At 38.7% G+C, this 131,300-nt stretch overlaps 1 protein-coding gene across 8 annotated transcripts; it reads right to left on the minus strand.

Annotated features, from left to right (window-relative positions):
- Positions 1-27,493: 27,493 nt before the first annotated feature.
- NBDY (negative regulator of P-body association) lies at positions 27,494-94,255 on the minus strand. Of its 8 annotated transcripts, none has more exons than XR_016036863.1 (4): positions 93,916-94,255; positions 92,036-92,172; positions 53,658-53,764; positions 27,494-27,741 (listed from the first exon to the last, which is right to left on the minus strand). XR_016036863.1 is itself a non-coding variant. In XM_088833665.1 (2 exons), exon 1 carries the CDS (start codon positions 94,149-94,151, stop codon positions 93,945-93,947), a length of 207 nt encoding a protein of 68 aa, XP_088689791.1. In that variant the 5' UTR covers positions 94,152-94,255; the 3' UTR covers positions 27,494-27,741; positions 93,916-93,944. The 8 variants fall into 8 exon arrangements, 1 of the variants encoding a protein (XP_088689791.1); XR_008687456.2 differs by having other exon boundaries at positions 53,658-53,812; XR_016036864.1 differs by lacking the exon at positions 53,658-53,764 and adding an exon at positions 89,646-89,789.
- Between the last annotated feature and the right edge of the window lie 37,045 nt (positions 94,256-131,300).

Consider the following 131,300-nt stretch of genomic DNA (forward strand, 5'->3'; position numbering starts at 1 on the left):
ACAAGGACAACAACAACAAAAAAAAGAAAACTACATTCCAATATCACTGATGAACATAGATGGAAAAGTTCTCAACAACATTTTAGCAAAAAGAATTCAGCAACACATGAAAAATCTCATACACCATGACCGATTTGGGTTTATTCCAGGGATGAAAGGCTTATTCAGTATACACAAATCAAGCAATGTGATACATCACATTAACAAAATGAATGATAAATACCATGTGATTATCTCAACAGATGCAGAAAAAGGCTTTGACAAAATTCAGCACCCATTTATGATTCAGTTCAGTCAGGAGATGAAAGAACTGTACACAGAAAATTATAAGATACTCATGAAAGAAATCAAAGATGGCATAAACAGTTGGAGAGATATCCCATGTTCCTGGGTAAGAAAAATCAATATTGTGAAAACGACTATACTACCAAATGCAATCTACAGATTTAATGTGATCCTTGTCAAATTACCAATGGCATTTTTCACAGAACTAAAACAAAAAATTCCACAATTTATATGGAAACACACAAGATCCCGAATAGACAAAGCAGTCTTGAGAAAGAAGAATGGAGCTGCAGGAATCAAGTTTCTTGATTTCAGGTTATACTACAAAGCTACAGTCAACAAGACAGTATGGTACTGACACAAAAACAAAGATATAGACCAATGGAACAAGTCAGAAATACTAGAAATAAATCCATGCACCTATGGGTACCTTATTTTTTACAAAGAAGGCAAGGATATTCAATGGGGCAAAGACAGCCTCTTCAATAAATGGTGTTGGGAAAACTGGACAGCTATATAAAAGAACGAAATTAGAACACTTCCTAATAACATGCACAAAGATAAACTCAAAATGGATTAAAAACCTAAAGGTAAGACGAGAAACTCTTAGAGGAAAACATAGTCAGAACACTCTCTGCCAAAAATCAAAGCAAGATCCTCTATGACCCACCTTCTAGAGTAATGGAAATAAAAACAAAAATAAGCAAATGAGACCTGATTAAGCTTAAAAGTTTTTGCACAGCAAAGGAAATTATAAGTAAGGTTAAAAGACAACCCTCAGAATGGGAGAAAATAATAGCAAATGAAACAACTAGCAAAGGATTAATTTCCAAAATATACAAGCAGCTCATACAACTCAATACCAGAAAAACAAACAACCCAATCAAAAAGTGGGAAAAAGACCTAAACAGATATTTCTCCAAAGAAGACATACAGATGGCTAACAAACACATGAAAAGATGCTCAATATCACTCATTATTAGAGAAATGCAAATCAAAACCACAATGAGACATCACCTCACACCAGTCAGAATGGCCCTCATCAAAAAGTTTCCGTCCGTCCGTCCGTTCAGTCGCTCAGTCGTGTCCGACTCTTTGCGACCCCGTGGACTGTAGCCTACCAGGCTTCTCCGTCCATGGGATTCTCCAGGCAAGAATACTGGAGTGGGTTACCATTTCCTTCTCCAAAAAGTTATGAGACAGTAAATGCTGAAAAAGGTGTGGAGGAAAGGGAACACTCTTGCACTTTTGGTGGGAATGTAAACTGATACAGACACTATGGAAAATGGTAAGGAGATTCCTTAAAAACCTAGGAATAAAACCACCATATGACCCAGGAATCCCACTCCTAGTCATATACCCTGAGGAAACCAAAATTGAAAGAGACACATATATTCCATTGTTCATTGCAGCACTACTTACAATTGCTAGAACATGGAAACAACCTAGATGTTCATTGACAGATGAATGGATAAAGAAGGTGTGGCATATATACACAATGGACTATTACTCAGCCATAAAAAGGAATGCATTTGAGTCAGTTCTCATGAGATGGATGAACCTGGAACCTATTATACACAGTGAAGTGAGTCAGAAAGAGAAAGATAAATACTGTATTCTAACTCTATTCTAAAACATATATACAGAATCTAGAAAAAATGGTACTGAAGCATTTATTTATAGGGAAACAGTGGAGAAACAGACATAGAGAATAGACTTATGGACATGGGGAGAGGGGAGGAGAGGGTGAGATGTATGGAAAGAGTAGCATAGAAACTTACATTACCATATGTTAAAAGAGATAGGAAACGGGAATTTGCTGTATGGCTCAGGAAACTAAAACAGGGGCTCTGTATCAACCTAGAAGGGGTGTGATGGGGAGGGAGATGCGAGGGAGTTTCAAAGGTGGGGGATGTATGTATACCTATGGCTGATTAATGTTGAGGTTTGACAGAAAACAGCAAAATTCTGTAAAGTAATTATCCTTCAATAAAAAATAAATTAATTAAAAAAAGAAAATACATGAAATGTCTAACAAGAATGTGGAAGTAAAGAATAGAAAATAGCAATGAACAACACAATAACTGAGATTGAAAACACCCATAAAGGAACTAATAACAGGATAACTGCGGCAGGAAAATGAATAAGTGAGCTGGAAGTTGGAAATAACTGAAGCAGATCAGAGGAAAGAAAAGAGAATAAAAAGAAATGACGACAGTCTCAGAGGCCTCTTGGACAATATTAAGTGCACCAACATTCCAATTATTGGGGTAACAGAAGAAGAGAAAAATAAAGGGTATGAGAAAGTATTTGTGGAGACTGTAGTTAATACTCTCCCTAACATAGAAAAGGAAATAGCCACCCAAATATGAGAAGCCCAGAGTGTCCCATTCAGGATAAATCCAGGAGAAACAAGACACGTATTAATCAAACTAACAAAAATTAAACACAAAGAACAAATACTAAAAGCAGCAAGGGAAAAGCAACAAATAACATACAAGGAGATCCCCATAAGGCTAAAACTGATCTTTGAACAGAAAATCTGCAGACCAGAAAGGAGGGGCAAAATATACTTAAAGAGAGACAAAAGAGTTAGGGACAGAGACCCATCCTGGGTAGGGAGTCTTAAAGGAGAAGTTTCCAAACACCAGGAGACCCTCTCACCAGCGGGTCTGTGGGGAGTCTTGGAATCTCAGAGGGCAACATAACTTGGAGGATAAATAAATAAATAAATAAAACCCGCTGATTACATGCCTAAGGGCACGCCCAGTGCTCAAGCCCCGAACAGCAAGCAAGGGCTGAACAGGGAGGTGCAGGCTGCATTGCTTAGGGAAGAGAATTATTTTACAATAATATATTGGTTGGTTTTGCCATACATTGACATGAATCCGCCCCGGGTGTACATGAGTTCCCCTTCCTAAACCGCCCTCCCACCTCGCTCCTCCCCTTATCCTCCCTCTGGGTCATCCCTGCACACCAGCCGCGAGCATCCTGTAACATGCATCGACCCTGAACTGGCGATTCGTTTCACATATGATAATGTACATGCTTCAATGCCATACTCCCAAATCATCCCACCCTCACCCTCTCCCACAGAGTCACAAAGACTGCTCTATACATCTGTGTCTCTTTTGCTGTCTCGTATACAGGGTTATCATTTCCATCTTTCTAAATTCCATATATATGCGTTAGTATACTGTATTGGTGTTTTTCTTTCTGGCTTACTTCACTCTGTATAATAAGCTCTAGTTTCATCCACCTCATTAGAACTGATTCAAATGTATTCTTTTTAATGGCTGAGTAGTACTCCATTGTGTATATGTACCAAAGCTTTCTTATCCATTCATCTGCGGATGGACATCTAGGTTGCTTCCATGTCTTGGCTATTATAAACAGTGCTGCAATGAACATTGGAGTACGTGTGTCTCTTTCAATTCTGGTTTCCTTGGTGTGAATGCCCAGGAATGCGATTGCTGGATCATATGGCAGTTCTGTTTCCATTTTTTTAAGGAATCTCCACAATGTTCTCCATAGTGGCTGTACTAGTGTGCATTCCCACCAACAGTGTAAGAGGGTTCCCTTCTCTCCACACCCTCTCCAGCACTTATTGCATGTAGACTTTTGGATAGCAGCCATTCTGACTGGTGTGAAATGGTATCTCATTGTGGCTTTGATTTGCATTTCTCTGATTATGAGGGTTGTTGAGCATTTTTTCATGTGTTTGTTAGCCATCTTTATGTCTTCTTTGGAGAAATGTCTGTTTAGTTCTTTGGCCCATTTTTTGATTGGGTCGTTTATTTTTCTGGAATTGAGCTGCAGGAGCTGCTTGTATATTTTTGAGATTAATTCTTTGTCAGTTGTTTCATTTGCTATTATTTTCTCCCATTCTGAAGGTTGTCTTTTCACCTTGCTTATAGTTTCCTTTGCTGTGCAGAAGCTTTTGATTTTAATTAGGTCCCATTTGTTTATTTTTGCTTTTATTTCCAATATTCTGGGAGGTGGGTCATGGAGGACCCTGCTGTGATTTATGTCGGAGAGTGTTTTGCCTATGTTCTCCTCTAGGAGTTTTATACTTTCTGGCCTAACATTTAGATCTTTAAACCATTTTGAATTTATTTTTGTGTATGCTGTTAGGAAGTGTTCTAGTTTCATTCTTTTACAAGTGGCTGACCAGTTTTCCCAGTACCACTTGTTAAAGATACTTTCTTTTCTCCATTTTATATTCTTGCCTCCTTTGTCAAAGAAAAGGTGTCCATAGATGCGAGGATTTATCTCTTGGCTTTCTATTTTGTTCCATTGATGTATATTTCTGTCTTTATGCCAGTACCACACTGTCTTGATGACTGTGGCTTTGTAATAGAGCCTGAAGTACGGCAGGTTGATTACCCCAGTTCCATTCTTCCTCAAGATAGTTTTGGCTATTTGAAGTTTTTTGTATATCCATACAAATTGAGAGATTATTTGTTCTAGCTCTGTGAAAAATATCGTTGGTAGCTTGATAGGCATTGCATTGAATGTATAAATTACTTTGGGTAGTATACTCATTTTCACAATATTTATTCTTCCAATCCACGAACACGGTATATTTTTCCATCCATTAGTGTCCTCTCTGATTTCTTTCACCAGTGTTTTATAGTTTTCTATGTACAGGTCTTCTGTTTCTTTACGTAGATATATTCCTAAGTATTTTATTCGTTTCATTGCAAAAGTGAATGGAATAGTTTTCTTAATTTCTCTTTCTATTTTCTCATTATTAGTGTATAGGAATGCAAGGGATTTCGGTGTGTTGATTTTATATCCTGCAACTTTACTATATTCACTGATTAGCTCTAGTAGTTTTCTGGTAGAGTCTTTAGGGTTTTCTGTGTAGAGGATCATGTCATCAGCAAACAGTGAAAGTTTTACTTCTTCTTTTCCAATTTGGATTCCTTTTATGTCTTTTTCTGCTCTGATTGCTGTGGCCAAAACTTCCAGAACTGTGTTGAATAGTAGTGGTGAGAGTGGGCAACCTTGTCTTGTTCCTGACTTTAGGGGAAATGCTTTCAATTTTTCACCATTGAGGATAATGTTTGCTGTGGGTTTGTCATATATAGCTTTTATTATGTTGAAGAATGTCCCTTCTATTCCCGCCTCTAGAGAGTTTTTATCAAAAATGGATGTTGAATTTTGTCACAGGCTTTCTCTGCATCTATTGAGATAATCATATAATTTTTTTTCAGTTTGTTAATGTGGTGTATTATGTTGATTGATTTGCAGATATTGAAGAATCCTTGCATTCCTGGGATAAAGCCCACTTGGTCATGATGTATGATTTTCTTAATGTGTTGTTGGATTCTGATTGCTAGAATTTTGTTAAGGATTTTTGCATCTATCTTCATCAGTGATATTGACCTGTAGTTTTTTTTGTGTGTGTGTGTTTGGGATCTTTACCACGTTTTGGGATTAGGGTGAGGTGACCTCATAGAATGAGTTTGGAAGTTTCCCTTCCTCAGCAATTTTCTGGAAGAATTTGAGTAGTATAGGTGTTAGCTCTTCTCTAAATTTTTGGTAGAATTCAGCTGTGAAACCATCGGGACCTGGGCTTTTGTTTTTGGAAGATTTTTTATTACAGCTTCTTTTTCCATGCTTGTGATGGGTCTGTTAAGATTTTCTATTTCTTCCTGGTTCAGTTTTGGAAAGCTGTGCTTTTCTAACAGTTTGTCCATTTCTTCCAAGTTGTCCATTTTATTGCCATATAATTGCTGATCATATTCTCTAATGATTCTTTGTGTTTTTGTGTTGTCAGTTGTGATCTCTCCATTTTCATTTCTAATTTTATTGATTTGGTTCTTCTCCCTTTGTTTCTTGATGAGTCTCGCTAGTATTTTGTCAATTTTATTTACTCTCTCAAAGAACCAGATTTTGGCTCTGTTGATTTTTGCTATTGTTTCTTTTGCATTTATTTCTGCCCTAATTTTTAAGATTTCTTTCCTTCTACTAATCCTGGGGTTCTTCATTTCTTCCTATTCTAGTTTTTTTAGGTGTAGAGTTTGGTTATTTAGTTGACTTTTTTTCTTGTTTCTTGAGGTGTGCCTGTATTGCTATGAACCTTCCCCTTAGCACTGCTTTTACAATGTCCCAGAGGTTTTGGGTTGTCGTGTTTTCATTTTCATTCATTTCTATGCATATTTTGATTTCTATTTTGATTTCTTCTATGATTTGTTCGTTATTCATCAGCGTGTTGTTCAGCCTCCATATGTTGGCATTTTTAATAGTTTTTCTCCCATAATTGAGATCTAATATTACTGCATTGTGGTCAGAAAAGATGCTTGGAATGATTTTAATTTTTTTTAAATTTACCAAGGCTAGATTTATGGCCCAGGATGTGATCTATCCTGGAAAAGGTTCCGTGTGCGCTTGAGAGAAAGGTGAAATTCATTGTTTTGGGGTGAAATGTCCTAGAGATATCTATTAGGTCTAACTGGTCTATTGTATCATTTAAAGTTGTGTGTCCTTGTTAATTTTCTGTTTAGTTGATCTATCCATAGGTGTAAGTGGGGTATTAAAATCTCCCACTATTATTGCTTTGTTGTTAATTTCCCCTTTCATACTTGTTAGCAATTGTCTTACATATTGCGGTGCTTTTATGTTGGGTGCATAAATATTTATAATTGTTATATCTTCTTCTCGGATTGATCCTTTGATCATTATGTTGTTTCCTTCTTTGTCTCTTTTCACAGCCTTTGTTTTAAAGTCTATTTTATCTGATATGAGTATTGCTACTCCTGCTTTCTTTTGGTCTCTATTTGCATGGAATATCTTTTTCCAGTCCTTCACTTTCAGTCAGTATGTGTCCCTCATTTTGAGGTGGGTCTCTTGTAGACAACATATATGGGGGTCTTGTTTTTGTATCCATTCAGCCATCCTTTGTCTTTTGGTTGGGGCATTCAACCCATTTACGTTTAAGGTAATTATTGATAAGTATGATCCCACTGCCATTTTCTTTATTGCTTTGGGTTCGAGTTTATACACCCTTTCTGTGTTTCTTGTCTAGAGAAGATCCTTTGGAATTTGTTGGAGAGTTGGTTTGGTGATGCTGAATTCTCTCAGCTTTTGCTTGTCTGTAAAGCTTTTGATTTCTCCTTCATATTTGAATGAGATCCTTGCTAGGTATAGTAATCTGGGCTGTAGGTTATTTTCTTTCATCACTTTAAGTATGTCTTGCCATTCCCTCCTGGCCTGAAGAGTTTCTGCTGAAAGATCAGCTGTTATCCTTATGGGAATCCCCTTATGTGTTATTTGCTGCTTTTCCCTTGCTACTTTTAATATTTGTTCTTTGTGTTTGATCCTTGTTAATTTGATTAATACGTGTCTTGGAGTATTTCGCCTTGGGTTTATCCTGTTGGGGACTCTCTGGGTTTCTTGGACTTGGGTGATCATTTCTTTCCCCATTTTAGGGAAGTTTTCAACTATTATTTCCTCAACTATTCTCTCATGGTCTTTCTTTTTGTCTTCTTCTTCTGGGATTCCTATGATTCGAATGTTGGAGCGTTTAACATTGTCCCAGAGGTCTCTGAGATTGTCCTCATTTAATTCGTTTCTCTTTTTTCCTCTTGGTTTCATTTATTTCTACAATTCTATCTTCTAGCTCACTTATCCTGTCTTCTGCCTCCGTTATTCTACTGTTTGTTCCCTCCAGAGTGTTTCTGATCTCATCTATTGCAGTATTCATTGTATATTGACTCTTTTTTATTTCCTCTAAGTCCTTATTAAACCTTTCTTCCATCTTCTCAATCCTTTTCTCCAGGTTATTTATCTGTAACTCCATTTTGCTTTCAAGATTTTGAATCATTTTCACCATCAAAATTCGAAATTCTTTATCAGGTAGATTCCCTATATCTTCCTCTTTTGTTTGTGTTGGTGGGCATTTATCTTGTTCCTTTACTTTCTGGGTATTTCTCTGCCTCTTCATCTTGCTTATATTGCTGTGCTTGGGGTGGCCTTTCTGTCTTCTGGCAGTTTGTGGAATTCTGTTTATTATGTAGTTTCCTCGCTGTGTTTGGGGTTGGATGGGTGACTTGTCAAGGTTCCCTGGTTAAGGAAGCTTGTGTCGGTGTTCTGGTGGGTGAAGCTGGATTTCTTCTCTCTGGAGTGCAATGAAGTGTCCAGTAATTAGTTGCGAGATGTCAGTGGGTTTGGAGTCACTTTGGGCAGCCTGTATATTGAAGCTCAGGGCTATTTTCCTGTGTTGCTGGAGAATTTGTGTGTTATTTCTTGCTCTGGAACTTGTTGACCCTTGGGTGGTGCTTGGTTTTAGTGTAAGTATGGAGGCGTTTGATGAGCTTCTATCGATTAATGTTCCCTGGAGTCAGGAGTTCTCTGGTGTTCTCAGGATTCGGGCTTAAGCCTCTTGCCTCTGGTTTTTGGTCTTATTCTTGGAGTAGCCTCTAGACTTCTCCATCTGTCATTTCCAAGGTGGTTCCCTCTGTTTAAGCTTCTGTTTGCTGGTCTCTTCAGTGTCTAATTTCCACCCTGACACTAGGCGGCGGTGGTGGACACTTTTTAAGGCTCAGTTGTTCAGTTCTGTTCTGGGAAGGGAGGAACCCTGCAAACAAATGTCTCTGGCATCTGTGGGGAGTGCTCACAGCGTCTCTGCCACACTGGGTTTGCCCCCACTTAGAATGGCACAAAGTGTGTCATCCCCAGCCATAAAATAATTGACAGGTATACTTTTGTAAGGAGCAGCCTCCTCCCCAGGTTGCCTGGCTTTTGGAAGAGGGTGTCCTCTTGCCAGGAGCTAGGGAAGCAGCAGGGAAGAAATAGGTGTCTGTCACTAGTTGTGACAGCGGTGTGTCATCAGGTCCCTCAGAAACTGGGCTCCAGGGTCCTCCAACAAACCAGCCAGTAGCCGCTGGTCCCCAGCCTAGGATGCTGGGACTCTGAATCAGTTCTAATGAGGTGGATGAAACTATTATACAGAGTGAACTAGGTCAGGAAGAAAAACATCAATACAGTATATTAACGCATATATATGGAATTTAAGAAGATGGTAACAATAACCTTATATGCAAGACAGCAAAAGAGACACAGATGAATAGAACAGATTGTTGGAGTCTGTGGGAGAAGGCGAGGGTGGGATGATTTGAGAGAATAGCGTTGAAACATGTGTATTACCATATGTGAAATAGATCACCAGTCCAGGTTCAATGCATGAGACAGGGTGCTCAGGGCTGGTGTAATGGGATGACCCTGAGGGATGGGATGGGGAGGGGGGTTCAGGATGGGGAACACATGTACACCCATGGCTGGTTCATGTCAATGTATTACAAAAATCAGTACAATATTGTAAACTAATTACACTCTAATTAAAATCAATAAATTAAAAAAAAATAAAAGTAAGGAAAAAACGAAACAGAAGATGGTACAAAGAGATGCATAGATAAACCATGTTCTTTGATTGGAAGAATCAACATAGTGAAAATGACTATAGTACCCATAACAATCTACTGATTCAGTGCTATCCTTATCAAACTACCAATGGTATTTTCATAGAACTAGAGCAAATATTTTCACAGTTTGCATTGAAACAAAAAAGACTCTAAATACCAACAGCAATCTTGAGAACAAAAAATGGAGCTGGATGAATCAATATTTGTAACTTCAGATTATACTACAAAGCTATAGTCATCAAGACAGTATGTTACTGATATAAAAACAGAAACATAGACCAATAGAACAAAGTAGAAAAACCAGAAATAAGCCCACACGCCTATGGGCACCTTATCTTTGACAAAGGAGGCAAGATTATACAATGGAGAAAAGGCAGTCTCTTCAATAAGTGATGCTGGGAAAACTGCACAGCTATATGTAAAAGAATTAAATTAGAACACTTCCTAACACCATAAAAATAAACTCAAAATGATTTAAAGACTTCAATGTGAGGCCAGAAACTATAAAGCTCTTAGAGAAAGACATAGGCCATACACTCCTTGACATAAATGAGAGCAAGATTCTCTATGACTCAGATTCTAGAGTAATGAAAATAAGAAAAACAAGCAGATCGCACCTAATTTAACTTCAAAGCTTTTGCTTTGAAGCAAAAGGAATCTATTAAAAAGGTTAAAAAACAACCCTTTGAATGTGAGAAAATTATTGCAATTGAAATATTTGGCAAAGGATTAATCTACAAGCAGCACATACAGCTCAACACCAGAAAAACAAACAACCCAATGAAAAAATGGGCAGAAGACCTAAACAGATATTTCTTCAAAGAAGACATGTTGATGCCCAATAAACACATGAAAAAATGTTCACATCACTCATTACTGGAAAAAAGCAAATCAAAACTACAATGTGGTATCACCTCACACAGGTCAGAAAGGCCATCATCAAAAAATCTACAAACAAATGCTGGAGAGGGTATAGAGAAGAGGAAACCCTGCTGCACTGTTACTGGGACAATAAATTGATACAGCCACTATGGAGAACAGTATGGAGATTCTTTAAATAACTAGGAATAAAATAGTTTTGGAAGTCTTATAAACAGTGATAAGAGAAGGAAAATAAATAAAAGGAATCTAGATTGGAAAAGAAGTAAAACTCTCACTGTTTGCAGATGTTATGATTCTCTACATGCTGCTGCTACTGCTGCTGCTAATTTGCTTCAGTCGTGTCTGACTCTATGCGACCCCACAGACGGAAGCCCACCAGACTCCCCCGTCCCTGGGATTCTCCAGGCAAGAACAGTGGAGTGGGTTGCCATTTCCTTCTCTACATAGAAAACACTAAAGATGCCACCAGAAAATTACTAGAGCTAATCAATGAATACAGTAAATTTGCAGGGTATAAAATGAATACACAGAACTCTCTTGCATTCCTATACACTAACAATGAAATATGAGAAAGAAATTAAAGAAACAATCCTATTCACCATTGGAACAAAAAGAATAAAATACTTCACAGTAAATTTACCTAAAGAGACAAAAGACCTGTATGCAGAAAACTGTAAGACACTGGTGAAAGAAGTCAAAGTTTACACAAACAGATGGAGAGATATACCATGTTCTTAGACTGGAAGAATCAATATAGTGAAAATGACTATACTACCCAAAGCAATGTAGATTCAATGGAATCCCTATCCAACTACAAACAGTATTTTTCATAGAACGAGGAAAAATAATTTGACAACTTGAATTGAAACACAAAAGATCTCAAATAGCCAAAACAATCTTGACAAAAAATAGAACTAGAGGAATCAACCTTCCTGACTTCAGATTATACTACAAAACTATAGTTATCAAGACAGTATGGTACGGGCACAAAGACAGAAATATAGATCAATGGAACAAAATAGAAAGTGCAGAGATGAATACACACACCCATGGACACTTTAACAAATGAGCTAAAAATATACAATGGGTAAAAGATAGTCTCTTCAACAAGTGGTGATGGAAAAGTTGGTCAACTTTGTGTGAAAGAATGAAATTATACCACTTCCTAACACCATACACAGAGGTTAACTCAAAATGCACTAAAGACCTAAATGTAAGACCAGAAACTGTAAATCTCTTAGAGGAAAACATAGGTAGAACACTCTGTGACATAAACCACAGCACGATCCTCTATGATTCACCTCCTAGAAAAATGGAAATAAAAACAAAAATAAACAAATGGGACGTAATTAAACTTAAAAGCTTTTGCACAGTGAAGGAAACTATAAGCAAGGTGAAAAGACCCCCCGAGAATGGGAGAAAATAATGGCAAATAAAACAACTAACAAAGGATTAATCACTAACATATATGAGAAGCACATGAAGCTCAATACCAGAAAAAAAAAAAAAAAACAAACAACCAATCAAAGAGTGGGCAGAAGATCTAAAGAAATGTTTCTCCAAAGAAGACATGCAGATGGCTAGTAAACATATGAAAACATGCTCAACATCACTCATTGTTCAGTTCAGTTCAGTCGCACAGTCGTGTCCGACTCTTTGCGACCCCATGAATCACAGCATGCCAGGCCTCCCTGTCCATCACCAACTCCCGAAGTTCACTCAAACTCATGTCCATCGAGTCAGTGATGCCATCCAGCCATCTCATTCACTGTCGTCCTTTTCTCCTCCTGCCCCCAATCCCTCCCAGCATCAGAGTCTTTTCCAGTGAGTCAACTCATCGCATGAGGTGGCCAAAGTATTGGAGTTTCAGCTTTAGCATCGATCCTTTCAGTGAACACCCAGGATCGATCTCCTTTAGAAAGGACTGGTTGGATCTCCTTGCAGTCCAAGGGACTCTCAAGAGTCTTCTCCAACACCACAGTTCAAAAGCATCCAATTCTTCGGCGATCAGCTTTCTTCACAGTCCAACTCTCACATCCATACATGACCACTGGAAAAACCATAACCTTTACTAGACGGACCTTTGTTGGCAAAGTAATGTCTCTGCTTTATAATATACTATCTAGGTTGGTCATAACTTTCCTTTTTATTAGGGAAATGCAAATAAAAATTACAGTGAAGTACCCTCTCACACCAGTCAGAATTGCCATCATCAAAAAGTGTGCAAACAATAAATGCTGGAGAGAGTTGAGAAAAAGGAATCCTCTCAACTGTTAGTGGGAATGCAAACTGATAGAGCCATTATGGAGAATACTATATTCGTTCCGTAAAAGAACTAGGATTAAAGATACCATACACCCCAGCAATCCCAGTACTGGCCATACATTCTGAGGAGACCAAAATTGAAAAAGAAACATGTACCCGAACGTTCAGTGCAGCACTATTTACAATATCTAGGACATGGAAGCAACCTAGATGTCCATTGACAGGTGAATGGATAAGGAAGTTGTTGTACATACACACAATGCAATATTACTCCGTTATAAAAAGGGATGCATTTGAGTCAATTCCAATGAGGGGGGGTGAACTAGAGTCTTTTATTGAGAGGGAAGTAATCAGAAAGAGAAAGACAAATATTGCTTATTGATGCATATATATGAAATCTAGAAAGATAATACTGACGGTGCTACTTGAAGAGCAGTAAAGGAAACACAGTCATTTTGGACACAGTGTGGGAAGGAGAAGGTGAGATGATATGAGAGGATAGCATTGAAAAAAATAATATATCAATATTTTATCTTATATGGAAATAGTTGATAGTACATTAGCTTCAGGTGTATGAAATATCTTTATAGATTATACAACAGTTAAAGTTATTATAAAATACTGGCTAAATATCCTGTGCTGAATAATGTGTCATTTTATCAATAGCTTCTTTATTTTATGTAGAGTAGTTTGTACCTCTTATTCCACTAACCTTAACTGACCCCTCTATACTTCCACCTCCTGACTGGTAACCACTAGTTTCTTCTGTATATCTGTGAGTTTGTTTCTGTTTTGTTATATTCATTCATTTGTTAAATATTTTAGATTCCACATGTGAGAAATATCATATACTATTTGCCTTTCTCTATCTGTCTTATTTCACTAAATATAATACCTTCCAAGTTCATTCATGTTGTTACAAATGTCAAAATTTCATTCTCTTTATAGCTGAGCATATTTCTATTGTATATGTGTACCACATCTTCTTTATCCATTAATCAGTTGATTGATACTTAAGTTGCTTCCATGTCTTGGCTATTGTAAATAATGCTACACATATATAATTTCAAATTGATTTTTGCTGGATCTTATTGTAGTTCTTTTTAGATTTTTGTGACATTGTACAGGAGACAGGGACCAAGATCATCCCCATGGAAAAGAAATGCAAAAAAGGAAAATGGCTGTCTGAGGAGGCCTTACAAATAGCTGTGAAAAGAAGAGAAGTGAAAAGCAAAGGAGAAAAGGAAAGATATAAGCATCTGAATGCAGAGTTCCAAAGAAGAGCAAGGAGAGATAAGAAAGCCTTCCTCAGTGATCAATGCAAAGAAATAGAGGAAAACAACAGAATAGGAAAAACAAGAGATTTCCTCAAGAAAATTAGAGATTCCAAGGGAATATTTCATGCAAAGATGGGCTCAATAAAGCACAGAAATAGTATGGACCTAACAGAAGCAGAAGATATTAAGAAGAGGTGGCAAGAATACACAGAAGAACTGTACAAAAAAGATCTTCACGACCAAGATAGTCACGATAATGTGATCACTGACCTAGAGCCAGACATCTTGGAATGTGAAGTCAAGTGGGCCTTAGAAAGCATCACTATGAACAAAGCTAGTGGAGGTGATGGAATTCCAGTTGAGCTATTTCAAATCTTGAAAGATGATGCTGTGAAAGTGCTGCACTCAATATGCCAGCAAACTTGGAAAACTCAGCAGTGGCACAGGACTAGAAAAGGTCAGTCTTCATTCCAATCCAAAGAAAGGCAATGCCAAAGAATGGTCAAACTACCGCACAATTGCACTCATCTCACACGCTAGTAAGGTCATGCTCAAAATCCTCCAAGCCAGGCTTCAGCAATATGTAAACCGTGAACTCCCAGATGTTCAAGCAGGTTTTAGAAAAGGCAGAGGCATCAGAGATCAAATTGCCAACATCCGCTGGATCATGGAGAAAGCAAGAGAGTTCCAGAAAAATATCTATTTCTGCTTCATTGACTATGCCAAAGCCTTTGACTGTGTCGATCACAATAAACTGTGGAAAATTCTGAAAGAGATGGGAATATCAGACCACCTGACCTGCCTCTTGAGAAACCTGTATGCAGGTCAGGAAGCAACAGTTAGAACTGCACATGGAACAGCAGACTGGTTCCAAATAGGAAAAGGAGTACGTCAAGGCTGTATACTGTCACTCTGCTTATTTAACTTATCTGCAGAGTACATCATGAGGAACGTTGGGCTGGAAGAAGCACAAGCTGGAATCAAGATTTCCGGGAGACATATCAATAACCTCAGATATGCAGATGACACTACCCTTATGGTAGAAAGTGAAGAGGAACTCAAAAGCCTCTTGAGTAAAGTGAAAGAGGAGAGTGAAAAGGTTGGCTTGAAGCTCAACATTCAGAAAACAAAGATCATGGCATCTGGTCCCATCACTTCATGGGAAATAGATGGAAAAACAGTGGAAACAGTGTCAGACTTTATTTTTGGGGGCTCCAAAATCACTGCAGATGCTGATTGCAGCCATGAAATTAAAAGACGCTTATTCTTTGGAAGGAAAGTTATGAGTAACCTAGACAACATATTAAAAAGCAGAGACATTACTTTGCCAACCAAGGTCCTTCTAGTCAAGGCTATGGTTTTTCCTGTGGTCATATATGAATGTGAGAGTTGGACTGTGAAGAAAGCTTATCACCGAAGAATTGATGCTTTTGAACTGTGGTGTTGGAGAAGACTCTTGAGAGTCCCTTGTACTGCAAGGAAATCCAACCAGTCCATTCTAGAGGAGATCAATCCTGGGTGTTCATTGGAAGGACTGATGCTAAAGCTGAAACTGCAATACTTTGGCCACCTCATGTGACGAGTTGACTCACTGTAAAAGACTCTGATGCTGGGAAAGTTTGGGGGCGGGAGGAGAAGGGGACGACTGAGAATGAGATGGCTGGATGGCATCACTGACTCTGTGGACATGAGTTTGAGTGAATTCCAGGAGTTGGTGATGGACAGGGAGGCCTGGCGTGCTGTGATTCATGGGGTCACGGAAAGTCAGACACGACTGAGCGACTGAACTGAACTGAACTTTAGGTTTTTGAGGAAATCATACTATTTTCCATAGTGGCTACACCAATTTGCAATCCCATAATTTAGCATATTCTTAAAGTTTCAAGTTACAAAAATAAAATTTGAACTATTTTACAGTACACATGTTATAAAACATAATTATTGCTAAAAATTTCATTTATAAAGTTTTATATCACTTACATATCTTTACTTTATTTTTAAGAATTATGCCTGAACTGATCATGAAAATTTCATGAGATATTAAAGATTGTCATCATCTTTAGTTACTTTTCTTGATAGTAAATCAGGTGAGTAATAAAAGAGTTTTACACAACCAAATAATTTGAAAACTTAACCATATGAATTGTCCACCTTATTATTTTCTTCTGTGCTTCATAGGCATCGAGTAATTAATTTTTATTGTACATTTGGTTCTTAGGTTATATTTATAATTTGTTAATCTTTTGCACATAGAGTAGGTTATACTTGGTGATATAATATTACCCCAGATATGAAATACTTTTTAAAATACTGGGATTGTTTTTATCTTTCTGAGAGTTTTAGGAAAACATAATTTATATAAGTTCTTATTTATTTATAAACAAATTGAAACGGATATTCCTTAAGAGAATTTATACATTATTTTCACACTACAAGTGGGTTCATCACTTCATAGGAAATAGATGGGGAAACAGTGGAAACAGTGTTAGACTATTTTTTTGGACTCCAAAATCACTGCAGATGCTGATTGCAGCCATGAAATTAAAAGACACTTACTCCTTGGAAGGAAAGTTATGACCAACCTAGATATCATATTAAAAAGCAGAGACATTATTTGCCAACAAAGGTCCGTCTGGTCAAGGCTATGGTTTTTCCTGTGGTCATGTATGGATGTGACGGTTGGACTGTGAAGAAAGCTAATCACCAATGAATTGATGCTTTTGAACTGTGGTGTTGGAGAAGACTCTTGAGAGTCCCTTGGACTGCAAGAAGATCCAACCAGTCCATTCTAAAGGAGATCAGTCCTGGGTGTTCACTGGAAGGACTGATGTTGAAGCTGAAACTCCAATACTTTGACCAACTCATGCGAAAAGTTGTCTCACTGGAAAAGACTCCGATGCTGGGAGGGACTGGGGGCAGGAGGAGGAGATGACAGAGGATGAGATGGCTGGATAGCATCACCGACTCGATGGACATGAGTTTGGGTGAACTCCGGGAGTTGGTGATGGACAGGGAGGCCTGGCGTGCTGCGATTCATGGGGTCGCAGAGTCGGACACGACTGAGCAACTGAACTGAAAAATCCAGAGACAGAAAAATGTAACAAATACATAACATATATATGGACATATGTAAAAACATACACATTGATCCATGCTGACACCTCGTAGCTTTCATTATGAAATTTTAGTGATCAGTCAGCAAAATACAGTAACAAAAATTCCATAGTTTTTATCTACCTTTTATTATTATTTGAATTGCTTTATGAAAATAACAAAAAGTTACATGTTTATCAAAAACTTTGGAGTAGATTTCACCATTTTCTTTTGCCATGGAGGGTAACAATATAGAGGATGTGGACTAAATTTTAAGAGACTGAAAGGAGAAACACATACCAGTTGCCTAGATATCTCCAAAGCTCATGAGTGAAGAAAACATCAAATTCTATTTTCAGTTAATCCTTTTTGCTCTTTTCAGAAGCCTCAGATGGTTGCCAGCAGGGATACATGAATGCTTAGACAGTACCCAATGAAGAGTACAGGGTAAAAGTGATTGTAAGGAGCTGAAGTTAGAAGGGAAAAGTCTATCAAGGATGGATGGATAAGAGAGATGAAGAGGGGAGGACTTTGAAGGCAAGCATATCAAAGGATTCAAAAGAATTGGAGGGGAGATTGAAGGTGGTAAGAGAAAGAAGGAGGAGCAGAAGTAACAGGAAGAGAGGGATCTTAGAAATCTGGGGGAGATTGCAAAATTCCCAAGGAGGTAAAAAACTTCCAAATTATCATCAGCAAAATCATGCCAACAAGAAAGAGTTGGACAGAGTTGGCAGAACATATAGTGAGCAGAGACTCAAGAAAGGGGTTTCAATTAACTGGGGAATTCCCATTTACAAAGCAGTATCAACAAGAGAACAATTTTTTTTTTTTTACAAAGGGTCAGGAAAAAAATCCAACCCAGGAAGGAGAGAGAGAACTGAAATTGAATTAAGCAGCTTAGGGGAAAGCCTTCCAGTCCAGGAGTCAGGGAAAGAACCCTAATCAAAACAAGGAGCCACACACAAGGGGGGCAAAGGTAAAAGAATGAAACTAACATTTTCTAACACTATACACAAAAATAAACTCAAAATGGATTAAAAATCTAAATGTAAGACAAGAAAATATAATAAACAAATGGGATGTGATTAAACTTAAAAGCTTTTGCATAACGAAGGAAACTATAAGCAAGGTGAAAAGGCAGTCATAAGAATGGGAGAAAATAATAGCAAATGAAACAACTTACAAAGAATTAATCTCCAAAATACACAAGCAACTCATGCAGCTCAGAAAAATAAATGACCCAATCAAAAAATGACCAAAGAACTAGTCATTTCTCCAAAGAAGACATACAGATGGCTAACAAACATATGGACAGATGCTCAACATCACTCATTATCAGAGAAATGCAAATCAAAACCACAATGAAGTACCATCTCTTGCTGGTCAGAATGGCTGGCATCAAAAAGTCTACAAAAAATACATGCTGGAGAGGGTTTGGAGAAAAATGAACCCTCTTACACTGTTGGTGGGAATGCAAACTAGTACAGCCACTATCGAGAACAGTGTGGAGATACATTAAAAAACTGGAAATAGAACTGCCATATGACCCAGAAATCCCAATGCTTGTCACACACACCGAGGAAACCAGAATTGAAAGAGACACACGTGCCCCAATGTTTATTGCAGCAGTGTTTACAATAGCTAGGACATGGAAGCAACTTAAATGTCCATCGGCATACAAATGGATAAGGAAATTGTGGTACATATACACAATGGAATATTACTCAGCTACAAAAACGAAAGCATTTGAATCAGTTCTAATGAGGTGGATGAAACTGGAACCTATTATACAGAGTGAAGTAAGTCAGAAAAAGAAACAACAATGCAGTATATTAAGGCATATATATGGAATTTAGAAAGACGGTAATGATGACCCTATATGCAAGACAGCAAAAGAGACAACAATGTAAAGAAGAAACTTTCAAACTATGTGGGAGAGGGAGAGGGTGGGATGATGTGAAAGAATAGCATCGAAACATATATACTACCATATGTAAAACAGATGACCAGTGCAAATTTGATACAGAAAGCAGGGCACTCAAAGCCGGTGCTCTGGGACAACCCAGAGGGATGGGGTGGGGAGGGAGGTAAGAAGGGTGTTTTGGATGGGGGGACACATGTACATCCACCGCTGATTCATGTTGACATATGGCAAAAAACACAATATTGTAAAGTAATTAGCTTCTAATTAAAATAAATTAATTTTTTAAAAAGGAGCCAAAAGAACTTCCAGTCCAGTGAGTGAAGGAATAATACCCCAATTAAGAAGAGAGCCAGGAAGAAAGACTTTTAGCCCAGCAGGTATCTTTTAAACAAAGAAGCCTGTGATTCTAACCTGTTTATTACAGAGATCCCAGTGGCAAGCCACTCCAGTACTATTGCCTGGAAAATCCCATGGATGGAGGAGCCTGGTAGGCTGTAGTCTGTGGGGTCGCTAAGGGTCGGACACGACTGAGTGACTTCACTTTCACTTTTCACTTTCACACATTGGAGAAGGAAATGGCAACCCACTCCAGTGTTCTTGCCTGGAGAATCCCAGGGATGGCTGAGCCTGGTGGGCTTCCGTCTACGGGGTCACACAGAGTCTGACATGACTGAAGTGACTTAGCAGCAGCAGTACTTAAATGCAACCTCTGTCTGGGACTTCTACCTAGACTTCTAGAGTATTAATCAGAATGTTAAGAATCAAAATCTGTCCTTACCAACTTCAATAGATATTTGTCCAGAGCAATGATTTAGGAGTCAGATTGACCAATGGACACCTGACCAGTCAGTCAGAAGTGAAGCCAAAGGCTGCAAATATAATCACCTAGAGTCCTGAGTGAGAGATCTGGGGATCCAATGATAAATCTGATCCCATCTGGGTTTGGACACCATAACTGTTAAAGAAAAAATTATTCATGGCTCTTGTTATAGAAGGTAAGAAAAACTTCATTCAATGGAGGACTATTGTGGTAAGTATAGGGATCACTGTAATGGTGTCTTGCAGTGGAGGAGGGAGATCAGACTTAACTCTGAATGCAGCAAGGAAAAATGTGAATTTTAAGCCAAGGAACACGGTGGCAGCAATGATGGGAGGGGAGTGGTCAGTGAATGTAAAATCACTAAGAGGAAACATCAGAGATAAGGAGAGGATTCTGACTAAACTGACCGAACAGGATTTTTGTTGAAGGTAGGCCAGGGTGATCAGACATCATGTGGGAGATATGTGGGAAGAGGAACCCACTTAGACGTTGAGGCTGGGTATTCTGGCTAAACTTCCTTAGCAAGATTCTTACTAAAACTGATAATACAGAGATAAATATGGAAGCCCAAAAGTCAAGGTCTAGTTGAGAAGAAAGATCAAAAGAGCCTGAGTAGAGTTTGGTCAAGGAGAGAATCTTTGTCAGCAGGTCAAAAGAGTGTCATGTTAAAGATGAAGTTACAGGTAGAAAATTTCCTTGTCAAAACAAAAACCTTATTAATCAGAGATAAACACCACCGAATTGACACACATTTATCCCATGTGAAGTTTAGTGTAATGGTTTCTAAACTGCAGTACCAATGGTAGACTGTTAGATGATTGTAGATGATCTAAGGCATAAGGTATCTCAAAGATATCAAAGCAGCTGCCCACATGTCACTAGATGGTGCATTATTCTGGGAAATAATTTAACAGTTAAATGCATCTTCTAAAGAAAAATATGCAGTATAAGTAGTATAAGAGTATGGGAAAATCATGAAGGGGGTACCCTGAATGAATTAATGATGGGTATCATTATTGTATCAGAAAAAGTACTATTATATACATTTTTGGGATACATATGTAGTGAAATTAGAAACATTAGTAGAAAGGGCATACCCTGAATTCAGTTCAGGGTCAAAGGGAAAAAATGGGTAAAGGATATAATAAGGGCTACAATACATCTCAAACATTTTATTTCCTTTTGAAAAAATAATGAGGGAGAAGAAAATTAGCAGTAATAGCACCTAGGCCCAAGAATCAATAAATATTCATTTAAGGCATGGCTCAGTTGATAAAGAATCTGCCTACAGTGCAGGAGACCTGGGTTCAATCCCTGGGTTGAGAAGATTCTCTGGAGAAGGAAATGGCAGTGCACTGGATCACTACTGCCTGGAGAATTCCATGGACAGAGGAGCTGGGCAGGATACAGTCCATGGGATTGCAGAGTCAGACATGACTGTGAGACAGACTTTCAGTTTTGTTTTGTTTTTTCTTAAAGGACAGTACTATGTGCTCTAAATCCTTTTGTCTTTCTAGACTGGTTTAGTACTCAGTACAATAAGGATTTGAACAAAATAATTGCAAAGGCCCAAACAGCTCTAGAATTCTATTGTTCTGTTCTCACCAATGGAGCAGGAAATGGCAACCCGCTCCAGTATTCTTGCCTGGAGAATCCCAGGGACGGGGGAGCCTGGTGGGCTGCCATCTATGGGGTCGCACAGAGTCTGACACGACTGAAGGGACTCAGCAGCAGCAGTTCTTACCAAGGGTCCTTGTTTGTGTATGCTTAATGCCTTAATTTCCATGTACCCAGTTAGTAATAATACTTTTGTATGTATCTAACTAACAAGCTGACATTTTATCTACCAGTTCAGAATGAGACAAGAAATTGAAGAGAAAGCAAAAAGGAAATACACTGTCAAAATATAAACAATGAGATAACTTGGAATTCTGAGGTAAATGGCCTGTAGCATAAGAAGCAGGAAATGATAGTAAATGGTTCAGGAGTAGTAAATAGTGAAGCTGGAAAGCAAGTCATCAAGAGCATTAGATGTCAGGCTGAGAAAGTAGTCTTCATTCAAGAGTGCGGGTGCAATTTTATGAGTGTCCTGCAGGTCAGAGTCCTCCTAAGCCACACTCTCACCTAGAAACTGAATTCAAACCCAGAACTTTCTCTTTTCTCTGTTTTGCCACACCATCTATTATTAGAGTCCATATAAATAGAGTTAAAGCTTTTTCACAATTGGACAAATGTGAAAGAATGTGCTTTAACCACTTCATTACATTTCAATCACAAGAGCAGGTAAGACAATGGACCTAAGACCAAAAAATGCAAATTACTGAAAACTAGCCCTATATGTCTTATGACAATAGAGGAAGTTAAAAGCAGGAGGCCTAGGTTAAAAGTACCCTGTAAACCAGGTACTTCAAAAATAATCACAGGCTTTTTCCCAATAAGGCCCCCTAGGGAGCTCTATTTTACAAAAACAAAATGAAAGCCAAAATCATTCTGAAAAGCACAACAGGTTTGTGCCCAAAGATATTCCACACAGTCATTTACAATGGTACTACCTCGGGATAGCTCAACACAACAGAAGTCTCTGGGTAAACCAAGACATATCTTGTCTGCATTCAGATGGGCTTCCCTTGTGGCTCACCTGGTAAAGAATCCACCTGCAATGCAGGAGACCTGGATTTGATCCCTGGGATAGGAAGAGCCCCTGGAGAAAGGAAAGGCTACCCATTACAGTATTCTGGCCTGGAGAATTCCACGGACAATCCATGGGTTTGCAAAGAGTCAGACATGACTGAGTGACTTTCACATTTCACTTCCTTTTCTCCTTTGCCTTCACTTCTCTTCTTTTCTCACCTATTTGTAAGGCTTCCTCAGACAATCATTTTGCCTTTTTGCATTTCTTTTTATTGGGGATGGTTTTGAGCCTGGACTGTAAAAGAGTGGATTCAGCAGAGCCAAAGCCTTGAAAAGGGAGAGCTCGACTATTTGTCACATTAAAGAATGAGATATCCTGAAGCGCTAGTCTCTTAAATGTGCCTTTCCTCACAAAGACTGTTCAGAACCCAGTTGCCTTCCATGATTGCTCTGCTCTTTCCCCAGGATTTTGGCTGGCCCTGAGGTCCTCTTTTCCTACAAATTCTTTCATCATGTCTGCACAGTGAATAAAACTGAAAATGCAATGGTGCTTGGATGGGGGCCCACCTGCAACCTTTCACTAGGGAATCAGAACCTGGGTGAAGTTTGGACCTCCAAGGGGTAGAAGGGTCAGGAAACATCCTTGTGAAGGCAAAGCAGAATGGGTGCTTTTCAAGGGGTAAGGTCCATGCTTTCCTTGGACGTTTTAAAGGAATTCCTATTCCCAAAGAGTTAACAAAATAAGAAAAGAATATATTTGCCCTTGAATCAATAGGTGGAGGTTGGGATAATGGAGGTGGATGAGGACTAATAAACTTGTTTTGATTCTGACATTCCCAGGCGTTTTTCCAGTTGAGAATCACTGGAACTGCCAGACATGGGACATGACCCCTAGACTCGACCCCTTCCCCAGGCTGAGAGATTGTCCATCTAAAACAGGCCTTCAATTGTGAACTGGACTTTATTGTGTTGTAAATCTCCTACCTTAGGGAAAATGGCCACACCAACACCTTCAGACACATGATCTGATTGGCTGAGCTGCAGCTTGAGCACATGATGATTGGTCTGCTCCTGAATGAACAAACAAAATTAGACATATAGATACAGAGAACATATTAATAGTTACCAGTGGGGGAGGCGGGTGGGGGAAGATGAAATTGGTAAAGTGGTCAACTATATGATGATAAATGAAAACTAAACTTTTTGTGGTGAGCAGGCTATAGTATAAAGAAGTTGAAATATAATATTGTATACATGAAACTTAACAATGTTATAAACCAATGTTACTTTAAATAGAAGAAATTTAGAGCTCTCCATAAGAAAAAAACACATGTGCTCAAGGAATGTTACTCAACAATATAAATAATTAAAACTCACCAATAAGGCAGCAAAAAACATGACTAAAAAATGAGCCAAAAACTTTATCAGACATAGCATCAATGATGATATACACATGACAAAGAAGCACATGAAAGAGTGCTCCACATCATATGTCATCAGGGAAATATAAGTTTAAGCAACAGTAAGATACCACTATACACCTATTAGCATGACCAAAACACAGAACACTGAAATTAGCTAATGCTGGCTAGGATATGAAGAGCAATAGGAACTCTAATTCATTCCTTGTTGGAATGCAAAACTGTACTGCCACTTTGGTTAGCAGTTTGTGATTTCTTACAGAACTAATCCAATTCTTTTCCTACAGTTCAGCAAATGCACTCTTGATATTTACCCAAAGAATTGAAAACTTATGTCCAAATAAAAATCTGCACAAGGATTTTATGGGAGCTTTATTCATAATTGCCAGAACTTGGAAGCATCCAAGAAGTCTTTCAATAAGTTAATGGATTTATAAACTGTGGTACATCAAAACAATTGAATATTATTCAGCAATAAAAATAAATGAACTATCATGCCACGAAGACATGAAAGAAACTTAAATCCATATTACTAAGTGAAAAAGGCCAATCTGAATGGAGTATATATTGTATGATTCCAGGGACATAACACTCAGGAAAAAGCAAATCTATGGAGTCAGTAAAAAGATAAGTAGTTGTCAGGATTTGGTGGTAGGGAGAGGAGGGATGAATCACTGGAGCACAGGTGATTTTTAGAGTGATGTAAATATTCTGTGCACTACTTTAACTATGTACGCATATCATTATACATTTGTCCAAACCCACAGAATGAAAAACTTAATGTAAAACACCAGGAGAGAATCCTAGTGTAAACCAGGGATTACAATGGGTCAATTTAGGTTCATCAGTTGTGACAAATACACCGCTGTAGGGTGTGATGCTGATAAAGGGGGAGTTTATGCACCTATTGGAGTGGGAATACATGGGAACTCTATACTTTACACTTAATTTTTCTGTGAGCCTAAAACTGTTCTAAAAAAAGTGTTTACAGAAAATTAACCTTTTAAAGAAGGAAGTCCCGTCACATGGTGCAACATGAATTGAGGACATTATGCTAAGTGAAATAAGCCAATCACATCACAAAAATACATATACTGTATTATTATACTTATATGAGGTATCTAGTCAGTCTCATAGAAACAGAAAGTGAAATGTTGTCTGCTAGTGGCTTGGTATAGCGGTAAATGAATTATTATGTAACGTGCATAGAATTTTCATTTTGTAAGATGAAAAGGTATTTGAGATGGACTATATGATATAAATATATTTGCTTCTAAGCTGTACAGTTAGAAATTATAATTTTATGTTGTGCATATTTTACCACAATTTAAAAAAGGGAAGGCATTCTGATACGTTGCTACAACATGGATGAAACTTGAAGAGGTTATACCAAGTGAAATAAGCTATATACAAATATTTTATAATTCCACTGATATGAGGTACATAGAGTAGTTCAATTCATAGATACAAAAAATAAAATGCTGGTTTTCAGGAACTGGGGGGAGGGAGGAATGGAGAGTTACTGCTTTATGAATACAGAATTTCAGTTTGGGAAAGTGAAAAATTCTTGAGAATGGGTGGTGGTGACAGTTGCACTTTAACTATGTATAAATGTACAATGGTTGATTCGTGTTTATGTATGGCAGAGACCACATTATTGTAAAGCAATTATCCTCCAATTAAAAAAAAAAAATGGTTAGGGACTTCCTTGGTGGTCCAGTGGTTGAGATTCCATGCTTCCACTGTGGGTAGCACAGATTCAATCCCTGGTTGGAAAACTAAGATCCCACATGCCACGTGGCATGGTCAAAAATATTTTTTAATTAAAAAAGAGTTAATTTAAATGATTAAATGATAAATTTTATATTATGTATATTTTATTGCAATTAAAAAACCCACAAAGTCTAATTTCTGTAAAACAATTTATATAAATCCTCGTGATTGCCTCTACCTATCACTCCTGTCTGATCTCTCACCACTCCATCTACTTTATAGTTTAGCTAAATTGTTTTTTAATTATCAAGTAGGGAATATTTTCTTGCTTAATGGATATATATATACTACTTTTTAATCTGTCTTGTGTCTCTTCGTTTTGGGAATTGCCACTTCCTGATTCAGTATGACTCTGGTGAGACTGTCAGTCAGGAGCCCTACCTTCTTCTCCATAGAGGTAAGAACATAATCTTTAAGCTGGCCAATCAGAGCACCCATTCTAGTAGATAGTGATTCATCCATAAATTCATATGTGATCCAAGCAAGGTCAAACTAAGTACTTTTGGAGCTATTGATATGGGGACTGAGATTGCCTCTCCTTTTGAGTGTGTGAGCTTAATGTAATATAATTCTGAAGGTACTGAGGTACCATCTTTCTCAATATGAAGAAAAAGGCTGAAAATGAAGTAAGCAAAGGAATTCTGAACTGAAAGATGAGGAGGGATCACTGAAGGCAGCTTCAGTATGTAGATCAAGACTTGCTTTATAAAATTTGTTTAATTAACTGCCTTTCCTGTTAGACTGCAAGCTACACTGACTACTATTTTACTCACCCTCATATTTCCAAAGTTTGTAGCATTTATTACATCATAAATAGTTAAACACAACCTTTTGAATAACTAAATTATTATGTATGGGGTATGCTCATCCCACAATAATATAAATATCCACCCAAATTTTTCTAATATTTTTGTGATTTGATATATTTAATTTAAATTCATGGTATGAAGGGGGAGATCTAATCTGTTTTTCCCCATATGATCAGCCAGATATTCTTTACACAATTTAATGAATGATTCAACCATTCCTCATTCATTTGAAATACTACCTTTAAAGCCTCATATGTGTCCATTTCTGGGGTTTATATCCTATTATATTGACTTGGGTACACATTTCTACATAAATAATAGATTGTTTTAATTATTGTATCATTTCTATATTATTTAATGTACATAAAGATCTCCCAAACTGTAACTTTAAATTTTTCTATGATTTATGAAAAATACATGAACAATGTGAAAATACTAAAAATTGCTGACTGAAATTTTCCCGTTTTTCTTTTATTTTTATCATAATTTTTTATTAATGTTTTTAATTAAGATAACCTATTTGTTTAATACTGAGTGTTTTAGAAGTAACTTGGAAAATAGCAAATAAAAAGAACAGCAGCCATCTTGACCAAAAAAGCAGTTAAGATGTAGAAGAATAAAGAATACCATAGAATAGATAAGATACCATAGAAAAGTTGACAGTAAAGAGAATGTGCTGGGAATTTAATTATTTTTCATATTTCCCCTCAATCCCCTCCCCCCCCCATTCTTCTGGTATTTTCACACTATAAAGAATGAGTGAATGGTAACTCTGAGGAAGAAGGTCATACTTTGATACAAATTTTACTGATGCTTGGAATTACTATGAAACCTTTACTGAAAATTCACACTTTACTAGATTGTAGTCATATAGAACTAACAGCAAATGGGAGAAAAACTTTATTGGAAACTTAATGGATTTATAAGAATTTAAAGTTATACAGCAAAGACTGAGTGTCACCAAAAGAGAGCATTGACTGGCTGCTGCAGGACCACCTCACAGGCATTATTTGCTTTGGTGAGGTCACCACAATGCAGGCTGGGGTCTTCAATTTTAGAGATCTACAGCTTGATACTGGTCATGTCCCAGAATCCATCCAAATTCAGGAGGTGAAACTTCGCTGATTATAAGACTGAAAGATATAAAAAAGGACAATTTATTCATTTATATTGAGAAATGCAATAATCATACAGATTAGATATGTCTCTTGAGAAGCTAACACCCCACTTTTCCTTCTAGGCAGATTATAAGGGAAGCAAAATTATTAGTGTATTTTTTCATAAACATTAAATCAAAGTCATAAGATGTTGAAAACGGGCATCTTATTTATACCTGGTGTAAACTTGCCTGCACAACGAAGATTTATCTGACACATAGACCAGATGTTTCCATTACCCAAGGCATTTTTCCCTGAGAAAAGTTCTAGGATGTCTAGCTCTGTATTTCTTATTTTTCTAGATTGCCATAATTGATCAACTGGCCCCATTCTGACCCCATTACCCATCAACACGTTCTTTTATTCTTCAGAAAATCTGTATTTATTTACAGAAATAATACATGTTTATAATTGAACAGCATATAATTCAAACAACATAGACAAAATTATCCTTGTTGCCAAACTTCTACTTTTCTTCAACTCTATTTCTAAAAAAAAATCACAGGTATCAGTTCTTTCTAAATCCTTTCCTATGCATTTAAATGTTCATACAGATAGTACTTACATTCTAAATCCTTTCCTATGCATTTAAATGTTCATACAGATAGTACTTACAGTAATATAAAATTTTAGACAGAGTTTGAATATAAATTAGTTCATTCTGCAATTTGTTTTAATTCACTTTCAGTTCAGTTCAGTTCAGCTCAGTCGTGTCCGACTCTTTGCGACCCCATGAATCACAGCACGCCAGGCCTCCCTGTCCATCACCAACTCCCGGAGCTCACTCAAACACATGTCCAACGAGTCGGTGATGCCATCCAGCCATCTCATTCTCTGTCGTCCCCGTCTCCTCCCACCCCCAATCCCTCCCAGCATCAGACTCTTCTCCAGTGAGTCAACTCATCTTCTCAATCCACTTAATAAAATATCAAAGAATTTTTTTTATCAAAATAGATCTATCTACATATTTCAACAGCTCACAATATTATACTGCATGACAGAATAGTCATTCCTCTCTCAAAAGGTATTTATATCTTTGAAATTTTTCTTTATAATAAAAAAGCATATTTGTCCATATGTAAGAATTTTCCCATAGATTCCATAAGTAAATTATGTGTCAAAGAGTATACACTTTAAGGTTTTAATGCTGCTAATATAAAAATACACACTCTTATAACCAGTGTATCTATCACTACATCCTCCCTTAAACAGATTACATAGATTTTTTATTGTTGTAAATGTGATGCGCTAAAAATGGTATCTTAAATTGTACTTCCATGATTAATAAGGAAGTTAAAGAACTGTCTGTTCCTTGAATATTTTACTATCAAGTTATTTGTATTTTTGTGTTATATATAAAAGTGTTTTAAGGACTCAAATCAAGATGGCAGAGTAGGAGGATGTGGCCCTCTCCCCATGAACATATCAAAAATACATCTACCAGTGGAAAAAATTCTCACTGAAAACTAACTGAAGACTAGCAAAGACTCCTGTACAATCAAGGTTGTAAGAAAGACACATGAAGAATTGGGTAGGAAGGGAAAAGAAATGATCATATTAGGACTTGTGCCTCTGGGAGAAGATTCAGAGGAAAAGGGAGACTATACAGGCATAGACATTCACTGGAGAGTGCGTAGTTTGAGCAACATATTGGATGACCCACCCCTGGAGTCTGACAAATAGAAGCGCCCCATTGGCTGATTGGAGGTTCAGTGGGACTAACAAGAGGGCTGTGGGAAGCCTTGACTGTCTTTGTGATGAGCACTTGAATGCTTGCTTACTCCAAAACACGGGCAGGAAAGGTTGAATTGAAACCACACAGGTCGTTGACTCATTTCCTGTGACCAATCTGGTGTGTGCCCCAGCCTGAATCAAGCAAACACTCTAGTCCCATTTGCCTCAGACTGAAGCTCCCCCACTAAAGCAAAAGTAGTCAGAAATGAAGAATGAGCTCAGCTCTAAGATGCCACAGTGACTCAGACTCTAAGCGTGTCTGAGCAGGGACTGGTCAGCCATTGTGGTTGATAGCACAAGCAGCACATCACAGGAAGATCAGATCTCTGAAACCTGCCAGACTGTCATACCATACTCTGTGCCCTGACCCTTGTTCAGGACTCACACCATTACCTCTTGCCCCAGCACTGCTCTTCTCTGGGGTTAAGGGAGCCTGTGATGGAAAGCAGAAGAATACACACTTCAAGGGAACTGAGGTACTTCAGACTCAACCCTCAGGGCTTCTGTTCCAGCAACTTGAGATCTGATCCAACCCCCAATAGGGTGGCAACAGTCACTGAACAGAGGTAAAGTCCCTCCTCACATTTGCCTTCTGCCCTAGCCTCTGACTCTCCAGACCCATCTTCTACCATGATGAGAGATGCTAGCACACCCTGAGGAAAGATGTGACTTGTGTTCACATTAAATCTAGGTCTATCACCAAAGTCACTGGGTACACATAGACTCATAAGGACATGCATTCAAGATAATTGTTTACTTAATTTCATAGAGACAGAGAATATGCAAATTGAGAAGGCAGAGGAATTTTTCTCAATTGAAAAAGAAAAAAAAGGAAAAAAAGGAACCAATGAACACAGAAATGAACCAAGGAACCACAGAAATGAACAATTTACTAGATAAAGAATTCAAAGCATTCATAATAACAATGCTAACTAAATTATGTAAGAGAATAGATGAGCACAATGAAAATTTTAACAACGAAGCAGAAAAAAAAAAAAATATATATATATAAAATCAGTCAGAAGTAAAGAATAAGGTTTCCCTGGTGACTCAGTGGTAAAGTATCCACCTGCCAATGAAGAAGACATGGGTTTGATCCCTGGTCTGGGAGGATCCCACATGCTGCAGGACGACTGAGCCTGCATGCCACAACCACTGAGCTTGTGCTCTAGAAACCAGAGCTACAACTGTTGAGCCCACATGCTGCAACTACTGAAGCCCAGGCACCCTAGAACCCATGCTCTGCAACAAGAGAGGCCATGAAAATGAGAAGCCTGTGCACCAAAACTAGAGTAGCCCCCACTCACCACAACTAGAGAAGAGCCTATAAAGCAATGAAGACTTAGCACAAACAAAAATAAATAAATAAAATTATTTTTTTAAAGAAGTAAAAATGAAATAAGTAAAAAGCACACTAGAAGGAATGAATAGCAAACTAGGTGATACAGAAGAATGCATTCTATCGAAAGATAGAATAGAAATCAGCAGCACAACAGGAAAAAGAAAAACAAATGTTAAAAAATGGAAACTGATTAAGAGATTTGGGGGATAACATCAAGCATATAAACTCCTGCACTTTAGGGGTCCCAGAAAGAGAAGAGATAGATAAGGAGGTAAAAATGCATTTAATAAAATTATAGCAGAAAATTTCCCAAACCTGGAAAAGGAAAAATATTCAGGTATAGGAAAACAAAAGTTGAACCCAAACAGACCCACAGCAAGACACAGTCATGATTAAAATGGCTAGTTAAAGATAAATAATTCTAGGCCATGGAGTGGATTAAACTGTTGGAAGATCTTGCTGGAGCCCCTTTCTTTCTCCCTATCCCTGGAATATGCATCCACTTGTCATCCCTCCACTAGAAGCTCCTCCAAGGATATGGTCTTGTGAGCATAATATGTTTCTGGGACTATCTGGATGACCTATATACAGGACTTAACCCAATTAAAACCTTTATGTACATTATGAAATTCTGGCAGCCAGTGTGGTCTGTTCATCATATAGTGCCTAAGACAAGCCTCATATGTACTGCTGAAGTGCCTTGATAAAGGCTATACAGATGGCTGACAAAATGACAGAGTAGAAGGACATAAGCAACGCTTTCTTATTAAAACATGAAGATCACAGCTAATTGCTAAAGAAGAATCAACAAAAAAACACAGGAATCTAACAAAAATTGGTACCCGGTATCCAAAGACAAAACAGAAGTGGCAATGAGACAGAGTGAAAGTCCTGAGCCTCACATCAGGATTCCCAACCTGGGGTTCTGTCAACAAGAGAAGGAGATCCCAGAGAATCTGGCTTTGATGGACAGTGAGAGTGATCACAGGAATTCCACGGGACAGGTAGAAAGAAAAACTGAACTATTGGAGGGGGAAAACAAGACCCTGTGAGCATCAGAACACATGGGAAAAAATCAGTGACCTCATAAGAGACTAGATCACACCTACCTGTTAGTATCGGAGGGTCTGCTGTGGAGCTGGGGGTGGCTGTGGCTTACTGAAGGGACAAAGACACTGGTAGACAACAGTTCTGGAAAGTACTCATTGGTACAAGCCTTTCTGCAGAACACCATTTTCTACTCAAGACCTAGCCTCACCTAACAGCCTGTAGGCTTCAGTGCTGGGATGTCTCAGGCCAAACAACCAACAGGGAGGGAACAGAGTCCCACATATCAGCTCACAGGCTGGGTAAAGCTTTCCTGAGCAGAGTCCTTCCCACCAGAGAGACAGGAATCAGCTCCAACCACCAGCAGGAAGGAACCAGATCCTCTCATCAAGAAGCCTGCAAAAGTCCCTTAGACAGCCTCATCCAACAGAATACAGACAACAGAACCAAGAACTACAATCCAACAGTTTGCAGAAAAGAAACTGAAATCACAGAAAGTTAGAAAAAAAGAGATGAAAAAATATATCCCAAATGAAGGAACAAGATAAAACCCCAGAAGAACAACTAAATGAAGTGGAAATAGGCAATATGCTGAAAAACAATTTAAAGTAATGATAGTGAAGATAATCCAAAATCTCAGGAAAAGAATGGAGGTACAGATTGTGAAGATGAAAAAAATGTTTAACAAAGATGCAGAAGGACTACAAACAAACAAAGGAAACTATAAGCAAAGTGAAAAGACAACCTTCAGAATGGGAGAAAATAATAGCAAATGAAACAACTAACAAAGGATTAATTTCCAAAATATACAAGCAGCTCATACAACTCAATACCAGTAAAACAAACAACCCAATCAAAAAGTGGGAAAAAGACCTAAACAGACATCTCTCCAAAGAAGACATACAGATGGCTAACAAACACATGAAAAGATGTTCAACATTGCTCATTATTAGAGAAATGCAAATCAAAACTACAATGAGATATCACCTCACACTGGTCAGAATGGCCCTCATCAAAAAGTCTACACACTGGTCATAATGGCCCTCATCAAAAAGTCTACAAACAGTAAATGCTGAAAAGGGTGTGGAGAAAAGTGACACTCTTGTACTGTTGGTGGGAATGTAAATTGATACAGACACTATGGAAGATGGCATGGAGATTCCGTAAAAAACTAGGAATAAAACCACCATATGACCCAGCAATCCCACTACTAGGCATATACCCTGAGGAAACCAAAATTGAAAGAGACACATGTATCCCATTGTTCACTGCAGCACTATTTAACCATCTAGTCAAACTTCTGAGCTTCCTTCAGAGACTTCAGGTAAGTCAGGAAACAAAGTGACCTCGTTGAAACCACTTAAACTGGGAAAGATGGGAAGGTGTTAGAAGACATTGTTCCTGGTTATAAGGTGGTAGTCATTAGGACCACTTATGAAGCCAGCTCTCTTTCTTAACCAGATTTTGTGTTGATTAGGCAGAGAGTCATCTTGTTAGATATTTTAAAGTTATCACTGCATCAACCTAAGACACCTCATCCAAGACAGCCATTTACTATTATATCCTGTGTCGCCTTAGGTTGATTAGTTTCCTTATATTCAGTTAACTCAGTTCTAAGGTGAATGAATTGGTCACATGTTCTGTCACTCCTTGCTAGTTACAGTTCGCTCCATGACCCAACAGCTTCAGCTATTACCTAGGAGCTTATTAGAAATACAGGATCATCGGCTCCTCCTCAGGCCTTTAGTCATAATATGCATTTTAACAAGTTTCCGGAATTTAACAAATTCTTAAATACATTAAAGGAGCCTAAAGTACTTGCTAACTTGAAAATTGAATTATTCAGTGAGCTTCATATGGATTTGATGCTAAGCCAGAAGCATGTACACGTGATTATAACTTTATCAACTTAGTGATTCTTTGTCTACTGTTCTGCGACTGTGATTAGAACGTGCACTTGGGGCAGGGACCAAGACTTAGTTCACCTGGAATCTCTACTGTTTTGAACACTGTCTAGCACCACGTAATAAATACATGACTTGTAAAATGTTGTTTTAGTGATTTAGCATACCATTAAAGATTCTCAAGTCCTTGTGTACCCATCATGCTAAGACGTAAGTTCCCAGGCATGAACTCTGAAATCAAAGATTTATATAACAATTGAATTAAATAGTATAAGAGATAGCACCAAATAACTGCTGATTAATAGCCAAAATAAATGTTATAAATGCTGTGAGTTGCTAAAGCCTAGCAATTTTCAAGAAAAACAATAATTGGCCTGAGGTATATTAAGTAAATGGTAGGATTTGGAGGACATTGGTGGGATAAAGATAACAACAAAAGTCACTATTTAAGTATTTTCATATTCTTTGAAGTCATTCATTGCATCAAACTTGGCAAGAACTGTCCTAGTCTACTCTCACTGAGTCTCTTTCCAGGATCTTGGATCCATATGGCATTCATTGACTAAGAGGTCAGAGGTAGTACAAGCTGACTTCCTGAAACTTTTCTAAGGATACTCACCCTAATTGTTCTAATTCATCACCCTATTTTCATTATGTATATATCTCTGTCTTTTGGGAAGTACCTTTAGCAACAGAACATTGAAATTTAACATGTTTGTCTTTCAAAGTAGGAGGCTCTGGTTCTGAAATAGTGTGCCTGTTACTCTGGCCAAAATACTAATTCAGTATCTTTTCTTTTTCTTCTTTTTTTCCTTTCTTTTTTTTCTTAAAGTATTGTAGTTCTGTTGTTCTGGTCTGTGTTTCCCCAGTAATTGGTATGATATTGATAAGTAGTGTAATTCTGGTGACAGACTGTTAGAATTGTAAAATCCTATGTATTTCATTCAGTTAATCAATGGGACCAAAAGAGGAGCTTACCATTGTTATTATCTTGGGAATTATGTACCCGTTAAAAATAATTACAGATAAGCGTCAGTTGAGATTTATGGGTATTTAGGTGCATATTAGGAGAAGGCAATGGCAAGCCACTCCAGTACTCTTGCCTAGAAAATCCCATGGATGGAGGAGCCTGGTAGTCTTCAGTCCATGGGGTCGCTGAGGGTCGGACACGACTGAACGACTTCACTTTCATTTTTCACTTTCACACATTGGAGAAGGAAATGGCAACCCACTCCAGTGTTCTTGCCTGGAGAATCCCAGGGACAGGGGAGCCTGGTGGGCTTCCGTCTATGGGGTCACACAGAGTCGGACACGACTGAAGTGACTTAGCAGCAGCAGCAGCAGAACATGGAAACAACCTAGATGTCCATCAACAGATGATGGATAAAGAAGCTGTGGTATATATGCACACTGGAATATTACTCAGCCATAAAAAAGAATACATTTGAGTCAGTTCTAATGAGATGGGTGAACCTGGAACATAGTGAAGTGAGTCAGAAAGAGAAAGAAAAATACCGTATTCTAACACATATACAGGGAATCTAGAAAAATGGTACTGAAGCATTTATTTACAGGGCAACAGTGGAGAAACAGACATAGAGAATAGACTTATGGACATGGGGAGAGGGGAGGAGAGGCTGAGATGTATGGAAAGAGTAACATGGAAACTTACATTACCATATGTAAAAGAGATATCCAACAGGAATTTGCTGTATGGCTCAGGAAACTCAAACATGGGCTCGGTATCAACCTAGAGGGGTGAGATGGGGAGGGAGGTGGGAGGAAGTTTCAAAAGGGAGGGAATAAATGTATACCTATGGCTGATTCATGCTGAGGTTTGACAGAAAGCAACAAAATTCTGTAAAGCAATTATCCTTCAATAAAAAATAAATGAAAAAGAAAGAGATGAACAATACAATAGTTAAATTAAAAATACACTAGTAAAAATACACTAGAAAGAATCAATATCAAAAGAACTGAGGGAGAAGAACAGAAAAGCAGCGAGCTGGAAAATAGAATGGTGGAAATGACTGCTGTGGAACAGAATAAAGAATGAGAAAAAAATGTTGTCTAGGACAACATTAAATGTATGAACACTTGCATTATAGGGATCCCAGAAGGAGAACAGAGAGAGAAATAACTTGAAAAAAATACTTGGAGAGATAATAGCTGAAAACTTTCCCCACATGGGAAAGGAAATAGTTACCCAAGTACAAGAAGCACAGAGAATCTCAGGCATGATAAACTCAAGGAGGAACAGAGAGTTACATTTTAATCAAACTGACAAAAATTAAAAAAACAAAGAAATTAAAAGCAACAAATATCATACCAGGGAACTCCATAAGGTAATCAGCTGATTTCCCAGTAGAAACTTTGCAGGTCGGAAGGGAATGGCATGGTATATTTAAAGTGATGAAAGGGAAGAACCTACCAACCAAGAATACTCTACCTAGCAAGGCTCATATTAAGATGCAACAGAGAACTCAAAAGTTTATAGACAAGAAAAAGTTAAGAGAATTCAGCAACACCAGACTAAGTTTGCAACAAATGCTAAAGGAAATTCTGTAAGTAGAAAAGAAAAGTCCACTACAAAAAACAAGACCATCACAAATAAAAAAGTTGATGGATAAAGACAAGAATAAAGGTAGGAAATTAACTACACAAAAATATGATATAAAAACAAGCAATTGTGAGGAGAGTAAAAATGTAGGATACTGGAAATGCATTTAAAATTAAAACACAAACAAAATGACCATGATTAAAAAAAATCTACAAATAATAAATGCGAATATGTGGAGAAAAGGGAACACTCTTGTAATGTTTGTAAGAATATAAACTGATACAGCCACAATGGAAAACAGTATGTGAGTTCCTTAGAAAACTATCATATGACTCAGAAAACCCTGAGAAAACCACAATTCAAACAGACAAATGCACCCTAGTGTTTATTGCAGCACTATTTACAATAGTCAAGACTATTGTAAAGTAATGCAGATGTAATTTGATAGATGAATTGATAAAGAAGTTGTGGTACATATATACAGTGGAATATCACTCAACCATTAAAAGGAATAAATGTGAATCAATTGAACTAAGATGGGGGAACATATAGCCTGTTACACAGAATGAAGTAAGTCAGAAAGAAAAAACAAAAAACAAATATCATAGAGTAAAGCATACATGTAGAATATAGAAAACAGTACTGATGAACCTATCTGCATGGAAGGAATCGAGACACAGATGTAGCAAACAGACTTGTGGACACAGTGGGGGAGGGAGACAATAGGACAAATTGAGAAAGTAGCATTGACACATATGCAATACCATGTGTAAAACAGATAGCTAATGGGAAGTTACTATATAACACAGGGAGCCCAGTCTGGCACTGTGATGACTTGCAGCAGTGGGATGGGGTTGGAGGGAAGCTAAGAGATTATACACACACACACACACACACATATTGCTTCAGTCATGTCTGACTCTTTGCAATCCTATGGACTGTAGCTTGCCAGGCTCCTCTGTCCATGGGATTCTCCAGGAGTGGGTTACCATGACTTTCTACAGGGGATCTCCCACATCCAGGGATCAAATCAGGGTCTCCTGCATCTTCTGCACTGCAGAAGTTTTATATATATATATATATATATATATATATATATATATATATATAGTTAAGTCTCATTTGCATTGTTGTATGTTCGAAACCAACACAATACTGTAAAGCAATTATCCTTCAATTAAAAAATAAATTAAAGATCAATAATTTAAAACAATCCCGTTTATATACAGACTGCTATATTAATACTTCACGGTAACCACAAACTGAAAATCCACACTAGATATATATACAAAAAAGAAAACAAACACTCTAAACACAAAACTAAGTTTAATCATCAAATCAAAACAGAAGAGAACAAAAGAGGAAGGGAAGAAAAAGACCTACAAAAAAAATGAAAAAAAATTAACAAAACTAACAAAATGGCAATGCAAACATATATATTAACAAAAGGGTGATAGAAACATACATATCAATACTTTAATGTAAATAAATAGATTAAATGTTCCATGAAAATACACAGATTGACTGAATAGATACAAAAACAAGACCCATATATATGCTGTCATAAGACAAAATAGACCTTAAAATAAACTGTTATAAGAAACAAAGAAGGAAACTACATAAAAATCAAGGGGTCAATTCAAGAAGATTGTAAATTGAAAACATATATGCAACCAACATGGGCTTACCCAGTGGCTCAACATAAAGATCCACCTGCAATGCAGAAGACGCAGGAGACCTGAATTTGATCCCTGGGTGGGAGAGATCCCCAGGAGAAAGGCATGGCAACCCACTCCAGTATTCCTACCTGGAGAATCCCATGGACAGAGGAACCTGGCAGCCTACAGTCCATAGAATCACGATGAGTCAGACATGACTGAAGCAACTGAGCATGCACACATGTACCCAACATAGAATCCCAATGTATGAGGCAAAAACAGCCATTAAACAAGAAGTCAACAGTAACACACTGATAGTGGCATTTTTGTCTTTAATATCCCACTTTTATCAATGGAAGATCAGCCACACAGAAGATCAATAAGGAAACAAAGGCTTTAAATAACATATTAGATCAGATGTACTTAATTGATATTTATAGGACATTACATCTAAAAGCAGAGGGATACACTTTCTTCTCAATTGTACACAGAACATGCTCCTGGATAGATCACATCTTGGGACCCAAATCAAGCATTGGTAAATTTAAGAAAATTGAAATCATTTAAAAACATTTATTTAATTATTTTATATATAGGGTAATAAAAATAGTGTGATGGTTTTTCCATATATCAGTAGTAATTAGCCATAGGTATACATGTGTCTCCAACATTTTGAACCGGCCTCCATCTCCCTTCCAACCCTATCCTTCCAGGTTGTCACAGAGCACCAGCTTAGGGTGCCCTGCTTCACACATCAAACTCTCACTGGTCATATATTTTACATATTGTAATGTCTATGTTTCAATGCTGTTCTCTCAAATCATCCCACACTCCTTCTACCACTGAGCTTTTGCACAAAGAGGGAAACTATAAGCAAGGTGAAAAGACAGCCCTCAGAATAGGAGACAATAATAGCAAATGAAACAACTGACAAAGAATTAATCTCCAAAATATACAAGCAACTCCTGCAGCTCAATTCCAGAAAAATGAACAACCCAATCAAAAGGTGAGCAGAAGACCTAAACAGACATGTCTCCAAAGAGTACACACAGATGGCTAATAAACACATGAAAAGATGCTCAACAACACTCATTATTAGAGAAATGCAAATCAAAACCACAATGAGGAATCATCTCACACTGGCCTGAATGGCCATAATCAAAAAGTCTATAAACAATAAATGATGGAGAGGGTGTGGAGAAAAGGGAACACTTTTACACTGTTGGTGGCAATGCAAACTGATAAAATCACTATGGAGAACAGTATGGAGATTCCTTTAAAAAAAATAGGAATAAAACTACCATATGACCTAGCAATTCCACTACTGGGAGTATACCCTGAGGAAACCAGAATTGAAAAAGACATATGTGCCCCAATGTTCATTCCAGCACTATTTACAAAAGCTAGGACATGCAAGTAACCTAGATGTCCACTGGCAGATGAATAGATAAGGAAGCTGTGGTACATATACACAATGGAATATTTCTTAGCTATAAAATTGAATTCATTTGAGTTAATTCTAATGAGGTGGATGAACCTAGAGCCTATTATACAGAGTGAAAAGAGTCAGAAAGAGAAAGACAAATACCATATATTAACACATATATATGAAATCTAAAAGGGTGGTACCGATGATCCTACTTACAAGGCAGCAAAGGAGACACAGATGTAAAGAAAAGGGTTTTAGACTCTGGGAAAATTGAAATCTTATCAAGAATCTTTTTATGATCACAGAATTATTGAGATTATAAATTAACTGCAAGGAAAAAGAAACAGTAAAAGCTACAAATACATGGAGGGGAAGCAATATACTACTAAACAACCAATGGATCACTAAAGAAATCAAAGGAATTTTTTTTTTAAATACACAGAGACAAAAGAAAATGAAAGCACAATGATCCAAAACAGATGGGATATGGCAAAGCATTTCTAACAGGGAAGTTTATAGAAATACAACCTTACTTCAGGAAACAAGAAAAATCTCAAATAAACAACCTAACCTTATGCCTAAAGATACCAGGGGAAGAGAAAAAACAAAACAAAACCCCAAAATAGTAAAAGGAAAGAAATCATAAAGATTAGAGAAGAGATCAAAGAAATAGGGATGGAGAAAACAATAGAAAAGATCAATGAAACTACAATCTGACTCTGAAAAGATAAACAAAACTGATAAACCTATAGCCAGATTCATCAAGAAAAGAGGAAGAGGGCTCAAATCAGTAACATTAGAAATGAAAAAGGAGAAGCTACAATGGATATCACAGAAATACAAAGGATCATAAGAGATACTACAAGTAACTATGAGTCAATAAAATGGACAACCAGGAAAAAATGGACAGATTCTTAGAAAGGTACACTCTCCCAAGACAGAACCAAGAAGAACTAGAAAATATGAACAGACCAATCACAAGTACTGATATTGAAATTGTGACTTCAAAACTTCCAATGAACAAAAGTGGCTTCAGAGGTTAATTCTATCAAACATTTATGGAAGAGTTAACGCCTACCCATCTGAAACTATTCCAAAAATTTGAAAACAAGTAAAACTTCCAAATTCATTCTATGAGGCCACCATCACCCTGATATCAACACGAGACAAAGAGAACACAAAAGAGATAATCACAGGCCAATATCAGTGATGAATATGGATGCAAAGATTCTCAACAAAATACTGGCACTCCAAATCCAACAATACATTATAATACTCAAACACCATGATGAAGTAGAATTTTCTTCAGGGATACAAAGATTTTTCAGTATTTGTAAATCAACCAGTGTGATATACGGTATCAATAAATTGAAAAGCAAAAACCATATGATCATGCAATTAGATAGAGAAAAACCTTTTGACAAAATTCAACACCCAATTATGGTAAATTCTCTAGAAAGTGGACATAGAGGAAACCTACCTCAACATAATAAAGGCCATGTATGACAAACCTACAGCTAACATCATATTCAATGGTGAAAAGCTGAAAGCATTTCCTCTAAGATGAGGGACAAGACAAGGATGACCACCCTCACCAGTTTTATTCAACAGAGTTTTGGAAGTCCTTGCCAAGGAAATCAGAGAAAAAGAAGAAATAAAAGCATTGCAAATTGGAAAATCAGAAGTAAAACTGTCACTGTTTGTTGAAGGCTTAAACTATACATAGAAAATCCCAAAAGATGACACCAGAAAACTAGTGGAGTTCACCAGTGAACTAAGTAAAGCTGCAGGATTTAAAATTAATACAGACAAATCTGTTGCTTTTCTATACACTAACAATGAAAGATCAGACAGAGAAATAAAAGAAACAACCCCATTTACCATCACATCAAAAACAGTAAAATGTCTAGGATTAAACCAATCTAATGAGGCAAAGGCCAGTACTATGAAAACTATAAGATCCCAATGAAAGAAACTAAAGATGACACAAACAAATGAAAAGATATACCATGCTCCTGAATCAGAAAAATCAATATTGTCAAAATATACTACCCCAAACAATCTACAGAATCATTGCAATCCCTATCAAATTATCAATGGCATTTTTCACAGAACTGGAATAAAATCATTAAAATTTGTATGGAGATATGAAAGACTCTGAAAAGCCAAAGTAATCTTAAGAATGAAAATCAGAGCTGGAGGAAATCAAGCTCCCTGACTTCAGACTCTACTACAAAGCTACAGCTATCAAAAGAGTATGGTATTGACATAGAAACAGAAAAATAGATTAATGGAACAGACAGAAAGCTGAAAATAAACTCGCACATCTATGGCCAATTAATCTATGACAAAGGAGATTAAGAATATCCAATGCAGAAAAGACAATCTCTTCAATAAGTGCTGGAAAAACTGAACAGCTACATGTAAAATAATGAAATTAGAACACTCACTAACACCTTATACGAAAATAAAATGAATGAAAGACCTAAAGGTTGGGTGGAATATTATAAAACTCTTACAAGCAAACCCAAGCAAAACACTCTTTGACATAAACTGCAGTAATATCTTGGTGAACCCACCTCCTAGAAAAAGAAAAATGAAACAATTTGGACCTCATTAAACTCATGAACTTTTGCACAGATAAGGAAATCATTAAAAAACTGCAAAGGAAAACCAAAGAATGGGAGAAATATTTGCAAATGAAGCAACTAACAGGGATTATTCTCTAAAATTTACAAAGAGGTCATGCGGCTCAATAAATCTCATACACACACAACTCAGTAAAAAAAAAAAAAAAAGAGCAGATGACCTAAATAGATATTTCTGCAAAGAACACATACAGATGGCCAAGAAGCACAGAAAAGATACTTAACATCACTAACAGAGAAATGCAAACCAAAACTACAATGAGAAAAACACCATTTATAATTTGATAGGGTTTTCATTGTATCTGTAGATTGCTTTGAGTAGTATAGTCATTTTTACAATATTGATTCTTTCAATCCAAGAACATGATGTATCTTTCCATCTGTTAGTGTTGTCTTCTATATCTTTCATCAGTATCTTATAGTTTTCTGCATACAGGTCTTTAGGTAGGTTTATTCCTAGGTATTTTATTCTCTTGTAGAAATGGTGAATTAGATTGTTTCCTTAATTTCTCTTTCTGATTTTTCATTGTTAGTGTATAGGAATACAAGGGATTTCTGTGCATTAATTTTGTATCTAGTGACTTTACTACATTCACTGGTTAGATCTAGTAATTTTTTGGTTTCCTTCATATTTAGGATTTTCTATGTATAGTAGTATGCCATCTGCACACAGTGAGAATTTTACTTCTTTTCCAATCTGTCTTCCTCTTACTTCTTTTTCTTCTCTGATTGCTACGGCTAAGAATTCCAAAATAGAACTACAACAAATTTTTTCACAATTTGTATGGAAAAACACAAGACCCCAAACAAAGCAAGGCATGCTTCAGTTCATGGGGTTAACAACAGTCAGACAAGACTGAGCAAATGAACAACAACAAGAATAACAACAAGAAAGCCAAAGAAATCTTGACAAAGAAAAACAGAGCTGAAGGAATCAACTCTCTTGACTTCAGACTATACTACAAAGCTACAGTCATCAAGACAGTATGGTACTTGCACAAAAACAGAAATATACACCAATGGAAGAAGATAGAAAGCACAGAGATAAACACACACTTATGGGCACCTTATCTTTGACAAAGGAGGCAAGATCATACAATGGAGAAAAGACAGCCTCTTCAATAAGTGGTTCTGGGAAAACTGGACAGCTACATGTAAAAAAATGAAACTAGAACTCCCTAATTTCACACCATACACAAAAATAAACTCAAATTGGATTAAAGACTTAAATATAAAGCCAGAAATTATGAAGCTCTTAGAGGAAAACATAGGCCATACATTCCTTGACATAAATCATGGCAAGATCCTTTATGACCCACCTCCTAGAGTAATGGAAATAAAAATAAAGATAAACAAATCGGACCTAATTATACTTAAAAGCTTTTGCACAGCAGAAGAAACTATGAACAAGGTGAAAACACAACCCTCAGAATAGGAGAATAGCAAATGAAAGAACTGACAAAGGATTAATCTCCAAAATATACAAGCAGCTCAAGCAGGATAACAATACCAGGATAACAACTCAATCAAAAAGTAGGCAAAATCCCTAAGTGGATAAGCAGACATTTATCCAAAGACATACAGATGGCTAATAAATGCATGAAAAGATGCTAAACAGTGCTCATTATTAGAGAAATGCAAATCAAAACTACAATGAGGTATCACTTCACACCAACAAAACTGAGCATAAAGCTACCATATGAACCAACAGTCCCAGTAATGGGAATATACACTGAGGAAACCATAATTCAAAATGACACATGTACCCCAGTGCTCATCACAGCACTATTTACAATAGCTAGGACATGGAAGCAACCTAGATGTCTACTGACAAATGAATGGACAAAGAAGCTGTGGTACATACATATACAATGGAGTATTACTCAGTCTTAAAGGAATGTATTTGAGTCAGTTTTAATTAAGTGGATGACACAGAGCTTATTATACAGAGTGAAGTAAGTCAGAAAGTGAAAAAGAAATACTGTACATTAACACATATATGTGGAGTCTAGAAATATGGTACTCACGAACATATTTTCATGGCAGCAATGAAGACACAGACATAGAGAACAGACTGTTGGACAGAAAGGAGGAAGGAGAGGGTAGGACAAATAAAGAGTAGCGTTGAAACATATACTTTACTATATGTAAAATAGATAGCCAGTGGGAATTTGCCGTATGACCCAGGAAACTCAAACCTGGTGCTCTGTGACAACCTAGAGGGGTGGTATAGGGTGGGAGGTGGGTGGGAGGTGAGTGGGAGGTTCAAGAGGAAGGGCACATATGTAGGCCTATGGCAGAAATATGTTGATGTATGGCAATAACCAACACCATATTGTACAGCAATTATGCCCCAATTAAAAATCAATAAATTAAAAAAAAAAAACCTACAGTGACATATCATCTCACAACAGTCAGAATGACCATCATCAAAAAGTCTACATCATTAAATGCTGGAGAGGGTGTGTTCAAAATGGAACCTTCTTTCGCTCCTGGAGGGGATATAAATTGGTTCAGCCACAGTAGAGAATAATATGGAAGTTTCTCAAAAAACTAAAAACAGAGCCAACACATGTTACTGCAATTCCACTCCTAGGCATATATCCAGAGAAAAACATGGTTCGAAAGTATACATCAACACAATGTTCTTTGCAGCCCTGATATGGAAGTAACCTAAATGTCCACCAGCAGAGGTATGGATAAAGAAGATGTGGTACACATATACAAGGGGATACTACTTAGCCATTAAAAAGTACAAAATAATGCCATTTTAAGCAACAAGACCTGGAGATTATCATACTAAGTTAAGTCAGCTTGAAAAAGACAAATATATATTAGCATTATTGCTTACATGCAGAATCTTAAAAAAAATGATACAAATTAACTTATTTATGAAAGAGAAACACACTCACAGACTTAGAGAACAACATTATAGTTACCAGGTGGGAAGGGTGCAGGGCAACGATATATTGGGCATTTGGGACTGACATGTACACACTGCTGCTGCTGCTGATGCTGCTAAGTCGCATCAGTCGTGTCCGACTCTGTGCGACCCCATAGATGGCAGCCCACCAGGCTCCCCCGTCCCTGGGATTCTCCAGGCAAAAACACTGGAGTGGGTTGCCATTCCCTTCTCCAATGCATGAAAGTGAAAAGTGAAAGTGAAGTTGCTCAGTTGTGTCTGACTGTTAGCAACCCCATGGACTGTAGTCCACCAGGCTCCCCCGCCCATGGGATTTTCCAGGCAAGAGTACTGGAGTGGGGTGCCATTGCCTTCTCCATGTACACACTACTATATATAAAATAGGTAATCCAAAAGGACCTACTGTATAGCACAGGGAATGCTGCTGAATATTCTGTAATATCCTAAATGTGGGAAAATGGAAAATAATAACTGCATGTTTATATATAAATGAATCACTTTGCTATCCAACTGAAACACAACATTGTTAATCAACTATACTTCAATATAAAATAAAAGTTTTTAAAAAGGAAAAAAAGAAAAAAAATTATAAAGGTAGCAAGAGAAAAAAATAGATTTATATACAAGGGAACCCCTCATAAGGCTATCAGCTGCATAAACTTTACAAGGTGGAAAGGAGTGGCATGAAATATTTAAAGTGCTAAAATAAAAAAAAAAAAAACCTGCAACCTAGGATTATCTACCCAGCAAGATTATGATTTAGAACTGAAGAAGAGATAAAGAACTTCTCTGAGAAGAAATAAATAAGATTTCTTCTATATTAAACCCACCTTACAAGAATGTTAACATGTATTATTTAAGTAGAAAACAAAAGGCTTTAACAAGAAGTACCTAGACAAAATGAAAAATCCCACTACTAAAGGCAAATATATGGCAAAGACTGAGATTCCACCTCTTAAATCAGCCAGTATTAAAATTAAAAGTAAAAATAAAATGCAAAATCAAATATAACTGTAATAATAAGTAAAGGGACAAACATAAAGATGTAAAATGTAACATCAAAAACATAACATATAGTCGAAGATAGTAATATTAATAAATTTAAGTCCTTTAGTACTTGCTTGTCGTTCAAGCACTACCTGTTTAAAACAAGTAGATATAGTAATAGATCAACACATATGAATCCCATGGTAGGCACATATCAAAAAACTATGATACATACACAAAAACAAATGAGAAAGGAATGCAAGCATGCCACTAAAGAAAATTATTGAACTACAAAATAAAGAAAAAGGAAGAACTACAAAAAGCAACTGGAAAAACATGTAATTAAATGGAAGACATACATGCATGCTAAGTCTGCTTGAGTCATGTCTGACTCTGTGCGACCCTATGGACTGTAGCCAGCCAGGATCCTCTGTTCATGGGATTCTCCAGGCAAGATACTGGAGTGGGTTGCTGTGCCCTTCTCCAGGGGATCTTCCTGATCCAGGGATCAAACAGTTGTGAAGGAATACATTGGTGATGCAGGGGAGAAGAATAATTGGGTTAATGTTCTTACAATGTAAAACGGTTAGGTGAAGGACAGGTAACAAAAGGACTTCAAGGGAGGTGAAGCAGATACTTGAGAAAAGGTTGAGTCTGATTAGATTTCAGGAGTGCTTCAGCTGCAAGAGGTACAAAAAAGGTTAAAGAAGAATTCACAATTTTCTCATTGGTGTTCACCAAAAAAGCAGTGACTGTAATTACTCTAACACAAATGGGGTATCCCTTTGCCACAGGATCCTGATGCTGGCTATAATACCCTGTGGATCTATGGTGAATCCTCTGTTTATAGGTGAGTACCCCACGGACATCCCCAATCTTTTCATATAGAGAAAGGAAAAAAAGAATATGATAATTGGGATGCCCAAGTTTAGGTGGGTTCATCAAATTCTACCTTAAGGCCTTGAAAGCTTCATGATCCAGTTCTCCTGTAAAACTGGGTCCAAATTGTTACAGCTGAGTAAAAATATGGACATTTGGCCATAGGAGAGAAACTGCAATCCAATATCAGCAACAACTAACCAAAGAAAACCTTGGTGTTGGTGCATTGTACAAGGTTTTAGAAAAATAAGGGCAACATAAAGTCTATCTAAATCTAGCTTAAACCCTTTTTCTGACATCAGAAACCCTTTCTGAGGAATTCAAGCCTCAGAGGCAGCATTCAAGATAGCTTTCTCAAACAGATTTGGGAAAACCACAGTTTTTCTTTCGCAGCATTATGACATTTTAAGGTTAAAAGCTTTAGCAAGTGGATGCTGTCTTTCTGTGACGAGGCATGAGAAAGAGAGCAAAGCATATCATCTATATACTAAAACAAAGTAAAACCTGTATGGAACTGTATGTCTTCCAGAACAGCCAACATGATGTGTGAGGAATAAGGACACTCAGTATAACCCTGAGGCATTACTGTCCGGAAAATTGATTCCGCTCCCAAGTAAAGGCAAAAAGCTATTGAGCACATACTTTCATTAGCTGAAAAAGTAAAGAATACACTGGATAAATCCATTATGGTAAAGAATTTACTTCCAGTAGGAATGGACTTTAGTAATGTATGAGGATTATAGATCATAGGAATAACAATGTTATCTCCATTAAGGTTGCAAACAAAGTTCAAGACTCAGCTCTTAGGTTTTATCAGCTGTAAAATACCTTAGCAAGTGCAACTGATAATGAGGATTTCAACACTGTAAACTTCTTTCAATGGCTTAATGGAGAAGGGATTACTTATAGGATATTAAATTAATGCTTGGAATGGATGATAGAGTGTTCCAAATGAATTTCAAGGTGAAGTGCTCTGTAATTTTTATGAAAATCAGTTGGATATTTTGCCAAAAAGGAAAGTAATAGCTGATACAACAATGAAAAATAATCAGTGTTTATGAAAAAATATCCACAATAAATAACCTAACTTTATACCTAATGCAACTAGAAAAAGAACAACCAAAAAACAAAGTTAGTGGAAAGAAACCATAAATATCGGAGCATATATGAAGAAAACAATAAAGTGAAAGAAACTAAAAGCTGGTTCTCTGGAGATAAAAATAATAATAATAATAATAAACCTCTGGTCAGACTCCTCAAGAAAAAAATGGGTTCAAATAAATAAAAGTAGAAAGTTAAAAAAAAAGAAGTTACAATGGAAACCACACAAATAAAAAAATCATAAAAGATTACTACAAGCAAACATATGGGAACGAAGTACACAATCCAGAAGAAATGAACAAATACTTAGAAATGTACAACCTACCAAGACTGAAACAGGAAAACAGAAAAATTGAATAGGTCAATGACAAGTAAAAAATTGAAAATGATTTTAAAAACCAGACTAGCCAGGCTCCTGGAATATGGAGGCAACAGCCTGTAAATATACAGTGAAATGTGTATTGTTCCCTTCACACCCTTGGTCTTGGGAACCTAAAGGGAGCAGGGCGAGACTTCAGGAGTCTCCTACTGGTTCACCCCATAAGCATGACAGCTGTAAGGAATGCAAAGTCAAGAGATGTTTTTGCAAGCCTTGAGCTCCTCTTGCTGTTTCATTGCCAAGTAACTTGTGGAACACCTTCGGTTTTATTTATGTTTAGTTATTGGGGTTTTTCTGGAGGATGGCAGGGATCTCCACCACCAGAGAAGGGAGGAGATGTCGATGATGCAGGGGAGGAGTGGAAACTGAATCACACTACTTACTGCTTTCTCCTACACCTGTACCTCCCCCTTAACTAAAGAGTAGAAGGGCAAGGACACTGAGGACACTAGGCCAGCTAAGAAGAGGAACTGAAAGGCAGAGTGGGAAGCAGTAATTCACCACCACAGTGGCCATGCCACCTCCAAGCTCCAACCTCCAATGCTGCCTGCCTCTGGGCCCTGTGCAAGGGCACCTCACTGTGTCTCTCACACAACATACACAAGGAGTGACAGGGAAACACAAGCTGCCTGGAGACCAAAGGACAGGCTGCCAGGGAGCCCCTTGTCAGGAGTACTCCCTCCTGAGTGCCTTCCAGGGCTCTGGACCGACCGACCGACCGACCGACCGACCGACCGACAAACCAACCAACCAACCACGCAGTAGGCCTGGTGGGCCTCCAGAAGGCAAAAGGAGAGGCGTGGCCAAGTTCAGATGCCTGGGGCTCAGAAAGGCTAGGGAGGACTCCGGGAACTGTAGGTTTAAAGCGGGAGGTGAAGGGCACACACGAGAGGCATGAGGTAATAATTTCCAATGGCAGTTAAAGGATGGTTGTGAGGGAATGCCCCTCACTCCCACAGGAAAATTCAAAGTGTTGGCAGGGTTGATGCTCCCAGGCACCCGCCCAACCCTGCCTTCAGGACACAGGGAAGAACCGAAAGGAAGGAGTTGAAAGTGGAGAGCAAACTGAAAGCCTAAGAAAGAACCACAGTGGAGGGGAAGTGTGAAGGGGGTCTCCAGTGCACTGTGTCCCAAGTAGGCAGATGGAACCAGCCGTGGCCTCCTAAAAGCCATCAGCCAGAGAAGAGCCATCAGCCAGGGCAGAGCTTCCGCCACGTAGGCAAGTGGCTGAACCCCGTCCAGAGAGAGGCCTATTCTGTGATGCCCTAGTGCCCAACTTGGAAGTGGAAAGACAAACAGAAAAGGGGCAAGGAGGAAGGACAGGGAACAAGGAAGGAAGGGCAACCATCGGGTCTGGTGAGACCTGGTGGAATGGTGCACAGGGTTGGGGGTGTGGTGGGGCCAGCACAGTCATGTTTTCAAGAATGCAATCCTGTGTGTGGGTGTGTGCCCCAGTTCAGGATAGTAAGCCCGGGCAAAGGCAGGGAAAGGTGTGAAGTGATGCTAAGAGTAGGGATTCCACCACTTGCTGGTCCCAATCCCTGCCCTCCTTCCTTCTTCCCTACATCTTCCCCAAGTAAGTGTCCCATGAGTCCTGATGTTTAATGCCTGCGAAAGATCCACCTCAGGTCCTACCTGATAGGAAGGTGGTGACTTTGGTGTTCATGGGTTGTTTGCTGTGTGTTTGGTTTCTCTCACCAATTTCGAATGTTGGCCTACTTCCTGGGACAGCTTGGCGTAAGTAGAATGTCTGAAACTGCCACTCCTCAGTTCTAAGAGTCCTTAAGATACTTCCAAGTGTGGGAAATCCCTGGGATGTGGATTTGCTTTCCTTTGGAGTTCCCTCCTGTTCAGGTTACACACCTAGGAAGACTTTAAAGGAGCAAAGAAAGGACCCATTGATGAACTTACAAAAGAGACTCGGAATCACCTTCCACACTGATCTCTCGCGAGGCACTGGATGGCATGGGCGTGACATCCTTAAACACTCACGCCACGGTGACCACTTGCTTTCCCTTGCACCTGCGGATGAAAACAATGCCCCTGGCCTTTTCCGTGAACAAAGACTGTGGCCCTGTCCTCAGCCACTACAGCTGTCCCCAAAGGTGTCCCCCGAGAGGGATTCAGGATGAGGACGAGCAGGATATGGGGCCTGGATAGTTCAGATGTGGATCTAGGAATGATTTCAATGGGCCCAGACTCTGGAATGAGATGTCTCGCTGTTTTCTGTATATATGTATGTACGTATGTTTGCTGGCTTTTGCTGGCCTGGGGTGGGGGGAGGGGTGGGGGAGGGTTGGAATAGGGGGTGGGCGGTGGACTAGCAGTAACCTTTCAGTGTTCCCCACATTTTAATTTTTTCCTCACTTTTTTTCAACAAAAACTCCTAAAATAGGCTGGCTGGCTCATTCCTCCCTTACCTCTGGGGAAACCTTAGATCAGAGGTATCAGAGCGGCTGTGGCCCTGTGGCTATACCTCTCAGGAAGGTCCCCAAATGAAAGGAAACTGTCAGCTTTCAGGTTGTGTGTTTTCCTTCTTTGCACACATCCCAAAACTCTCTGGATAAAGGCCCTGATTCCCTCGTCGTGCTTGCCATGCCTGCTTGTGTGTGTGTGTGTGTGTGTGTTTAAGGGGGATCCATAATTCCCCTGGGGTGGGAGTGAGCTTCCAGGGTGAATACTAGGCTACTCTCAGGGGTTAGGTTGAGAAGATAGAGATCTACATGGCAAACCAATCCAACAAGCTCCCTTCTTGCCACCTGACCCCTCCAATCCCCAGGCCTGCCTCCTCTCTCTCTTCCCCCTAAACTCCACCTACTCCCCAGACGATAAAAATTAATAGGATTGATAGCGGGGGAGGGCACCTGGAAAGATTGAAGGTGACATGCAGGTGGGCTCCTGGTGAAGACTGAAGCCTGCGAGAGCCTGGCTAACAAGGCCTGTGGGCAGAAAAGACCCCAATGGCAAACCTGTGGACAAATGTAGGCGAGGTCAAGTGGGGCATTCCCAAAGATCCCACCTGTGTGATCCATGCCATTCCCCCAAAGTCCCACTCATGGGCACAGAATGAGTGATCAGAGGTACCAGTCAGGGAGGCAGCCTGGTGGCCTCTTCTGGACCCTCGGGATTCCTGGAAAGATTCCCCCTTATTACAGAAGAGGTGAAAAACTTCTGGGCCTCCATGAGACCTGCTTGCCTCTGTCCCACCAGATCCTCGGGAGAACAGGGGTTACTACCTAGGAAGAGGCCCGGTGCAGGCAAGCAAGAGAGGCTGGGAGGAGCCCAAAAATACAAAGAAGAAACTGCAAGCCTACTAGTGGGATCTCTGCAAGGCACGTGAAGGCAGTCAAGAACAGCCTAGCTACACCTGCAGGTTATCCCAAAGCGGCCAAAGTTATGAGGAGCCCAGCTGAAACGGAGTTGGGTGCTGTGTGAGCTGGACTATCGATGGTAATGAGGATATTGGGATATTTCTCCTGCTGCTGCTCGTGATGATGGTAATGATAGAGGGGTGAGGAGGAGCGGTGGTGACGGGAAAATCAAGAAGAGGAGGAGGAGGAGGAAGGTGACCTAAGCGTTTCTCCATCTCCACCCCCATCCCATACTCTGGCGGCTAAAGGAAGGAGAGAAAGGCTTGCTGGGGGCTGGGAAAGGGGCGACTGCCATTTCTGGAGTCACAGTGCCATCCAGCGGAACATGTATCTCAAAAGTCCATGCAGCAGACACCTGTCTTCTGCCAGGGCTCCAGGGATCAGCAAGGTTGTGCTGGGCCTTCTGAGCTCTGCCCAAGCTGGAGGTTCTCCTCCCCCGCCCCACCGCCACCCCCGCAAGTTCAGAAGCCTAAAGGAACACCTGCCTCACCATGGGAAAGACAGCTCTAGGAGTCTTGGACCCTGCCTACAGCCCCGGGAACTACCAGCTCAGGGGGCGGAGCTTACCCCGTCCGCCATTTTGGGCTGGACCCAGAGGGATTCTGCAATTTTTCCTGTGGTGTCCCTGCTGGGGAGTGCCGGGGTGCCCTGCCTGGGACCAAACTGGGGGTCAAGCGGCCCCTTCCCTCGCTGGGAGCTGAGGGGCTTAGAGGTTCTGGGACCAGGGCGAGTTACACTTGGCACTCCCAGTGGCAGCCATCTCGGGCTGCCCCTGGGGTATCTGAGGGCCTTCAGCAGCAGCGGAACCACGGTCCAGTCTCCCATGGAGCACACAGATGAAGGGACAGCTGGGAGCCCGTTCCCCAGGCGCACCCTCAGGACGACACAACACCCATCCCCACCCACCGCAACCCTCACAGGGTCAGTTTCTTCCCACTCCATGGCTGTCTCCATGACTTGAGCCCAGGTAACTGGCTTTGAAAGAAACAATCTCCGCTTGATGGCAGCATGGTTCTGCAAATGCCAACCGAGGGCCGGACCCTGCCCGCATCTTCCCATCAGGCCTTGGTCCCCCTCCCCTTCCAAGGCAAAACCACTATCAGACCAACACAGACAACTCAACTCCTTAAAGGAGGGGAGAAAAGGACAGAATGACCACTGGTCAGGAGGCTGGACGTCCTGCAGGTCTTTCCCCCTTCTTTGCCTCCAACCCGTTATTTTTCTTCACGCCTGCTCTTGGGAAAAGTAACTTTCAAAAGCTTAAAGGGACCTCCTCCCCACCATGGGAAAGAGAGGAGGTCTGGGAGCCCTGGACCCTACTGGCTTTGACATGACTTTATCTCTTTCCTACTTGCTTGTCTTGTCTTAGGTGTTTCATAGAGTAAGTCTTCTCATGATTTAGTTTGTTAAATGTTACTTTTTTTCTTTTTTGACTGCTGACTTATATATCTGTCTTACTGAAGAGTATTCTTTTCCGAATAAAGAATTACTATTTTATTTCTTCTTTATTCAATTGTGGTGAAATTAATGTATCATAAAAGCAACTACTTCTGAAGTGAACAGTGGCATCTATCACATTCACAATGTTGTGGGGCCTCCACCTGTATCTAATTTCTTTTTTTAAAAAATTAATTTATTTAAATTGGAGGCTAATTACTTTACAATATTGTAGTAGTTTTGCCACACATTGACATGAATCAGCCATGGGTGTACATGTGTTCCCCATCCTGAACTCCCCTCCCACCACCCTCCCCATCCCTACATTTTAGCAGGCAAAGGAAATTCCCTATCCATTAAGCAGTTTGCCACTTTCCTACTCACCACCCACCCCCTAGTTGCATTCCACCTCTACAAATTTACCCATTCTGGACATCTCATATCAGTGAATCATACAGTAAGTGACCTTTTCTGTCTACATCCTTTCACTTACGTTTTTGAGGTTCATCCATGTTGTAGCATGTATAAGAACATCATTCCTTTTTACGGCTGAATATTATATTTGGGTCTTCCCCAGTGGCTCAGTGGTAAAGAATCCACCTGCAGATGCAGGAGACGTGGGTTCAATTCCTGGGTCATGAAGATACCCTGGAGAAAGACATGGCAACCCACTCCAGTTGTGCAAGAAAATCCCATGGACAGAGGAGCCTGGTGGGCTACAGTCCATAGGGTCCCAAAGAGTCGGACATGACTGAAGCAACTTACCACAAACTATATTTGATTTTATGGTATACACCACAATATCTTTATCAATTAATTTCTTCATTTGAGTTGTTTCCACCTTTTAGCTATTATTAATAGTGCTGCTCTGAACATTAATGTGAAAGAATTTGTTTCAGTATCTATTTCAACCCTTTTGGGTTTACATCTAGGAATGGAATTTCTGGGTTGAATAGCAATTCTATGTTAACTTTTAGAGAAACTGGAAAACTTTTTCCATAGCACCTGCATCATTTCACTTTTCTATTAGCAATTTTATCAGTATTCCATTTTCTCTATGTCCTCCCCAACACTTATTTCCTTTATTTCCCCCCAATTATAGCCACTGGAGATGAGTTTGGGTGAACTCCAGGAGTTGGTGATGGACAGGGAGGCCTGGCATGCTGTGATTCACGGGATCGCAAAGAGTCGGACACGACAGAGTGACTGAACTGACTGACTGGGTTTGTAAAGTTTTGGTCTAGATTTGTATTTCCTTTATGACTAATGATGTTCAGCATGTTTTAAAGTCTTATTGACCATTTGTATATCTTCTTTAGAGAGATGTCTAATTCAAGTTTCTCTATCCTTCTTAAAATTGTACTGCTCACTGCTCTGTTGTTGAGTTGTAAGATTTTTTTTTTTTCATATTCTGGCTATAGGCCCTTACCAGATATATGATTTGCAAATATTATCTGCCATTCTGTAGGTTGTCTTCTCTTTTTTATAGACCTTTGCTGAACAAAAGTTCTCAATTTTGATAAATCCATCTATATTTGTTCTTTCATTGCTACTGCTTTCGGTGTCTTATTCAAGCATTATCAAATCCAAGGTAAAGATTTATATTTGCTTCTAAAAATTTTATGTTTTAGCACTTGTAATTAGGTCATTAATTTATTTTGAGTTGAATTTCTTATATTCATCTGTACACGGATATCCAGTTTTCCCAACATAATTTGTTCAACAGACTGTGCTTACTCCACTAAGTGGTCTTGGCACCCTTGTTAAAGTTCATCTGACCCATATAGGTTTATTTCTGGACTCTCTAGTCTATACTATTAGTCTATTTGTCTATCTTTATGCCAGTACTACACTGTTTTGATTACTGATGTTTTGTAATAAATTTTAAAATCAAGAAATGTGAGTCCTACATCTTTGTTCTTTTCCAAAACTGTTCAAGCTGTTTGGGATTCCTTTAAGTGTCCATACAAATTTTAGGATACATTTTTTTCTATTTCTGCAAAAAAAAAATGCCATTCAAATTTGGATAGAGACTGGATTGAATCTATATGTCACTTTCAGTAGTACGGATATCTTAATAATATCAAGTCTTCCAATCCGTGAACATGGAATGTCTATTTGTCTTCTTTAATTTCTTTCATTAATATTTTGTAGCTTTGAGTGTACAGGTCTTTCACCTACTTGGTTAAATTTATTCTATGTATTTATTTTGGGGAGATACTATTGTAAAGAGGGCTGTTTTCTCTATTTTCCTTTTGGATTGTTCATTGCTGGTGTATAGAAACTTAGCTGAACATTGTGTGCCGATTTTGTATCCTGCAACTTTACTGAATTATTAGCTCTAGCAGGGTTTTTTTTGGTGTGAGAATCCTGTGGGATTTTATATAGGATTATGTGATCTGCAAATAGAGACAGTCTTACTTCTTTCTTTCCAATTTGGATTCCTTTGATTTCTTTTTTCTTCACAATTGCTTTTGTTAAAACTTCCAGTGCAATGTTGAACAGCAGTGGTGAAAGGCAACATCCTTGTCTTGTTGATCTAAAGAGGAATGTTTTTACTCACTTATCATTAAGAATGATGTTAGCTGTTTGTTGTTCATATGTGTGTGCATGCTCAGTCTCTCAGTCACTTACGACTCTGCAACCCTACATACTGAAGCCCCTGGACTCCTCTGTCCATGAGATTCTCCAGGCAAGAATACTGAAACGGATTGCCATATTCTTCCAGGAATCTTCTTGACCCAGGAATCAAACACATGTCACCTGCATTGTCAGGCAGATTCTTTACCACTGAGCCACCTGGGGTTCATAGATGCCTTTTATTACATTGATGCTGCTGCTAAGTCACTTCAGTCGTGTCCGACTCTGTGTGACCCCATAGACGGAAGCCCACCAGGCTCCCCCGTCCCTGGGATTCTCCAGGCAAGAACACTGGAGTGGGTTGCCATTTCCTTCTCCAATGTGTGAAAGTGAAAGTGAAGTCGCTCAGTCGTGTCCGACCCTTAGCCACCCCACGGACTACAGCCAACCAGGCTCCTCCATCCATGGGATTTTCTAGGCAAGAGTACTGGAGTGGCTTGCATTGCCTTCTCCGTGAAAGAAGCAAGACTATGTACTAAAATAAGTTACAAGGATATTTTGTACAACAGAGGATATTTATCCAGTATTTTATAACTGTAAGAGGAGTATAGACTTTAAAAATTGTGAATCACTATATTATATACCTGTATTTATAGAAGATGTTCTACATCAACTACATTTCAAGAAAAAATAAAAGCTAGACACCAAAGGCCATGTTATAAGATTCCACTTAAATGGAATATCCAGAATATGCAAATTCCCTGATAGAAAGTGGATTAGTGACTGCCAGGGGCTGGGTGGGATGAGGTAATGAGTGACTATTGTCATTGAATGAGAAATGTGTATGTGGTCTTCATCCCTGGGCCCTGGCACACAGCTCCTAAAACCCTGTCAATTTCCTTAGTGAGAGGGGTTCGGACTGTCTTTTGTTAATTGTAATAAAGTCCCCTCAGCCATGAGTTTATGCTCAGGCGACTCTTGATGGGCCCTCAACACCTTCAGGATGGGATGCTTCAGCCCCTCCCCCTGACACCTGCCTGTTCATCTATATCCTTTATACTATCATGTATAAAACACAGTAAATGTAAGCAGTGATTTCCTGAGTTCCATGAGCTGTTACAGCACACTACTGAACCTAAGTGGGGGTGCCGTAGGAACCCCTGGTTTACAGCCAGTCGGTCCGAAGGATGGGAGGCCGACTTGTGACCCATGTCTGAAGAGGGGCCAGTCTAATAGGACTGAGTTCCTAAGCTGTGAGGTCTGCACCAACTCCAGGGAGGGCTAGTTAGAATTGGACTGAACTGTTGCAACACTCATCTAGTGCCTGAAGAGTTGGACAATCAGTTGCTGACGTGGAAAAAACCTACACATTTGGCATCAAGAATTTTCTATGGGTAGAAACAAACCAGAGTACCGCTAGTAGATGATTTCCGGAGAGCTGCAATCTTCTGGAACTACACAGTGGTGATGTACAATCCGTGAACATGCTCAAAACCAGGGCACCGTACACTTTACAGGGGTCAATTTTATGGCAAGCTTGGGACCATGCTTCTTGCTATTCCTAGTTTTCTGATTTTTTTTCCAATTGCAAAATAGTATTGGACTTTGTCAAATGCTTTTTCTGCATCAACTGTGATTATTGCTTCCTTTCTTCATTTTGTTAGTGTGATGTGTTACAATGATTAATTTTTCTTATAATGAACCACTCTTCTTTTTTTCTGAGATAAATCCCAGTTCGTCATGGTGTATTGTTGTTCAGTCACTCAACCATGTCTGACTCTTTGTGATCCTGTGGACTATAGCAAACCAGGCTTCCCTGTCCTTCACCATCTCTCAGAGCTTGCTCAAACTCATGTCCATTGAGTAGGTGATGCCATCCAAACAGCTCATCCTCTGTCATCCCCTTCTCCTCCTGCCTTCAATCTTTCCCAGCATCAGGGTCTTTTCTAATGAGTCAGCTCTTCACATCAGGTGTCCAAAGTACTGGAGCTTCAGCATCAGTCCTTCCAATGAATATTCAAGATTGCTTTATGATTGACTGGTTTGATCGCCTTCCTGTCCAAGGGACTCTCAAGAGTCTTCAATACCACAGTTCAAAAACAGCAATTCTTCGGCGCTTAGCCTTCTTTATGGTCCAACTCTCACATCCACACATGACTAGATGAACCTTTGTTGGAAAAGTAATATCTCTGCCCTTTAATATGCTGTCAAGTTTGGTCCTAGCTTTTCTTCCAAGGAGCAAGTGTCTTTTAATTTCATGGCTGCAGTCACAGTTTGCAGTGATTTTGGAAGAAAATAAAGTTTGTCACTGTTTCCATTTTGTCCCCTTCTATTTGCCATGAAGTAATGGAACTGGATGCCATGATATTAGTTTTCTGAATGTTGAATCTTAAGCCAGCTTTTTCACTCACCTCTTTCATTTTCATCAAGAGGCTCTTAAGTTCCTCTTTGCTTTCTGCCATAAGGGTGGGGTCATCTGCATATCTGAGGTTATTGATATTTCTCCCAGCAATCTTGATTCCAGCTTGTGCTTCATCCAGCCTGGCATTTCTCATGATGTACTCTGCATATAAGTTAAATAAGCAAGGTGACAATATGTAGCCTTGAAGTACTTCTTTCCCAATTTGGAAGCAGTCCGGTGTTCCACTTCCAGTTCTAACTGTTGCTTCTTGACCTGCATACAAGTTTCTCAGGAGGCAGGTAAGGTGGTCTGGTATTCCCATCTCTTGAAAAATTTTCCAGTTTATTGTGTTCCACACAGTCAAAGGCTTTAGCATAGTCAATGAAGAAGTAGTAGATGTTTTTTCTGGAATTCTCTTGCTTTTTCTATGATTCAACAGATATTGGCAATTTGATCTCTGGTTCCTCTGTCCTTTCTAAATCCAGCTTGAATATCTGGAAGTTCTTGGTTCATGTACTATTGAAGCCTAGCTTGGAGAATTTTGAGCATTACTTTGCTAGCATGTGAAATGAGTACAATTGTGTTGTAGTTTGAACATGTTTTGGCACTGCCTTTCTTTGGGAATCCCTTTTCTTTGGGATTGCCTTTCTTTGCGTCACGGTGTATAATCAATCTATTTCTCTCTCTCTCTCTCTACATAAGTTTCCCTATTATTGATTTCTAGTTTTATTACATTGTCATGGGAGAAGATACAGGGTATGATTTAAATCCTAGAGAATGTTCCTGGCACTTGAGAGAAATATGTACACTGCTATTGTTGCAAAGAGTGTGATATACTTGTCTGTTAAGTCTACTTGTTTATAGTGGTGTGTAAGTCTGCTATTTCCTTATTGGTCTTCTGTCTACATGTGTTATTAATTATTGAGAGTAGAGTATTTATCTCCAACTATTATTGTCTATTCCTCCCTTCAATTCTCTCCTCTCTTACAGCATACTTTCCCATCTCCACTCTTGATCTCATATGATCTCAATTCTGTCAGACTATTAATTATAGCCACTTTCTCCTAGCTCCCTTTCTATTCGATCTTTCCCATAAACATTTAAATATGCTTGTCTTTTCCTTAAAAAAAAAAAAAAAAAACTTCCCTTTACCTTATATTCCCCTTTAGTTATAACTTTTTCTCTTTCTTCCTATGTATCATAGCTTAGATTCTTGAAAGCACTGTCAGCCCTCTCTTTGACCACTTCCTCACATTCCCTCCACAAATTACTCAACCTACTACAATCTTTTCTCTGTCTCCTCCGTGAATCTGCTCTTAACAAAGTCACCAACCTCTTTTGACAAATTCAGTGATTGTTGTCTCCTTTCTTCCCCAACATCAATGGACACTTAAGTGGGCTTCCCTGATAGCTCAGATGGTAAAGAATCCACCTGCAATGCAGGAGATCCCCGTTCAGTTCCTGTCAGGAAAATTCCCTGGAGAAGGGATAGGCTACCCATTCCGGTATTCTTGGGCTTCCCTGGTGGCTCAGATGGTAAAGAAGCCGCCTGCAATGTGGGATACCTGGGTTTGATCCCTGTGTTTGGAAGATCCCCTGGAGGACGGCATGGCAACCCACTCCAGTATTCTTGCCTGGAGAATCCCCATGGACAGAGGAGCTTGGTGGGCTATAGTCCTTGGGGTCCATGGGGTTGCAAAGAGTCAAACACGACTGAGTGACTAAGCAAAATGTCAAAAAATATTTGACATTGTTGATTATTTCTTTTTTCTTGGGGCAATCTCTTCCCTCAGGTTTCAAGACACTTCATTTCCTGCTTCCCTTCCTTACTTCTTTGCCTATTCAGTTTCCTTTGCAGGATCTTCTTCTGTCAGTCATTTCATCATTGGTTTTTCAGAATTTAATTCTTGCTTCCTTCTCACAATATACATTCCTCTTGACTGCAGCTCCCATATATATGCTGACAACTTCCATCATATACTGATAACATCCAAATATACATTCCTTGCCTATAATTCTGACATTCTAATGAACATGCACACCTGAATATCCCACAGGTATCTCAAATTCATCATGGATGAAAATGAAATAACTTGTCAACTTTCTTCACCTGGGTGTCCCCCAATTATAAAGTTTAATTCAAACATTTTCTCTTCCAAGAACCCTTCTCTTAGAGCTTATGATCCCTCCTTTGTGCTTCCTATCTTTATTTTCTCCCTTACAAGATGATTTTTTCTCTAGCACTAGACTGTATGATCTTCAAGGCAGATGCATGGTTTAGTGAGCTGTGTGCCCAACACACAGTAAGTCCTAAGTATTGATTAAATAGAATCAGTTATACCTCAGTGTTGTAGCAGCACCGTGGTGTCTGAAGAAAATGATGCTTTGGCCTAATCGTTCCCATTGTACTGACCTGAAGGAGACCTAAGCCTTTCCCTTTCTGAGTTTGAATCACAGCTTTGATGTGGTCTTTCTTGTTTTTTGTCCTTGCTCCTTATGTAAAAGTGTTTAACTGCTTCTTGGTTGTATTGGGTGGCATTGGAATAAGATTTTAACTGGGTATTCTTGAATTGCTTTTACAATAAACCAATTTATAATCTTTAAGTTAATCAGCTTTTTACATTTGTGTAAAAGAAAAATAGAAATTAAAAAATAGAACTGAATTAGCTTAAAATTAATATCTTCTCCACCCCAGAAAAATGCGAAGATCTCTTCTACAGTTTCTTCAAAATTTTTTATATTTAACTTTGCATTATCATAGATAATATGTGTGCTGTGCTGTGATAAGTCACTTCAGTCATGTCTGGTTCTTTGAAACCATATGGACTATAGCCCACCAGCCTTCTCTGTCTATGGGATTCTCCAGGCAAGAATACTGGAGTGGGTTGCCATGCCCTCCTCCAGGGCATCTTCCCAACCCAGGGATGGAACCTGCATCTCTTATGTTTCCTGCATTGGCAGGTGGGTTCTTCACCACTAGTACCCCCTGGGGAGCCATGTGCCAGATCATTTTATTTCAGTGTGAGGATATCCATCCAAATGTTCTTAGACTTTTGATTCTTCTGATTTAAGAGTTGTTAAAAGTCTTTGTTTCCCTCTTTGAGCATTACCCTCATGGGCTATTTCAGTATATTGTGCCATCATAGGCACCATTATGGTTTTGATAAGGCTTCACATAAAAACCTGTCAGACAAAAGAGCACATATTCTGTGATTCCATTTGTGCAAATTTCAAGAACAGGCAAAACTAACCAATGGTGATAGAAGTCACAATAATTGTTACTTCTCAAGGGTATTGACTTGGAACAGGCAGAAATAGGCCTTTAGAGTTATTGGAAATGTTCTATATTTTGTTTTAAGTGGTGATATTTATACAAGTGTGTATATATATACATATATAAATTCACTGAACTACATACTTAAGATATATTACTTCACTATGAGTTATATATCAATTAATAAGTAAAACAAACACAACAAACCTATGAATTCCTGTTGTGTATTTTATTTTTCTTTTACATTCCTAATCAACAGATGACAAGATACTACACTGAGAATTCAATTGAAATCAATGTGCACCTACCAAGTATATATATGTTATGTAGAGTAATGGACAAATACCAGGCAGAGAAGTAGCAAAGAGGAATTAGTCACCTCTAGATGCAGAGGACAGGAAATGAAGAAATATTTCCCTGAGACTAGCACAACTGAGCTGAGCTTGAAGAACAAAGTCCATGAGGTAGACACAGGTCTAAAGGTATTGCTGCTGCTGCTGCTGCTAAGTCACTTCAGTCGTGTCCGACTCTGTGTGACCCCATAGACGGAAGCCCACCAGGCTCCCCCTTCCCTGGGATTCTCCAGGCAAGAACACTGGAGTGGGTTGCCATTTCCTTCTCCAATGTGTGAAAATGAAAAGTGAAAGTGAAGTCGCTCAGTCGTGTCCGACCCTTAGCGACCCCACGGACTGCAGCCTACCAGGCTCCTCCATCCATGGGATTTTCCAGGCAAGGGTACTGGAGTGGCTTGCCATTGCCTTCTCCGCTAAAGGTATTGGAGAGAGCCAAATGTACAAAAGATTGGAATGAAATAACAAAATACGTTCAAGGAAAGCCTAGTGAAATATAATATACAAGAAAAGGGTTGGAGAAGTTTGGGATGGAATGTAAGGGTTGGAGAAGTTTGGGATGGAATGTAAGGGTTGGAGAAGTTTGGGATGGAATGGAGAAGTTTGGGATGGAATGTAAAAGCAACAATCAAGGCTAGAGTAAAAGGCTTATCATAGAGAATCTTAGATCATGCTAACATTCTATTATATAAAACAGGAAGTCATTAAAGGATTTTGAGTAGGGAAAAATATGGTTAGGTATTTATTCTAGAGGCTGTGCCATGTGTCAACAGGCAGTAATGGAACAGGCTGGAGATCAGTTAGAAAACTATTATTGTCATTTAGGAGAAAAATGGTAATTGTCCAAACCAGGGTATGGGAACAGAGATCTGAGAATGGAAAAGAAGACCAAATGGGTAGCTCTAAAAATAATCCAATGCCCATCAATTATTTTACCACTCCCAAAATCTTCTTTATTTGTCTTCAGAAGCTTGTAAGCATTGAACAAAAGAGGGACAAAATCATCAAGGAAGAACTTGCTTTTCTCCTCTCATGCTTTTGAAATGAAAATATTCTACCTGTTTTTCTAGAGTAACGCTTATCTCTGTCATCTTTTTAAAATACAAATTTTGAAAAAGGGTAGGTAATTTGGAACTTGTCAAGGTCAAATAAAATCTTCAGTGTATTCTTCATAAATGTCAGTAAAGATTTAACCTAGACAGGTGACCTTGATTTGTATATAAATACTCATAAATATGAAGGAAACTAGCAAAGTAACTTTCATGTTCATGTGATCTAAAAAATATTCAGAATTATATTAATATCTAGTATGAACTTTTTAGTTTAATATAAATGTCTTTATATACTATCACGTGTAAAATAGATGGTGAGAAGTTGCTACAAAACAGAGAGCACAACCTGGCACTCTGTGATGACCTAGACGGGTAGGAAGGGCAGGGGAAGGGGGTGCTCAAAAGGGCAGAGATATATGTGTAACTATGGCTGATTTTCGTTGTTGTATGGCAGAAATCAACACAACATTGTAAAATCAATTTTCCTCTAATTAAAAAAATAAAATGTTGTACCTAGGTTTACTAGGGCTCAAATAACAGCTTTCTATATCTGTTGGAAATATGACAGCAAGACAAATAACTTGGAATGATGAAATTTTTATAAGTGAATTAAATGCAAGTGAAGTAAGAGCTTTTAGGTGAACTTTTTAGAAGTGATTATATTTTAGGAATATCTACTTAAAAATAATCTCTCCTGGGTGATAGGGATAGAATGTTGCAAAGAAGCCAATACTGACTCCATGTTGGAACTGTTTCTTTGACTTGCTTTTGTTATTACAAGCATACATAATGGCCTGCGTCAAAGGACCCTGTTCCTCTGCCTGACTATAAACTAAGACAATCAGACCCTGCCCACCTGTGACTAGAAGAGATCCCTTCCAAAGGCTGACCCTTCCTGCAGATGTTTTACAAGAGAGAAAATCCTTTTTACTTTATTTCCTCACTGCCCCTCCCTCTCTGTTCTGCCTTTTAACTTTAGTTCCTCATTGCTTCTCTCTGACTCTGTAAAAGAACCTGGCATCCAGATGCCAACAAAATGGTTACTTTGAGACATTAGTCTGCCATCAGCTGGCTTTCCGAATAAAGTCGTATTCCTTGCTTCAGCACCTCTCTTGGATTCATTGGCCTGTTATGCAGCAAATACAGTAAGCTTGGACATGGAAACAAATTTGGTGAGCCACCACAGGAGCCTTATTGTTCATGGCTAGCTGGCCCCGATCAGGGAATATTGAGACAAGGTCCTAAGCAGCTTCTGGGACCTTTTGTCCTTAGGATCTTTTCTTCAAGATTCCCTGAAGTGGTACCAGCTGCCCCAGTACTTGGCAGTTGAGACAAGGAACCAACAAACTTCTACAAGTCAACAGACTTGATTTTGTTCGAGGGTAAATCTACCCAATTTGATAGCCAGTTCAGCCAGTTTGCTTGTTTGTCTGATGTTTTGTGTTACAAGTCAGTGGGCTCAGTTTTGGAGGTTAAGTTGCTCTGTGTACACACCAGGAACATCCCCTTTCAATTTGGGCTTTTTCTTTATGGGAAAAGCCAATCTGGTTGGGGTACCCTGTTGGAAAGGGGAAGTGTTGTCGGACTCTACATTGAACCAGTTCATTGGGGAATTACTTCTTGTAAGACAAGCCTACCCTCATTGGAATTAGTTCATTTGTTTCATAGGGTAAATTTATCTACCTGATTTGGGAACCGGTTCATCTGTACATCGATGCTGGAATTTGTTTGTGCCATCTTTCTTGGAATTTACACGTTTTTTTGTGTGTTTTGGTGTTATCAAGCTTATAAAAATGGGAAATATTTAATCTACCCCTAAGGAAAGCTCTTTAGGGCATATATTAGATATATTAAGATCAGAAGAGCAATGGCCCCAGAATGGCTCACAATTATACAGTCTCTCCAACAGAAGCGAAAAGGAGAGGAACACCCTGAAAATGAAGAGGCCCTAGGGCTCCCTTGGACTTGAGGCATCTGATTCTAGTTTCCCTACAGGAGCCCCAGGTAACTTTGACAGTGGGGAGCATCAACTCCAGTTTAGGGAGCTCCCCCTGTGAGGGAAAACTGGGACCATTTGGACAAAGGTCACAGGTCTAATGGAACTGGGAAGTCACATTAATGTGACTTTCTGGTTGGCTAGGTTTTGGTTTATTCTGGTACTTTGGTAATGCATAGACATCTGGTACTTTTCCTCTAAGGCTTCCTCTACATCTGTTTGCTTCTTTCTCCTCGAACCCTCTGCAAACAGGTGAGTGGCTATGGAAGCAATTGAGGAACTCTGGTCAGGGTTATTCTCTGATGTGTTCTGAAGGCCCACAGGTCACTGTGCCCCAGTAGCTGACACCTAAGCGGGTGAGGGCTCTCCTTTCCTCACCCTCCCTTAAGCTGAAGACAAGGCAAATTAATATCATGTGGGCACAAGTCAGGCACAGAAAAGCCATTAGGGTGCCTGCCACTTGCAGACTCCAGTGACAGGATAAAGGAATCATGGAATGGACCACAGTATTAGAGTATCTGTCCCCAACAAGACAACTTCCGTGAAACTCAGATACATATTGGTTCAAGCAAAACACCAAGCCCATTCCGCTGACGGACAAATTCCCAGTAGGATTACAAGGCAGATTCCTCAGTCTTTATTCCCTGTTGCCTTCACCTCTTTCCCCCTCAGTCCAGATTAATTTTGCAGAAGCCTGAGTGTTGTCTCTCAGCCATCCCAGGAGGCCTTCTCCCCTGTGAGAGAGAAGGAGGGGTGAAACTTTCCTAAGGTAGCCACTCAATTCTTTCCAAAAAATAAATAAATAAAAAGGAAAAAGCAAAATTTGTTTTACAATGTAGTCTTTATACCACCAGAAAGAAGTCTCCAAAATGTCCTTTCACCACTTCCAAAATCTTGCCTGTTCATCTTGAGAGTCATGTAAATATTTTTAAAAGGGGGAAACAAAGTCATCCCAGGAAGAAATTGCCTGTATCACTGAGAAGCAAATGTCTTCTCTGGTCTTCTCAAAAACCATTATCTCTGCTTTTTTTTATGTAAATTTTAGAGTTATTGTTGTTCAGTCCCTAAGTCCTGTCCGACTCTGCAACCCCATGAACTGCAGCATGCCAGTCTTCGCTGTCCTTCATTATCTCCCTGAGTTTGCTCAAACTTATGTCCACTGAGTCAGTGATGCCATTCAAACATCTTGTCCTCTATGGCACCCTTCTCCTCCTGCCTTCAATGTTTCCCAGCATCAGAGTCTTTCCCAACGAGTTGGCTCTTCCCAGCAGGTGGCCAAAGTACCGGAGCTTCAGCTTTACTATCAGTCTTTCCAATGAATAGCAAGGAGAGATAAGAAAGACTTCCTTAGTGATCAATGCAAAGAAATAGAGGAAAACAACAGAATAGGAAAAACAAGAGACCTCTTCAAGAAAATTAGAGATTCCAAGGGAACATTTCATGCAAAGATGGGCTCGATAAAGGACAGAAATGGTATGGACCCAACAGAAGCAGAAAATATTAAGAAGAGGTGGCAGGAATACACAGAAGAACTGTACAAAAAAGATCTTCACAACCAAGATAGTCACGATAACGTGATCACTGACCTAGAGCCAGACATCTTGGAATGTGAAGTCAAGTGGGCCTTAGAAAGCATCACTACTAGCAAAGCTAGTGGAGGTGATGGAATTCCAGTTGAGCTACTTCAAGTCTTGAAAGATGATGCTGTGAAAGTGCTGCACTCAATATGCCAGCAGATTTGGAAAACTCAGCAGTGGCCACAGGACTGGAAGAGGTCAGTCTTCATTCCAATCCCAAAGAAAGGGAATGCCAAAGAATGCTCAAACTACCGCACAATTGCACTCATCTCACACGCTAGTAAAGTCATGCTCAAAATTCTCCAAGCCAGGCTCCAGCAGTATGTAAACCGTGAACTCCCAGATGTTCAAGCAGGTTTTAGAAAAGGCAGAGGCACCAGCGATCAAATTGCCAACATCCGTTGGATCATGGAGAAAGCAAGAGAGTTTCAGAAAAACATCTATTTCTGCTTCATTGACTATGCCAAAGCCTTTGACTGTATGGATCACAATAAACTGTGGAACATTCTGAAAGAGATGGGAATCCCAGACCACCTGACCTGCCTCTTGAGAAACCTGTATGCAGGTCAGGAAGCAACAGTTAGAACTGGACATGGAACAACAGACTGGTTCCAAATAGGAAAAGGGGTACGTCAAGGTTGTATATTGTCACCTTGCTTATTTAACTTATATGCAGAGTACATCATGAGGAACGCTGGGCTGGAAGAAGCACAAGCTGGAATCAAGATTGCTGGGAGAAATATCAATAACCTCAGATATGCAGATGACACTACCCTTATGGCAGAAAGTGAAGAGGAACTCAAAAGCCTCTTGATGAAAGTGAAAGAGGAGAGTGAAAAGGTTGGCTTGAAGCTCAACATTCAGAAAACAAAGATCATGGAATCTGGTCCCATCACTTCATGGGAAATAGATGGAAAAACAGTGGAAACAGTGTCAGACTTTATTTTTTTGGGCTCCAAAATCACTGCAGATGTTGATTGCAGCCGTGAAATTAAAAGACGCTTGCTCCTTGGAAGGAAAGTTATGACCAACCTTGATGGTATATTAAAAAGCAGAGACATTACTTTGCCAACCAAGGTCCATCTAGTCAAGGCAATGTTTTTTCCCGTGGTCATGTATGGATGTGAGAGTTGGACTGTGAAGAAAGCTGATCGCCGAAGAATTGATGCTTTTGAACTGTGGTGTTGGTGAAGACTCTTGAGAGTCCCTTATACTGCAAGGAGATCCAACCAGTCCATTCTAAAGGAGATCAATCCTGGGTGTTCATTGGAGGGACTGATGCTAAACTTGAAACTGCAATACTTTGGCCACCTCATGCGACGAGTTGACTCACTGGAAAAGACTCTGATGCTGGGAAAGGTTGGGGGCGGGAGGAGAAGGGGACGACAGAGAATGAGATGGCTGGATGGCATCACCGACTCTGTGGACATGAGTTTGAGTGAACTCCGGGAGTTGGTGATGGACAGGGAGGCCTGGCGTGCTGTGATTCATGGGGTCACGGAGAGTCGGACACAACTGAGCGACTGAACTGAACTGAACTTCCAATGAATATTCAGGGTTGATTTCCTTTAGGATTAACTGGTTTGATCTCCTTACTGTTCAAGAGACTCTCTCAAGAGTCTTCTTCAGCACTCAGCCTTCAAGGTCTAACTCTCACAACCATACATGACTATTGGGAAAACGATAGCTTCGACTATATAGACCTTTGCTGGCAAACTGATGTCTCTGCTTTCTAATACACTGTTCAGGTTTGTCATAGCTTTTCTTCCAAGGAGCAAGCGTCTTTTAATTTCATGGCTGCAGTCGCCATCCACACTGATTTGGGAGCCCAAGAAAAGGAAATCTGACACTTATTCCCCATCTATTTATCGTGAAGTGATGGGACCAGATGCGATGATCTTTTTTTGAATGTTGAGTTTTAAGCCAGCTTTTTCACTCTCCTCTTTCACCTCCTTCATCAAGAGGCTCTTTAGTTCCTCTTCACTTTCTGTCAGTAAAGTCGTATCATCTGCATATCTGAGGGTGTTGTTAGTTCTCCTGGCAATCTTGATTCTAGCTTGTGAGTCATCCAGCCCAGCATTTCGTATGATGTGCTCTGCATATAAGTTAAATAAATAGGGTGACAATGTATAGCCTTGATGTACTCCTTTCCCAATTTGGAGCCAGTCCTTTGTTCCATGTTGAGTTCCAACTGTTGATTCTTGTCCTGCATACAGGTTTCTCAGGATGCAGGAAAGGTGGTCAGGTTTTTCCATCTCTAAGAATATTCCACAATTTGTGTGATCCACACAAAGGTTTTAGCATAGTCAATGAAGCAGAAGTAGATGTTTTTTTGGAATTCCCTTGCTTTTTTTATGATCCAGTTAATGCTGGCAATTTGATCTCTGGTTCCTCTGACTTTTCTAAATCCAGCTTGTACATCTGGCAGTTCTCAGTTCACATACTGCTGAAGCTGAGCTTGAAGGACTTTGAGCATAATCTTGCTAGCATATGAAATAACTGCAATTGTATGGTAATTTGAACATTCTCTTGCAATGCCTTTCTTTAGAGAGGGTAAAGTAATTCAGAAGTTGTCTCATTCAAGGTAATTAGAAATTGCTTTTTATGCAAATTAATATTTAGCCATCTAGCCAAGTGAGCTTGATTTGTTCCATCTGTGAGAAACCCAATTTTAATCCAACCTCTTCTGTAAACTGGGTTTTACATTGCTGTACCTGATTCAGGACAGAAACCTTGACGAACTGAGGCCTCAGTGTGCATTTACATTATCTCTTAGTTTTTGGATAACATCACTGCAGTTGATTTGTAAACAGTGCTCTATTTAATTGGCTTAAATAAAAGTAATAAATACTAAAAAACCAATCAACTCTAAATACAAGAGAAATTAAATGACTTTCAGGCTCACTTGAACTGGGAAATATTTAATATTAAATTGGTAGCTGGTATTAATGTTTAAGTTTGTTGATCTAATTTTAATAATATAGACATGTCCTGAGTCATCATCAAATTAACTATAATATTAAGTGTAAGACTTTCATTGTGCCTAGGCTTAATATAAGCTAAATAAGGTATTATATCTGTCAAAAATTTGTCAGCAAGAAAAGTAACTCAATGTGGGAAAAAAAAAAAAAAAAAAACTTTGAGGAAATCAAGATATGTGTTTTCAGTAGAAGAAGGTGTGAGGAAATTAAAAAAAAATACTGAAAAGAGTTATGTATGATCAGGATTTCCTAAGACTAGATTGAATTTAGTTGAGTAAATGAATCATGTTGGGAGTAAGCCAAGACTTGAATTTGGCTTTTTCCTTCTGTTCAGAGAAAAAAGTTTTCTTGGAATGCCATTTTTGATAACACATTACATGAGTTTCTTTGCCTTTAAGTACTTTGTATTTGCCTTTGAGATCCCTGGTTACTTTGCTTAAGGCATAAATGTTATCCAACTTTTTTTTTATCAATTAACCAGATGTTTAACTATGACTTTTAAGTCTTTTGTCATTTATAGATACATTTGTACTCTGATGCTGTTAAAAAATGGGCTTTATTATCAAGGAGATTCACAGGAAGGCTATGGAAGCACTTAAAATAGCTCCGCATCAAACTGATGGCTATTCAAGAATTCCAACCCATATGGATTAAAACAAGGAGCTGTCCTGCCCCTGGGGCCACTGTATCAGGTATCCATAGACTTTTATTCCCTGACCAGCAGAGTCCATGCCACTACTCAGACTTGAAGCAGTTACAGAGGATAAGACCATCCCCCATCTGCTTCCCATAAGAATATGGGAGTAATCTCTGAAAGGGGAAATGAAACAGGAGGAAAGAGGGCAGAGAGCAACCTTTGAAAGAGTGACATAACCCTAGGACATTACAAGGCTGATTATAAGCAAACAGGTCCAACATGGTAGACTAGTCCGTTTCCATTAGACCTTGAGCCGCAGTACATGCTATTTGTAACACATCAGGAAGCTAAGTAAGGCACCCACAACTGTGTGGTGACCGAATTCAATATAAAGGAACATTTAGATAAAGAAATATAAGTGAAACAACAGCTTTTTCGATAAACTTTAAGAAAATACAAATGAGATAAGAGCTTTAAGTGAACTTTTAGAAATACATGTTTTCTCTCCAGATATTCTACAACTTAAAAGGTAAAATTTGTTAAAACAAGTAAAGTAATGAGAGGCTTATGGAAAATGGACCCCAAAAAGGGTTATGTACATGATCAATCAGGACTGACTAAGTTTAAAACAAGTTTAACTGAGTAAATAAAACTTTAAACTAAGCAGCTGCAAAATGTAAATTTTGCTATTTTCTCTGTTAAAACAGTAAGGTTTTCTTAGCATGCTAAACTGCATTTGATATTTAAGTTTACCTTTTAAAGAATGTACTTACCTTTGAAATTTTGTATAGTCACTTTGGCTAAGTTTCACAGTGACCTATGGTCCTGTTGTATTTTTAAAAAATTTTTGGTGTTCCTTTGATAGGGCTTCACAAATTAAATTATAATAAAGTTCCTTTGACCTCTAGCTAACGTTGGGGTGCTTCAAAGAGCCCCTGAGGCACCCCAAAGGGAGATATTAAACTAATTAGGTTCACTCGGTATGTTAATAGAGTTATTGTCAAGTGAGTAATAAATTTTAAGTTGCATTATATGGTAAATGGTACAGATATTCTAGAGATTATATGGAGTTCCTAAGAGTCTGATATGTACAGGTGGAATATTATCAGTCATAATTCTAGTTATTTTCTTAAAGTGTCATATGTCACAGCAGCAACTGGGTTGCTTTATCAATTGCATTGCAATTAGATTTAAATGTGCTTTCTTAAGTCTTTTTGAAGACAGTTATGGTTTCACTCTAATGCCATTGCAAAAATGCCTCCTCTTAAAAGTTTATTAAAAAGGACTTTTGGAGAAATACAAGTTTCTAACTTTCCAAACATTTTAATGCTGAACTGAAAATCGAAGACACTTCATAAAGCCCTTAACAAAAAGGATTAGCTACACAGGAATGAGTAAATAGGTAAATATGGTTGTAATTTTTATGGTTTCTATCTAAAAGTAGACTACCGGTTTGTGTTTTCTAGGTGTAAGAAAAAATTTTCTTCTTCATTTGATTATGACTTGTAGTAATTTGGTAGATTATGCCTTTTGTGAGCAGAATTGGAACATCTTTTTCTCTCTACCTGGTTGATCCTGCCAGTAACATATGCTTGTCTCAAAAGATTAAGCCAAGCATAAATATCCATGGCCAGAACAATGGAACTGCAAATGGGTCATTAAATCAGTTATAGCTCCTTTGGTCACTCAATTACTGCAACTGGATTACAACTAGTTATACAAATCATTGTTTAAATTTTTTGTTTTCAAATAGTGCTTTGTGTCTCCCTGCTGCACTAGGTCATTGTCAATGTTACTAGCGGCATTATATATGTCCTCTCTAATTTATAAGACTGTTGTCTCTTGCAGTAACCAATGTGTAGTCAGACCTCCAAAAATATTTGTGTGGCTAAATATTTTGAGAAAATCACATATATAACATAAAATGACTGTAATAGTGTGATTCTAGGTATGGAAAGAAGCAACAGGGAAAATGTCTCCTGGATTATAGTTAGACAGAATCCAGACAATTTTCAATTATTGATTGGGCCTGGTCCAAAACTTAACACCTGGAGGGGCATATCAAGAATTTTGCCTGAACTAGGATAAGCCTCCCCAGAGAAGGCAATGACACTCCACTCCAGTACTCTTGCCTGGATAATCCCATGGATGGAAGAGCCTGGTAGGCTGTAGTCCATGGGACCGCAAAGAGTTGGACATGACTGAGTGACTTCCCTCACTTTTCTCTTTCATGCATTGGAGAAGGAAATGGCAACCCACTCCAGTGTTCTTGCCTGGATAATCCCAGGGATGGGGGAGCCTGGTGGGCTGGCGTCTATGGGGTCACACAGAGTCAGACACGACTGAAGTGACTTAGCAGCAGCAGGATAAGCCTCCCAGTGCTGTGGGACAAAAGTTGATCATGAAATGTCTACCAGACATTGGTCAAATTCATGACCAAGAAGGGAAGACCTGAGGAATTGAATCGGCAATTGCAGCCATTCAACATGAGGCAGTGAAACCCAAGGAAGGAGAATACCTGCCATCTAGCAGTCATCACACTGCTGCCACTTCCTATGGTGAACGCTGAGGAAACTCTGAGCATACAGGATTATAGACCCCCAGGCAGCTGTGCTGTGCTGTCCTTAGTCATTCAGTCTTGTCCAACTCTTTCTGACCCCATGGACTGCAGCCTGCTAGGCTCCTCTGTCTGTGGAATTCTCCAGGCAAGAATACTAGAGTTTCCATCTCCAGGGGATCTTCCCAACCCAGGTCTCCTGCATTGCAGGTGGATTCCTTACAGACTGAGCCACCAAGGAAGCCCCCAGATAGTGAGGTACATATAAAGGAAATAATTTTAATGAGCCCTGACTCTTCCATCTTCCTATATCTAGAATAGTACTGCTGCTGCTAAGTCACTTCAGTCACGTCCAACTCTGTGTGACCCCATAGATGGAAGCCCACCAGGCTCCCCCGTCCCTGGGATTCTCCAGGAAAGAACACTGGAGTGGGTTGCCATTTCCTTCTCCAATGTGTGAAAGTGAAAAGTGAAAGTGAAGTCGTTCAGTCGTGTCCGACCCTTAGCGACCCCATGGACTGCAGCCTACCAGGCTCCTCCATCCATGGGATTTTCTAGGCAAGAGTACTGGAGTGGCTTGCCATTGCTACATTCCTTCAATTTGAAATGCTGCCTCCTGGATTTGAAGATCAGTATTTCGAAAGTCCACAAGTGTAAAGAAGATACTTTCCAAAGAGGAGCAAAAGGAAGACAAATATTAACATGTCAAACATTGGCACTAATGGCAGACACTCCCAGAAAGATCCATCTGATGAAGCAAAATGGTCATCACTCCTTTTTTGCACAAGATTGTGGAATGGACTTTGACAGTGTGGAATTGTTGCAAAGAAGCAAATTCTGACTACAAAATGGTAATATTTCTTTGACTTACTTTTGTTATTCAGTTCAGTTCAGTTCAGTCGCTCAGTCATGTCCGACTCTTTGCAACCCCATGAATCACAGCACACCAGGCCTTCCTGTCCATCACCAACTCCCGGAGTTGACTCCAACTCATGTCCATCGAGTCGGTGATGCCATCCAGCCATCTCATCCTGTCGTCCCCTTCTCCTCCTGCCCCCAATCCCTCCCAGCATCAGAGTCTTTTCCAGTGAGTCAACTCTTCGCATGCGGTGGCCAAAGTATTGGAGTTTCAGCTTCAACATCAGTCCTTCCAATGAACACCCAGGACTGATCTCCTTTAGAATGGACTGGTTGGATCTCCTTGCAGTCCAAGGGACTCTCAAGAGTCTTCTCCAGCACCACAGTTCAAAAGCATCAATTCTTCGGCAATCAGCCAACCATACATAACTGTTTTTGTTGTTCAGTCGCTAACTCATGTTTGACTCTTTGTGACCGCATGGACTGCAGCACGGCAGGCTTCCCTATCCTTCACTATATTCCAGAGTTTGCTCAAATTCAGGTCCACTGAGTGGGTGATGTCATCCAACCATCTCATTCTCTGTGGCCCTTTTCTCCTCATGTGCTCGATCTTTCCCAGCATCAGGGTCTTTTCCAATGAGTTGGCTCTTCCCATCAGATGGCCAAAGTACTGGAGCTTCTTCAGCATCAGTCCTTCCAATGAACATTCAGGACTGATTTCCTTTAGGATTGATTGGTTTGATCTCCTTGCAGTCCAAGGGACTCTCAAGAGTTTCCTTTAGAACCACAATTAGAACACATCAATTCTTCAGCACACAGCCTTCTTTATGGTCCAACTCTCACATCCATACATGATTACTGGAAGAAGAATAGCTACGACTATACGGACCTTTGATGGCATAGTAATGTCTCTACTTTTTAATATGCTGTCTAGGTTTGTCACAGCTTTTCTTCTAATAAGTAAGTATCTTTTAATTTTGTGGCTGCAGCCCCTGTACACAATGGTTTGGGAACCCAAGAAAATAAAATCTCACTGTTTGCACTTTTCCCCCATCTATTTGCCATGAAGTCATGGGACCTGACGCCATGAACTTTGTTTTTTGAATGTTGTGTTTCAAGCCAGCATTTTTACTCTCCTCATTCACCTTCAAGAAGCTCTTTAGTTTCTCTTCACTTTCTGCCATTAGAGTGGTATCATCTCCATATCTGATGCTGTTGATATTTCTCCCAGCAAACTTGATTCCAGCTTGTGATTCATCCAGCCCAGCATTTCACATGAGAAAATCTGCATATAAGTTAAATGAACAGGGTAACAATATATAGCCTCAATGTACTTCTTTCCCAATTTTGAAGCAGTCCACTGTTCCATGCCTTGTTCTAACTAATGCTTTTGGATCCACATACAGGTCTCTCAAGTGACAGGTAAGGTGGTCTGGTATTTCCATCTCTTTAAGAACTTTCCACAGTTTGTTGTGATCCACATAGTCAAAGGCTTTAGCATAGTCAACGAAGTAGAAGTAGATGTTTTTCTGGAATTCCCTTGCTTTTTCTATAATCCAGTGGATGCTGGCAATTTGATCTCTAGTTTTGCTGCTCTTTCTAAATTCAGCTGGTATATTTGGAATTTCTTTGTTCACATACTGTAAAAGCCTAGCTTGAAGGATTTTGAGCTTAATCTTGCTGCCATATGAAATGAGTGCAAATGTATGGTAGTTTGAACAGTCTTTCACATTGTCTTTCTTTGGGATTGGAATGAAAACTGACCTTTTCAAGTCCTGTGTCCAATGGGGAATTTTGGAAATGTGCCAGCATATTGAGTGTACCACTGCCTGAATGTAAACTAATGTGCCTTTCTTCAGCTCATACAGATAATCAAACCCTGCTGACCTGTTAACACATCCTGATACTTAAGCTGGAAATCCAATACTTTGGCCACCTGATGCGAAGAACTGACTCATTGACAAAGACCCTGATGCTGGGAAAGACTGAAAGCAGGAGAAGGGGATGACAGAGGATGAGATGGTTGGATGGTATCACCAGTTTGATGGACAGGAGTCTGAGCAAGCCCTGGGAATTGGTGATGGACACGGAAACCTGGCATGCTTCAGTCCATGTGGTCACAAAGAGTGGGACACAACTGAGCAAGTGAACTGAACTGAACACATTCTTTCCAGAGGCTGACTCTTGGAGATGTTTTGCAAGACTGAAGACCCTTTTTACTTTACTTCTCACTGCCTCTCCTTCTCTATTCTGCCTTTTGACTTTAGTTCTTCATTGCTTTCTCTCTCTTTCTCTTTCTGACTCTATAAATGAACCTGACATCCAGACCCCGACAAGATGCTTAATTTGAGACATTAGCCTGCCCTCTTCTTGGTCAACTGGCTTTCCAAATAAAGTCATAATCCTTGCCTCAACACCTCATTTCTCGGATTCACTTGCCTGTTGTGCAGTGAGCACAATGAGCGTGGACTCAGTAACATAAACCAGATAGTTATACAGGTACCAGTAGGGGATTATAGATAGAGAAGGGAAACCTAGGAAACTTTGGAAGACCACTGTAAGTTAATGATGGATCAGGAAAGCTATTGGAATGTCGTGGAATGAAGCAGGATTTGTTATCTATAAAATCATAAATAAAATTATGAATATGCCCCAGTCCATTAGGTGACAGAGAAATATAGGCCCCTTTCTACAGATTTGAATCAGCATTAAGATAATCCTAGTTTGAAATATCCATCTGAATGCAGAGTTGCAAAGAATAGCAAGAAGAGATAAGTCTTCCTAAGTTATCAATGCAAAGAAATAGAAGAAAACAATAGAATGGGAAAGACTAGGGTTCTCTTCAGGAAAATTAGATATACTAAGGGTACATTTCATGAAAAGATGGGCACAATAAAGGAAAGAAATGATATAGACCTAACAGAAGCAGAAAATATAAAGAAGAGGTGGCAAGAATATACAGAAGAAGTATACAAAATAGATTGTCATGACCCAGATAACCACGATGGTATGATTACTCACCTAGAGCCAGACATCCTGGAGTGTGAAGTCAAGTGGGCCCCAGGAAGCATCACTATGAATAAAGCTAGTGGAGGTGATGGAATTCCAGCCAAGCGATTTCAAATCCTGAAAGATGATGCCTTTAAAGTGCTGCATTTAACATGCCAAGAAATTAAAGAAAAAACTCAGCAGTGGCCACAGGAGTGGAAATGGTCAGCTTTCATTCAAATCCCAAAGAAAGGCAATGCCAAAGAATGTTCAAACTACTACACAATTGCACTCACCACGCATGCTAGTAAAGTAGTGCTCAAAATTCTCCAAACTAGCCTTTAACAGTATGTAAACTGAGAACTTCCAGATGTTCAAGCTGGATTTGGAAAAGGCAGAGAAACCAGAGATCAAATTGCCAACAACCACTGGATCATCGAAAAAACAACAGAGTTCCTGAAAAACATCTACTTCTTCTTTATTGACTATGCTAAAGCCTTTGACTATGTGGATCACAACAAACTGGAAAATTCTTCAAGAGATGGGAATACCAGACCACCTGACCTGCCTCTTGAGAAACCTGTATGCAGGTCAGGAAGCAACAGTTAGAACTGGACATGGAACAACAGACTGGTTCCAAATAGGAAAGGGAGTACGTCAAGGCTGTATATTGTCACCCTGCTTATTTAAATTATGCAGAGTATATCATGAGAAACGGTGGGCTGGAGGAAGCACAAGCTGGAATCAAGATTGCTTGGAGAAATAATAACCTCAGATATGCAGATGACACTACCCTTATGGCAGAAATTGAAGAGGAACCTAAGAGCCTCTTGATGAAGGTGAAAGGGGAGAGTGAAAAAGCTGGCATAAATCTCAACATTCAAAAAACTAAGATAATGCCATCCAGTGCCATTACTTCATGGCAAACAGATGGGTAAACAATGAAAACACTGACAACTTTATTTTCTTGTGCTCCAAAAATCACTGCAGATGGTGACTGCATCCATGAAATTAAAAGACGCTTGCTCCCTGGTTGAAAAGCTATGACAAACCTAGGCAGCATATTAAAAAGCAGATACATTATTTTACCAACAAAGGTCTGTATAGTCAAAGCTATGGTTTTTCCAGTAGTCATGTATGGATGTGAGATTTGGACCATAAAAAAAAAAAAAAAAAACTAAGCGCTGAAGAATTGATGCTTTGGTTTTGGAGAAGGGTCTTGGGAGTTCCTTCAACTGCAAGGAGATCCAACCAGCCAGTCATAAAGGAAATCAGTCCTGAATATTCATTGGAAGGACAGATGCTAAAGCTGAACCTCCAATACTTTGGCCACCTGATGTGAAGAACTAACTCATTAGGAAAGACCCTGCTGTTGTGAAAGACTGAATGCAGGAGGAGAAGGGGATGACAGAGGATGAGATGGTTGGATGGCATCATTGACTTGATGGACATGAGTTTGAGCAAGCTCCAAGATTTGGTGATGGACAGGGAAGACTGGCGTGCTGCAGTCCATATAGTCACAGACTCAGACACAACTGAGTGAGTGAACTGTTTGATCTCACAGGGTCAGACACTCTTCTGTCTATTACAACAGAGAAGTTAGTGACAGTATTCTCAGGTCTACTCAAAGGCAGTCTTTCTCTTCCCCACTTTCCTTTGATTATAAAATTGCAGCCCACACAATCCTCAGGACAGAGCATGTTCGCCTGTCAGCTTGCATCTCTCCCAAACCTTCTATATTAATAAACCTACTTCATGCCTATCACTTTGCCTCTTGCTGAATTTGTTCTGCACTGAGAAACAAAGAACCTGACTCTCAGTTCATCCAGACACCAGGTGAGTGATTCTAATTAAAACACCGTGAGGTCAAGTCTCAATCAGGGTTTTGGGCAGGTTCAAGTCCAAGCACATGGGTTTAAGTCCCAGTCTGAGGTGCACAGTTTCAAGAGTGTGGAAAAAAAGGGAACTCTCTTACACTGTTGGTGGGAATGTAAATAGGTACTGCCAGTATGGATATCAGTATGAAATTTCCTTACAAAACTAAAATCAGAAATATCATATGATCCAGTAATCCCACTTCTAGGCATATATCTAGAGAAAACCATAATTCAAAATGATGCATGCTATCCAGTGTTCACTGCAGCACTATTTACAATATCCAGGATGTGGAAGCAACCTAAATGTCCATCAACAGTGGAATGAATAAAGAAAATGTGGTACATATGTACAATGGAATAATAATCACTCATAAAAAACAATTAATGTCATCTGTAGCAACATGGATGAACCTAGAGATTGTCCTACTGACTGAAGTAAGTCAGACATAGAAAGAAAGAATGGAATTGAAACATGTATATTATCATATGTGAAACGAATCGCCAGTCTAGGTTCGATGCATGATATAGGATGCTCGGGGCTGGTGTACTGGGATGAACCAGAGGGATGGGATGGGGAGGGAGGTGGGAGGGGGGTTCAAGATGGGGAACACATGTACACCCAGGGCAGATTCATGTCAATGTATGGCAAAACCAATACAATAATGTAAAGTAATTAACCTCCAATTAAAATAAATTTTTTTAAAAGTAAAAAATAAAAGATATCATAGGATATTACTTATTTGTGTAAACTATGAAAATGGTAAAATGTATGTATTTACAAAACAGAAATAGAGTCACATATGTAGAAAACAAACTTATGGTTATCAAGGGCTATGGGGGGAGGGTTAAATTGGGAGATTGGGATCGACACATACACACTTCTATATATAAAACAAATAACCAGCAAACACGTACTGTATAGCATAGGGTTCTCTACTCAATACTCTGTAATGATCTATACGGGAAAAGAAATCTATAAAAGAGAGGATATATGTGTATGTGTAACTCATTCACCTTGCTATACATAAACTAATACAACATTTTAAATCAACAATACTCCAATAAAATTATTTTCAAATATAATCTCTAGTATTTGAAAATTTATTTGATATTTAGAGTTGTTCTAAATTAAGCGATGGAAGTTTCTTTAATAGCTAGGTCACTCCCGAATAAAATAAGATACTGAGGTATCAATTACTAAATAGAGTTTGATGCCACCCTGAGAATTTCTCTTTGAGAAAGCACATGTTTTTAGAAATCATTGGTATTTATGTTTGCTAATCTATAGAATACGGGTGTAGAAGATAGTTTATGGTTGCTTAAGGAAAGTAGGATATGTGGTTTGAACAAAATCAACTAACTTAGCACCATCAATAATGAACAGGGCCAAATGGCATTTTGTGTCTCCTGATGTGATGCAATAGCAAGGACACAGCATCACCTATATAGTCTTCTTACTAAAAATGTTCAAATTAATCTTGGTAAAGCAGACACATTCAAACTGTGGGATGAATGCATGACAACTGCCTGAACTTGTCAAAACTTATCAATGTTATGAAAAATATAAAGAAAACAATTGTCTTCATCGTTCAGTTGTGTCTGACTCTTTGAAACCCCATGGAGTGTAGCCCAACAAGCTCCTCTGTCCATGGGCTTGTCCAGGCAAGAATACTAGAGTGGGATGCCATTTCCTTCTCCAAAAAGAAAAGAATGAGAAGGTGCTATTCTAGATTTTAAAAGACTTAAGGGGTGTGACAGCTTAATACAGTGCATGATTCTTGACTGGATATTGATTCAAAACAAACAAAAAGATACAAAGGATATTGCTAGGACAATTGGGGAACATTGACATCAACGGTATATTAGATAATTGTATCAAAGTTGAATTTTTCTGAATGTAATGTCCTTGTTCTTAAGAGATACTCTTTGATGTGTTTAAGTGTCATGATATCTGCAAGTTACTTCCAAATGGTTTAGCAAAAAAGTATGTGTATATATATATATATATATATGTGTGTGTGTGTGTGTGTATGTATATATATATATATATATACAAATAAAAAGAAAAACATATGTAGAAAAACAAATGATGTATCTATATGAATGATGTATTTTGATATTCCTGAAGAGTTTTATAAAATTTTTTATAAATTGTGAAGAAAATGTTTGATATTCCTGAAGAGTTTTATAAAATTTTTTAAAAATTGTGAAGAAAATGTTTGAAGCTATAAAGTTTATCCTTATTTCTAATAATAAATCCTGCCAGTAAATTCAGAAGTAAACCAGGGTATTCAATTTTTTGGCAGAACATTTGCTGAAAAATAAAAGAAAGAAAAAAAAATAATTAAGTAAAAGAATGGAAAAAAGAAATATCACCCGAAAAGAAGACTTTCAGACAAAATAGACTGTAAATTCAAGTGAGTCACTAAAAATTATAAAAAGATATATCTATTTTAGACTTGTATGCACATAATAATAAATCCTTGAATATATATAAACTACAAGAATTTATACAACTACAGAAGAAGATTCTAAATTGGTTTCAATAATAGATAGATGTAGTAAACAGAATTAATAATGATATAGAAGACAAACAATACAATCAATAACTTTAACAGACATTTACAGAATACTACATGAAACAATTAGAATACACAAAATATTTTCACAAAAGAGACTATAGCAAAAATCAACAAAGCCAAAAGATGGCTCTTTGAGAGGGTAAATAAAATTGACAAACCACTAGCCAGACTCATCAAGAAACAAAGGGAGAAAAACTAAATCAATAAAATTAGAAATGAAAAAGGAGAGATCACAACAGACAACACAGAAATACAAAGGATCATAAGAGACTACTATCAGCAATTACATGCCAATAAAATGGACAACTTGGAAGAAATGGACAAATTCTTAGAAAAGTACAACTTTCCAAAACTGAACCAGGAAGAAATAGAAAATCTTAATAGACCCATCACAAGCACAGAAATTGAAACTGTAATCAGAAATCTTCCAGCAAACAAAAGCCCAGGTCCAGACAGCTTCACAGCTGAATTCTACCAAAAATTTAGAGAAGAGCTAACACCTATCCTACTCAAACTCTTCCAGAAAACTGCTGAGGAAGGGAAATTTCCAAACTCATTCTATGAGGCCACCATCACCCTAATCCCAAAACCTGACAAAGATGCCACAAAAAAAGAGAACTACAGGCCAATATCACTGATGAACATGGATGCAAAAATCCTTAACAAAATTCTAGCAATCAGAACACAACAACACATTAAAAAGATCATACATCATGACCAAGTGGGCTTTATCCAACGGATTCAAGGATTCTTCAATATCTGCAAATCGATCAATGTAATACACCACTTTAACAAAATGAAAAATAAAAACCATATGATTATCTCAATAGATGCAGAGAAAGACTTTGACAAAATTCACCATCTATTTATGATAAATACCCTCCAGAAGGTGGGAACAGAAGGAACATACATCAACATAATAAAAGCTATATATGACAAACCCACAGCAAACATTATCTTCAATGCTGAAAAACTGAAAGTGTTTCCCCTAAAGTCAGGAACAAGATAAGGGTGCCCACTCTCACCACTACTATTCAACATACTTTTGGGAGTTTTGGCCACAGCAATCAGAACAGAAAAAGACATAAAAGGGATCCAAATTGGAAAAGAAGTAAAACTCTCACTGTTTGCAGATGACATGATCCTCTACACAGAAAACCCTAAAGACTCTACCAGAAAATTACTAGAGCTAATCAATGAATACAGTAAAGTTGCAGGATATAAAATCAACACACAGAAACCCCTTGCATTCCTATACACTAATAATGAGAAAATAGAGAAACTAAGGAAACAATTCCATTCACCATTGCAAGGAAAATAATAAAATACTTAGGAATATATCTACCTAAAGAAACAAAAGAAACAAAAGACCTATATATAGAAAACTATAAAACACTGGTGAAAGAAATCAGAGAGGACACTAACAGATGGAGAAATATACCATGTTCATGGATTGGAAGAATAAACATTGTGAAAATGAATATATTACCCAAAGTAATTTGTAAGTTCAATGCAATCCCCATCAAGCTACCAATGGTATTTTTCACAGATCTAGAACAAATAATTTCACAATATGTATGGAAATACAAAAAACCTCGAATAGCCAAAGCAATCTTGAGGAAGAAGAATGGAACTGGGGGAATCAACCTGCCAGACTTCAGGCTCTATTACAAAGCCACAGTCATCAAGAGAGTATAGTACTGGCATAAGGACAGAAATACAGATCAATGGAACAAAACAGAAAGCCCAGAGGTAAATCCATGCATCTATGGACACCTTATTTTGCCAAGGTAGGCAAGAATATTCAATGGAGAAAAGACAATCTCTTTAACAAGTGGTGCTGGGAGAACTGGTCAGCCACTTGTAAAAGAATGAAACTAGAACACTTCCTAACACCATACACAAAAATAAACTCAAAATGGATTAAAGATCTAAATGTAAGACCAGAAACTATAAAACTCCTAGAGAAGAACGTAGGCAAAACACTCTCCGACATAAATCACAGCAGGATCCTCCATGACCCACCTCCCAGAATATTGGAAATAAAAGCAAAAATAAACAAATGGGACCTAATTAAAATTAAAAGCTTCTGCACAGCAAAGGAAACTATAAGCAAGGTGAAAACACAGGCTTCAGAATGGGAGAAAATAATAGCAAATGAAGAAACTGACAAAGGATTAATCTCAAAAATATACAAGCAACTCCTGCAGCTCAATTCCAGAAAAATAAACGACCCAATCAAAAAATGGGCCAAAGAACTAAACAGACATTTCTGCAAAGAAGACATACAGATGGCTAACAAACACGTGAAAAGATGCTCAACATCACTCATAATCAGAGAAATGCAAATCAAAACCACAATGAGATACCATTTCATGCCAGTCAGAATGGCTGCTATCCAAGTGTCTACAAGCAATAAATGCTGGAGAGGGTGTGGAGAAAAGGGAACCCTCTTACACTGTTGGTGGGAATGCAAACTAGTACCACTATGGAGAACAGTGTGGAGATTCCTTAAAAAGCAATCGCACTCCTGGGCATACACCCCGAGGAAACCAGAATTGAAAGAGACACATGTACTCCATTGTTCATCGCAGCACTGTCTATAATAGCCAGGACATGGAAGCAACCTAGATGTCCATCTGCAGATGAATGGATAAGAAAGCTTTGGTACATATACACAATGGAGTATTACTCAGCAATTAAAAAGAATACATTTGAATCAGTTCTAATGAGGTGGATGAAACTGGAGCCTATTATACAGAGTGAAGTAAGCCACAAAGAAAAACACCAATACAGTATACTAACGCATATATATGGAATTTAGAAAGATGATAATGATAACCCTGTATATGAGACAGCAAAAGAGACACAGATGTATAGAACAGTCTTTTGGACTCTGTGGGAGAGGGCGAGGGTGGGATGATTTGGGAGAATGGCATTGAAACATGTATATTATCATATGTGAAACGAATCGCCAGTCCAGGTTCAATGCATGATAATGGATGCTCGGGGCTGGTGTACTGGGATGAACCAGACGGATGGGATGGGGAGGGAGGTGGGAGGCGGGTTCAAGATCGGGAACACATGTACACCCAGGGCAGATTCATGTCAATGTATGGCAAAACCAATACAATAATGTAAAAAAATATTAAGGAAAAATAAATAAATTTTAAATAAAGAAAAGGTAAACAAACTATGGTATGTAACATTATTAAACACTAATTGGCAATAAAATATATATATATTTTCAAGTACATGTGAAACACAAATTGATCATGCTCTTTAAAACATGAAGCATACCTCAACATATACTAAATAATCAGTATCATGTAAACCATGTTGTCTGTATTAACTGCAATTAAATGGAAAAGAGTAACAAAATGCTAAGCTAAAAAATATCCATGTGCTCTAAAGGAAGAAATAAAGCTTTCCCTGTTTCCAGATAATGTGATACTACATGTAGAAAATCCTGAAGATGCCACCAGTAAACTACTAGAGCCCATCAATTTTCAGTAAAGTTGCAGGATACAAAATAAATATGTAGAAGTCTGTTGCATTTCTATACACTAATAATGAATTATCAGAAATTAAGGAAACAATCCCATTCACTGTTGCATCATAAAGAATAAAATACCTAGAATAAACCCACCTATGGAAGCGAAAGACCTGTACTCTGAAAACTATGACACTGATGAAACTGAAGACAAATAGATAGAAAGTTATACTATGTTCCTGGATTGAAAAACTAAGCATTATTAAAATAATTATACTACCCAAGGCAATCTATAGATTCAATGCATTTCCGCATCAAAATATCAATGGCATTTTCCACAAAACTAGAACAAAAAAATCTTTAAATTTTTATGGAAACACAAAAGGTCCCAAATAGTCAAAACGATCTTGAGAAAGAACAGAGAAGAACATGCTCCCTGACTTCAGACTATATTACAAAGCTACAGTAATCAAAACTATGTGTAACACAAAAACAGACATGTAGATCAATGGAACAATACAGAAAACCCCAAAACAAACCCACACAGTCACAGTCAATTAATCAATGACAAAGGAGGCAAGAATACACAGTGGAGAAAAGACAGTCTTCAATAAGTGGTGCTGGGAAATCTGGACAGTTACATGTAAAAGAATCAAATCACAACATCCTCTAATACCATATACAAAAATAAACTCAATGGATTAAACACCTAAATATAACACTGGACTATAAAATTCCTAGAGAAAGACTCAGGAAAAACACTCTGACATATATTGTGCAACAGTTTTTTAATCTGTCTCTTAAAGGAAACAAAAGCAAAAATAAACAAATAAGACCTAATCAAATGTAAAAGTTTTTGAACAGCCAAGGATACTATCAATAAAATGAAAAAAACAACCTACTGAGTGGGAGAAAATATTTGCAAATGATATGACCAATAAGGGATTAATATCCAACATATATAAACAACTTATACAATTCAACATCATAAAAACAACCCAACTAAAAAACGGGAAGAATAAGATAGACATCTTTCCAAAGAGGAAATGCAGATGGCCAACAGGCACAGGAAAACATGTTCAGCATTGCTAACCATCAGAGAAATGGAAATCAAAAGCAGAATAAGATATCACCTCACACCTGCCAGAAGGGCTATCATAAAAAAGAAACACAAATAAAAAATGTTGGAGAATATGTGAAGAAAAGGGACCCTTGTACACTGTTGGTGAGAACAGAAATTGGCACAGACACTGTGGAAAACAGTCTGAAAGTTTCTCAAAAAACTAAAAATAGAACTACCATTGTTGCTGTTGTTTAGTCTCTAAGTCCTGTTCCACTCTTTTGCGACCCCATGGACTGTAGCTTGCCAGGCTTCTCTGTCCAGATTTCCCAGGCAAGAATACTGGAGTGGGTTGCCATTTCCTTCTCCAGGGGATCTTCACAAGCCAGGGATCAAACCAATACCTCCTGCATTGGCAGGCAGATTCTTTACTTAGCCACCAGGGAAGCCCACAATGGACTACTACTCGGCCATAAAAAAGAATGAAATTTTGCCATATACTGCAACACAGATGGAAATGGAGAGTATCATGCTAAGTGAAATAAGTCAGAGAGAAAAACAAATACTGTATGGTATTGCTTATATGCAGAATAAAAAAGTAAAAAAAAAAATCTAGTGAATATAACAAAAAAGGGGCTTCTCAAGTGGCACTAGCGGCAAAGAATACACCTGCCAATGCGGGAGAAGCAGATTCAATCCCTAGGTCAGGAAGATCCTCTGGAGGAGGGCATGGCAACCCACTCCAGTATTCTTGCCTGGTAAACCCCATGGACAGTGGAACCTACTGGGCTACAGTTCATAGGTTTGCAAAGAATTGGACACAACTGAGTGACTTAGCACACACACATAACAAAAAAGGAATAGACTCACAAATATAGAGAACAAACTAGTGGTTACCAGTAGGGAGGGGGAGGTACAAATTATTGGGTATAAGACAGGCTCAAGGATGTATCATACAATATGGAAAGTATAGCCAATATTTTGTAATAACTGTAACTGGAAAGTAATCTTTAAAATGTTTATAAAGTTTTTTTCAAAATATATCCATGTACCCACATCTTGGTTTCCAAATACCATCTCCCACAAAAAGGTACCAGAGATCCATAGAGAAATTGGCAATGAAGCAGGGACTACAAAACAAGCATAAAAGTTAAAATGTAAGGAAATGGCTGAAGTCAAGTATGTATCAAAAAATCATGGGAATATATCAAATGGACAGAGAATCCAGCTTGAATAGGTTGCTACTGGGACAATTTGAGCATTAAAATAAATAATGATAGCAATAGCATACTCATGAAATAAAATAAAAATCTATGTGTCCAAACCAATATAAACAAATAAACAAATAAATGGAGGAGGAAAAAATCTCTTCCTTGAAGCAGAATATGAATTAATAAACATAGTGAAAACGATGACATTTGAAAATGATCACTTTAGGATCTCCCCAGTGGCACAGTGGGTAAGAATCCACCTGCCAATGCAGGGCACACAGGTTAGATCCCTAGTCCAGGAAGATTCCACATGCCACAAAACAACTAAGCCTGTGCACCACAACCACTGAGCCCACACTCTAAAGCCCACAAACTTCAACCATGAGCCCGTGTGCTGCAACTACTGAAGTCCATGAGCTCTAGGGCCCGAGAGCTACAACTACTGAGCCTGTGTGCCACAACCACTTAAGCCCATGAGCCTAGAGCCTGTGCTCTAGAGAAGAGAAGCCACGGCAGTGAGAAGCCCAGGCACTGCAATGAAGAGTAGCCCCCGCTCACCACAACTAGAGAAAGCCCACACAAAAGCAACAAAGACCCAGTGCAGCCAGAAAGAAAGAAAATGACCATTTTGCAGCCATTAGGGTAATGACTGATTCAGTTAAGAATTATCAACAGATATTAAGGCCAGCGGATTTTAGTTTGATGAGGAATAGGATACCTACACAGTTTCAAAGTACCCCAAGCAAATTTATTAACTATAAAGCAGAAAATGGAACCTTAGAGTGGATTAATCTAGTAAACATCATCTTAACCAAGTAATCAAGGATAACATTTCTTCTAAGGGGTCAAATCAGCATTATGTGCCACTAATATGCTGAGCTGAGAACAATACTTCTCTGACATTCCTGCCAAATTCCATAATCTAAATACAATAATGAGGAATGGGCACACAGATTGAAGTTTAGGAACAAGCTATAAAACAATTGTCTACAATTGTCCAGAAATCTTTAAACTGTCATTGTCATCAGAGACAAAGAAAGGTTGAACTGTTCCAGGTTAAAGAAAACTGAAGAAACATGGAAACTAAATGCAGCACATCACCCTCGACTGAAACTTTGATCAAGAAAATAAAATAGCTATAAAACACATTATTGGAACAAACTGGTCAAAGTGCAATATGGTCTCGATAATAATATTGGAACACTAATTTATGATATACCACAAAGCTATAGTAATCAAAAGAGCGTGGTGCTGACATAAAAACAGACACATAGACCTTGGAACAGAATTGACAGCCCAGAATAAAACCTTGCATATACAGTCAACTAATGTTTGACAAGGGATTCAAGAGTACTTAATGGAGAAAAGATAGTCTATTTCATAAATAATACTGAGAAAACTGAATATTCACATGAAAAAGAATAAAACTGGAGCCCAATCTTACATCACTGGCAAAGATTAATTCAAAATAGATTAAAGACTTAAAGGAAAAACTTAAAGACTTAAAATTCCTAGAAGCAAACAGGGAAAAACCTTCTTGACATTTGTCTTTGCAATGATTTTATGGATATGACCCAAAACATAAGCAACAAAAGCAAAAAATAAAATAATGGGACTACATCAAACTAAAAAGCTTCTGAACAGCAAAAGAAATGATCAAAATGAAAAAGCAATCTGTGGAGTGGGAAAAAAACATTTTAAAACACATATCTGATAAGAAATTAATATCCAAAATATATAAGGGACTCATACAACTCAATATCAGAAAAACAAATAATCTAATTCAAAAAGGTGCAAAAGACCTAAATAGACATTTTCCCAAAGACATACAGATCGCCAACAGGTACACGAAAAGGTGCTAAACATCATTAATCATCAAGGAAAAGGAAATCAAAGCCACAATGAGATATCTCACAATTTTTAGAATGGCTATTAACAAAGACAGGAGATAAAAAATGCCTGTGATGATATAGAGAGAATTGAACTCTTGCATATTCCTTGATGGGATTGTGAAGTGAAATATCTACTATGGAAAGCAGTATGCTGCTGCTGCTGCTAAGTCACTTCAGTCGTGTCCGACTCTGTGCGACCCCATAGACACAGCCCACCAGGCTCCCCCGTCCGTGGGATTCTCCAGGCAAGAACACTGGAGTAGGTTGGCATTTCCTTCTCCAATGTGTGAAAGTGAAAAGTGAAAGTAAAGTTGCTCAGTCGTGTCCAACCCTTAGCGACCCCACAGACTGCAGCCTACCAGGCTCCTCCATCCATGGGATTTTCTAGGCAAGAATACTGGAGTGGCTTGCCATTGCCTTCTCCGGGAAAGCAGTATGGAGGTTCCTCAAATAAATAAAAATAGAACTACCATATGATCCAGCAATTCCACTTCTAGGTATGTCTGAGGAAATGAAATCACGATCACGAGATACTTGCAATCCCAGTTTTACTGCATCATTCTTTACAATAAGCAAGATGGGGAAACAATCTAATTGTCACGAACAGATTAATGGACAAAGAAAATGTGATACACACACACACTGGAACATTATTCAGCTATAAAAAGAAGGGACTTATGACATAGTGGATAAACCTTGAGGATATCAGACTAAATGAAGTTAAGTCAGACAAAAAGATAACTACTGAATGCTCGTACTTATACATGGAATCTAAAAAAAAAAAACAAAAAACTGAACTCATAGAAACAGAGAGTAGATTGGTGGTTTCCAGGGATGAGACAGTAGGAGAAATGTATAAAGGTGGTCAAAGGATATAAATTTTCAGTTGTAACAGGAATAAATTCTGAGGAGCTAATCTACAGCATGATGTACATTACACTACAACACTATAGTTACAGTATCAGTATATAGTTACATAAGAGAAAGCAATGGCACCCCACTCCAGTACTCTTGCCTGGAAAATCCCATGGACGGAGGAGCCTGGTAGGCTACAGTTCATGGGGTCACGAAGAGTTGGACACAACTGAGCGACTTCACTTTCACTTTTCACTTACATGCATTGGAGAAGGAAATGGCAATCCACTCCAATGTTCTTGCCTGGAGAATCCCAGGGAAGGGGGAGCCTGGTGGGTTGCAGTCTATGGGGTCGCACAGAATCGGACACGACTGAAGCGACTTAGCAGCGGCAGCAGCAGCAACTATAGTTATAGTATAGTTAATACTATAGTATAGTGAGTATAGTTAACAATTCTGTATTGTATACTTAAAAGTTTCTAGGACAGTAGATCTTACAAGTTCTCATCACACAAAAAAATATTAATTATATGACTGATGTCTTACCTAATCTTATTGTAGGTAATCATTTTGTAATATATACATTTAGCAAATCATCACACTGTACTGTACACTTTACACTTACACTGCTATATGTCAAATACATTTCAATAAAGCTAGGAGAAAAAGAACTATAATAGAGCTTACATTGTCCATTTGAAATATATGTTCTCCCAAAGTCATCCTTTTTTCAATAAGTATGAGTGGATAATCTTGACAATAAAGGTTTATGAAACAAAAAATTGGAACAAGGTCCAGTTTCTATTTTGATACAGGTACTGAGGTTATGCGGGAGAAGGCAATGGCACCCCACTCCAGTACTTTTGCCTGGAAAATCCCATGGACAGAGGAGCCTGGTAGGCTGCAGTCCATGGGGTCGCTACAAATCGGACAGGACTGAGAGACTTCACTTTCTTTTTTCACTTTCATGCATTGAAGGAGGAAACGGCGACCCACTCCAGTATTCTTGCCTGGAGAATCCCAAGGACAGGGGAGCCTGGTGTGCTGCCTTCTATGGGGTCGCAAAGAGTCGGACACGACTGAAGCGACTTAGCAGCAGGAGCAGCAGCAACTGAGGTTATGTAAGAAAAAGGTATTATTCTGAGAAAATATACACTGAAGTATTTACAAGTAAAAGAGCCTGGAGTCTCCAAGTTACTCTTAAACAGTTCAGAGAGAGAAGGAGACAGGAAAGGGAGAGGTAGAAGACAGGCTAAGGGGCGAGGGAGGTAGAAAACAGTAAAGGGAAAGAGAGAAGGGGAATGAGAAGGAGAAACAGAAATAAGAGTGTATGGGAGTTCTTTGTAATATTCTCACAATTTTTCTTTAGGTGTAGAATTAGATTAAAATAAAAGATTTAAAACCACAACTATAAATATCAGCAATAACTCCATCATTGAACAGCATAATCACAGTTTTCTTATGTATTTGTTAAAGAAAAAGTTTTATATTGCTGAAATCTATTGAGATGAGGAGCCAGTGTATAATTTTACTTTTTGTTACCAGAAGAATAAAAAACATTAAATATTTTAAAATAGAAAATAAAATGAAGTTTAACTGTAATTGGTTTAATGATTTCACAGTATGATTTCTAAAAAAGAGATCCATGTTTGTAAATTAAAAAACCCAAATAACTCATGAGTCAAAAAACAAATCTTAAGAGCAAATATAAAATAACTGAATAACAATAAAAATACTCCATATAAAAACCTATTAAATTCTTCTAAAGTAGTACATAGTAGAAAACTTATGGTTATAAATTATTTTAGGAAAGAAGACTTAAAATTACTGAGCTAATGGTCCAAACAAATTAGAAAAAGAGCAAACAAAAAGAAAATAAAAGGAGAAGTTGTTAAAATAAGAGACAGAATATTCAATGGTAAGGCCTGATGAAACCAGAAGCAAGAAATATATTAGAAAACTGAATACTGTAATTTATCCCATAGTCTCAGTGTCATGTTAATGGAGAAAAAAACTCCATGTGATCAGTATTTGGAGAAGAAGCTCCATACTCATTCATAATAAAATCTCTTAGCAAACGAAGAATATAAAGGAACTTACATAACCTGACAAAGGAAATCTACTAAAAATGGTGAAACATTTATAAAATTTCCTTGTAAATTCAGGAGCAAAGGAATCCTCTATCACTGCTACTATATTTCGTTATACCAAAGATCCTAGCTAACACAGTAAGACTAATTAAAAAATAAATATTGGAAAGGAAGAAATTTCCATTATTTACAATATACTTAATTAACAGACAATACAAAGAATCTACAAATATTAGAACAAATATAAATAAGTAAGTTCACAGCATATAAAATCAGTATGTTACAATATCAATCACGTTCCCATTTACCAGCAATAATCTGAAAATGTGGTTTAAAAGATACAATTCACTGTGATACCAGAAACTATAAGGTAATTAGAAGTGAACAAAACAGCTTATAGACAGCATTATTATTATACGGTTTATATGGTTTTATATAATGTAGAAAATGGTTTCAATTTATCATTGATGCTAGCTTTTTCTTTGGCTAACTATTTTAATGTGTTATAATCAACTCTTATTCCTCCTTCTTCTTTAATAAGTTTTTAGTAAAGAGATTACCTTAAAAATCACAACTTCCTGGTGCAGGACATAAGAAAAAGCAGGGTGGCAATGTCAATAATCTTCATTGTCTTCACTGATTGAACTATTTTATGAATACACCAAGGAAATGGAGTCATACTGCAATCCCTCATAGACTGAAAAATAATAAAATAAGGTTAAATCATTTCTTCTTTTACTGTTCCTCTCTTTCCCATGGCCTCCTCAAGTTCTGATGTTCTACCATACCCCCATTTGAGTTATTTCAGTTATGTATTCCTGGAAAAGTTATACAGACAGAATTAGAAGGGATCTGCTGCTGCTGCTAAGTCGCTTCAGTCATGTCCGACTCTGTGCGACCCCATAGACGACAGCCAACAGGCTCCACGGTCCCTGGGAGGCAAGAGTACTGGAGTGGGTTGCCATTGCCTTCTCCAGAAGTGATCTATTGCACAGCAATTAAGAGCGTAGGTGCTGGGAAGTTTTGTAGAGCAGTGTCTGGTGCATAAGATGTTCAGTAAATGTTTGTTATTATAATTTCAATGATTTGAATCACTGGAGGAAATTATATATTTCTTGCATTTTTTGCCATATACAACCTCCTTTGTTTTCTGTTTAAGCACTCCTATTCCTATGGTTCCCCTCTACCCTAACTTTACTCCTTTGAACAGAGAAGGTAAAGTTGAGGGAAATCAGGTAGTAAGGAATGACTGAGTGAAGCTTTCAAGCACAATGGAGCTCATTCTTTTACTATGCACTGCCACCAAGCCCCAAGTCCAGAACTTCCTTATTTGCCCCTGTAATCCCATCAATCATTGACCTATTCATTCAATATCTGTTTCCCACCTATGTGCTTTAGTTATCTAACCCCTACCCTTCCCAGCATAATGCTTAGTCCATTGTAACAGTTCCTTAAAGGTTTATTGCATAAATGAAGAAAGTATGCTACGTCTCATTTGGAGTACAAGAATCTGAGTTTTGAGTCAGACCTTATTTTTTGCATTCTGTAAGTTCATCTAAATTGAAGACTCCTAAAATATACAATTTCCTTGAAAATCTTCAATGGTTTCCACTGCTTATGGATTAAACTGCATACTCCTTACCATAAATATTCAACCCCTGCAACACTATCTCACCTCCTAGTTTTTCTCATACACTCAGAATTATAGACAAGCTTTTCCTAGCACAAACCTGCCTTGGGGCTTTTGTTCTGGAAAAGATAGGCCAGAAAAGCATTCCCGCCCCCTCCACAAGGCAGATGTCACTCATCTTTTTAGGCCCACCCAAAGTTACCCCTTCCTCTTTGATGGCTCAAGGTCCATCCCCCAAGCTTCCTGAATACCTTCAGCAAGCAAATATTATGGTACTTGGGTTTGATTTACCATATTATATTTTTTTAAATCATTAAATTCTCCTGTTATACACAGAGAAATACACAGCTCTGAAGGTTCACTTTAAAATACTGTTAGCACAAAGCTATGGCTATAGGAATTAGGCCTTCAATACGATGGTGTTATTGATCTTGAATCAGGCATTTTTTTGAATGGAAAAGCTTCAAATATACACAAAAGTAGCAAGAACAGTTTAATGAATCCCCATGTATATATCACTCAGCTTTAACAATTATCAAGTCAAACATTTGTACCCCTCACCTGGGTCCAACTTACTTTCAAGCAAATCAACAGATACGTCTACTGAAAAATATATTTAAAATAATCACTTAATGTTATTAAATATCTATAAACTAACTCCCACATATTTTGTGGAAGAGCTATTTAATGCCTGCATTTTTAAAAAAAATTTTGAAATCGTGAAAAAAATAGGGAAAGGAAGAAGGAGATCTGGGGAAGTGCATAATTAAGTTTGAGAGCCTGGTTGTCCCAAATGAGAAAGAATCTGACCTGGTTTAAGGTGGAAGAAGTATATTGTACTACTTCTCCGGAGGAGGTGGATGCGACTTCAGGCCCGGTGATGCTGGAGGAGGTGTGGAAGGGAGATTGGTGTTACCTCCGTTAGGGGTTCCTTCTGGATAATCCCAACGTGGAGCTAGGAGGCAGCGCTTTTTTGGAGGCTTCGTTTCCCGCGTGTTTCCAGGTGGGAGCGTGGATCTCCCGGAGGTACAAGGTTGGTCCCCCATAAGGATTATAGGACCCGGGTGTCAGCTCTCTCCAGTGGGCCCTGGCGAGGCCAAGAGACCTGAGATGGCGGCGGGTCCCCTCCAAGCACAGAGCTTCCTCTGGGTTTCGCTCTTTCCGTATTTCCTGTATCCTGAGACGTATATCCCCTCTCTGCCTCCGCCCTCGCTCCCTACCCCACCCTATTTTAACGTTTCTGCGAGGATGGGTCTTAAAAAAAAAAGAAGCGTTTATTTAATAGAATGTCTCCCCCGCACCCAGTGTAACTAAATCTGTGGACAGTCTTATACTATCTATGCAATTTTAAGATTAGAACAAATTCAGGTTTACTCTTAAATGGCAACATCTGCATAGATTGTGGAAAGGCGCTGCGTGTTGGGGCGGGAATGTTTGTGTGGAGAACAAAGAGGTGATGGAAAAGCTAAGAGCTTTACATTCTAGTTGTAGAAGCACAACAGAGTCATGAAACTACCCACGACCCTTTAGAAAGCAATATACAAACGTCTTACTTGATTGAAGTGCAGATAGCACACAGGTACCAACCATGGAAATTGTGGAAAACAAATTCACCGTATGTCATAGAATCTAAGATCACGTTTTTTTCTTCATATTTTAACAAATTAGAAATTTCTGAAGGCTTATCTTTTTTAAAATATTTCAACATCTAGGAAATCACTGACAATTGACAGTATGTCATACTTGCATTGTCTTTTTTTTTTCCTTCTCTACAGTTAAGGAAAATAATGATTCATCCTATTATGGCTGGTATATTATATTCTGTGATATATGGTAAGTAACCTAAGCAGGTACACTGTGGCTTAGAGTAAAAGGCTACTAGAATGTCTTAGGGCTTCCCTGGTGGCGCAGATGATAAAGAATCTCCCTGCAATGCAGGGGACACTGGTTTGATCCCTGGGTGGGGAAGATCTCCAGGAGAAGGGATTGGCTATCCGCTCCAGTATTCTTGCCTGGAGAATCCCGTGGTCAGAGGAGCCTGGGGGCTACAGTCCATGGGTTCACAAAGAGTCAGATGCAACTAAACAGGAGGGCAGAACTTCTTAGACCTTCATCATTCACATCCACCTCCCTGTGACTATGGACACACTTTTCCAGCTCTGTTCCCAGTGTTTTTTAATGGAGAGAGTGCAATCCTTAATGTCAAAGTAGAACTGACTTTTAAAATAATCTTCTATTTACACTGTTATATTTAAGTAGTTAATTAAACACTTGCACCTTTCCTTCCCAGGAGATAATTTTTTCCTTGTAAAGCTATTGTCATAATCAAGGATTTTTCTGGGCTCCAAAATCACTGCAGATGGTAATTGCAGCCATGAAATTAAAAGACACTTACTCCTTGGAAAGAAAATTATGACCAACTTAGACAGCATATTAGAAAGCAGAGACATTACTTTGCCAGCAAAGGTCCATCTAGTCAAGGCTATGGTTTTTCCAGTGGTCATGTACGGATGTGAGAGTTGGACAATAAAGAAAGCTGAGCGCTGAAGAATTGATGCTTTTGAACTGTGCTGTTGTAGAAGACTCTTGAGAGTCCCTTGGACTGCAAGGAGATACAACCAGTCCATCCTAAAGGAGATCAGTCCTTGGGTGTACATTGGAAGGACTGACGCTAAAGCTGAAACTCCAATACTTTGGCCACATGATGCGAAGAACCGACTCATTTGAAAAGACCCTGATGCTGGGAAAGATTGAAGGCAGGAGGAGAAGGGGACGACAGTGGATGAGATGGTTGGATGGCATCACCGACTCTGTGGACATGGGTTTGGGTGGACTCTGGGAGTTGGTAATGGACAGGGAGGCCTTGTGTGTTGTGGTTCATAGGGTCGCAAAGAGTCAGACACAACTGAGTGACTGAACTGAACTGAATCAGGGATAATGCATTATTTTTTTTTTCCTAATTGATGGATAATTGCTTTACAAGGATAATATATTTAAAGCAATTACCATGATTACCTCTCATCACCATCACTGCCTTACTCTGAGTACTAGTGTTGCCCTTTGCAGAAACTAGATACTCAGTTTGGGAAATAAATGACCCTGTAGTTTTCTATCAGATGCTACTTATAAAGACAAGAGATGTAGTAGTAAGTTAATGAAAAAATGTAAAGGGAAATCGAAGGAAACAATGCTCTAAAGCTAGAAGAACAGTTGGGACTAGACAAAATTGTGGGAGTCAATAACATAGATGTGGTAGTTGAAGTTATGGGTAATATTCCGAAGAGAAAGCGTAGAGAGAAGAGAAGTGGGCTGCTAAGGACAGATTATTGAGTAATTAGGCTCAGAAGAAGAGAAGCCTGCTGCGAAGGCTGAGAAAGAATGGACAAATTAAGAAGAGGAGATTCCAACCCAAGATTTCTTGTTCTTGGCACTATTGACATTTGAGGCCAGATCATTCTTTGTGGTGAGACCCTGTCCTGTGAATTGTAGGATGTTTAGCAGTATGCCAACCCGGGCCAGTAGCATGCTCCCTAACCCTGCCCCAACTGCCTCCTGGTGTGATAACCAGAAATGTCTCCAGGTACTCTCAAATATCCCCTGGGCAGGGTGGGAGAGTGGCGGGGTGGGGGCTAGTAGGATATATCTTTTGAGAACAGTTGGTCTATCCCTAATCCTCCAAACTTGCTCCTTTCCTAGTCTTCATTTCAGTGAATGGTAAACCTTCTACCCAGTTGTACAATTCAAACCTTAGAGTGTGTGTGTGTATATTTCAGTCATGTCCAACTCTTTGCAACCCCATGGACTGTACCCCACCAGGCTCCTCTGTCCATGGGATTCTGTAGGCAAGAATACTGGAGTAGGTAACCATGCACTCCTCTAGGGGATCTTTCTGACCCAGGGATTGAATTGGAGTATCTTAGGTCTCCTCCATCGGCCGACAGGTTCTCCAGTATTCTTGCCTGGAGAGTCCCATGGACAGAGGAGCCTGGCAGAGTACAGTCCATGGAGTCTCAAAGGTTCAAACATGAATGATTGAGCTTGCAGGCATATATTATGTATATATATATATATATCACTATTTTATTATTTCCTGAAATAAATGAAGTAGTTCAGTTCAGTTGTTCAGTCGTGTCCGACTCTCTGCGACCCCATGGACTGCAGCATGCCAGACTTCCCTGTCCATCACCAACTCCCGGAGTTCACTCAAACTCATGTCCATCGAGTTGGTGATGCCATCTAGCCACCTCATTCTCTGTCGTCCCCTTCTCCTCCTGCCCCCAATCCCTCCCAGCATCAGAGTCTTTTCCAGTGAGTCAACTCTTTGCATGAGGTGGCCAAAGTATTGGAGTTTCAGCTTCAACATCAGTCCTTCCAATGAATATTCAGGACTAATTTCCTTTAGGATTGACTGGTTTGATCTCCTTGTTGTCCAAGGGACTCTCAAGAGTCTTCTCCAGCACCACAGTTCAAAAGCATCAATTCTTCCATGCTCAGCTTTCTTTGTAGTCCAACTCTCACATCCATACATGACTACTGGAAAACCACACCATTTTCACAATCTTTTTATCTTGAAAGAGTAAAGACTTCAAGAGTTAAAGTGGAAATTAAGTTGTCTTATAGCTATAGTCTTAGTAAATTAAGAGAAACGTGTGCCTATTTTAGCAAAATGAGTGGAATTAAAAATTGTATCAAATCCACATGGGTTTGGTTTATGGTAAAGATTTTACTTGAGGTAAAAACAGTCTCAACTTAGAGCTTCTGACATCAACCCGAACTATTTATACTTCAAATGGATTTATTTATTTTTATTTTAAATTGTGTTAAAATGCATATAACCTAAAATTTACCAACTTAACCATTTTAAGTGTACAGTGCAGTAATGCTAAGTATATTCACAGTGTTGTACAACCAAAGTCCAGAATTTGTTTTTGTCTTTCTGGGATCTTCCTGGTGGCTCTGATAGTAAAGAATCTGCCTACAGTGCAGGAGTCCTCAGTTTGATCCCTGGACATGACTGAGCAACTAGCACTGCAATACTACTGCAAACAGCTTCCCATTTTCCTCTCTCCCTAGCCCTGTCAACCCCCATTATACTCACAACTGGGTTTTTATTTGTGTTATATTAGAAGAGTTAACTAAAACATTTTACTTCTAGGTTTCAAAATGGTTTTTCTCAAACATCTTTTCCAAGTTCAGCCCCCCTCCCTTTTTATTAACATTGATTAAGTAGCTGCTGAAGAAGAAAATGGCAACCCATTCCAGTATTCTTGCCTGGAGAATCCTATGGACAGAGGAGCCTGGAGGGGCTACAATCCATAGGGTGGCAAAGAGTCAGACACCATTGCCAACTAAACAAGTAGCTGCATGTGAAACATGGCACCAGAAGAGGGCACTGTTAAGCTGAAGGACTATTGTATCAAATTTGAGTAGTGTAGATCTGAATTCCTTTCATAATTTCAAGAGCTTAGAGGATGACAACAGAGAACAAAACTGAATCTGCCTCTTGGTAGTAGTAATCTGTTTTCATTTAGTGCTTTTTAATTGAGAAGTTGGTTGATTCATTGTGTTTCTTCTGGAAATTAGCTTTCATTTAAGGTCAAGAATGTTTCTCTTCGTTGTACAAATATAAAGGATTTCTCTGTTAGTTGTTTTAACTACAAATCTAAGGATAAGAACCATGAAGTTCCTATAATATTCTCATAAAATGAAAAATAAGAATGATTTGGAGAAGATGACATGTATTTTTTTTATCTGTGTTTTACTTCAGGTTTTTGATGTAATATTTCACTAAGAATTTTTTAGAATTCTATGAAATACAAAGAAAGTAAGATCTATTATCTCTCTGCCTAGATAGGCTCTAAACATTCAAAACATTAAAGTATAAGAGATAAAATAGTATTAATTTAAAAAAAATACTTCTGAAAGATCAAATAAAAAATAAAAATATCCAAAGTTGGTAATTTTAGCTGCATTTAAGTAATTACTAGGTGGGAGAGGGTCAGAATATACATTTGTATATGTTTGCACAAACATACACATGCACACAGATATGTGTGAGAGTTGCATCTACTTGCATAGCTGTTGTTTTTCATTTCACAAAAGTGATCATATAGTCACCATTTTTGTAGTTTTTTTTTTAAACTTAACCATGTAGCTTGGTGACTTTTCCATATAACATGTTCTTTGTTCTCATTTACAAATGTCCTTTTAATAGCTGCACACAGTCCTATTGTATGGACTTACCATATTTTTTTTTAATTTAACTAATTCTCTATTTGTGTATGTGAACACTTTGGTCATTCAATTCTTTAAATTAAAAATTAATCAATATACCATAAATTCACCTTTTAATAATATACAGTTCAGTATTTTAATGTATGTTCACAAAATTGTGCATCTGTTACTACTAATTCCAGAACATTTTCATCACTCCAAAAAGAAACCATGTACTCATTAGCAGTTACTCCCAATCCTCCCTCACCACAGCCACTAGAAACCACTAATCTATTATCAGTCTCAACGGATTTGTCTATTCTGAACATTTTGTACAAATGGAATCATACAATATATGGTCTTACATGTCTGGAATCTTTCACCAAGCAAAATATTTCCAAGGTTCATGATGCTATGCAATGTACTTCATCCTTTTTTATTTTTATATTTTTATTATGATAAAAATGCACATAAATAGAGTTTATTATTTTTTTTCTTTTTCATTTGAGGTAATGTTTGCCATCTTGACCATTTAAAAAGTAGTAGTATTAAGTACATTCACATTGTTATACAACCAATCTCTGGAACTCTTTTCTTCTTGCAAAACTGAAATGTTACATCCATTAAACAACAACTTCCCATTCCCTATTTCCCATAGCCCCTGGCAACCACCATTCTATTTTCTGTCTACATGCATACCACTACTGTATTAATTCATATAAATAGAATAATAAAATATTAGTTTTACTGAATTATTTTACTTAGCATAATGTTCTCAAGGTTCATCTATGTTGTAAGACGTGTTTAGATTTCCTTCCTTTTATATACTGTAAAAATATTTTTGTTTTTATTTAGTTACTGAAATGTAGGTTCAGGTGTATGATATAATGATTTATTTGCATACATTATGATATCACGGGACTTCCCAAGTGGCGCTAGTGGTAAAGCATCTGCCTGCCAATGTAGGAGATGCAAGGGACGTCAGTTCAAGCCCTGGATCAGGAAGATTCCTTGGAGTAGGGAATGACAATCCACTCCAGTATTCTTGCCTGGAAAATTCCATGGACAGAGGAACATTGCAGTCCAAGGGGCAGCAAAGAGTTAGACACGACTGAGCGACTGAGCACAAACACACATACACAGAATTGGTCACAACAGTAAGTCTAGTAACCATCGGTTCCTATACAAAGTTTGTTGTTGTTCAGTTTCTAAGTCGTGTCCAACTCTTTTGTTCCCATGGACTGCAGCATGCCGGGCTCTTCTGTCCTCCACTGTCTTTCAGAGTTTGCTCATATACATGTCAATTGAGTTGGTGATGCTATCTAACCATTTCTTCCTCTGTTGACTCCTTCTCTTTTTGCCTTCATTCTTTCCCAGCATCAGAGTCTCTTCCAGTGAGTCAGCTCTTTGAATCAGGTGACCAAAGTATTGGAGCTTCACCATCAGCATCAGTCCTTCCAGTGAATATTCAGGGTTGGTTTCCTTTAGGATTGACTGGTTTGATCTCCTTCCTGTCCAAGGGACTCTTAAGAGTCTGCTCATCAAGAGTCTCTGATGTATTCTTCTAGGTTTCTTACGGTTTTAAGTCTTACATTTAAGTTTATGATCAATTTGAGGGCTTTTTTTCCTCTATAGTTTGAGGAAGTTTTATAGTTTCATTCTTTTGTATGTGTCTCACAAAATCATTCATTGAAGAAAGTGTCCTTTCCCTATTGTATAATTTTGTTTTCTTTCTCAAAAATTAATTCACTACATATGCGTGGGTTTATTTCTGGGCTCTCTATTCCATTTGTTGATCTATGTGTCTGTTTTAATGTCAATGCCATACTATTTTGATTATTTCAGCTTTGTAATATAGTTTGAAATCAGGAATTATTATGCCTCCAGCTTTGTTCCTTCACAAGGTAACTTTGGTTTTTGTGGGTATTGTTTGGTCATGTATTAACAAACATTAAGACTGTTTGTTATTTCTGTGAAAATGCTATTAGAATTGTGATAAGTATTGCATTGAATCAGTATATTTGTCTTGAGTAGTATGGACTTTTGAACCGTTAATGCTTCCAATACATGAACACAGAATAACTCATCATTTATTTGTGTGTTTTTTCAATTTCTTACACCAGTACCTTATGATTATCAGTGTACAGGTCTTAAACCTCCCTGGTTAAACTTATTCCTAGGTATTTTATTCTTTCAAATGAAAGTGTAAAGGAAATTTACTTAATATCTCTTTCCAATAAGGTATTTTAGTGAATAGAAACACACCAGATTTCTACATATTGATTTTGTATCTCACGACTCTTCAGAATTCACTTATTAGTTCTATTAGCTATTTTGTAATCTTTAGCATTTTCTGTATATTATATGTCATCAAAAAATAGTGGCAGTTTTACTTATTTTCTTTAAAATTTAGATTCTGTTTGTTGCATTTTCTTCTCTGTATGCTGGGGACTGTACTCCCAATGCTATATTGAATAAAAGGGGTGAGAGTGAGCATCCTTGTCTTGTTCCTGATATTAGATAAAAAGCTTTCAGTTTCTTTTTTTTAATTATTTTTATTTTTTTGGAGGCAAATTACTTTACAATATTATATTGGTTGGTTTTGCCATATATTGACATGAATCCGCCCCTGGTGTACATGTGTTCCCCTTCTTGTACCCCACTCTCACCTCCCTCCTCCCCATATACTCCCTCTGGGCCATCCCCGTGCACCAGCCCCGAGCATCTTGTATCATGTGTCGAAACTGGACTGGTGATTCGTTTCACATATGCTAATATACATGTTTCAATGCCATTCTCCCAAATCATCCCACCCTCACCCTCTCCCACAGAGTCCCAAAGACTGTTCTATACATCTGTGTCTCTTTTGCTGTCTCGTATACAGGGTTAAGGTTACCCTCTTTCTAAATTCCATATATATGCGTTAGTATACTGTATTGGTGTTTTTCTTTCTGGCTTAATTCACTCTGTATAATAGGCTCCAGTTTCATCCACCTCATTAGAACTGATTCAATTGTATTCTTTTTAACGGCTGAGTAATACTCCATTGTGTATATGTACCAAAACATTTTTATCCATTCGTCTGCAGATGGACATCTAGGTTGCTTCCATGTCCTCGCTATTATAAATTGTGCTGCAATGAACATTGGAGTACATGTGTCTCTTTCAATTCTGGTTTCCTCGGTGTGTATGCCCAGGAGTGCGATTGCTGCATCATATGGCAGTTCTATTTCCAGTTTTTTGAGGAATCTCCATACTGTTTTCCATAGTGGCTGTACTAGTTTGCATTCCCACCAACAGTGTAAGAATATTTATTCTTTTCTCCACACCCTCTCCAGCATTTATTGCATGTAGGCTTTTGGATAGCAGCCATTCTGACTGGTGTGAAATGGTATCTCATTGTGGTTTTGATTTGCATTTCTCTGATTATGAGGGATGTTGAGCATTTTTTCATGTGTTTGTTAGCCATCTGTATGTCTTCTTTGGAGAAATGTCTGTTTAGTTCTTTGGCCCATTTTTTGATTGGGTCATTTATTTTTCTGGAATTGAGCTGCAGGAGCTGCTTGTATATTTTGGAGATTAATTCTTTGTCAGGTGTCTCATTTGCTATTATTTTCTCCCATTCTGAAGGCTGTGTTTTCACCTTGCTTATAGTTTCCTTTGCTGTGCAGAAGCTTTTAATTTTAATTAGGTCCCATTTGTTTATTTTTGCTTTTATTTCCAATATTCTGGAAGGTGGGTTTTGGAGGATGCTGTTGTGATTTATGTCAGAGAGTGTTTTGCCTACGTTCTCCTCTAGGACTTTTATAGTTTCTGGTCTTACATTTAGCTCTCTAATCCATTTTGAGTTTATTTTGGTGTATGGTGTTAGGAAGTGTTCTAGTTTCATTCTTTTACAAGTGGCTGATCAGCTTTCCCAGCACCACTTGTTAAAGAGACTGTCTTTTCTCTATTTTATATTCTTGCCTCCTTTGTCAAACATAAGGTGTCCATAGGTGCGTGGGTTTATCTCTGGGCTTTCTATTTTGTTCCATTGATCTATATTTCTGTCTCTATGCCAGTACCATATTGTCTTGATGACTGTGGCTTTGTAGTAGAGCCTGAAGTCCGGCAGGTTGATTCCCCCAGTTCCATTCTTCTTCCTCAAGATTGCTTTGGCTATTCGATGTTTTTTGTACTTTCATACAAATTGTGAGATTATTTGTTCTAGCTCTGTGAAAAATATCGTTGGTAGCTTAATAGGGATTGCATTGAATGTATAAATTACCTTGTGTAGTATACACATTTTCACAATATTTATTCTTCCAATCCACGAACACGGTATATTTCTCCATCTATTAGTGTCCTCTTTGATTACTTTCACTAGTGTTTTATAGTTTTCTATGTACAGGTCTTTTGTTTCTTTAGGTAGATATATTCTTAAGTATTTTATTCTTTTCTTTGCTACAGTGAATGGAATAGTTTCCTTAATTTCTCTTTCTATTTTCTCATTATTAGTGTATAGGAATGCAAGGGATTTCTGTGTGTTGATTTTATATCCTGCAACTTTACTATATTCATTGATTAGCTCTAGTAGTTTTCTGGTAGAGTCTTTAGGGTTTTCTGTGTAGAGGATCATGCCATCAGCAAACAGTGATTTACTTCTTCTTTTCCAATTTGGGTTCCTTTTATGTCTTTTTCTGCTGATTGCTGTGGCGAAAACTTCCAGAACTATGTTGAAGAGTAGTAGTGAGAGTGAGCACCCTTGTCTTGTTCCTGACTTTAGGGGAAATGCTTTCCGTTTTTCACCGTTGAGGATAATGTTTGCTGTGGGTTTGTCACATATAGCTTTTATTCTGTTGAGTTATGTCCCTTCTATTCCCACTTTCTGGAGGGTTTTTATCATAAATGGATGTTGAATTTTGTTGAAGGCTTTCTCTACATCTATTGAGATAATCATATGATTTTTATTTTTCAGTTTGTTAATGTGGTGCATTACATTGATTGATTTGCGGATATTGAAGAATCCTTGTATTCCTGGGATAAAGTGCACGTGGTCATGATGTACGATCTTCTTAATGTGTTGTATATTCTGATTGCTAGAATTTTGTTAAGGATTTTTGCATCTATGTTCATCAGTAATATTGGCCTGTAGTTCTGTTTTTTTGTGGCATCTTTGTCAGGTTTTGGGATTAGGGTGATGGTGGCCTCATAGAATTAGTTTGGAAGTTTCCCTTCTTCGTGAAATTTCTGGAAGAGTTTGAGTAGAATAAATGTTAGCTCTTCTATAAGTTTTTGGTAGAGTTCAGCTGTGAAGCTGTCTGGACCTGGGCTTTTGTTTGCCTCAAGATTTCTGATTACAGCTTCTATTTCCGTGCTTGTGATGGGTCTGTTCAGATTTTCTATTTCTTCCTGGTTCAGTTTGGGAAAGTTGAACATTTCTAAGAATTTTTCCATTTCTTCCAAGGTGTCCATGTTATTGCCATATAATTGCTGATGGTATTCTCTAATGATCCTTTGTATTGCTGTGTTGTCAGTTGTGATCTCTCCATTTTCATTTCTAACTTTATTGATTTGGTTCTTCTCCCTTTGTTTCTTGATGAGTCTGGCTAGTGGTTTGTCGATTTTATTTACCCTCTCAAAGAACCAGCTTTTGGCTCTGTTGATTTTTGCTATGGTCTCTTTTGTTTCTTTTTCATTTATTTCTGCCCTAATTTTTACGATTTATTTCCTTCTACTGATCCTGGGGTTCTTCATTTCTTCCTTTTCTAGTTTCTTTAGGTGTAGAGTTAGGTTATTTAGTTGACTATATTCTTGTTTCTTGAGGTGTGCCTGTAGTGCTATGAACCTTCCCCTTAGCACTGATTTTACAGTGTCCCAGAGGTTTTGGGTTGTTGTGTTTTCATTTTCATTCATTTCTATGCATATTTTGATTTCTCTTTTGATTTCTTCTATGATTTGTTCGTTATTCAGCAGCGTGTTGTTCAGCCTCCATATGTTGGCATTTTTAATAGTTTTTCTCCTGTAATTGAGATCTGGTCTTACTGCATTGTGGTCAGAAAAGATGCTTGGAATGATTTCAAATTTTTTGAATTCACCAAGGCTAGATTTATGGCCCAGGATGTGATCTATCCTGGAAAAGGTTCGGTGTGCACTTGAGAAAAAGGTGAAATTCATTGTTTTGGGGTGAAATGTCCTATAGAGATCTATTAGGTCTAACTGGTCTATTGTATCATTTAAAGTTTGTGTTTCCTTGTTAATTTTCTGTTTAGTTGATCTATCCATAGGTGTGAGTGGGGTATTAAAGTCTCCCACTATTATTGCATTGTTGTTAATTTTCCCTTTCATACTTATTAGTAATTGTCTTACATATTGCGGTGCTCCTATGTTGGGTGCATAAATATTTATAATTGTTATATCTTCTTCTTGGAATGAGCCTTGAGCATTATGCAGTTTCCTTCTTTGTCTCTTTTCACAGCCTTTATTTTAAAGTCTATTTTATCTGATATGAGTATTGCTACTCCTGCTTTCTTTTGGTCTCTATTTGGGTGGAATATCTTTTTCCAGCCCTTCACTTTCAGTCTGGATGTGTCCCTCGTTTAGAGGTGGGTCTCTTGTAGACAACATATATGGGGGTCTTGTTTTTGTATCCATTCAGCCAGCCTTTGTCTTTTGGTTGGGGCATTCAACCCATTTATGTTTAAGGTAATTATTGATAAGTATGATCCTGTTGCCATTTTCTTTATTGCTTTGGGTTCGAGTTTATACACCCTTTCTGTGTTTCCTGTCTAGAGAAGATCCTTTAGTATTTGTTGGAGAGCTGGTTTGGTGATGCTGAATTCTCTCAGCTTTTGCTTGTCTGTAAAGCTTTTGATTTCTCCTTCATATTTGAATGTGATCCTTGCTGGGTATAGTAATCTGGGCTGTAGGGTATTTTCTTTCATCACTTTAAGTGTGTCTTGCCATTTCCTCCTGGCCTGAAGAGTTTCTGTTGAAAGATCAGCCGTTATCCTTATGGGAACCCCCTTGTGTGTTATTTGTTGCTTTTCCCTTGCTGCTTTTAATATGTGATCTTTGTGTTTGATCTTTGTTAATTTGATTAATATGTGTCTTGGAGTATTTCACCTTGGGTTTATCCTGTTAGGGACTATCTGTGGTTCCTGGACTTGGGTGATTCTTTCCTTCCCCATTTTAGGGAAGTTTTCAACTATTATCTCCTCAAGTACTCTCTCATGGTCTTTCTTTTTGTCTTCTTCTTCTGGGACTCCTATGATTCGAATGTTGGGGCGTTTAATATTGTCCCAGAAGTCTCTAATATTGTCCTCATTTCTTTTAATTCGTTTTTCTTTTTTCCTCTAGGTTTCATTTATTTCTACAATTTTATATTCTAGCTCGCTTATCCTGTCTTCTGCCTCCGTTATTCTACTGTTTGTTCCCTCCAGAGAGTTTCTGATCTCATCTATTGCATTATTCATTGTATGTTGACTCTTTTTTTTCCCCTCTAAATCCTTATTAAACCTTTCTTGCATCTTCTCAATCCTTTTCTCCAGGTTATTTATCTGTAACTCCATTTTGCTTTCAAGATTTTGAATCAATTTCACTATCAAATTTCAAAATCTTTATCAGGTAGATTCCCTATATCTTCCTTGTTTGTGTGGGTTGGTGGACATTTATCCTGTTCCTTTACTTGCTTGGTATTTCTCTGCCTGTTCATCTTGCTTATATTGCTGTGCTTGGGGTGGCCTTTCCGTCTTCTGGCAGTTTGTGGAGTTCTCTTTATTACGTAGTTTCCTTGCTGTGTGTGGGGTTGGACGGGTGGCTTGTCAAGTTTCTCTGGTTAGGGAAGCTTGTGTTGGTGTTCTGGTGGGTGAAGCTGGATTTCCTCTCTCTGGAGTGCAATGAGGTGTCCAATAATGAGTTTGAGATGTCAATGGGTTTGGAGTGAATTTGGGCAGCCTGTGTATTGAAGTTCAGGGCTATTCTCCTGTGTTGCTGGTGAATTTGCATGGTATGTCTTTCTCTGAAACTTGTTGATCCTTGGGTGGTGCCTGGTTTCAGTGTATGCATCGTGGCATTTGATGAGCTCCTATCAATTAATGTTCCTGGAACAGGGGCTTTCTGGCGTTTTCAAGATTTGGAGTCAAGCCTCTGCCTCTGGTTTTCAGTCTTATTCTTGCAGTAAGCTCAAGACTTCTCCATCTGTCACTTCCAAGGCAGTTCCTTCTGTTTAAGCTCTTCTGTTTGCTGGTCTCTTCAGTGTCTAATTCCTGTCCTGACACAAGGGGGAGGTGGTGGACACTTTTATAGGCTCACCTGTTCAGTCCTGCTGTGGGGAGGGAGGAAGGCTGCTAACAAATATCATTGGCATCTACAGGGAGTGCTCGCAGTGTCTCGGCTACACTGGGATTGCCCCCGCTCACGGCGTGTGTGCTTCCCCTGTTTATGCTGGTCAGGCTCTAGGTTGCTCTACTGGGAACTGTCTGAGGCTGGCCCTGGGTTGTATGCAGTTTCCAGGTCTGAGTGATTCAGGTTTAGGTACTCAGGTACTCCACAAAAGCGCAGACTCGGTTGGGCCTGCGTTTTGTGCTCTTCCGAGGTCCGAGCAGCTCAGGTGACCAGGTGTTTGGTGAGCACAGTCGCTGCAACTTATCGCCTCCTCGATCCCTGCTGCTTGGTTTTCTGGGTATACAACCAGCGCACCTTCTCAGGCAGATACCAACCGACCTGAACCCAAGAAATCTTGGTTAGCAACGAAGCCTGCCTGCAGCTTGGTATTGGAAGCCTCTCTGGGGCAGCAGTTGCCCGCTTCCGGCTCTGGCTGCCCACCCTGCCTGTTTCGGTGGGGGATGAGGAATGGGCAGACCACAGCCGGCTAACTCTGCTCAGTCCTTATTATATGCTCCTTTTTTCTCTTGTGTTCCTTTCCTGTGATTTGATGAATTTCGTAAGTGTTATATTTGTATTCTTTTCTCTCTAAGTTTATGTGTCTCTATTGTAGGTTTCTTTGCTTTGTGTTTACCATGTGGTTTATATATTGATATAATGATCTACTTATAGAGCAATCTATTAGAAGATAATGATCTCTTAAATTTGAGTGCATTCTAAATGCATATTATTACTTCCTCATATATATAGTATTTCTTTTACTTTTAAAATTGAAGTGTAGTTAATGTACAGCATTATATATTTCAGGTAAACATGTAGTGATTCGCAATTTTATTTACAATTATTATAAAATAGTAGGTATATTCACTGAAGTCTACAATATATCCATTTTAATTGAAATATAGTTTATTCGCAATATTGTGTTAGTTTCAGGTATACAGCAAAGTGATTCAGTTATACACACAGGTATTTGTATATTTCTATATATTTAATATTTCTATATACTTAATATATTTTATATTTAATATTATAGATATTCACGTATTGGTGATTTCTTTTAGTTTTTCCTTTTTTGAAGGAATCCATTTTCTCAAGCATTGGTAAGTTTAAGAAAACTGAAATCATATCAAGCAACTTTTCTGACCACAGTGCTATGAAATTAGATATCAGTTACAGGAAAATAATGTAAAAACACAAGCACGTGGAGGCTAAGCAATATGCTACTAAGTAAACAAAAGATCACTGAATAAATCAAAGAGGAAACAAAAAATATTTAGAAATAAATGACAATGGAAACATGACGACTCAATACGTATGGGATGTAGCTAAAGCAGTTCTAAGAGGGAAGTTTGTAGCAACACAATTCTACCTCAAGAAACAAGACAAATTTCAAACAACCTAACCTTACACCTAAAGCAATTAGAGAAAGAATGAAAACGACAACAACAAAATGCAGAGTTAGTAGAAAGAAGTTTTAAAGATCAGAGCAGAAATGAATGAAAAGGAAATAAAGAAATTAATAGCAAATACCAATAAAACTAACAGAAGCAGAAGATATTAAGAAGACGTGGCAAGAATACACAGAAGAACTGTACAAAAAAGATCTTCACGACCAAGATAGTCATGATAACATGATCACTGACCTAGAGCCAGACATCTTGGAATGTGAAGTCAAGTGGGCCTTAGAAAGCATCATTACAAACAAAGCTAGTGGAGGTGATGGAATTCCAGTTGAGCTATTTCAAATCTTGAAAGATGATGCTGTGAAAGTGCTGCACTCAATATGCCAGCAGATTTGGAAAACTCAGCAGTGGCCACAGGAATGGAAAAGGTCAGTCTTCATTCCAATCCAAAAGAAAGGCAATGCCAAAAAATGCTCAAACTACCGCACAATTGCACTCATCTCACACGTTAGTAAAGTCATGCTCAAAATTCTCCAAGCCAGGCTTCAGCAATATGTGAACCATGAACTCCCAGATGTTCAAGCAGGTTTTAGAAAAGGCAGAGGAACCAGAGATCAAATTGCCAACATCCGCTGGATCATGGAGAAAGCAAGAGAGTTCCAGAAGAGCATCTATTTCTGCTTCATTGATTATGCCAAAGCCTGTGACTGTGTGGATCACAATAAACTGTGGAAAATTCTGAAAGAGATGGGATTACCAGACCACCTGACCTGCCTCTTGAGAAACCTGTATGCAGGTCAGGAAGCAACAGTCAGAACTGTTCCTGGAACAACAGACTGGTTCCAAATAGGAAAAGGAGTGCGTCAAGGCTGTATATTGTCACCTTGCTTATTTAACTTATATGCAGAGTACATCATGAGGAACGCTGGGCTGGAAGAAGCACAAGCTGGAATCAAGATTGCTGGGAGAAATATCAGTAACCTCAGATATGCAGATGACACTACCCTTATGGCAGAAAGTGAAGAGGAACTCAAAAGCCTCTTGATGAAAGTGAAAGAGGAGAGTGAAAAGGTTGGCTTGAAGCTCAACATTCAGAAAACAAAGATCATGGCATCTGGTCCCATCACTTCATGGGAAATAGATGGAAAAACAGTGGAAACAGTGTCAGACTTTATTTTTTGGGGCTCCAAAATCACTGCAGATGCTGATTGCAGCCGTGAAATTAAAAGACGCTTGCTCCTTGGAAGGAAAGTTATGACCAACCTTGATGGTATATTAAAAAGCAGAGACATTACTTTGCCAACCAAGGTCCGTCTAGTCAAGGCAATGGTTTTTCCCGTGGTCATGTATGGATGTGAGAGTTGGACTGTGAAGAAAGCTGATCGCCGAAGAATTGATGCTTTTGAACTGTGGTGTTGGAGAAGACTCTTGAGAGTCCCTTGTACCGCAAGGAGGTCCAACCAGTCCATTCTAAGGGAGATCGATCCTGGGTGTTCATTGGATGGACTGATGCTGAAGCTGAAACTCCAATACTTTGGCCACCTCATGCGACGAGTTGACTCACTGGAAAAGACTCTGATGCTGGGAAGGATTGGGGGCATGAGGAGAAGGGGACGACAGAGAATGAGATGGCTGGATGGCATCACCGACTCTGTGGACATGAGTTTGAGTGTGCTCCGGGAGTTGGTGATGGACAGGGAGGCCTGTCGTGCTGTGATTCATGGGATCGCGGAGAGTCGGACACGACTGAGCAACTTAACTGAACTGAACTGAAACAATAAAACTGAATGCTAGTTCTTTGAGATGATAAACAAAATTTATAAACCATTGTCCAGACTGAATAAGAAAAAAAAATGAGAGGACTCAAATAAATAAAATTAGAAATGAAAAGGAGAATTTATGAACTTACAACCATACTGCAGAAATATCATAAGAGAGTACTATTAGCAACTATATGCCAATAAAAGAAACAACCTGGAATAAAAGGACAAATTCTTAGAAAAGTACAATATTCCAAGACTGAACCAGGAAGAAATGGAAAATATAAAGAGACCAGTCACAAGCACTGAAATTGAAACTTTGATTAGGAATCTTCCAGCAAACAAAAACCCAGGGCCAGATGGTTTCACAAGTGAATTCTATCAGATATTTAGAGAAGAGCTAACACCTATCCTTCTCAAACTCTGAAAAAAATGCAGAGGGAGGAACACTCCCAAATTCATTCTATTAGGTCACCATCAGCCTGATACCAAAGCAAGAAAAGATATCACAAAAAAGAAAATTGCAGACCAATATCACTAAAGAACATAGATACAAAAATCCTCTACAAAATACTAGCAAACAATCCAACAACACACTAAAGGTATCATACAACATGATCAAGTGGGGTTTATCCTAGGGATACAAGGAATCCTCATTATATACAAATCAATGAATGTGATATACCATATTAACAAATTGAAAGATAAAAGATAAACCATCTAAATAGATGCAGATAAAGCTTTCAACAAAACTCACCATCCATTTATGATTAAAAGCTCTCCAGAAAATGCACATAGAGGGAAACTATCTAAGATAGTAAAAGCTTATATGACAAACCCACAGCAAGCAGCCTATATCATCATCTCGACTGATGCATAAAAAACATTTCACAAAATTCAGTATCATTTCATGACCAAAAAAAAAAAAAACCCACTAATAAACCTGAATTAGAAAGGAAATGCCTCATTATGATATACCACACATATGGAATTACCTATAGCGACATTATGCTGAATGGTGAAAGAATGAAAAATTTCCCCTCAAGATCAGTAGCAATAGAATGGCGTAGCTTTCACCACTTATATTCATTATAGTACTGCAAGTTATTTCTAGGCAGACCATTTTGACAAGAGAAAGGAGTAAAAAACCACTTACTTTTGAAAAGAAGTATAATTATCTCTGTCTCAGATGCCAAGGTTTTATGTACATAAAATCATAAAGGATTACAAAGAAGCTATTAACATTAATAAATCAATTTGAAAAATACAGAATATTGGACAAAAATCAATTGCATTTCTATATAATATCAATAGATAACCCAGAAAAAGTAATAAAACAATTCCACTTGTAATAACATTAAAAAGACTGAAATGCTTCAGAATGCATTTAACCAAGAAAGTTATTTGTGCACTGAAAGTTACTTGTGCAAGATTTATGCATCACCGACTCAATGGACATGAATTTTACCAAGGTCTGGGAGTTGGTGATAGACAGGGAAGCCTGGCGTGCTGCAGTCCGTGGGATTGCAAAGAGTCAGACACAACTGAGCGACTGAACTGAACTGTGCATTGAAAACTACAAAAACATTTTGGAAATAAATTAAAGAAGAGCCAAGTCCAGGGAATTTGATTTTGGAGGTCAGTGGAATTTGATTACAGAACTTACACAGGACTGGAGAAACAGATTATTGGAGGGCACAAACAAGACCTTGTGCACACCAGGACCCAGAAAAAAGGAGCAGTGACCTCACAAGAGACTGACCAAAACTTGCCTGTGAGTGTCCAGGAGTCTCTGGAGGAGCTATGCATTAACGGTGGCCTGCTGCAGGGTTGGGGGCACTGAGTGCAGCAGTGCCTATATGGGACCTTTCAAAGGAGGTTGCCATTATCTTCATTACCTCCACCACAGTTTGGTCTCCGGTCAAACAAGAGGGCGGGAATACAGCCCCGCCCATCAACAGAAAAGTGGATTAAAGGTTTACCGAGCATATTCCTGCAATCCCTGCAATCAGAACAAGAACCAGTTTCCCCCACAGACAGTCTCTCCCATCAGGAAGCATCCGTAAGCCTCTTATCCTTATCTATCAGAGGGCAGACAGAATGAAAACCACAAACACAAATAGTTAATCAAACTGATTACATGAATCACAGTTCAGTTCAGTTCAGTTCAGTCGCTCAGTCGTGTCCGACTCTCAGCGACCCCATGAATCACAGCACGCCAGGCCTCCCTGTCCATCACCAACTCCCGGAGTACACTCAAACTCATGTCCACAGAGTCGGTGATGCCATCCAGCCATCTCATTATCCGTCGTCCCCTTCTCCTCCCGCCCCCAACCTTTCCCAGCATCAGAGTCTTTTCCAGTGAGTCAACTCGTCGCATGAGGTGGCCAAAGTATTGCAGTTTCAGCTTTAGCATCAGTCCCTCCAATGAACACCCAGGATTGATCTCCTTTAGAATGGACTGGTTGGATCTCCTTGCAGTATAAGGGACTCTCAAGAGTCTTCTCCAATACCACAGTTCAAAAGCATCGATTCTTCGGCGATCAGCTTTCTTCACAGTCCAACTCTCACATCCATACATGACCACGGAAAAAACCATTGCCTTGACTAGACGGACCTTGGTTGGCAAAGTAATGTCTCTGCTTTTTAATATACTATCAAGGTTGGTCATAACTTTCCTTCCAAGGAGCAAGCGTCTTTTAATTTCACGGCTGCAATCAGCATCTGCAGTGATTTTGGAGCCCCAAAAAATAAAGTCTGACACTGTTTCCACTGTTTTTCCATCTATTTCCCACGAAGTGATGGGACCAGATGCCATGATCTTGGTTTACTGAATGTTGAGCTTCAAGCCAACCTTTTCACTCTCCTCTTTCACTTTCATCAAGAGGCTTTTGAGTTCCTCTTCACTTTCTGCCATAAAGGTAGTGTCATCTGCATATCTGAGGTTATTGATATTTCTCCCAGCAATCTTGATTCCAGCTTGTGCTTCTTCCAGCCCAGCGTTCCTCATGATGTACTCTGCATATAAGTTAAATGAGCAAGGTGACAATATACAACCTTGACGTACACCTTTTCCTACTTGGAACCAGTCTGTTGTTCCATGTCCAGTTCTAACTGTTGCTTCCTGACCTGCATACAGGTTTCTCAAGAAGCAGGTCAGGTGGTCTGGGATTCCCATCTCTTTCAGAATGTTCCACAGTTTATTGTGATCCACACAGTCAAAGGCTTTGGCATAGTCAATGAAGCAGAAATAGATGTTTTTCTGGAACTCTCTTGCTTTCTCCATGATCCAGCGGATGTTGGCAATTTGATCTCTGGTTCCTCTGCCTTTTCTAAAACCTGCTTGAACATCTGGGAGTTCACGGTTTACATACTGCTGAAGCCTGGCTTGGAGAATTTTGAGCATGACTTTACTAGCGTGTGAGATGAGTGCAATTGTGCGGTAGTTTTAGCATTCTTTGGCATTGCCTTTCTTTGGGATTGGAATGAAGACTGACCTATTCCAGTCCTGTGGCCACTGCTGAGTTTTCCAAATCTGCTGGCATATTGAGTGCAGCACTTTCACAGCATCATCTTTCAAGACTTGAAATAGCTCAACTGGAATTCCATCACCTCCACTAGCTTTGCTAGTAGTGATGCTTTCTAAGGCCCACTTGACTTCACATTCCAAGATGTCTGGCTCTACGTCAGTGATCATGTTATCGTGACTATCTTGGTCGTGAAGATCTTTTTTGTACAGTTCTTCTGTGTATTCCTGCCACCTCTTCTTAATATCTTCTGCTTCTGTTAGGTCCATCCCATTTCTGTCCTTTATCGAGCCCATCTTTGCATGAAATGTTCCCTTGGAATCTCTGATTTTCTTGAAGAGATGTCTTGTTTTTCCTATTCTGTTGTTTTCCTCTATTTCTTTGCATTGATCACTAAGGAAGACTTTCTTATCTCTCCTTGCTATTCTTTGGAACTCTGCATTCAGATGCTTATATCTTTCCTTTTCTCCTTTGCTTTTCGCCTCTCTTCTTTTCACAGCTATTTGTAACGCCTCCTCAGACAGCCATTTTGCTCTTTTGCATTTCTTTTCCATGGGGATGGTCTTGGTCCCTGTCTCCTGTACAATGTCACGAACCTCCGTCCAGAGTTCATCAGGCACTCTATCAATCAGATCTAGTCCCTTAAATCTATTTCTCACTTCCACTGTATAATCATAAGGGATTTGATTGAGGTCATATCTGAATGGTCTAGTGGTTTTCCCTACTTTCTTCAATTTAAGTCTGAATTTGGCAATAAGGAGTTCATGATCTGAGCCACAGTCAGCTCCTGGTCTTGTTTTTGCTAACTGTATACAGCTTCTCCATCTTTGGTTGCAAAGAATATAATCAATCTGATTTCGGTGTTGACCATCTGGTGATGTCCATGTGTAGAGTCTTCTCTTGTGTTGTTGGAAGAGGGTGTTTGCTATGACCAGTGCATTCTCTTGACAAAACTCTATTAGCCTTTTCCCTGCTTCATTCCGTGCTCCAAGGCCAAATTTGCCTGTTACTCCAGGTGTTTCTTGACTTCCTACTTTTGCATTCCAGTCCCCTATAATGAAAAGGACATCTTTTTTGGGTGTTCTAAAAGGTCTTGTAGGTCTTCATATAACCGATTAACTTCAGCTTCTTCAGCTTTACTGGTTGGGGCATAGGCTTGGATTACTGTAATATTGAATGGTTTGCCTTGGAAACGAACAGAAATCATTCTGTCATTTTTAAGATTCCATCCAAGTACTGAATTTCGGATTCTTTTGTTGACCATGATGGCTACTCCATTTCTTCTAAAGGATTCCTGCCCACAGTAGTAGATATAATGGTCATCTGAGTTAAATTCACCCATTCCAGTCCATTTTAATTCACTGATTCCTAAAATGTCGACGTTCACTCTTGCCATCTCCCGTTTGACCACTTCCAATTTGCCTTGATTCATGGACCTAACATTCCAGGTTCCTATGCAATATTGCTCTTTACAGCACCGGACCTTGCTTCTATCACTGGTCACATCCACAGCTGGGTATTGGTTTTGCTTTTGCTCCTGCTCCATCCCTCTATTCCTTCTATAGTTATTTCTCCACTGAGCTCCAGTAGCATACTGGGCACCTACCGACCTGGGGAATTCCTCATTCAGTATCCTATCATTTTGCCCTTTGTTACTGTTCATGGGGTTCTCAAGGCAAGTATACTGAAGTGGTTTGCCATTCCCTTCTCCAGTGGACCACATTCGGCTGTGGTCCCTGTGATCAGATCGACTAGTTTCCTGTGATTATGATTTCAGGTATTGCCCCCTAGCAATACCTACCGTCTTATTTGGGTTTCTCTTACCTTGGTCGTGGAAAATCTCTTCACAGCCGCTCCAGCAAAGTGCAGCCACTGTACCTTACCTGGGACGAGGGGTATCTCCTCAAGGCCGCCCCCCCGACCTTGAACGCGGAGTAGCTCCTCTCGGCCCTCCTGTGCCTTGTCAAATTCAATGAAACTATGAGCCATGCCATGTAGGGCCACCCAAGATGGATGGGTCATGGTGGAGAATTCTGACTAAACATGGTCCACTGGAGAAGGCAATGACAAACTATTTCAGTATTCTTGCCTTGAGAATTCCATGAACATTATGAAAAGGGAGAAAGATATGATACTGAAACATGGACTCCCCAGGTTGGTAGGTGCCCAATATGCTACTGGAGAAGAGTGGATAAATAACTCCAGAAAGAATGAAGAAACGGAGCCAAAGCAGAAACAACACCCAGTTGTGGATGTGACTGGTGGTGGAAGTAAAGTCCGATGCTGTAAGAACAATATTGCATAGGAACCTGGAATGTTAAGTCCATGAATAAAGGCAAATTGGAAGTGGTCAAACAGGAGATGCTAAGAGTGAACATCGACATTTTAGGAATCAGTGAACTAAAATGGACTGCAATGGGCGAATTTAACTCAGATGACCATTATATCTACTACTGTGGACAAGAATTCTTTAGAAGAAATGGAGTGGCACTCACAGTCAACAAAAGTCTGAAATGCAGTACTTGGGTGCAATCTCAAGAACGACAGAGTGATTTCTGTCCGTTTCCAAGGAAAACCATTCAGTGTTACAGTAATCCAAGTCTATGTCCCAACCACTAATTCTGAAGAAGCTGAAGTTGAACGGTTCTATGAAGACCTCCAAGACCTTCTAGAACTAACACCCAAAAAATATGTCCTTTTCATCATAGGGGACTGGAATGCAAAAGTAGGAAGTCAAGAGATACCTAGAGTAACAGGCAAAATTGACCATGGAGAACAAAATGAAGCAGGGTAAAAGCTAACAGAGTTTTGCAAAGAGAATGCACTGGTCATAGCAAACACCCTCTTCCAACAACGCAAGAGATGGCTTTACACATGGACATCACCAGATGGTCAATATCAAAATCAGATTGGTTATATTCTTTGCAGCCAAAGATGGAGACACTCTATATAGAGCGTCAGCAAAAACAAGACCTAGAGCTAACTGTGGCTCAGATCATGAACTCATTATTATCAAATTCAGACTTAAATTGAAGAAAGTAGGGAAAACCACTAGACTATTGAGGTATGACCTAAATCAAATCTCTTATGATTATACAATGAAAGTGACAAACAGATTTAAAGGATTAGATCTGATAGAGTGCCTGAAGAACTATGGACGGAGGTTGATGACATTGTGAAAGAAGCTGTGATTCAGACCATACCCAAGAAAAAGAAATGCAAAAAGGCAAAATGGTTGTCTTAGGAGGCCTTACAAATAGCTGAAAAAAGAAGAGAAGCTAAAGGCAAGGAGAAAAGGAAAGATATATCCAACTGATGCAGAGTTCCAAAGAATAGCAAGGAGAGATAAGAAAGACTTCCTCAGTGATCAGTGCAAAGAAATAGAAGAAAACAATAGAATGGGAATACTAGAGATCTCTTCAGGAAAATTAGAGATACCAAGGGAACATTTCATATGAAGATGGGCACAATAAAGGACAGAAATGTTATGGACCTAACAGAAGCAGAAGTCATTAAGAAGAGATGGCAAGAAATATACAAGAATACCTTCATAATCCAAATAACCACGATGGTGTGATCACTCACCTAGAGCCAGACATCCTGTAATGAGAAGTCAAGTGGGCCTTAAGAAGCATCACCATGAACAAAGCTAGTGGAGGTGATGGAATTCCAGCTGAGCGATTTCAAATCCTAAAAGATGATGCTGTGAAAGTGCTGTACTCAATATGCCAGCAAATTTGGAAAACTCAGCAGTGGCCACAGGACTGGAAAAGGTCAGTTTTCATTCCAATCCCAAAGAAAGATAATGCCAAAGAATATTCAAACTACCACACAATTGCACTCATCTCACATGCTAGTAAAATACTGCTCAAAATTCTTCAAGCAAGGCTTCAACAGTATATGAACTGTGAAATTCCATATGTTCAAGGTGGATTTAGAAAAGGCAGAGGAACCAGAGATCAGATTGCCAACATCCACTGGATCATCCAAAAAGCAAAAGAATCCCAGAAAAACATCTACTTCTGCTTTATTGACTATGTCAAAGCCTTTGACTATGTGAAAGAAGAAAGTGAAAAAATTGGCTTAAAACTCAATATTCAAAAAACTCAGATCATGGCATCCAGTCCCATCAGTTCATGGCAAATAGATGGTGAAACAATTAAAACAGTGACAGACTTTATTTTCTTGTGCTCCAAAATCACTGCAGATAGTGACTGCAGCCATGAAATAAAAGACGCTTGCTTCTTAGAAGACAAGCTATGACCAAACTAGGCAGCATATTAAAAAGCAGACAAAACTGTGCCAACAAAGGTCCATCTAGTCAAAGCTATGGTTTTACCAGTAGTCATGTATGGATGTGAGAGTTGGACTATATAGAAAGCTGAGCACCAAAGAATTGATGCTTTTGAACTGTGGTGTTGGAGAAGACTCTTGAGAGTCCCCTGGACAGCAAGAAGATCCAACCAGTCTATCCTAAAGGAAATAAGTACTGGATGTTCATTGGTAGGACTGATGATGAAGCTGAAACTTCAATACTTTGGCCACCTGATGCAAAAAAAGTGACTCATTTGAAAAGACCCTGGTGCTGGGAAAGATTGAAGGCAGCAGGAGGAGGGGATGACAGAGTATGAGATGGTTGGATGGCATCACCGACTCGATAGGCATGAGTTTGAGCAAGCTCCTAGAGTTGGTAATGGACAGGGAAGCCTTGCGTGCTGCAGTCCATAGGGTTGCAAAGAGTCGGATATGACTGAGTGACTATTTGAACTGAAATGTTGATACGGCAATACTCCCCAAAATGATTTATGGATTTAATGCAATCCTTATAAAAATCTTAACAGCCTTTGTTTCCCCCAGAAACGTAAAAGAATTCTTTAGATTTGTATGGATTTGCAAGTGACCAGAAATATCTACAACAAACACTAATAAGCAAAACAAAATTTGAGTAGTCACACTTCAAGATTTCAAATCATAATACAAAGAAAGTTACAATAATCAAAACAGTGTAATGATAGTATAATGATAGGCATATATACCATGTGAATGGAACTGTGATTCTAGAAATAACTCATACATTTCTGGTTATTTGCTTTTCAATTTTCATTCAATTGAATACGAATTTTCTTTTTAACAAATTGTGCTGGGACAACAGGATATCCACATGCAGAAGGATGAAACTGGTCCCCTACCTTATACTGTATAGAAAATTAACTCATGTTGGCAAAGATCTACGTGTAAAAGCTATAATTATTGAAATCTTATACTGCAAGAAGATCCAACCAGTCCATTCTAAAGGAGATCAATCCTGGATGTTCATTGGAGGGACTGATGCTAAAGCTGAAACTGCAATACTTTGGCCACCTCATGCGACGAGTTGACTCACTGGAAAAGACTCTGATGCTGGGAAAGGTTGGGGGCGGGAGGAGAAGGGGACGACGGATAATGAGATGGCTGGATGGCATCACCGACTCTGTGGACATGAGTTTGAGTGTGCTCCGGGAGTTGGTGATGGACAGGGAGGCCTGGCGTGCTGTGATTCATGGGGTCGCGGAGAGTCGGACACGACTGAGCGACTGAACTGAACTGAACTGATAAGAAACCTGAGAAGTAAATCTTCATGAGCATTGATTTGGCAATGGGTTCGTAGATGTGATATCAAAAGTACACAAATATATATATATGACATTTTCAATATTAAATACTTTTGTCTATCAAAGAACACTCTCAAGAAAGTGAAGACACAACTTATAGAATGGGAGGAAATATTCACAAATTATATATTTGCTAATACTCAAATGTCCACCTTCTTTAGTCAAATATCCAGAGTACATCTTACAACTCAACAGCAAAAAAAAAACAAAGTTAACTGCCACAATATTATAAAGTATTTATCTTCTAATTAAAGTAAATAAATAAATTTAAAAAGTTAATTATATAAACAATGTTAAAGTACAATAAAAATAAAGATAAATACTCAAAACAAAATAATAACCATTTAAAATATTAGCAAAACACTAATATGTATAGGAATTTTCTTTGGTGGTCCAGTGTTTAAGTATCCATGCTTTAAAAGGGACAGAGGTTTGATCCCTGGTCAGGTAACTAAGATCCCACATGCTAAAGGGTGCAGCCAAAAAATATAAATGAAAGGAAGATACACAAATGGCAAATAAGCACATGAATAAAAATTTCAATATCATCAGTCCTTAGGGAAATGCTAATCAAAAGCACAATGAGATACCATTTTATACCCACTAAGATGGTACCCACTAAGATGGGTATATCGGAGAAGGCAATGGCAAGCCACTCCAGTACTCTTGCCTAGAAAATCCCATGGATGGAGGAGCCTGGTCGCTAAGGGTCGGACACGACTGAGCAACTTCACTTTCGCTTTTCACTTTCACACATTGGAGAAGGAAATGGCAACCCACTCCAGTGTTCTTGCCTGGAGAATCCCAGGGACGGGGAAGCCTGGTGGGCTTCCGTCTATGGGGTCACACAGAGTCGGACACGACTGAAGTGACTTAGCAGCAGCAGCAAGATAGGTATATAATAACAACAAGAACAAAAAAAAAAAAAAGAAAGAAAAATGTCTACTGTTAAGGAGGATGTGGAAAAATTGTAAGCCTTATAAATTTCAGATAGGAATGTAGAAAGGTATATCTGTGTGGAAAATAGTTAAGAGTTCCTCAGAAGTTTAAATTTGGTATTATGGTATGCAATTCCACCAATTCCACTTCTAGGTATGTAACAAAAATAACTGAAAGCAGGTGTTTATATAAATACTTGAAAAAATTTTAATTGTAGCACTATTTAAAATGGCAAAATGTGGAAACAACTCAAATGTCTATCAACTAGTCAGGAGTGATGTCAGTAAAATGGGATAATAGAGAAAAACATATTATATTTTTAATAATAAAATTGCTAGTAGTATTAATATCAGCATTACAAAAAGAAATATCTCATATAAACAACCTAACTTTACAACTCACAGAGCTAGAATAAAGAACAAACTAAGTTCAAAGTTGGAGAAGGTAAAAAATAGCAAATGTTAGATAAGAAATAAGTGAAATAGACACTAGAAAAATGGTATAAGATTAACCAAAGTAAGATCTGTTTGTTTTTTTTTTTTGAAGACAAGATTGACAAACCTTTAGCTAGACTAATTGAGAAAATAAAGAAGATTAAAATATATAAAATCAGAAATGAAGAAGCTATGTCACGGAAATACAAAGAATCATAAGAGACTACTATTGAAAGTTATACACCAACAAAATGGATAACCTAGAATTAAAGGATGAGTTTCTAGAAACATACAATCTACAAAGACCAAATCGCAAATAAACAGAAGATATTCACAATTTTCACCCAAAGGAGAAAGAATGAACAATTTTCTTTCTTATGGATTTATTATAGACAAATATTGTAAATTTATATAGAGCTTGTAACAATACCAAGAAAGGAAGGCAGGAGAGGGTGTTCTCTTAGCTTACTGGATCCATACAGATAGCTCACAAATATCACTGGCCTAGCTCTCCAGTCAATAAAAGCTGAAAAATGTAAGAATGATCATAAAAAGGAAGGATACATAAACACTGTGCTTTTATAAACATAATTCCTTTTCTTCTTACTGGCATTTTCCTAAGCCTGCAGTTACAGGTTTTCACAGTTTTTATTTGTATTGATGCTAATTTAACTTGTGGGAAAAATAAGCCACTGCTCTCAATTTTAAGAAATGAAAATCTGAGTAGACTAGTGAGTAAGGAGATTGAATCACTAATCAAAAATCTTTCATCAAAGAAGTCTAGTACCAGATGATTTCACTGGTAAATTCAAACAAAACTCTTCCCCAAAAAAAAACTGAAGAGGAGGGAACACTTCTTTTGTATCTCTGATAAAGGCAGATATAAAAATTATTAAAATACAAGCAAACTGAATTCAACAATACATAAAAAGTATTGTACACTATGATCAAGTGAGACTTTTTCTGTAATGCAAAGATGGTTTAACACACACATACCAACCAAATGAGATATATTGATTTAATAGAACAAAGATAAAAAAATATATGATTATCTCAATATATGCACAAAAATATGACAAAAAAACAAAAAAAATGACAAAAAATAATATATGAAAAAATATGACAAAATGAAGTGTTTCAATTTCATTCTTTTATACGTAGTTTTCTCAGAAGCACTTATTGAATAGACTATTTTTGCCCCACTGTATATTCTAATCTCCTTTGTCAAAGATAAGGTATACATAGGTGCGTGGGCTTATCTCTGGGCTTTCTATCTTAATTCATTGGTCTATATTTCTGTTTTTATATCAGTGCCATTCTGACTTGATGACTGTAGCTTTGTAGTATAGTCTAAAGTTAGTAAGATTGCTTCCTCCTGCTCCATTCTTCTTTCTCATTGATTTGGATCTTCAGGGGTCTTTTGTGTTTCCATATGAATTGAGATTCATTTTGTTCTAGTTTTGCTCTAGAATGCAAGTGATTTCTGTGTATCAATTTTACATCCTGTGACTCTGATAAATTCACTGATTAGCTTTAGTTTTTTTCTGATAGTATCTTTAGGTTTTTCTATGTATAGTATGATGCTGTCTGAAAACAGTGAGAGTTTTACTTCTTTTGTGATCTGGATTACTTTTATTTCATTTTCTTCTGATTGCCATAGCTAAGACTTACAAAACTATGTTGAATAATACTGATGAGAGTGGGCACCCTGTCTAGTTCCAGATCTTAGAGGGAATGTTTTCAATTTCCCACCATGGAGAATAATGTTTGCTGTGAGTTTACCATATATGGCCTTTACTATGTTAAGAAAGACTCCTTCTATGCCCATTTTTTGAAGAGTTTTTTTTTATCATAAATGCATACTGAATGTCTTCAAAGGCTTCTTTGCATCTATTGAGATATCCAAATGGTTTTTATGTTGCAATTTGTTAAAATGGTGTATCACATTGATTCATTTTCATATATTAAAGAATTCTTGCATCCCTGGGATAAACCCAACTTGATCATAGTGTACAATCTTTTTAATGTGCTGTTAAATTATGTTTGCTAGAATTTTGTTGAGGATTTTTGCATCAATGTTCATCAGTGATATTGGCTTTTAATTTTCTTTTTTGTGTTGTCTTTGTCTGGTTTTGGTAACAGGGTGATGTGGCCTTGTAGAATGAGTTTGGAAGTGTTCCTCGCTCTTCAATTTTCTGAAAGAATTTTGGAAGAATACCATTAGCTCTTCTCTAAAGGTTTGATGACCAACCTAGATAGCATATTAAAAAGCAGAGACATTGCTTTACCAACAAAGGTCCGTCTAGTCAAGGCTATGGTTTTTCCCGTAGTCATGTATGGATGTGAGAGTTGGACTGTGAAGAAAGCTGATCGCCTAAGAATTGATGCTTTTGAACTGTGGTGTTGGAGAAGACTCTTGAGAGTCCCTTGGACTGCAAGGAGATCCAACCAGTCCATTCTAAAGGAGATCAATCCTGGGTATTCATTGGAAGGACTGATGCTAAAGCTGAAACTCCAATACTTTGGCTACCTCATGCGACGAATTGACTCACTGATGCTGGGAGGGATTGGGGGTAGGAGGAGACGGGGATGACAGAGAATGAGATGGCTGGATGTCATCACCGCCTAGATGGACATGAGTTTGGGTGAACTCCGGGAATTGGTGATGGACAGGGAGACCTGGTGTGCTGTGATTCATGGGGTCGCAAAGAGTTGGACATGACTGAGTGACTGAACGGAACGGAACGGAAAAGTTTGATAGAATTTGCATGTGAAGCCATTTGGCCTTGGGCTTTTGTTTTATGGGAGTTTTTTTTTTTTTATCACAGTTTCAATTTCAGTGCTTATAATTGGGTTGTTCATAATTTCTATTTCTTACTGGTTCAGTCTTGGAAGATTTTAATTTTCTGGGAATCTTTCCATTCCTTCCCAGTTGTCCATTTTATTTGTATATAGTTGTTCATAATATTCTTTTACGATCCTTTCTATTCCTGTATTGTCCGTTGTAACCTCTCCTTTTTCATTTTTAATTTTGTTGATTTGATTCTACTTCTTTTATGTCTTGAAGAATCTGGCCAATGGCTTTTCAATTTTGTTTATCTTATAAAATAACCAGCTTTTAGTTTTATTAGCCTTTGCTACTGTTTTGTTCATTTCTTTTTCATTTATTTCTGCTCTGACCTTTGTGATATCCTTTATTTTCCTAATTTTGGAGTCTTTTTGTTTTTCCTTTTCCAGTTGTTTTAGGTGTAAAATTAGGCTATCTATTCAATGTTTTCATGTTTCTTGAGGTAGGACTATATTGCTATAGCCCTTCCTCTTAGAAACTGTTTTTGCTGCATCCCATAAGTTTTGAGTTGTCGTGTTTTCATTGTCGTGTTGTTTCTAGAAATTTGATTTTCCTTTTGATTTCTTTAGTAACCTGTTCATTATTTAGAAAGGTATTATTTAATCTCATTTGTGTTTGTTTTACACTTTTTTCCCCCTGTAATTGATATCTAGTCTCATAGCATTGTGGTCAGGAAAGATGATTGATATGATTTCAATATTTTTGAATTTACTGAGGTTTGATTTGTAACCAAGATGATCAATTCATTCTGTTTGGTCTAACATTTAAGGTAAGATTTGTGTTTCTTTCTTAATTTTCTGTTTTGATGATCTGTCCGTTGGTGTAAGTTGGGTATTTAAGTCCCCTACTACAATTTTGTTGCAGTCATTTTCTGTCTTTTTGTCTGTTAGTATTTGTCTTATGTATTGAGGTGCTCCTATGTTGGGTGCATAAATATTTACAACAGCTCTGTCTTCTTCTTGGATTGATCCCTTGATCATTATGCAATGTCCTTTCTTATCTCTTAATGTTCTTTATTTTAAAGTCTATTTTTATGTGGATGAACCTAGAGCCTATTATACAGACTGAAGTAAGTCATAAGGAGAAAGGTAAATATCATATACTAACACAATATATATGGAATCTAGAAAGATGGTGCTGAAGAATTTGTTTACAGGGCAGAAATGGAGAAACAGACATAGAAAACAGATTTATGAACACGGAGCTGGGAGGGGGTATATGCAGAAGAGTAACACGGAAACTTGCATTACCATATGTAAAATGGATAGCCAATGGGAATTTGCTGTATGTCTCGGGGAACTCAAAGAGGGGCTCTGTATCAAACTAGAGGCGTGGGATGGGGAAGGAGATAGAAGAGAGGTTCAAGAGAGAGGGTCATATGAATCACTATAGCTGATTCATAGTGAGGTTTGACAGAAAACAACAAAATTCTAAAGCAATTATCCTTAAATTAAAATGTAAATTTTTATTTATAAAAAGGAAAAAAATAAAGAATTTTTTTTTTCTGAAATTAGAATTGCCACTCCAGCTTTACTTTGATTTCCATTTGCATGGAATATCTTTTTCCATCCTTTTACTTTCAGTCTGTATGTGTCCCTAGGTCTGAAGTGAGTCTCTTGTAGACAACATATGTATGGGTCTTCTTTTTATATTCATTCAGCCAGTCTATGTCTTTTTGTTGGAGTGTTTAATCCATTTACATTTAAAGTAAATATTGATACATATAGTCTTTTGGCATTTTTGTAATTGTTTTGGGTTTGTTTTTGTAAACCTTTCCTTTCTCTTGTGTTTACTACCTATATAAGTCCCTTTAATATTTGTTGTAAAGTTGGCTTGGTGATACTAAATTCTCTTAACTAGATCCTTGACAAATAGAGCAATCTTGGTTGCAGGTGTTTATCAGGGACCAGCCTCAATATGGCCCAAGGTATCCTCGGGATGAACGGCATCAGCGTCAGCAAGAGAGAGAGAGAGAAAGAGAGAGAGAGACAGAGGCTGATAATTCCTTGGTTTACGCAGGAAACCAATAAAACCCCAGCACAGGGTTTGCTCTGTTTACGTAGGCCACAGGCACCCTCTCGAATCACTGGAGGCACCCCATCAGGGCACCCCCTCGAGTGGGTCTTAGAAGCCCAGGCAGATAAGTAAATGCAGAGGGCCCAGCGCTCCAAGGATCTCAACCAGAAAAAGGAGAATAGAGAAAAGGATGGAAAAAGAGAAAGAACGACATGGGGAGACCAAGCTTCAGTGACCTAGGCCCAAAATTTTATTTTCCAGTGCTGATTTTATACCCTAAGTTGTACACATAAAAAATAGAGAAAGAGAGGTATAGAGTCAGGCCAAAATCACAAAAGATTTAGGTGGTTTACATCATCTTCTGGCCAGGAGGCCTGCTAACAGTTTATGGCCCTCTCTCCTAACAAAGGTTAGCTAGAAAAAGTCTTATATTCTTTTAAGGTGATTTTCCTAAAGTCAGGTGCTATTCTCCAAAGACACATGACAAAGTTACATTCCTATAAGGCAAGGGTGTAATGAGCTACAAGAAAGGAATTTATTAACTTAAGATCTGATGTGGTTAAATCAAAGCCTACTACTTATTTTCTCTATATGTGATTAATATATTTCCAAGGATACAATAGATAAACTTTGCAGCAAGCATTGATTCAACAATGAAATCTTTTTTAGTACTATTCTAATGATTTTAACTTCTTCAACAAATTCCTGTATTTTAGAATATTAGGCTTTCTGTCCTTGCGTGGCTGGGAGGCTGTAAACAGTCACATTCATAGTTGTAAGAGCCCGGACAAACTAGTCATGCAAGTTAGAAAGCTATCAGAGGGGCTTGGATTGGAACACTCCTATTAAGCCGAGGAGAACTTTTAAACTACAGCTCTGAATTAATGTTTTCAGAGGAAGGTGGTTGGGGGGAAGCCCCCATAAGTATTGGAGGACTTGGTAAGAGGCGTAAGATAGTAAGGCAGTCAGACTCCGGTTTTCTTTGGGGTAGATGCTCAGGTAAGTCCAAGGGGTTCCTCGAGTCCTGATTAGCCTTTGCCCGTCAGGCCTCTTCCCCAATTGACATTTGACACGGGTAGGATTTCCCTCGCTGGCTCCCGGCAGGTGTTTTTCTTTTTTTTTTTTCTTTTAGTATTTATATACTGCCATTTCCTTCTGGCCAGCAGAGTTTCTACTGAACGATCAGCTGTTAATCATATGGGTTTTCCATTGTAAGTTACGTGTTTTGCTTTTTTTGCCTTCCGTTCTGTTCCGTCGCTCAGTCGTGTCCGACTCTATGTGACCCCGTGGACTGTAGCCTACCAGGCTTCTCCGTCCATGGGATTCTTCAGGCAAGAATACTGGAGTGGGTTACCGTTTCCTTCTCCAGGGGATCTTCCCGACCCAGGGATCGAACCTGGGTCTCCCGCATTGGAGGCAGACGCTTTAACCTCTGAGCCACCAGGGAAGCCCATTGCTGCTTTTGATATTCTTTCTTTGGGTTTAATCTCTGTGAGTGCGCAGATATTGTCACCCTACTTATTTAACTTAGATGCAGAGTACATCATGAGGAACGCTGGGCTGGAAGAAGCACAAGCTGGAATCAAGATTGCCAGGAGAAATATCAATAACCTCAGATATGCAGATGACACCACCCTTATGGCAGAAAGTGAAGAGGAACTAAAAATGATGAAAGTGAAAGAGGAGAGTGAAAAGCTTGGCTTGAAGCTCAACATTCAGAAAACTAAGATCATGGCATCTGGTCCCAACACTTCATGGGAAATAGATGGGGAAACAGTGGAAACAGTGTCAGACTTTATTTTGGGGGGCTCCAAAATTACTGCAGATGCTGATTGCAGCCATGAAATTAAAAGACGCTTACTCCTTGGAAGGAAAGTTATGACCAACCTAGATAGCATATTAAAAAGCAGAGACATTACTTTTCCAACCAAGGTCCGTCTAGTCAAGGCTATGGTTTGCCCCGTGGTCATGTCTGGATGTGAGAGTTGGACTGTGAAGAAAGCTGATCGCTGAAGAATTGATGCTTTTGAACTGTGGTGTTGGAGAAGACTCTTGAGAGTCCCTTGGACTGCAAGGAGATCCAACCAGTCCATTCTAAAGGAGATCAATTCTGGGTATTCATTGGAAGGACTGATGTTAAAGCTGAAACTCCAATACTTTGGCCACCTCATGTGAAGTGTTGACTCACTGGAAAAGACTCTGATGCTGGGAGGGATTGAGGGTGGGAGGAGACGGGGACGACAGAGAATGAGATGGCTGGATGGCATCACCGACTCGATGGACATGAGTTGGAGTCAACTCCGGGAGTTGGTGATGGACAGGGAGGCCTGGCATGCTTTGATTCATGGAGTCGCAAAGAGTTGGACACAACGGAGCGACTGAAATGGACTGAACTGAGTGCACAGAAGGATGGTGGAGAAGAGCAACCCCACGCCCAAGGCCAGGGGCGGCGGCTGAGAGGAGATTCCCTTCACCCGAGGCCAGGGGTGGGGGCCAAGAGGAGCTACCCCATGTACAAAATCAGAAGGGGAAGCCATGAGGAGATACCCCTCGTCCAAGGTAAGGTGCAGTGGCTGTGCTTTGCTGGAGCAGCCGTGAAGAGATACCCCAAGACCAAGGTAAGAGAAACCCAAATAAGATGGTAGATATTGCGAGAGGGCGTCGGAAGGCAGACACGCTGAAATCGTAATCACAAAAAACTAGTCGATCTGATCACATGGAACACAGACTTGTCTAACTCACTGAAACTAAGCCTTGCCATGTGGGGCCAACCAAGACAGGTGGGTCATGGTGGAGAGATCAGACAGAATGTGGTCCACTGGAGAAGGGAATGGCAAACCACTTCAGTATACTTGCCTTGAGAATCCAATGAACAGTATGAAAAGGCAAAATAAGAGGCTACTGAATGAGGAACTCCCCAGGTCGGTAGATGCCCAATATGCTACTGGAGATCAGTGGAGAAATAACTCCAAAAAGAATGAAGGGATGGAGCCAAAGCAAAAACGATACCCAACTGTGGATGTGACTGCTGATAGAAGCAAGGTCCGATGCTATAAAGAGCAATGTTGCATAGGAACCTGGAATGTAAGGTCCATGAATCAAGGCAAATTGGAAGTGGTCAAACAGGAGATGGCAAGAGTGAACGTAGACATTCTAGGAATCAGTGAACTAAAATGGACTGGAATGGATGAACTTAACTCAGATGATAATTATCTCTATTACTGTGGGCAAGAATCCCTTAGAAGAAATGGAGTAGCCATCATGGTCAACAAAAGAGTCCGAAATGCAGTACTTGGAGGCAATCTCAAAAACGACAGAATGATCTCTGTTCATTTCTTAGGCAAACCATTCAATATTGCAGTAATCCAAGCCTACGCCCCAACCAGTAATGCTGAAGAAACCGAAGTTGAATGGTTCTATGAAGACCTAAAAGACCTTTTAAAACTAACACCCCAAAAAGATGTCCTTTTAATTATAGGGGACTGGAATGCAAAAGTAGGAAGTCAAGAAACACCTGGAATAACAGGAAAATTTGGCCTTGGAGCACAGAATGAAGCAGGGCCAAGGCTAATAGAGTTTTGCCAAGAGAACGCACTAGTCAGAGCAAACACCCTCTTTCAAAAACACGAGAAGAATCTACACATGGACATGACCAGATGGTCAACACCGAAATCAGATTGCTTATATTCTTTGCAGCCAAAGATGGAGAAATTCTATACAGTTAGCAAAAACAAGACCAGGGATTGACTGTGGCTCAGATCATGAACTCCTTACGGCCAAATTCAGACTTAAACTGAAGAAAGTAGGGAAAACCACTAGACCATTCAGATATGACCTAAATCAAATCCCTTATAATTATACAGTGGAAGTAAAAAATAGATTTAAGGGACTAGATCTGATAGATAGAGTGCCTGATGATCTCTGGACGGAGGTTCGTGACATTGTACAGGAGACAGGGACCAAGACCATCCCCAAGGAAAAGAAACGCAAAAAAGGAAAATAGCTGTCTGAGGAGGCCTTACAAATAGCTGTGAAAAGAAGAGAAGCAAAAGGCAAAGGAGAAAAGGAATGATATAAGTATCTGAATGCAGAGTTCCAAAGAATAGCAAGGAGAGATAAGAAAGCCATCCTCAGCAATCAATGCAAGGAAACAGCGGAAAAAAAATATAATAGGAAAGACAAGAGATTTCTTTAAGAAAATTAGAGATACCAAGGGAATATTTCATGCAAAGATGGGCTCGATAAAGGACAGAAATGGTATGGACCTAAAAGAAGCAGAAGATATTAAGAAGAGGTGGCAAGAATACACAGAAGAACTGTACAAAAAAGATCTTCACGACCAAGATATTCATGATGGTGTGATCACTGACCTAGAGCCAGACATCTTGAAATGTTAAGTCAAGTGGGTCTTAGAAAGCATGCCTACGAACAAAGTTACTGGAGGTGATGGAATTCCAGTTGAGCTCTTTCAAATCCTAAACGATGATGCTGTGAAAGTGCTGCACTCAATACACCAGCAAATTTGGAAAACTCAGCAGTGGCCACAGGACTGGAAAAGATCAGTCTTCTTTCCAATCCCAAAGAAGGGCAATGCCAAAGAATGCTCAAACTACCGCACGATTGCACTCATCTCACACGCTAGTAAAGTCACGCTCAAAATTCTCCAAGCCAGGCTTCAGCAATATGTGAACCCTGAACTTCCAGATGTTCAAGCAGGTTTTAGAAAAGGCAGAGGCACCAGAGATCAAATTGCCAACATCCGCTGGATCATGGAGAAAGCAAGAGAGTTCCAGAAAAACATCTATTTCTGCTTCATTGACTATGCCAAAGCCTTTGATTGTGTGGATCACAATAAACTGTGGAACATTCTGAAAGAGATGGGATTACCAGACCAGCTGACCTGACTCTTGAGAAACCTGTATGCAGATCAGGAAGCAACAGTCAGAACTATACATGGAACAACAGACTGGTTCCAAATAGGAAAAGGAGTACGCCAAGGTTGTATATTGTCACCCTGCTTATTTAACTTATATGCAGAGT

The sequence above is a fragment of the Moschus berezovskii genome, chromosome X (assembly GCF_049115385.1).
Source record: "Moschus berezovskii isolate FMDL1 chromosome X, NW_MosBer_1.0, whole genome shotgun sequence".
Taxonomy (NCBI): domain Eukaryota; kingdom Metazoa; phylum Chordata; class Mammalia; order Artiodactyla; family Moschidae; genus Moschus; species Moschus berezovskii.

What these genes read in the sequence shown, in the direction of transcription:
- NBDY (XM_088833665.1), bottom strand. Translation starts at nt 94,151, where the DNA reads ATGGGGGACCAACCTTGTACCTCCGGGAGATCCACGCTCCCACCTGGA.